Source organism: Cebidichthys violaceus, unplaced genomic scaffold, assembly GCF_023349555.1.
Source record: "Cebidichthys violaceus isolate CVI_PGR_0920_01 unplaced genomic scaffold, fCebVio1.0.p SCAF_15, whole genome shotgun sequence".
NCBI classification, from domain to species: domain Eukaryota; kingdom Metazoa; phylum Chordata; class Actinopteri; order Perciformes; family Stichaeidae; genus Cebidichthys; species Cebidichthys violaceus.
Window position 1 is genome coordinate 10,076,469 of NW_027176318.1, and position 128,957 is coordinate 10,205,425.

At 42.2% G+C, this 128,957-nt stretch overlaps 5 protein-coding genes across 5 annotated transcripts; 3 read left to right on the forward strand and 2 right to left on the reverse strand.

The window, feature by feature from the left end:
* Positions 1–43,654: 43,654 nt before the first annotated feature.
* On the forward strand, positions 43,655–50,482 carry rnf32 (ring finger protein 32). The gene is made up of 6 exons (XM_068710325.1): positions 43,655–43,907; positions 43,991–44,133; positions 45,482–45,639; positions 46,065–46,173; positions 49,162–49,329; positions 50,162–50,482. The coding sequence occupies exons 1-6, from the start codon at positions 43,655–43,657 to the stop codon at positions 50,390–50,392; spliced, it is 1,062 nt and encodes a 353-aa protein (XP_068566426.1). The 3' UTR covers positions 50,393–50,482.
* A 168-nt stretch (positions 50,483–50,650) lies between these two features.
* On the reverse strand, positions 50,651–80,676 carry lmbr1 (limb development membrane protein 1). Its single transcript, XM_068709927.1, has 17 exons — positions 80,440–80,676; positions 77,129–77,201; positions 75,866–75,905; positions 74,898–75,037; positions 74,135–74,238; positions 67,449–67,575; positions 66,971–67,039; positions 66,761–66,825; positions 66,500–66,572; positions 63,277–63,366; positions 62,120–62,196; positions 61,617–61,694; positions 57,658–57,731; positions 57,309–57,399; positions 56,638–56,704; positions 54,026–54,187; positions 50,651–53,465 (listed from the first exon to the last, which is right to left on the reverse strand). Exons 1-17 carry the CDS (start codon positions 80,500–80,502, stop codon positions 53,380–53,382), a joined length of 1,479 nt encoding a protein of 492 aa, XP_068566028.1. The 5' UTR covers positions 80,503–80,676; the 3' UTR covers positions 50,651–53,379.
* An 85-nt stretch (positions 80,677–80,761) lies between these two features.
* On the forward strand, positions 80,762–87,603 carry nom1 (nucleolar protein with MIF4G domain 1). Its single transcript, XM_068709928.1, has 11 exons — positions 80,762–81,945; positions 82,042–82,154; positions 82,282–82,477; positions 82,787–83,110; positions 83,266–83,376; positions 83,663–83,833; positions 84,505–84,626; positions 84,782–84,914; positions 86,194–86,325; positions 86,406–86,515; positions 87,066–87,603. Exons 1-11 carry the CDS (start codon positions 81,013–81,015, stop codon positions 87,241–87,243), a joined length of 2,523 nt encoding a protein of 840 aa, XP_068566029.1. The 5' UTR covers positions 80,762–81,012; the 3' UTR covers positions 87,244–87,603.
* A 1,933-nt stretch (positions 87,604–89,536) lies between these two features.
* Positions 89,537–92,089, reverse strand: mnx1 (motor neuron and pancreas homeobox 1). Its single transcript, XM_068709503.1, has 3 exons — positions 91,606–92,089; positions 90,646–90,806; positions 89,537–90,253 (listed from the first exon to the last, which is right to left on the reverse strand). The coding sequence occupies exons 1-3, from the start codon at positions 92,087–92,089 to the stop codon at positions 89,966–89,968; spliced, it is 933 nt and encodes a 310-aa protein (XP_068565604.1). The 3' UTR covers positions 89,537–89,965.
* A 5,215-nt stretch (positions 92,090–97,304) lies between these two features.
* On the forward strand, positions 97,305–121,167 carry ube3c (ubiquitin protein ligase E3C). Its single transcript, XM_068709930.1, has 24 exons — positions 97,305–97,431; positions 98,051–98,161; positions 98,302–98,355; positions 98,558–98,632; positions 100,035–100,181; positions 100,297–100,412; positions 100,515–100,672; positions 101,098–101,251; positions 101,979–102,199; positions 102,370–102,521; positions 102,916–103,100; positions 105,938–106,024; positions 106,106–106,263; positions 106,730–106,956; positions 109,106–109,210; positions 109,681–109,768; positions 111,278–111,375; positions 111,983–112,115; positions 113,509–113,756; positions 116,430–116,642; positions 118,675–118,863; positions 118,964–119,030; positions 119,385–119,515; positions 120,985–121,167. The coding sequence occupies exons 2-24, from the start codon at positions 98,096–98,098 to the stop codon at positions 121,153–121,155; spliced, it is 3,243 nt and encodes a 1,080-aa protein (XP_068566031.1). The 5' UTR covers positions 97,305–97,431; positions 98,051–98,095; the 3' UTR covers positions 121,156–121,167.
* Positions 121,168–128,957: the final 7,790 nt, after the last annotated feature.

Consider the following 128,957-nt stretch of genomic DNA (forward strand, 5'->3'; position numbering starts at 1 on the left):
TTGTCAGCATAATGAAGTTTCAATAACCTTCTTTCTAAATGGTTTATCTAAGCCGCACGCCTCACTTATTATGAAGAAGTAAAGAGGCACAATTCAGCTGAACAGATTTAGGTTCCCTGAGGCTACTCCGTCAAGCACAATGGGAATTTCACAATACAGTATCTGGAATCGCAGCCCTCAGCGTGCCCCGGAGTCTGTAAAGGCATTTTATTTGCACTCTCCAGCCGCTCCCAATACTTAAACATTAAACGCCAAGGCTAGACAGGCAAAACCACTTTGAACTGCAGTGCAGGGTGAACTCAGAGGGAGGGGAAGGAGGTGAGTGAGTGGAGAGCGGGGGGCTGGTGTGTGTGTGCGCGAGACTCCACCAGGTGAGTCAGCGCTGGCCACCATTGCATTCTTAGGAAAAGGTGAACAAGAAGGGAAGGGCTCAGGCTCATTGACGCATCCATGTGGCCGTTTACTTTCACACATAACTGTCCTGAAAGTTTCTTAGGATACACTGTAAACAAGTTGTTTTGTTATTGAGTACCAGATATTTCTTTAATTTACATTTCCAGCCTAAAGGTTGTTAGCTTAGCTTAGCATAACATCTGGAAATAGGGTGAAACAGCTAGTCTGGCTATGTCTAAAGTGGAAACTAGTGAAGACTCCAAGATGTCACTGCTTCAGGCCAAGAAATAGTCCGGCACATATCTCCCCTTGAAAACCACAACCTGGCAATTTTACGCCTCAGTTTTGGTGCGGATTAGACAAATAAGACGTCAAGTGTTGAATAGAGCCAGGCTAGCGGTTTCCCCCTGTTTCCAGTCTTTGTGCTAAGCTAAGCTAATCATCCCCTGGCTCCAGTTTAATATTTAATGTACAGATATAACGGTGGTGTCGATATTCACATCTTCACTCTTGGCAAGAAAGTGAATCGGAGCTTAACCTTTACTTTAAAGAAGTAATTAGTCTAATATGGGGTCCTATAGAACTTTCTTTATTTACTTCAAACAAGGAAGAAGAAACAGTCAGTTGGAAAAGTTTGGCTTCTGATGAGAAATGGTAGAATGATAGACTCTTAGCAAGCTGATTTGTCACTTTTTGGAGCCCTAAAATGTTATTTTCTTGAAGGGATATTAAGTTGAAAGACAGATGATAGAAAGAAAACGGTCACAAGGACGAGATATCCCAACTTCTAGTCCTTACCATGTCACGCTCCAATAGCACTGGATCCTACACTTCCCATATTGCATCTCTATAGCGTCTTCCGTTGCCTCCTTCTGTTGTAAATGCTCACTTCTTTCAATCTTCAATCTCTAAGTTTGTACTTGTACTGGTTGGTGACATCATCAGGGTTATTTTCTCAGACTTTAGAACGCTTCCTCTAGAGCCACAGAAAGCATTATTGGTTTCACAGGTTGACAGTTTCGATCATGATACCACCCGTGACTCAAAGACATTACGTTGTGAAACAGTCTTACAAGGGACTGATGTACCAACTTTATCAGTAGCAGCTACGCAAACATCCTCCTTATTGACGAGCAATCTGCTTCAACATGATCTGTTCAGCATTTGCCTTCATTAAAGTAAGGACACTGATTGTATCTCTCTAATGGGCACTGAGTGCTTTGAGTTTATGCCATTTCACCCCCAGCTACGAAAATGGAGGTTATAATTCCCTTCAGACTAAAATGGTGTTGGAGGTGTAGGAACACAACAAAAAGCAGGAAAGCTTTATCACACCCCGTTTGCAGGCTACTACACTACCCATGCAAACCACACTAACCACCTGACAGTCAATTATGATATGCTAACATGCCGCTTAGGCATTCCTCTTCTCAATCAGCTCTTTCTCATCTGCCTTTATGAGATCTTCAAAACATTGTGTCTGTCATCAAACTGACACAGTTGTTTATTTGTTGCGTTGGCTCGTTAAATACAGATTACTTGTATATTTCACATTTCCCTTAGAAAGGACAGCTCTATTTTGCATCACTAAACACCGTTTACTGAGCTCAACGATATCTTTATCTTTGATTTAAACCAATTTCAAGTTGATGTGTTGCAAGATATCACAATTTATTAAAAAAAAAAGAGAGAGGAAGTGCAGGCACGCTCTGTGATGTCACAGTTTGTGTTAAATCAAATTGATAGCGATTCATTCAAACTTTATGAATCCAGGAAATTACTGCCACCGATCAAAGTTATTGCCCGGAAGGAACAAGGAAGGAATAACTGTCCCATATCTAGTTATGAGTTGTGGCTTTGGATGGACACAGATCTTTGGCAGCTGGATATTTGATGGGGTATCAAAGTGAATGAGTGAGTTGTGTCGGCTATCATGATCTGCAGAATGATGAGCAATGCTTTTGTCGGTGATAAATTATAGAGATGCGAGGAGGCATACATATTGTATCTGTTGATTTATTGAAATGTGTGGATTATTCAGATCCAGCTACTAAAATCACATGGTTTACTGTAAATGCACCGTGTTTGGCTCATTAATATCAAGTACAAAAACGACTTGGTCTGAAGGAAATACCTCCCCTGGTTCAGTTAGTTGTATTGTACGGAGTATTGTGTTCTGTTAAGATGCAGAATAAAGTGAAGGTGGGAGCTGCAGTATACAAATGACTGAAGTTTAATCAGTAAAGTCCCCCCCCCACTCCCAAAATATAGAGATGACCATCCCCAAAAACTAGAAATATTTAACCATTCCTCTTTTCTGAACTGCCCTTCCCCCAAATAAATAATGTGTACTGCTATGTATCTATGCGCAAGTGATGTATCTACTGAGCTTTAATACAAACAGACACACTTATCCTGTCAGCACTCTCCAAAATCAATTCATCTGATCAGAGGCGAACAGACGGAGAGTGAATCCTGCAGCTGTAGTAATTCACGTAAGCAGCGAAACGTCAAAACATGTGAAAATGTGCAAACTGACAAACACTCGACTGCCTCCGAGTGGGAAACTTTGACTCGGTGGTTGTATGTATGCGTATGAGAGGGCACGCGCATGTACGACTATAGCAGTGGGAATAACAGCCCAACAGGAGTTAATGAGGCGAGTGACTGACGGAGCAGCCTGCCTGTGTCAACAGAGTATGGAAGACAGTCTGGTTGGGGGGCTAAGCGTCTGAGAGAGCCCAGGTGAGGAGAGAGAGAGAGCCAGGAGCCGGTGTTGATGGGAAACGTCAAACGCTGCTTCGGAGGACGAGTCTGATTAGCACCCAGACTGCACTGCACCTCTCGCTTGCACCTCGGCGATGACCCCCCCCCCCCTTCCTCTCACTGACACCCTGAATAACAAAATCCACCTCGAGACATCTTCATTCATTTTTTTTTTTTAACAAGCAGAAACTCCCTGAGAGACTTCAAATACTTCAAACCCCTTTATGGCAGCTTCGTAAAAGGCTGCCAAACAATCAGCCGCCAGGCTCTCGTACCTATTTTTATGATTTGTTTAGCCAGCGTGATTGTATAGGTTAATTGTAAGGCAGATGCTTCTGTGTGTGTGTGTTTGTGGGGTATTGACCTGCATTAAAACCTTTGATGTCTCATCAGGAACAGATTAAACTGACAGACGGACAATAGACAGCTACAGATAGATAGACGGACAGACAGATGGACGCAGACACCATAACAGACTTGTGGCATCGCTCCTGGATGTGTCTATTCGCAAAACAGACTCACACCTCTTACCACACGGCTTATAATAACCTCATAAAAGGGAATCTGTCTGTCCTTGGGTTGGGCGATATGTCCATATAATGTTTCGATGTTTCGTTGGTGTGGTAGTCAAGGCCTTGTGTGGAGACGCTGGAGGGTCAGCGCTGTCGTTCCATATAGAAGCATGGGTCTGACTTGTATTCGGCCATTGATGTGAAAAACCTGGGAGATGTTGAGTAATACCACGCTGAACAATAGAATTGTTTTGTCAGCCAGGCGAAAGACAGATGAGAGGTTATGCGTTCGGTCGCATGACTGACCTCACCGCCTTCCATTTCACGGTGCCCAGTTATGGCAGCTTGCTCAAGGACCTCTTGTTGGTGCTGTGACTTCTCAAAACACCTTCCGTTACCTGTTTCATTCTGCCACTGATCGCCTGCTTATTCAAATAGTACATTTGCAGGACATAAAACCAAAACAAGAAGCTGAAAGATGTTTTAAAAAGCTCCAAATAGATGAGGGACGAGTCGGATGATAACTTTTTGTTTGTCAATACGAGCGATCCCTTTCACCTCACATGTAATCATATGATCCATTGTTAATATAAAACAACAAATATTGATTAGTGCGACTTGTAGTTGCAGTGCGTAACATCATGATGGATATGGTACTACTTGATGGTCGTCTTTCTCCCTATTTGTCCCTTTGTGTGTTCAAGTTGAATCCGGTTACATTCTTTCACGTTTCCACCAGGGTTCACGCAGTCCAAGGAGCCGACTGCTTCTCTTTCTCGATGTGTCTGCGTTCAGCTCGGTAAGCCGGGGGAATAATCCCGTCCTGCCGCTGCAAATAAAACCCCAAGAACTAAGTACATTACAACACTACAAACAAGAAACTGGAGCATTGCTTTAGGTGGGATCTACGGAGAAGAAGGGGCTGCGTGGGCACGTCAGAACAAGTCCAAACGTCATACTACTTTGGGTTATCAGAGAAGGTCAGACTTGGTTAGCCCAACAGTTGTTCTGGATGTTGTTTTGTGTTCCAAATTAAGATACGGTCTAAGAGGGGAAAGTACAATCAAGCCTGTGTCTGGCAGCCTTGATAGTAGGTGAACTTCTCCCCACTTCCTGTCTTCAGGTGGGAAACTCCTCATCCTTTATCTTTACTGCCTCAGAGAACGGCTGCCCTGTCAGGAGCAGAGGGGGAGGAGCTTACGGGTTGGAAATTTTTCCGACTGTGCTACTGCAGGGTGGAGAGGTTTATAAAAGGCTTAGATCACAGGTGAGGGGATCACAGAGGAGACTGTGCAGGTGTTTGAGGAGTGAACTGAAGGCTGTTTTAGCATCGTGTACATATGAACATAATATCATATCGTACATTATCTTTCAGCTTTGTGAAGACGTGTGCCTATCTGCAGATCAAAAGCACAGGAAAAACTGGGGATGGTGGTTACACCTCGCAGAAAAGCCAATCTCACAGAGATTATCTCGCTCAAGGCTCTTATTATTTAATAGTGGCACAGATTGATTATTGTTTAGTGCTGCTCAAATTGACGTTTATGCTTTGTTCTGGCAGAAAAGGTGTTTTCCCACCTTAGATCCTCTTTTGTTTTCTCGAGTAACCTCACCTCACATCATTTCTCATAAGAAAATTCTACATTATGGTCATATTATAGAATATGTTCCAGTAGCTACGTGGATTCGTTGCTGTTTTTTTGCCTTATATTAAGTGTTTTTGTTCAATTTAGAAGCTCTTCTGCTCCTCTATAATATCACCAAACTATCAGAGGCCGGCTTCCACCGCGGAGTTTTTGGAAAGGTCGGAGCCGGTGTGAGACTTCGCCACATCCTCTGCTTGCGTAGCTCCCTGAAAACTGACAGGGCGGTGTGTAAAAACTCACCCACCCGCTACATTGTCGAGTAAACTGCCGAAAAGACTGGAGCTTGGCGCTCAAAAATGTGTTGAATTTGCTGCCCTGAATGCTTTTTCTTCAAATACAGGAAGTCAGAGACACAGAGAGAAGGGTTACTGTCCAAATAAGGCAATAGGACTTAGACCTAAGGGAGTGTTTTCATTAGCTTTAAATTAGCTCAGCGATGGCTTATTTTTAATTTTTTTATGTAAATCTGCAGAAGGCAAAGAATATCCAGAAATCATGAGAACAATTACAAGATGGGGATAAAACGAGGAACAACTGATTAGTATTCAGCTTGAACACTGGTCCTGTCCCTGTCGGTGTGTTTGTCTGGCTGGATGTCTGGGTCAGGGTTGAAACAACGTGCGGTGTGACTCATAGCAGGCCGATATTGGAAACAACACTGCAGGTAGGCTGATCAGATTCTGGTCTCAGAGCATTGGTCGTGACCTGTTGGAGATCTGCTAGTTGATGTCCTTTGGTGTGGATCAAGAAGCACCTAGACATCCTCCTGGACTCCGATTTCATTGGAATAACATGGAACTCTATCGGATGGCAGATTCTTATCAACGCGGTTATTTTCAGTCTTATCTGACTGCACTTTGTACCTTAGGCTTTGGCAAACAAACAAAAATGTCATCGTCTTCCATCAGATTATTTTGTATGTCAATAATTTAACAGGAACACAACAAATGGACATGCTTTGCAGATGGAGTTTACAGCTACGGCATTACATCCGATGAAAGTAATCTTAAATTCATTTGTGTCTGAAGGATTGACATTTATCTACATTTCTTTTTAAAGTTGAAAAGTACACAGGGTCCTGAAAGTAATGAAAGTCAACGTTGTACGGCTTTCATACGTAGCAGTGAATAATAATAATGGGAAGTCCAGTGCTGTTCTGATCCTTAAGCTATGTTAAGAGCCTTATTTTGCATTGAAAATACATTTAAGGCTCTCAGGTAATGGAGGTGGATCGATCTCCAGAAGAAGTTTGCATAAAATCGTCTTCTGATTGTCCTGTCATTGCTGAAAAGGCGGTTGTTAACTGCTTAGAGACGGACTTTTAAGTGAGGCGACTGCCGCGGTGCTTAAAGAGCACTTAAAGAGCAGCGAGTGCATCAAAGAAAAAAAAAATTGGAGTGAAAAAGGAGAAAGTGAACAACTTTAATGAGGGTATGATCAGTGTGCAGACACTTTTTCTTGTCGTGTAGCGAGCGAGGAGTCTGCCAGAGCTGGAATATATAGACTTCTCCCCTGCTGCTTGCCATAATTTCCTCCCATAAGAGCACCTTACCTCCCTTCTGCACCTCTATATCACTGCACCTGAGTGGCAGTGGAAGCAGAAAAGACATTAAAAAAGAGAAGATGTAGGTGGAAAAGAGGGGGAGGACAATGAGAATACATAAAAACACATTTTCTCTGTTTTTTCTCAGAGGGAAGTCTTGTTATTTCCTCATGAATGTGGAGGATCAGCGTGTGTGTGAGAGGATCAACAGATGGTTTGGGGGCCAATAGGGGGCACTGGGGGCCTAATCCACAAGTTTGGGAGCAAGCAGTAGATCAAGCAGCACCACACATGCCTTTCCTTTTGAATTCCCCACTATTAAACCAAACCTACTTTACTTAAACTGAGAAAGGTGAAAACTTCACGACTCTTGTGTCATTTGCTGAGATTAATCTGGGACAAGGCGACCTCGCGCAATCACGCGGACACGGCTGCTGCCGTCTGAACCTTCATCAACGAGTCAGTGATGTCTAATCAGGGCTTGATTGGCACCCTGGGTAGAAACGGCCTGTAAATCAGTCAGATGTGAAGTGCTGTTTCAAGGGTTTCAGTCAGCTCTCTGTAAATATAGATGCTGTTGTTTTGCCTCAGGAATCACATGTATTCAATACTGTTCATTTGTCTGCATATACACACCATACATGCAGTTTTTGAAGCAGTTTTTGAAAGAAAAGCTGCTCATTATCAGACTGTATTCAGTCCCTTTAAGAAGCCTTCCCACTAATTATAACCCTACTCTCCTGCTGCGGTGTATTAGCTGCACTGAATTATTATAAAGCACGTTGTTGTCACCAATTATCGTGCACAGAGAGACTGACCTGCTCTTCTTCTCCACCTCATGGGCTGTGGTTACCAATGGAAACAGTGCAAGGCTAACATTTACCCTCACTCCTTTGTGTGATGTATTGCAGTAAGAAAAAAAAGATGAACAAAGCACAGTAGCATACTGTGTGTGTGTGTGTGTGTGTGTGTGTGTGTGAGAGAGAGAGAGAGCGAGAGAGAGATGGAGACAAGGCCCTGCAGAGACTGAACTTTCCCAACTAATGTACCTTGTGAATCTGGCGGTGACAAAGATAAATTAGCCAAAGAAAGAGAGGGGGACGCTTCAACAGCAACCGACCCTCCGACACCAATTAGCAGATTGATTACGCGCCTGAGAGAAGCGGACGCTTGTCAATCAGCGCCACACAAGGAGAGCGACAGGAAGGAGCTGGCGTGGATGTACCTGGAATGTTAAAGGAACAAGAGGCTGCTCCAGGGGATCCATACAGAGGCACTGATCCATAGGACTGTGTAGCGCTCAACAATGACACACTGAAACAGCAAAGGTGCAAATACCACTATGCCACATGGAAGCCTGAATACCTTCACAGGCTGCAAACTCAAATACCTGTATAACTGGAGGCACACAGGCCCCGTTGTGATGGCTGGTCATGCACCCAGCTTCCTGTACTGTATGATCTGAGTGGATTACTGCAAACAGTAATTGTGCAAAGGGAGGTCTTTTTGGTGTGTGCACGTGTGTGTGTGTGTGTGTGTGTGTGTGCGTGTGTGCGCGTGCGTGTGTGTGTGTGTGTGTGTGTGTGTGTGTGTGCGTGTGCGTGCGTGTGCGTGCGTGTGCATGCATAGATTATTTGCACACATGTTTATTCTTGTTCTGCTCATGCACGCACGCACGCACGCACACACACACACACACACACACACACACACACACACGTGCGTGCGCAGATGTATGCATCCCCACGTTATCCATCAACTCCCGAGGGGCTGAGCAGTGCTGTCCTCTGGATGGTGACAGTCTTGTTCGCCTTCATTTAGCAAGGACACACCAGCAAGGACATGAAGTAAATAAACGCCAGCCGCTAAATTTAGTGCTGCCTGACAAACAGCAAAAGAAGAAGAGAGAGAGTTGGTTTTTTAACTCGGATACAAGAAGACTGCAACTGCTGCTGTGTGAGGAGGTTCAAACCCGACTACCATGCGTTCTGTCAATAGCGGAAATATGAAGAGGTGCTGCAGCTCAATTTGATATACAGCTGCACATATGCAAAAACACACGCAGGCAAGTTAGCAGTTATGACAGCTCAATCTTCTTCTATGGGGCAGTTACACTTGGGGAAGATAAGGGCCCAATTAGAATTGGCTGTAGGAGGAAAGACCATTAGGTCGTGATTCTCTGCCTCCCTTCAGAATATATGGTCCACAGTAACTCTTAAAAGGATGAGACCATGACATCACCTCCATATTCAGAATACCTACAGCATTGAAAGAATGAACAGAAGGAGAGGAAACAGAAACCAATTTGTTAGATTAAACATTTCTCATGCAGCCGCATGATTTAGAAGGTCTGCTGACCGCAGTCGCACAAGGTTTTACCTCCCCTAAGACACAGCATTCTGTCAATCTGGCCCAGCCAGAATTTCTAATTATAGTCTGCAGACGCAAGAAGGTCAAAAGCTTATTAAAAGTCAAGATTAAAATTCCCAATGCATATTATAAGCTACCTCCTCCCCTGACTAGCAATTATTTGCTAACTCATGCCGGTATAGTGAGCAATATTTCTCTGGAGGAACACGTTATGTGTGAGGTGACTGTGTGTGTGGCTGTGGGGGGATAATAGCGTTTTAAATGGTGGTGCTGATAGTTATTTGACTTTGCTGCTGACATCTGGTTACACCTTTATACTCCCTAATCTCTCCTTGTCTTAGACATGTCAGTAGAGGTGAAGGACATTATTTAGCTGTTTCCTTGTTTTTTAATTTGTCTTTCTGCTCTTTGTGGTTTGTCCTAACCTGGCCACAGATTAACATTTCTGTTTAAAGAGAAAATTATCCACTTTGCATATGAATATGGATATGAATGTTCATATTTACATTGTAGGTTAAGAGTTTAAGAAAAAATACCTTTAAATACATCTCATCTCGATTTGAAGTTTAACACTCAAACCAAAGAAAACTTGAACTTTTATGTATTTTTATATTTATACATATTATCTAAATATCTTTTCTTTTTAAATATGAATGACTAAAGTTTCAGAGAAAACACATCCATGTTTCTCTGATTGGTGCACATAAATACATGACATCACCTTTTCCAACTAAGCCCTGCCCACTTCAAACCAATGAGAAAAGCTCAAAAACACAAATATATATAAAAAAATTGTTCATGCAGCATTCCATCCTTTATAGTAAGAAGCTGATCAATAAAATATGTTTTCAGGGCTTTTAAAGCGTAATTCTGGTTATTGCAGATAACATGATAGGTTAAATGTTATTATAACTGACAGAAATGATGGCTAAAACTATGAAAGTTGTCATAAGGCAGAATTATCCTACATTTTCAGTCCTATAAAGATCATTTTTCATGATAAAAGTAGTAACCCTTGCTTAAGGAAATAAAGTGAAAAGGTAAGCAATTTGATTCAAGACGAATCTAACTTGATGATAAAGGAAATCCATGCAAAGCCCCTCCTTTATGAGCCCATGTAAAGATGTCATGAATGGTGAAATGGGGTGATCTGCTTCATGCCATGTCAATATAGTTTCAGAGGTCTTTGGTTGCAGATTGTCTGAAAGTCTAGCCCTGGAGTAGCATGTTTTTGCACCAAGGAAGCAGCCTCCCAGTGTCAAGCGGGGTCATCACAATAAACATCTTTTTCCCCATCTTTCTCAGAGAGACTTCTTTACTCACCGTCTTTAAAGAACCCCCCCCTCCCTAAAAGATGTGCGGACGGACGCCTCAGTGGACCAGCTAAGCTGTTGCTAGCAGACATGGTGTGTTATGAACCAAGGCCATTTCAGTCAACAGGATCGATCTAACTCGGAGAAGAAGAAAAAACATCTCTCCCTCTTTTCTTTTTCTCTCTCTCTCTTCTCTGGAAAGCTTCCAGCGACGTCTAATCACCCTGCTGCTCCCGTATAGATCCGAGTTCACCTTCCATTACTGCATTATAGAGCCCAAATCATAATTGAAAAATTGATTACAGAATAATGGCATGACACTTGTTTAATCAACTCGCTCCAAGCACAGGCAAATAAACTTACACATGGGCATGCACACACACTTTCTGGTGTGTGGATAATGAAAGCTGCAAGGTGAAAAGCACTTTATCAAATGAATGGCTGAAACACTGCAGACCATAGTTATTATCAGTCCAGGCTGGAGGCTGAGTCTCCTGTGAAGACCGGGACGCAGTTGAGAGTAATCTCTACCTGGATTTAATTGCTAGGTGGAGAACGGGTGTGGGGAGGGGGGATTGCCATATTTATGAAAGTAAACTCGATACCTCTCTTCCATGCTGCCTCTTCACATGTGGTTTAACAATCTCAGGTCATCTTCCCTGCATCTGCTCCTCATGAAGGCAACTGCTGGGGAATAAAGTATTAATTATGGCTGTGTGGTTGAATGGTGTCTGAGGGTATCAGCGTGGCAGCACATTTTGAGCTTTGCCCTTCATAATTCCTGTATGTTTGAGCTCCGACGCAGGACCGGGCATGTTTACCGTCTGCACTGATGCATTCAGGGTCTTGAGAAAACCCTGATACATACATCTGTATTCATGTATTCACAGTACAACAATGACCCTCTCTGTGGCTCCAAAAGGGGATAACACGAGCTATGTGACATCCACACGTTGATCAATTTACTGCGCCAGACAAACATCATCTCTGTATCTTCCTGTACCCTCTGAATCTACATTGTGTGATAAAAGGGTCACTTGATATTTCGTGGTTTGTCCACATTGCATCATTTATGGCACCTGCTGGAGAAAACAACCCTGCAGCTCACCACAGTTTTGTACATTTCTATTATGGAATTTTCATCATCTGTAGACTTAACCATACATTGGATCACCTTGTTTTTAAGTTTTAATTTTAATCTCCTTTTGATGTGTTCTTCCACAAAGGGGGGGGGGGTAGCTTAATGCACAGGTATCAGTAGGAATTACAGGAGGGCTCCTGCACACCGTCAGCCACACTTTCTTGTGGCTTACTAAGTAGAGCTGGCTGCTGTCGAAGATGAAGGGCCACTCTGAAGTTTTTCATAGATGATCATGCCTGATTTTTTTATGTTCTCCAACCTTTGAACACAGGATGTGTTTCCAAGTTGAGTAATTAACTCGGGGCACAGCCTTTTTCATCCACAGACGGAAAGTTACCAAATGATGAAAATGAAAGATCAATACTTTGCAATAATACATTCCCAGTTGCATTATTTTTAATGTGTGTGACTCAGTTGCAGTGATTACTTAAATTTTGTAATGAGGTCATCGAAGCAAACTTAATTCGAGCCAAGTTCTAAAACCGTTTTCTGCCCGGCTCATAATTCAGAAATGCCTCGGTTGAACCCGTTGCTCTGCCTTCGCCAAAGAGGAAAGTATATTAAGGATTATAAATTGCAGGAAAAATAAATGACAGAGCACTTTTTGCAATGGAATGAAGTCTGAGTGTGCGACTGTGTGTGTGCTTGTTTATGTGTCTGATTTTGTCCTGAGAATCCACTTATTGTTGTCACTTTAATGTCTTGTCTGCATCGTGGCTATAAAGTCAGATCTGTCACCTTTTCATTTCCTGTGCGATGCTTACAGCGGATCAAAGCAGGTGATAGGCAGGAAGTAGACTCAGGGCATTGTGTGAGGGCTGACTTTCTTCTCCTGTCTTCCTTCTATGTACTTCTGATGGACAAGTTCTCGTCATTTTGTTAAAAATGTTTCTATTGAGCCCCTACACACAACCTTTCTCTGTCACAGAGCCACTGAACGTTTCTGTATATCTTTCTTGACATTTAATTACACTAAAGAGAACGAAACGCATTTATCCTCAGTTCTCAGTTTAGTATCAAAGCTTGGTCATTTCAAATGCAGTTAGATTATCAAAGAGATGTGACTGCAGTGTGTAGTGGAAAAAACAACATCAAAACATCTGTATTTGATCAAGCAACCACTGCAGCTCATGTACGTGGCTTTAACTCCACTGCTTATTCTTTATTTGTGTGTACAAGTGTGCTCTAAAAGGCAAATAATGCAGAATAGAGACACACTGCGTCAAAAGTACAAACCTTAAAGACAGGTTGCTGTAAAAAAAAAGTAGCATCTGAATTCCTAGACAGATGATAAATTACAGGAACATAACAGCATTATGTGCTGATAAATAGAAAACACTCAAAAAGATGCAGTGCTGCTGTTTCTTTATTAGCCATTTGAGCTGATCAAGTAAAAGTACTACATTTGTCAGGAGGGAGAAGCAGACGACATCGCGGTTGGTGTCAGTTTATTAGAGTGTGACACATGGAGTTGCGCTTCTGGTTGTGTGAGCTTCTCTAGTGAGCTAAAACCTTTGCATTAGCTACAGTTTACCTGCTACTGTGATATGTACAACATAAAGAAAGATCATTCTCGTGGTTGTAAATGTGGTTGTCAGTAACCTGAAGAAGCAGACTAGTGGCCTGATATGTCGCGAGGCTGGTTAGCTGGTTGTTTGCTAGCTAGTCTGGTTAGCTGGTTGTTTGCTAGCTAGTCTGGTTAGCTGGTTGTTTGCTAGCTTGCTAGTCTGACTCAAAGGATGTAGACCGCCATTTGCTGCTTATCTTACACGGCATTCTCCTTCCCGTCTATTTTACACGGGCACCATTGCTGCATCCTGGGCTTAGCATTGCCCAAAATGATTGTGATTGGGTTAAAGAAATGCAAACAAGCCAGGTTTTTTCCATCGATACCAGAATGATAATGGCTGCAGCCAGACCTTTCTTTAGGGCTGACACAGCACTAGCTTGCTAACAATGCCTGTCTAAGAACTCCTTTTTTTGTTGTTTAGTACAGTACTGCAACTGCACACACCACAAGTTAGGAGATACATTGGTAGAATCTTAAATCTCCCGAGGGTGCCATTGCAATAGCAGAAGCAAGCGCATAACAGCAAGAAGGAGAAGAGAGTTATGTTGAGGCCGGAGAAGTGGCTCCTGATGAACCCTGAATCTCACTGTGTGTTTTCCAAATGACATTGTGATGAGAAATGTAGTCGCTGGCAGGATTATGTTCACAGGCAACACTCTGTTGAGTAAAGGAAGTGCTACATATTTGCATCCTGAGACCACCGCATAATTGGCGTGCAGGAAACAAAAGCACTTTGGTTACAAATCAGAAAAAAGAAATCCTGCTTTGTGGTTAAATGTCACCACAGTAAACACGTTGTTTTTTTGTGCTTCAAGTGATGGCTGACTTTCTCTGTATTAAACCAAGACTGTGTTCTTTCCCTGACGTTAGCCAGGTGCCTCGAGCGCCTAAACATAGCGATAAATACGTTTAAGCACACTGCAGTTGAAACGAGCAGATATTGTACAGAAAATGGGAATTATATTGTCAGTGAACTTTTTTTACTGATACCTTCAATAGCAACATTTTGCGACTTGGCAAAAATGGTGTTTTCGTACGAGACAGGGTTGGTGAGTAATTTGCAGACTGGTAGACTGAACAGTTTTGCTGTTTCAGCTCCAGTGAAGCCTCCGGTGTCGGTGTAGCCCGAGCATCTCTGCCTCGCTGGCAGCCAGGGGTATCAATGATGTAATGCTCATCCAGAGACACACAACAGATATATGATATTACATCATCAGTACTAAACCTGGGTAGACAGCACACACACACACACACACACACACACACACACACACACACACACACACATGCATACTGTACAAACCACACACACACACACACACACACACATTTAGGATAATTAAGCTTTTGCTGCTCAGCCTCCATTGTTGACATTCAGCAGCCTTTCAGAACTTTTGAATGTGGTGCTAATTTGGCGACGACGGTGCCTTTTTATCATTTAGCAGATGCTTTTCAATCATGCGTAATGCTGTGGGGGAAAATGAGTATCTCAGGATAGTCTGGAGGAGTTTGGTAAGTTGGTGGATTTTTGGGGGGAAATGAGGAAGCTTTCAATGTGTCTACACTCAGGGTGGGAATGACAAGACCAGGGTGCAGGAAGAAGCAATTATATCCCCTGAAGAGTTGTTTGACAGTTTTATAGTGCAACATCTATTTTCTCTATCCTCCATATCGACATCTGTCTGGGGAAAAGAGTGCCATTAGTTCCCCCAAAACACATCTCAATAATTAATGTTATGCTTTGGAAAATCACTGAATATGGTGGATAGAAATGTTGTAGCAGAGGCATTGTTTTCACACTGGTCTGAAAAAAGTAACAGGCTCTGTTTTCATAACACGCTTAAGGGTATATAATGTTTGTGACAGGTTCTTACATGTTTAAAATGAGGCGCTGACAAAGATAAATGCTACTTATGACATGTGTAAATCATTTTAAAAGCTTTCAGCGCTCAAATGTCAAAGTATTTTTTTGATTAGATACGTTAAAGTATGTTACTTCAAAAACCTGACAATATATATATATATATATATATATATATATATATATATATATATATAGCATATGTTGTTTGTGCAGCGCATGTTTTTCTCCTCATATGTTCGCCTCAGTTTACTTCATGCTTATCTGTTCTTGTGCAGAGCTGCAGAAGGAAATGAAGCACCTCAGCATGGCCATATGTAATTTAATTACACAAGAGATAAGGACGGGTTTCCAGATATTGGAGTCCAGGTCAGCAAATATTTACCTCTTCCTGCTAACGAGGCTGCCAAAGTACAATTACACCTTATAATTTCAGAGAAATTGCTTCCAACAATATATAGCATTAAACCTCTGAGTATCATTAAGTGTAAAATATGCTCCCAAGATGATGGGAATTAAAATCAATACCAATTTTCTTACTTCCTTTTTAAAAGCAAAAATTGCCTGGCATCTAAAATATATCTGCATATAATATCTATATTTTTTTTATTACGTCAGTATTTCTCTTAAAGTTATTATACTTGACCAAACTAATCTGTTTTAATATAATATTTTTTATTAGCACTTCACACTAAAAGATAGCAAATCCACTAAATGTTGTATTAAAGGTCATTTTTGGTTATTGAAATTAGATCTGGAATCCATTTAAACTTGTTGATAACATTTCAACAGTAGACACAAGTTGTAAATAAAGTTATGGTATTATCAGTGGGATCAGTCACACACTCTCGGCCAAGTTGCCTCCTCTCTGCTCAACTGTGTGTCGCAGTTAAATACCGTTGGCTGAAATAAATCACAGTGTATTGGATGAAATAGATACAGTAATGTGAGATGTTATTAATTAGCACATCAGGATTTGGGATCAATCAGACATTGCCACAGCCTGCAACACTAATCCCAGAATCTGTCCATCAGATGCTATAAAAAAGAGGGACACTGTCCCTTTAGGAGTCTCTTCTCCATTAGATGTCCTTCTCTACGGTATAAAAAACTGTCACACCTTCAGTGCAAACATCAAGTGGATGTTAGCAAGCATTTATAAGTGTAGTTATATTCTAGGGAAAAAATTGATTTTATCATAAAAGATTCCACCTGACACATAAATGCCTCCTGTCTTTGTTTTATAGAAAACTAGACCAACATTACTGCAGTCCCTTTAGAATCCTTTGGTTTAACCTCTTAATCAATATCAAGTAAACTCTAGTGGAGATCACAGAGTTTCCACGGTTAGTGGTGTAAAATGATGCACATGAAATAAAAACAAAATAGTACTCATCAATGGGTGATAAAAACAATCTCTCCACATTATATTGCAATAATAAACATCTTATATTCCCTCTACTTTTTTATGTGGCACACACACCATTCATATAACTAAACATTCATGTGGTTCTCTTGCACTTAAATGTGCATCCAATACGGTTTTGTTTACATGCATTCGTTACTGTTATTGTACGGCAGCGGGCTTGTAGCAGCCTCAATGTGAAGTCAAGTGAAATAAGAATTTTACGATTCTGAGAAATGAGAAGTTTTATGACCACACTACAGCAACGTTCAGGTGTTCAGAAGATCACGGCCGTCTGCTGCTGCAGCTTTTTGGCATCAAAATGAGTCGAGTCGCGTGTGCTGAGGTGGCCTTGTGTTCATCACTGAGTTACTATTGTCTTCAGAATGTTCATCACCGAGTTTAATCCAAAGGTCTGCCACTAATTGGATGTTCATTGACCCAAAATTGGCAAATTCTAGTGACTTGCTTCAAAAAAAAATCCCACGGCTGCTGGAGCTGGCGCGTCTGGCATCAGCAATCACGTCATGTTTGAAGTTGCCTAAATCACACGTCTTGCCCATTTTCACATTTAGCGAAATAGAAGGTAGCTGCTGACTCAGTGTCTGCGGGATCAAGCTGTGTGTATAAACAGGAAGGTGTACCTAATAAAGTGACCACAGTGTATACATGCAGAAGGGGAAAACCTGCCCATTATGACCCACCTAGCATTTTCCCACAGAATTAAAATCATAACTATATTGTTGTGACAAACTTCCTCGTGTAACGTAGGCGTCAATGCATTGCGTCTTTTGTAACCACTGAGGGTTTTTGTAGCCTCTCACAATTACGCAGTGAGTGTCATCACTGTTTAGCAGAATACCCTGTAATATTATTTCTTCTCACCGTGAATTAGGGCCTACGGAAATTACAGGCTGGAGGTCTACCTCGCAGTTTTATGAACCGTAAGTGCTGATATTGATGGAAGGGTAATGGTAGTCCTCGGCCCTGAGTGTAAATAGTATCTAAAGTGATTACTCTTTTATCACGTGGGGTAAAAAGGTGGAGAAGCACTTAAAAGATAAAATATGACGAAGGGGCGCAGACTACGCCGGTTTTGTTTCATTTTGATGGTTTATTGGTTTTCATTTTTGTCACATGATGGAAAGAAATACACAAAGTTGGCTGTAAAACAGACACACTTTAGAGGCACCATGTTCTGCTTCTTCATACTTCTACTCCACTACAGAGAAATATTGTCCTTCTTAACCCACCACATTAATCCAAGCGCTGTATAAAACATGTGATAAGCTTATAAAAGATAATTAATTATTATGGACTGAGGTATCCAGCAGTATATAAAGTAGCTCAAAACAACTCCACTCTGACCAGTAATATGCTGCCTACACTTTAATGCATCAGTAAAACTAATCCAATGGTTTAATGTAGTACAAACCTTTAAGTACTTCAAGTACATATTTTTAGATTTTACATGTCAGAATATTCACGTCTTTTTTATGTTGGTAGGTTTCACTAGTTGTGCTCTCTATCTGAAGTGTTGTTGAATGTTTTATTTTTCTTTTACAATATTTAACAACAATAGTTTAATTATTAGTTTATAATAATTACATTTTTGTTAATAAAGCACTTATCAAAACCAGAGATTACAAAGTGCTTTCCAAGAAAAAAAAACATACATGTCACACATAAACCAATAAATACACCAAATTGAATGATCTATATCATAAAAAAGGAAAATGATAACTGTTGTCAGTGTCAAACTATAACTCATTACGTCTCACTCGTCATGCAGTTAGCTGGATTGTAACACTCTGGTAAGAGACTACAGAAGAAAATATATGAATCTTGGCTCATTGTTGTAGATTTGCATTTTAAATTATTGAAATAATCACTGTTTTTGTTGTCAATCTACATTTTAATTACTGTTGATTACTGTTTATTAAAGGACATTGTGACTGCAAAATAAAATAGAGAAAAATCCAATATATTCATTTGACACTTTCACAACAAACGATCTACAAAGTGCTGTTCCTAAGCTGCTACATATCGAGTGTACGGTATCTCTGAATGCTGCTCATGTGATCTTAGGATCTGGCAGTGGTCCACGATCTGTTCAGCATCGCTCCACAGCTGAGGACTCCCCGTCACAGGAAAGCAGAACAATCTGAAAGTTGCTCTCCTTCGCTACATCTCCAATCACTCTACCTGGCAGTTCCTCTGTTCGCGGTTAAGCAGCTGTTAAATTATTTTGGTTAAATTTGTATCTGAAAGCTCTCATTACTCAGGACTCCCTCTCTTGACACCCATGTCGAAGGGTTAAGATTTTGGTTTTCATCAGTGAGCGGTGCTGCCTCCCTCCACCCTCTCCCACCCTCTCTTGCATTCGGCCTCCTCTCTCAGGAAAGCTTGAACATATAGCTGATATCTTTCAATCAAGAGCTCTCCTGTCCTTGCAATCACAGTGTCATTGTTCGTCTCATGTTGTGGAAAGCTCTTTTGACAGAGCGCTGTGATGAATCACCTGGCTGAGGCTTTTGGAAAAGAAGCCTTCAGATCCCATCGTCCTCTTTTTCATAGAGTTGAGGGGGGAGAAAAACAACATTCGATTCATTTCTCCTGCTCTTTCATGTCTTCTGCTGCTTTTTTTTTTCTCGTACACACAGTGTTTTAAAAAGTTATTCACTGCAAACCTTCCTCTTTTCTTCTCGCTGGGCTTCGCAAAGCAAATATCTGGCGGGTTTAGTTCATAAAGGAAGCGCTTTTACTTGCTTAAGGTGCTGACGGCAAGGCACACTCTGTTATGTTGGAGGCTTAGAAAAACAAAACTTCGCAGGGTAATTCTCAGCAGCCACATTAAGTGGCAGAGGCTTCTAATTCTTCCCCCTCTCACCCTGTGGTGGAAAAAAATCGAATCCCCTCACTCTTTTGTACAATAATCTGTAGCAATGTAGAGAAAACTTGTACTCTTTTTAAAGTTTGTCATCAAATTCTGCAGTTGTTTTTTTTTTCTTCCTCCTCTTATATCAACTCCAAAAAGTGAAAAGAGGGACAAATATAAACTTGCAGGAGCAGCGTGTGCGCACATGATCAGGTCCAGGGTGAGTGTTTTTCAAAAGGCTGAACACATCATAGAAGAAACCGACTGTGGGAGAAGTGCAAATGACACACCCTCAAACCAAGCAAAGAGAGTGATTTAGAGCACCTGTGATTTCACTACACGAGAGCACAATGTGCTTTCAAAGCCTGTCAATGATCACTCATTCGCAGCAATAGGCTGATTAAAAAACGCTCTTGCACATATGTCGGTATTAGCGGGGAGCATTTTCCTGTGATTAGAAAGCATCTTGTTCGGTTTGTAGGAGCTCTATCAGAGGGGTTGGGCAAAGGTGAGGGATGTCATGTGTGGCAGCCAAAGGGAATTTATAGATCCAGACGCATTGTACCTGCCAGCTGTGCAGCAATCACTCCGCCCAATCCTCCAAATGCAGACATAACAAGCTTCCTGAGTGATGGGATACAAAGTTTTGGACTGGCCTCCAAAAGCTTAACCTTAACCAAACACTGCAGACTTCAATGACACACAGATCAAACCGTATAAATACTGATATATTTATACATCATGAGATTCCTGACCACACCAAACACTGATGTGATCTGCCAGACACCTCCAGGGCGTAGCTTTTTATATTCACAGCAGAGCAATTAAAACACCTTATTGCAGCCGTATACAATGCAGGACAATCATAATGTGTTCTTGATTAATGTTGTTTGGAAACACCCAATACAAAACTGTTTATTAGACAAATGTCAGTTCGTGAGAGTTTAAAGGTCGGATGTTTTCTTAAGACCGCGTTTAAAAACACTACTTTGTACTTTAAAAGAGTCTCTTCCTATTTCTTGCAGCCTGAGATGTCTTGAATACAGGGCATGTTTCAACATTTCAACAAAGGAGCACTGCTATTTTGTCACGAGAATTTTTCAGAGGTTCTTTCATGGAAATATTGAATGAAGCGATCCGTACAATTAAGGCAGAGATTCTTCAGCAATGTGAAGTTCGAAGACCTGGACAAACCCTTTGCTGTCTTCAGCAGGAGGCCTGACACCTGGGCAAACACTGCAGCCCAATGATCTGTCATCAGCTATGGAAACCAGCACCAACCCGGTCGCTTTTGTCAGCGCACAAAAGAAAATGCCTCAAATTAATTTAGCACTCGGCATTCATCTTCTGTTGAGGCTTAAGACCTCATCTAAGCTTGCGAAACAGCAAGGGGCTCATGGGGCTTCATGTAAGAATTTTGGCTCATAGGTGAAGCCAAACACTGCTAAGACGTGACATGTTGACTGTTTAGTGAAGTATGTGTATCCTGTTAATTCAGACAGTTGGTAATACCTGGGATCTACGAAGCCCTCAGATGTACTTCTGTGTGTACCCTCCTTCTCTGATCTCTTTTACTCAGCCTTTCCTCCACAATGCCAGACCTCTTGAGGACATACAAGATAATTGTCCCTCAGCCGTCTCACCCCCACAGACAACTTCAAACAGAGCTTTGCCAATTTGAGATTATGTTGAGTATTGCATTGATGACTTCTAAGGCCGTCAACGATGACATGTTCAGGTTTGTGGTGTCCGTCCTGGTGACGCATCGTTCAGACCCGAAGTGAATATTCACACCGTCTGGAATGCAAATGACTAACATTGTATCTGGCTTTTGGACTCGGTCATGTGTCACAGCTGAACATTTTTTCTCTGGAAAACGTACGTCACAACTACTTAAAGGATTGATGCACCCATCTTAACATATTCACTGAAGCTACACTCTTTTATTTTGAATTTATTTTAATGATTAAAAAAGATAATAACCAAAACAAAGGGGAGGGGAGATCTTTTCAAAGATCCACCTTTTGATTCAAATCGTTTCAACAGAAGGGATTCGTGACATATATATATATATATATATATATATATATATATTAAAAAAAAAAGTTTTTCTGTAGCAAGATTTAAAAAGAATGCCTAACAGACAAATTGTAGCTACAAAAGTAGCATCAGTGGTGACATTCACAAATGCAAATAAAGTTTTTTTCCAATTTTATTTTTAAATAACAGTGAGTATGTCCCTTCAATATTTTTTTATAAGGTCATAGGAGCAAAGCAAATGATATTAGTATCTCTGTGCAAACCTGATCAATTGTATTTATATATTATTAATATGCAAAAGCGAATAGGTTTTAAAAGAAACGTAATGCTAAAACCTTTGTTGCCTAAACCGAACCACATGTGGGACTTAAAATGTAGAACCCCAATCTGTTGTGTCAGAGTCCTCTGTATGCATCCACCCCGACCGTCTCCGTACGACTTGCATTAGGAAGAAAACATTTAAATAATCAAAACATATTTGGCAAAATGTAATTTCTAGGATATATCGCTGGAACAATTTTTATCCTGACAGATGGTATTAGGTCATAAGATCAAAATATATAATAATAGAAGTACCTCTGTGAGACATTTACAGAAACTATTTGATGTAATGAAAAACATTTTGCGAGACAAACTTGAGTTAAATACATTCTGTGAAAAGGAAATATTCACTGCTGAAGAAATAATCCCTTAAAAATTGTTTGAGCATTTTGGATACTATCCAGAGTTGCAGGGACACTTTTGCTGGAATAGATGCTGCTGATGAATTTCTTTAAATCTCATTTGTCAACACGTTGAGCACTACAAATTCCAGGCAGAAATCTGCAGTGATAAAATGTTTTTGTTCTTTTGTAATTTGGGTGAACTGACCCTTTAAATGTTTAAACAACGTCACGCTGCATATATCAGTTAGCATGTGCCGCATTCCCTATTTTCACGCTTTAAGTATTCATCTGCAAATTAACTGCGGCCACGAATACATTTATTGCAGGTAAGCCTGCTATAGATTACCACAAAGCATCGCACAATGGGAGTAACCTGAGTGCCATTTCCATGGTAACACCATGTGGCTTGGCTGCAATCACTGCGGCGTAGCTACGGTTGTCACACAAAGCCATTCAGACAGTCAAATGACGAGAGACCTTGAGAGTGAGAAGGAAGGAGAAGCCAGTGTGACAGGGCCTTTTCTTCTTAGCGGTGCATTATAAGGCGCACTGCTCAGACTTGATCACACACCAGAGGAACTCTTCTTAAGCTCTTTAAACTAGCCAGTAATCCGCCAATATGTGCAATGTGACATGAATCTTTTGGCTGGAAAGGAGGGCGTGCTACTGCATCACATTCAGGTCACCTAATTCCTTGTCAGTGTTATCCATCCCACATCCATGTTATTATTCTTAACAATACTTGCTTTCAGATCAAGCACTTAAAAGGGAGTTAGTGTATCATCTGGATTTACTTTGAATGGCAGGAGAATTTGGCAAACACATTAACATGCAATACCAGATACAACTAAGAAAATGCTATCGCCATGTCATATTTCTTTTAATTGTGCCCTTCATTGCATCATATGCTGCTGCTTAAGGATTAAATCCTCCTGAGTAAGAAATGTCAGCCAGTGATCTAAGGCCAATAAATCTATGTAGGAGAATCAGGGGGCTTTCTTGTGATGTACCCCCCCTGCCCCCTTTTTCTGTACCTGAAGTATCTGAATATTAAACTACTTCACCACAGTATTATTTAGGAAGAGCTCTAATGGGCAGACCGTTACATCATTACAAAGTGTTGTTTCTTAGTGGGTCATCAACTCACAAAAGTCATGTGATTAATGTCATATTTTAAATAGCTTATGCCTTTCAAAACATATTTTATAACATAAACAGCAAAGTATGGACTAAGATCTGCAAAAAGCACAATAATAAAATAGCTTAAAAAGAAAAAGATGCATAATTATAACAGTTTAGTCTTTCAGCCTCATAGACATTCAGCATCTACAGTGAATATCTAAACACACTGCTTTGATGCTGCATTGTGTTTTTGGTAGTATGAAGATTTGTAACCGCTGTCATGCCTTTACATTTTAATTTGTAAGATGCTTTGACGGAAAGCTCAAAAACTTTTGACGAAGAAACAAATTGAGTATTTTATAATTCAGTCCCCCACTTTACAAATCCTTCCCAGGTCTCCTTCAATGTAGCCAGAGGATGAACAGTATACTTTGTCAGCCCACCGGTCTCATGGCTGGCTTCCCCGCAGGTTTCCTTTCAGCGACAGGTTAGCCACCAGGGCAGATTAAGCCTTCTCCCCTCCCCAATCATCCAGTAATACCAGCAGGCTGCATAAAGCCCATGTTGGGTTTTGCCTGTTGAATGGTGGCTTATGGCAGCTAAAGACCTCTAGAGGGGGAATCCTGAGGGGATTACTCTCACGTTCTCCATGAAGTGGGAAATCAAAACAGTCTTGAGCGTCTGGGGATGATCTCCAACATCCAGCATTCCCCCACATGCACGTGCACACACACACACACACACACACACACACACACACACACACACACACACACACACACATATCTACGCTCATTTGCAAACATGCACAATTACACAGTCGCACAGACACACACGTAAACTTTAAGGATATTGGTCACTCCCATCCCTCTTACCCATTGACACCCAGGTTTTTTTTTTATACCCGAGTATAGACATCTAACAAGGGCCAACTCCACTCTGAGAGGATTAGTGTAAGTCGGACTGATAATGAAATCATGGGCTGAGTAGCTGTTGGGAGGATTTTATACAAAAGAGGCCTGAATTACTTTGTCTTTTCTTTTTTTGAAATCCTTTATTCTCTACGGTGAGAACATTAAGAACAGTATGAATTCTGCAACGCATGTCACCCTGTGCCCCCCCCCCCCCCGTCCTTCTGTGCAGGGATCCCAAACATTTCCACCGTCCATAAAGAAGCTGCTTAGCCCGCTCTCATCAGCAGCGGAACACATCGTCATGGCATTAATCTGCTGTAAGGCCCGCATCCTCTTTCACCACAAGAACCTCGCCTGGGATTACACAGGCGATCGGCATTGTCTCGCATAAATAGATTATTGCACAAACTAGGGATAAAAAAAGTAGGCTGAGCTTTATGGTGAATAGTCAAGTGTCATCATGAATTTCTTAATTATCACAGAAACGCCATAACCCAAGCTACATTTCCTGCTCACTTCTGCAGTGGAGTTACTGCTCAGGTTCTTTGAGGGACGGGGTGATGTTTAAGGTTTTACCCAAGAAGAAATGTCTTTATTGTGTCATTTGCTGTACGAACTATATAAGAAATTAATTTTACGTCTATCCGTGAATCCAAAAATATTGTGTCATAAAAGCCACAAAATAGATGAAATGTTCTTCTGGCGTTGGTGAATCTATACTCTTTGCATATAGATAATTGTCACTGTATAATATTTAAAGGATATCATCACGATCTTGTGAAAGACAAACCATAAAGACTGCTGTGAATCTCAGAGGAATAAGATCCCAGTCATACAGAAAAAAGTCTCTTTTTATAAAACTGTTTTATAAAGCTGTTCATGACCACTACCTTTTCTACCACTTGCACTGATTTGAACAACAAGTAGGGTGTATTTTAAGAACTGAACTTCTACTATACAGTCGTGAAATTCCCTCTGATTTGGTTCTTGAGCATTTATGTCATGTTATGCTGTTTAATACCATGCCGTTCTACATTAAGTTATGTCATTCTATATTGTTGCCCATCACACGTGTTGAGCATCAATGTTATATTATATTTCATGTCTTGTTATGTCATGGTATGCCATGGAATGTTGTCATTATGTCATGGAGTGTCATGCCATTAGATGTTATTTCATACTGTCATGCCATGGATTGTCATGTTATTGACTGTGATGCTATGTCATGTCACATCACATTAGGTCATTCCATGAAATATCATGTTATACTATGTCATGCCATGGATGTGGTTGCATCCAAAATCCCATACTTATGCTATTTAGTCCCCTAAAACAGTATGTAAGAGTTTGTTTTTAGTGTGTCAGAAACCTTAGTATGAAACCAGTAGTACCTGAAGTGCATACTATTTCAGATGAAATATTAAAGTATCGAAACACTGGACACTACGCCGGCCTACATATCCCACAATGCAATGCGGCAGCGACGGCAACTTTTGTAACAGGCAACGGTGGACAGCTCTGTAACATCAATAACGCTTTACTGTAAGTGTAAGTATAAGATTCCACTTTGCTAGGCGTAACATAAATTTTAAATGTTGAGCGATAACACACATATTGAGTGTGTCATGCATTGTATGCTGTTTTGAACGCAGCGTATGTCATGAAATGGAATGCCATGGATTTTCATGTCACATGTGTCTTTTTAGACAGTTCATGTCATGTGATGAAAATGTCATGCCACTTTATTTCATGTTATGGTACATTATGCCCTGCACATTAAATGATGTATATGCTTTATGTGTTATGTTGTGTCATTTTACACGTTCATTCTATGATTTGTTAGGCACTGTATTAGAAGGAACATATTTATTCAGACAATTCATTAGAAATCAAACTTCATACAGTGGAGCACCATTCAAGGACCTGTCCACCCACACCATCACATCATCAAAGGAGGATTTTCAATGTTACGAAGTTATCTTTTTAGCATTTACAATTGGAGTGAGTCATGCACAGACGCCCTCTCAATTTGCTTTGAGGCAACACAACCATAAACAGCTGTTACTTGTGAAAAGGTTACATTTTTGTTTGGCAAACACTGCGAGACATTTGTCAATGACTTGGGCTTCTTTAGTTCTGGTCAAAGAATGAAGATTTCCTCCAAGTGTCAAGTCACAATCGCGGACAAGCTGACCTGTAGCTTATGCACAAACAGCTTGGGGAGAAATGTAGGTCAAAAGCTAATTATGTGGTCTGGCAAATGGGGCTTATATCAAGATATTTCACAAGGACTACCGCAGATCTGCCCGCACATGCTCGCTCAAGACCTGTACCATGTGATCGGTTAGGCTATTATTTGTTTGGGTATGGGATACAGTCACACCTTCACCTCATGAACTCAATGGTCTTCAAAAGCCAAAGTCCAAATGTCAGCACAAGCTGTCACGATGCTTTTGTTGACTTAAATCAAAGAGAGAATACAACAACGGCAATCTTATTTGTCAAACCCATCCCGTATGGAGGGTCTCACAGAAGAGCAGTAATTTAGGGATCAGGAAGGGAGAGCCACCTGTTGAGAGACGGAGGGTAAAAGGTACTGTGGGCCTTCCCAGCATGCCTCTGCTCACAGCCAGGAAGTACAGTTTCAGGACTTAACGTTGCATTCCACAAGTTGCCTCGACTGTGATCTCACAGGAATGCTGTTTTCAAAGTGTGTGAGATTAATATTTAACACAACATTGGTTGAAATGCTGAACAGAGTTTGTGTTTTGTATGGCTGTGTTTTCTTAAGCGCTATGCTGCCACCGTTATCAGGCTCTTGTCCATAACAAAGTATTTATGGGTTGTCTCCAGTGATTGATGCACAGGTGTGTGTGTGTGTGTGTGTGTGTGTGTGTGTGTGTGTGTGTGTGTGTGTGTGTTGTTGCTGCCCAACAATACACGCCGACATCGCGCACTGAGTAATCGTTACATTTCTATCTGCAAGGGTAATATAAAGTAATCATGATACAATCCAAATGGAGATAGCAAAGCAATTTTCATTAATTCAATTATTTAACAAAAAGCACAAAAGGATAATTTATTATTCATAATATCCTCATAACTACAATTTTGCAATTATTCTAAAAATACTTACACTATAATCAACTAATGATTCATCATGTTTAACAAGCAGTTGATCAGTTATTTTCAGCTCTGTCAAAATGCATGATAATCAATGACATTGTCATGATAAGGCCAATTTATCCTAATAATTGAACTCCTTTGATTTTGAGAATAAAACAACTGAAGATGGAACAGAATGTCTTTCAATTGTTTTAAAGCTGGTGAGTTTCCCACTAAAGAGCTGCAGTCCAAACAACAAAATTTAAATAATGTTCTTGCATTTTATCCAAGGAAAGTTAAATTCTCATGTTGCTTTTGTGAAAGCACAACATGTCCACACACGGAAGGTGTACATTTCAAAGTCCTTCTATGTGATTTAAATGTATTTTCCCCCCTGACATCAATGCACTCATGCATGCACCAACATTGTCCATTCTATCTCCCTAATATATAAATATTGTAGAAACTGGTGAAGAAACCACAAGGTGCCGTTTACTTAAATCAGGAGCAACCTGGGCCCTTGTCAGCTCCACCTATTGCTATAGCAACAACGGCCTGGCTTTTGAGATATGAACAATGTGACGGAGCAAATGGAGCCGGCTGAGACTGGAGGCGCAGGAGAGATGGGAAACTTCAGCTATAATGAAGATATATTGGGTGTCTCCTCTGCTTCTGCTGTAGATCATTCATAAGGCCTTTTTTGGTCCTCTTCAACGTTATTATGTTCTTCAAATTCAGACGGTGTTTGTTAGATTCTTACCAAATTCAACCAAAAACATATTTTACGAGACAATAAGTAGTACTTACCTTATTCAAAATGTAATCATATAGCAACTTACTGTGCAACTGAAATACATGTAGTAAACATGAATGCTGTTAACCTGCAGTATAGATTATTACGAATATTACAGAAAACCAGATACGTTGCAGGGTTATTTACATCCATGCTTTCATCTCTTTGAGTTGATTCTTTTTATTTTGACACACTGTTGCATCCTCTGCTTGATCACTGTTCAATATGAAGGAGTGACAAAAACACACAGGAAGAAACGTCCTGCTGTTGGTAGTTTGGTTTAGCTCACTCTAAATGCAAAAATTACTTGACATTAAATAATCAATGAAAATATACACATTAGACTTTTAAAAAACGAGGGAATGAACCCAAAAAGTAGCTTGTAAGTAAAGAATGTGGAGAGTCTCAAGAAGTAAAAAAAAGAAAGGTTGGTCAAACATAACTCCCTCAGAGCAATCATTGCACTGATTGGGTGACAAAGATGAAAAAGGCCTTTTCAATAACTCAGACTAATGTTGTGCCTTTGCTCAGACCGGCTGTTGCCCTGGGTGCGTGTGAAATGCTTGGCGTGGACAAAGTAAACCACGGCCGGTGCCCATGCTCCATTGTCCTCAAAGCCTCCTAAAGAGGTCTCTTCACAGGTCCAGCAAACACACTCTCCAGACTCTTGGCATATCTCTGAAGATCCTCCTTTTGTGTGAGGAAACACATTACTCTCTCAAGGAGAGGAACAGGGGAAACAAGGCAGCACTGGTGAAAAGGCTTAAGTATCTCACCCCCCACCCCAGACCGCCTCTTCTCCTTGCCAGATGATAATTGGGACTGAAACACTTTTTTTTGGTCCAAGCCTAATTCAGTGAGTAAATTGCAACATGGGAAAAACATGAATGGGGCCCAAGCTGTGTGGTGACATAGCCACAGAGACGCTAAGAGTCGCTCTTTGTGGTCGTCTACAAAAGGGAAATGTTCTGTTAATCAGCATTGTTATATAAGTAAGTGTGCTTTCCTTCAAAACTATGTGATTGAATGCTCCTCCTGAAGGGGTGCATGAAATATATTGATAGTGAGGGATGAGTACGAGCACTGCAAATATCATATGAGCATAATGTTGGGAAAGTAAACTCGAGCAGGCTCACAGTTGTAACATCTGTCCCGTTCAGACGCTCGTTTTTGTTTGGAAGAAAAGTAAACAGCAAGTTATGAGTGTGCAATGTAACAGCATCAATCGTTCGTTTCTCAGAAGTTTAATTCCTAGCAGTTGGCATGGAAAACAACCAACAATGCTGACCTGACCAGCTTATACTGAATTGTTTCGCAGATTAAAATTCAACGAGGAATGCAAAGGATCAGCAACAGCCTAAACTTTGCTACACGAATGTTTACTTCGCTGACATACAGGGTCAACTAATTAACAGATGCACCTCAGGAAAAGGACTGTTCATTTATAAAGCAGCAACACAAGTAGGTCACATTGAGCTGGATGCAAAGTTGTGGTAGTGGTAGCTGTGTTCATTTCAGCAGAGGTTTGACTTTTAATATGTATATTATCGCCAAAGTAAGGCAACTTCCTGATTTCTAAAGAGGTCAAAACACAATTGTACAAGTCACATGAACTGGAAAACTGCTTATACCCAAAGCCAAAACACAAAAAGATAAAACCTTTTGTAAAAAAGCACAGAACATGGAGCCTTGTGCAAAGAAAATGTTACTGATGCCATCACATTATGAGAATCAATGAGCTGGTATTGGAGGTTTTTTTTGCTCAGATAGTTGTCATGTGTGGCCGTTGACTGTCCATGGAGGTTTATTGTTTTTGGCATTTTTTTCCTGTATGACCCAAAAAGACAGCAGGGAGCAGACATGGAATGATAAAAGAGAGTTTTGGGATGACTCCTTGCAATCGCATGGTGAACATCTTTAACAGCTACGCCTCAACACACCCCAAGAGTGCCAAAAGTTTACGATGAGTCTTTCGTCCAAGATGATAATTTCCCCTCAAATGTGTTGCTAAACAAATTCATCTTATGGATCAAGGCGGCATCTAATGCCTTCCATTGCTTCCCCAGTGAGAACTAAACATCAGTGAACCTTTTATGGAAGGTTTTGGCATCTTCACTCATCTTTTACTCAGCATAAAAAAAGCAAAATACAAATTAAACTACGACCAGATGAAATGCATTCTTGGAAAATAATCAGAGAAAATTTTAAAAATAACAGTAATATACAGTAATTGCTACTTTAAGGCCATGTCCTTGCTTAACAAATCCCAAGTCAAACTCATTGAATTTGTTTGATACGTTATATGATATGTTACCTATAGAATGGTCAGTGAAAACTATAGTGTGTGTGTATAGAGTGACACAATAAAATGAAGCCAAACTAATATTCTACTGAGAAAATTATGAATGAAATAGGCTCCCTACAGTAGCTTCAAACTCCCTAAAACCTCGGGCAGGTCCTGCTTATACCAGGAAACAGGTTGAAAATAAGAACAAGAATATACAAAAGTATTGCTTCAGGCAATCTCAAGTGATAATTTTCCAAATTGCTAGTGTCCTCTTTCTTCTGTCTCACCGTACACGTTCAAATCCCTCACTCAGACAGACGACTCTCTCATTACCGCTCACTCAATACACATGATGTGAACAGGTAAACAGTGGCGGAACAGAAGTGAGCTGAATGTGCGTCAAAACCTGAGCTCCACGACGTAATAATATGACTAAAAAGGTGGGTTTGCAGGCAATAGGGTGGCTTTGTGTGGGACATCACTTCAAAAATTGGCAATTCAGACGGACCAAAATGTACATTTTCAGATTATAATCATACCCAAATCACTTAATCATACATTAGACTGCATGATTTTTGTGTTTGCACTTTTACGTAAGCGAGTACATTAGCAGAACCCTGTGTTCATGCTGCTCCGGTGCGAGGATCCTGGGAATGTGCACTGCGTTTCCTGGTGTCTTCTGTATATTCACCGCCCCGCAATGGGTAGCAAACCAAGGGACATAAAGGATGATAATCTCCTTGGAATTCCACTGCATTTTCTTATAGAGACGAGGGGAGTGATGGACAGTGGGGTTGAAAGGTCAACGGGACCAGTTTGCTGAGGCCCATCTGTCGGCTCCTGCTCTATTTACGCACCATCTCGGGAGTGAAAGGCGAGCGTCTCAAGAGCTATCCTGTTCTCATAACACCACGGCGCTTCATATTGGTGGAGGAGACACAGAGGGCAGCTTGTGGTGGTCTGCGCCCGGCTACCGGCAGTGTTCCCCCCCACCATTCATCATCTGCTCGTACCACGAGATCTGCAGACAAAACCTAATAAGCGATAGAAGAGCCTTCAACTCACGAGGGCCTTCACTTTAGAGATTCGCCGCTTTCGGCTTTGATGCCGCAGATTTCAATACGCTAGAAATACATAAAAGCCGAACATTTGGTCTCTGTGTAAGGTTATTTTGAGCCAAATCATGTCAAAGCAGGTGTATTTATAGGCCACTTTAAGTAACAGATTTGACACATCTATAGAAACACATGACAGAGATAAAAATAAAGATAAAACAACAGACAGCAAACCTTCAACACAAACGCCAAGAAAACAGGCTGTGCATTCAATATAATTATGAATATCACATTCAAATGGGCTTAACACTGTAAAATATAAAGCATTGTTGCAATTGGAGAGCAAGCTTTCCATTAGCTTCATATCAGCTTGTTTATTCGATTGTTTCTGTTTATTCCAATGCTTTTAAAAAGACACATTCACACCTCGAGGCTCGCCGTGTCTAAAATACTCCAATGCTTCATACCTACCATTTTGACTCGACAGTGAGTCGTTTCATTCACAAAATCTATGATTATGCATTTTAATAACACCGTGCCACTCGATGAGAGAAAGGACGGCTGACTGAATATCAAATGGTGACATGTACAAAATGAGATGGTTATCCCAGCCATTTGAAACTATGATACTGTATTTAGAGTGCATTTTGCCTTGACTTGTAAAAAATTACAGCCCTGGCTATGTATTTAAGAGGAGCTGACTACAGTCGGAAGGCAATATGTGAACAACCCATGACCACATTAAACGGCACTTTAATATTTGACTTCAAAGTGGCAGAGTAAGATCACCAGAAGCAAAGCACTGACAGCGAAAACAATAATTTCATACATCAATATAAATATTAGTTAAAATTCAAATCTGCTTTTTCTGTGGGATTTTATGATATTTACCTCGCGTAATGAGCGGTTTGGATGATGACTGTGTGAGAACAAGTCCTGCTATTTCTCAAAAGAGTTAAGACAAAAATGAATCATTTCTCATATTCTATATGCAGTTTACAGCTCAAGTGCTCTTTATTCATTTAAAAAGTTTCCAGTTTCTTATTGAAAATTAGATGAGAAGATTGAGACCATTCTCACATTTGTCCGTTCAAGTTAAGGCGACAGCCAGCAGTATGATTAGCTTAGCTTAGCATTCAGACTAGAACAAGGGGGAGACAGCTAGCATTGCTCCGTCCAAAGGTTTAAAAAGCTCTCTAATTAAAAACACTATATCTTGTTTGTTTAATCTGTACAAAAAAACGAAATTGTGTTTTTTACGGGATGTTATGTGCGGTTGCCAGGAAGCGTGACAACGCCTAAACTTCAGGAAGTGCCTTGATTGTACCCTTGTTACCCGCAGGCTGTCATCAAATGCAACCAATAATGATTTTAATACCATTTCTCAGAAAAAGGCTATGAAACATAATTTTTGTCATTTGTAAAGCCTGGATTAAAAGAGTCAAATATTTAAAAACTTTCAGTAGCATGAAAAAGGGAAACAATGCGGCTAAATCTTTAGAGGAAACCTCACTTTGTGTTAGAGTTCTTTAAATTGGGGAAATTCCTATTGTTGGCAGATGTACCAGCAGGCCAGACCTTTAGGCATCTACTCTGCAAGTCTTGGCTGCACAAGACACAGCCTGAGGAGCTCAAACAAACCTGGGTGCAAAAAAAAAAATCATCACACAGGCGATAGAAGAAACATAAATTGCCTTGTCAACTGGTGAAAAAATGCCCAATTATGTCACCTTAATTCTGTACTATTCAGTAAATAGCTAGTATGAAATAATAATGTGACAAATAGGAACATCAAAGCTCTTCAAGACTTGCTTTGTGTAGGCAGACCTGGGCATGCCTGGACAAGCCTGCATGAACATTTAATAAATCTTACATTGGAGGAGGAAACCCTTAACAGATTGATTAACTGCTGACAGCTTTATGACAAAATTACTATTGTTGCACTTGGAGCACTCATCATTAGTTAAATCAATGGTAAGGCATGATCATTTATACTATACCGCACTCCTAGTGTCTCTGTCAGCCCTTTCATTTGGTCCAAGTCTTTCACCAGTCCCCAGCAGTACAACGCACAGGCTCTCCTAATAGCCAGTAGTTATGACAGTAGCTGTCATGTGACACCTAATAGCCTTTAGTATTTAGCTCACTTTATAGCTCAGCAAAGTTGAAATTTCATTCGTAAAGGGCTTCTAAGGTGTATGTTTGAACTGCAAATGTTTCACTTAAGATAGTTAGATGAGCTTACATGTTGTGGCTTATGTAGAATATTTAATTTCTTTTTAAACCTTAGCTGAAGCCCAAATAAGCTAAACTCCAACAGTGGGAGTGACGATGTGGATTTATCAGTTAGCTAGTTTATTAGGTCATTTGTGATGCATTTGAAAACGTCTTATTTGTTGGTCTTTTGGAGCACTCAGTACACATTGTAGAGCATCATACAATCCTGCTTCACATGCACTAACGTGCACTAAAAGGCACACGCCACCGGTCCAGCTACGTCAACGAAGTACAGAGAAGCTCGGATAACAGCAGACAAAGAGGGAGAGCGACTTCATTCTCTGCTCAGGTAGCCATTACTCCACTAGATCTTCACATAGCAAATAGTTGTAGTAGTGTTATGAACCATAACGGTGAAGAAACCAAAACAAGCTTAAAGATGCTAAAAGTTCTGTAGAGTCTTGTGATAATTATCTCACCTTACAGAAAGTCATTTGATCTCTTCTTAGTATAAAAGTATTAATTAGTGCAGCCTTAAATAATTTGCATTTAAGTGTTTGCATTGCTTTAGAACAAAAGCTATTAATGAATCCCTTCGTTAGTGTAGGTATGCTGTCTTTAAATGACACCTTGAGCATTATTACGTGAAAATTCAGCGTGCTGTATCTTAAACTTTAGCACATGTACCTTAAGTATAGCAACAACGTGGAAAAGAAGTGGAAAAACACCCCAAACAATACCAACTTCTGTCTGAGTGAAATGATTAGGCTAAATCACATTTTGTTTGGCTAAAGCAGCTTAGAGCAAGAAGCATAGCGTAATAACACTGACTGGTGAGGAGCTTAGGAAATACCAAAAGTCTGACAAAACAACAAACAGTTGGGTCTAACTGCCTCATTATGTCTGTGTTTCGGTTAATGTTACATTTATTCACTGTTTCCAGTTCATATGGGCACATTTGTAGTAACAGTGTACACCTGTGCATACAAACAAAAATCAAATACTGAAAGATCTGAGCTGCTTTCTTCGTTGTAATGGGATTTTAATTGAGATATGAGATATGACATTTTTCCATCACTGTAATAAAGCCAGAGGGCCCAGATGATAACTGAGTACATCATAGAGGTAATTAGCACTCAGTTTTGCCTAAATGTTTGGCAGGAAAAATCATCCTGCACCTTTACAGCTCTGCTGCCACTGATGGAAGTCTCACTGCTGGCGTTTCCTGAGTTTTGACAACTTCTTGTAAGTGCTCACTGTGCCGGCTCTCACTCGACACGTACCCCTTTCAAGACGGGGCAATCTAATATGCCCTTAGCCTCGGGTCAGCCCCTTCCTTCAGCAACAGCCGCGCAGCTCCAGCAGTTAGTAACTTCATCTCATTCACATCATCTTTCACAAAAGGTGTGTCTGTTTACAAAACCCCGGCAAACGTGACACTTACCACGTCGGCAGGTACAAAGCCCCAGTCGAGTGATCCGGGCCTGGCACTGAAAGATGAAAGACTGAGACTGGTGCTCTGAAGCACGTGTCTGGATGATGCTCTCATCAGCCTTCAGTCGGACAGGTGGAGGAGGAAGAGTGCAACGAAGGCCAAGTGATGAGGCCAGGGAGGGCTTTGGGGGGGGAGGGGGGGGGGGGGGGGTGTTAAGCTCTGGCCAAGGTAGGACTAACTTCATTCCTGTTTGATACACTTTGATATGTGCATCTCCACCTGAGCCCAGACTGCGAGTGTGAGGGGCGATGAGCAGGGACTTGTCAGGCGCTTTATGGGATGCAGCGTTTGTTTATTAATCACTAGGTTCTGTGATGTGTCTCTCATCACCCCAACAGGTATAATTAAGCTTTAAAGGGCACGGGAGGCTTGATGTGTCTGCAATTCATTTTGTTTTATCTCCTCCTTTTGAAGTCACTGCTGCGTGGGTAAGGTTGCGAGTGTACCTTGCAGAGTGTGCGTGTGTGTGTGTGTGTGCGCGTGTGTGTGCACGTACAGTAGGTGAGTGCGGTTGAATCTCTGCATGGTCAGAAAGCGTCTTAATAAAGAATTTGTCTGTGGTTCCCGCGTTGCATGACCCTGAAAACGTCTGCTTACACGCCAGCTTGTTTAGCCTGACACGTCTTGTTTAGCCTCCGCGGATTCAGTTGTTATGAGGAGTGGCAGTTCAAAGGTTGTCAGATTCTGATGGCCAGGTATCGTGCTGCTTGTATGACATCTTGGGTTCCCAGCAGGCAGCTGCTGCGGCCTGTTTTTCAGCACAAGTATGTGACATATGTTGGGAGGGGGGGGATAAACACAAAGACCCGCCGTGACTGACGTAGCGCTATTGACCCAATCGAAAGGCCAAGCGAATTGGAATATGTATCAGAGAAATGTTTGAATTTCATGAGTTCTTCCCCACTTCATCTCTCCTGAAATTGATTTGCAGTGTCAAATGAGACATGTTGAGTGGGACTATATGCAGGAATGTAAACAAGACAGCGCTGCGCTTTGCTCGCCTTGATCTTCCATTTCAGCTTTCTTCTTTCTGGAAAGAGCCTTACATTTACCTTTAAAGAAAAATAGCTCTTTTTCTCAGAATCAAAGCAAAACCACATAGAAGTTGTCCCTGAAATATCCAGTTCGATGAGGCATCATATGGGCTATCAAAACACCTTTGCTAGCTTTAACTCGGCCAAACTATTGTCCATACCTTCTGATGTGCTTCTTCTTGATTCTGTGCCATGCGATTCTCTGTCAGCGGCAGGCAGAGGTGTGAAAAGATGAGACGCTCACCTGTTTACTTTGGCAGTGGAGACTGAGCAGGCAAACAGCCAGTAGCCTGTCACTTCTCCCACTGGATCCTCCGGTTGTGTCCCCTCACATGTGAGTGAATCGATGCAACTCATGCAGAAATGTTACCTGGCATTGCACTTAACGTGACGAGCACGGTTCAGGCGAACATTTCAGGATCAGTCCCGCCTGGAGGAGCTTATGTAAATTAAAGGCGGTATTTCTCTGACATGAATCATAAGTCATGTGGAAAAAACTGATTGTGTCACTGAGAGAAGACTTTGTTTTGGCTTATCAGTAGATTATTATACATGATAGATGCAATAGACACTATTTCTACATACATCAGCAGGATTTTGATATTGATTTCCTAACATTTGTGTTCCTATGATTCTGTCTATGATTTAAATCTTTCTTTCCCATCCCCCACCAGTCAACAAGCTGTCTCTCATAGTCTTCAGTGGGAAATGCAATTAAGTGGTGACAGTCAAATATCACATCAGCAACGTACAAGTTACAAATCCATTGTGTGCCGCAGGAAGAACACTTACATTTACTGTAACTTCCCATTACTGGAAGGAAATCTTGATTGTAAGTAAATAGATGGTTAGATATTTTCTGTATGGGGTTTATGTCATTAGTATAGAGTAATTTCATGTTCACCATTGAGATCCATAAATAAACATTCATCCAATGATCGGAGGAAGAGATTGGATGAGACAGATAATGGAAACAAAAACATCTGGGGCTGCACCTTTGGCACATTGAGTAACAAGTAAATAAGTGTTGCTACTTTACCTTTCATCGCGCACTAAAATTACAACAAGAAACCAAGAGACTGCGCTTGTTTGGCAGAATCTCAACATGCTTTGAAGTAAGCGAGCGATGGTGAATGACTTGCCCTCTGAGTGGTGAAGCAACATGTGTCATTTTTGACGGAGGGGATTTGATGTTTTTTTTAATGGTCGGCTTTGCTTCTGTCAAATCAAATTGTTTGGGGTTGTTTTACCAGAGCAGATGTTTGACAGCTAAATACTCAATGCTGAGGTTGGAATGACACATTAGATGTTGTCTGGTTGCAACACATTGCATATCTGATAAGGAAATGCTTCCTTTTCTCCTCTTATTTTCTCATGTTTTTTCGTTTTTACGCCTTTATTTGCTAATTGAAAGTAGAGAGTCAACAAGAAATAAGAGAAGATAAAGATGGGGAATGACATTCACTAAAGTCAGTGGCTGGATTTGAACCATTCATGATCTGATTACTCTAATAAACACTCTAAACCCTTTACCCGTCAGGGTGCCCCAATGCTTCCTTACTGAGCTTTGATTGTCATTTAGTTACATGAAGTAGAAATTATGCTAACGTGAGGAAATCTGGCAGTTTTATTGAATAAAATACTAGTCACCGTTCACTCCAACATCTCCCACCTTATGCTTTGCTTTAACCAATCAGGGTCCAGTATTATGTTCATACTACACAGTACACCATCACGATACAGTATGTACTATAAAGAGGACCCGCTTTGACAAATGAATTCAGTGGATTTCTCCCTATCACCCGTCCTTAGTGTGCATCTGTATGTTTTTCATGTAAGACACATACATGTGCACGCTTGGGGACAATAAAGACAATTTACATATCTCTTAACAGAATAATGTTTTTGCAGGTAGCATGCAATAAAACAATGTACTACTATATATATACTAACAGGAAAATACACAATGGCAGTTACTGTGTAATTATTATGTAGTTCGGGACACAAAATTTAGCACAAACCTTTTTTACATGAACCCTGAAAAATGATATACAATATGTGAAAAACTAAAATATGTTAAAAATATGCTCACATTTATTTTGTTTTTGTTGTTGTCTTGAAGCAGTCTTAAATTATGTGCATTGGCAGGCTAAATATGGCTCTTCTCACTATGTTCCCACCCCTCATCGCCTAAATATGGACTCATCCGTTGTAGTACATGTAGAGTAGGAGGAGGAGACAGCGGGGTCCTGTGCAGACGCGGAAAGTCCCCAATTATGTGGTAATTCTAGAGAGTGGTTGTGATATTTATTCTTATTGCCCAAAGAACTTGGCATTTATGAGACTCACCACAAACACATTCCCCACAGCACAGGCAAACTGTATGCCCTTTGCACTCCAATCACATGAAATAGCAGCTGGTGCTGATTTAGGAAGTCTCCAGCAGCACTGTTTATTCAATTCAGGTGCTCTTTTAAAAAATGAAATAAGTTAATTATGTTTACAGTAGCTCCTCTTTGACAGGGGTTGATGAATGTGGGTGTAATTCTTCACAGCCATGACAAACATGTCCTGGTGTTTCCAGCACAAGGATTGGAATTTTTCATGCGCTGATCTCAGAAATGTAATCAAGGTGTTCACATAGTACTGATGGATCCGGAAATTACATCAGACAAATTTGATGTCAAGTTGTCAATCAAGCATCTTTTATTTAGCAGAATTCCTGCCATACATTGTGCCTGCAACACCCCTCAAAGGCCAATCGACTGCACTTTGTGCTTAAAAGGTATGATTTGACTCAACTGGGTGTGCATTGTATGTAATCAGCATGGAGTCGAAATGTAAAGATGAAAGGGAATGTGTAGAAGTTGCAGTGCCTCTCAGACGCAGCGGGGGCGGCTGGGTTTTCAGTGCTCATGCTTTCACAGGGCACAATTTATGGCCATTAGGGTGGTCTATTTCTAGCTTTACTGATGGATTCTGCTCAATTATTGTCCATTATGGAGAAAGATGGCCGCACAACCATGCCAGAAGTTATCGGCTCCCGCTGCAGTGACATTACATTGAAATCATCACTGCATGTGCAGCTCAGCCAAAAGTAACCCAAACTACAATACTGTTGTTCTGGTACAGATTTATGGAATAGTACCGAACCTTTTTTGCCTGTGATCCCTTAATACTCGTGGCCCAATATATCGGCTTGTATATATACTATTGTGAGCAGTTCCCTCACAGAGTGATTTACTCCTTTTCAGATATTTAAAATGAATAACCAGTGCAGTGCCCTTTCAAAACGTGCCTGTTCAGAATTGCTTGGCCTCCGGTGTCGCTGCTTGCAGCTTTCACACTCAACGATGCGCTTCCTTGGGTCCTCAGCAATACACCTGCCAAGATTGAAGTCGATCGGATGAACGGTTGTTGAGAAGATCAAACAGACAGACATACAGACAGCATTACCAGCGCTTCATCATCTATCTATATTTAGTGTGGTTACAAGGTACGTTTTTGTTTCATTTAAAGGAAAAGGGGAAGTTTACACTCCTACATTTTCCTAATCATACTTGTAATAGGCTAATGCGTTTAACTAGCTCTGCACTGCAATACAGTAAAGTGCATATTTAACATTTCTTTTACAGGTTTTGTGTTTTAAAACCAGTCAGCCAGAGGTAGTAGTGTTTTCAACTCATGGTGCTAACATTAGCTTAATTAGCTAGCTAGGTCCTGCTGATAAAAGCAACAGTAGTCTTTTCAACCAAATCGACACCGGGTGGAAATGAGAAGCCAGATTGTGTCTATCACTGTCTGAAATCAAGGACCCATTGTTTCAAAAACTACCATGAATTTCAAGTGGTAAATTCGCCATTGTATGTAAGCAGTATGTGGAAACTGGTAAGTTGGTGTATCAACAGTAAGTAAGGGAGGCGCGGCCTAGCAAACAGCCAATTGCTCCGCTCCTGTGTAATTACAGTGTCTCGCTTTTGTAAAAAAACAATTGTCATGACTGAAAATGCATCTCAGTCCAGGATCCTGACTGTGATTTTGGACCGTACGCTCTGAGCACAACATTGCTAATTATTTAACAGTTTTCCTACCCTGGTGCTGACCCATACACCCATAGGCCTACAATAAATCCACCAAGTAAACCCTCCAAAGCCATTCCCCTGCTTTCATTATGTCTGAATAATGGTGAAGAATTGGGAAATAGAGGGTGAGTTCATATTATTCCTGGCATCGAGACGCTGCAGTGGCTGTCGTCTCGCCAGAGCTCAGGCTGGCAGTCAGCACAAACTGGAGGTAAGTGAGAGCGAGAAGTCCCAGCCAGTTTCCCAGCAGGCCTCCAAGGGCCTCTGAATGCCACCGTAGCCCCCCAGCGGATATTAATCAAAATGCCCGATCAATAACTTCTCAAGTGCTAATAAGCACTGGCACATTTTGTGATATGTGAGCCCCTTCATCATTTCAACTAGCCAGAGATTTATAGGAAATCCATTGTTAGGTCCAAGTATGAGGTAATGTAGCACTTAGTAAATGAAGTAAAACCAAAAGCCTGGGGTGATTTGTATTTCATTTACAAAGGACATGTCTAATCATTAGGAGTTCCATCTCTCTAAAAAGCAACCAAACGGCTGTAATGATGGCTGTGTTCTTTTATAGCTTACTTACTCAGCAATGACGCAGGAGATAACAGCAAATAGTAAAGCATCGCCGTCCTCCACTGACTGGTTCACTCCCAGATAGCCATGGGGGACTCCTATCCACCATGGAGTGATTAAAGTCATGTTAAGGAAGCATTATGGGTCAAGTCATAAAATAATTTGATTTCTGTCCCCCTCCACTGTCTCCTATCAAAGTGATTGGTCTCCTGGTCATCTCACTGGCTGACATAATTGTTAATTAGCCATTATGGGCTGCCCTTTCTCATCTATATCTCACAGCAATTACTCATTTGACAACAATGCACTATATCACAGTGTGTGATGTATGGACGCAGACCCGTTTCATGAGTATGAACCGACTCAGTATCATGAAAGTGTTCGCTCTATTCTAGATGCTTTATTTACTCAAGTATTGATTACCATCATGTTCGTCTCGCATATTTTCTACAGATGCCTAAGATGATTTAGTTTAAAGTCTGTGCAGCTCTATCTCAGTGAGCACCGCCGCCTATGCATGAGCTCTGAAGAACTGACCCTGCTCCGCTTCAACTTCTTGTCGTGCAAACTTGCAAAGCAGTTTTTTTTTTTTACCTTTCGCTTAAGTCATCATCTCTTTGCACGTCAAGGTGAGTCGTCTTTTCAAAAATACCACAGATCAGGTAAAGAGGTCCAGGGGGAAGAAAGTTAAATAAAAAGCTCTTTAAAATGGTATTCATAAAGAAAAAGACAAACAATGTACTTGTTGAAAATAAAAGCGCACACAGAAATCCATTCTGATGACAGTTGGAAGAATGCAGGCTTTATGGGGGACTTGAGCCCCATCTTTGCCATATCTTTTAAGCATGATTATTTACTTAAAACAACAAACCAAAGCCCAAAGTCTGGCATTGTGGACGACGGGCCTTTGATTGAGCTCTGAGCTTGAATTCTTAACTAATAAATTGTTCCACGCCTTTGTCTGGGGCATTAACAGCAGTGGTCTGCGTTTTTCTTGCCCTAATCTCAAGAATGCAGCAGCCTCTTGAGAAGCTCAGGGGTTTCCTCCTCTTGCAGAGCCAGGTCTTCACTTTGTTTTCTTAGAGGACTCCCTCGGATTGACAGGCCTCACCGTTAGCCCTCTCCTCGGCCATCTGTTTTCACCGATTCTGACTGAACACATCAAAGTCAATCATGGGCTGCAAAGCATTTTAAAAGTCACACACACACACACACACACACACACACACACACACACACACACACACACACACACACACACACACACACACACCCGCACTGTGTGTGAGAAATAAAGCAAACTTTTCATCGGGCTCACAAAAAGAGACGGTTTGGACTGTGTGTTTGTGTGTACGGTTTTCCATGTGAGGGTGACCTGGGAGGGATCCCTTAGCTCACAGCACAGGTATGAGCAGCTTAGCTTTGTTCACTGCCTGCTCTGACGACAGCTTGGTGAGTCACCTATAGACACACAGACTAACCTTCTTTGGTCAGGTTCCAGCTATTCACTGACAACTCCCTGACAATAAAATAATCATTAGTGCGATTGAGACACAGCACATAGTTTTCAAAGAGCAAAAATTGTCTTTACATGGTGATAGAGGGGGACAGACGTAGAAAACTTTGCAAATGTAAAACTATCAGCAGCGAAGCAGCTGAAGTATTCAGATCTTTGACTTAAAATAAAATATACAGAAATATATAGAAATACGTCATTACAATTTAAAGTCCTACATCTTACTTCAGTAAAAGTACATATTTTCTGCAAAATGTACAGCTATTTTATTACTTTTACTAATGAATGTAAATGCAGCATTTTAATGCTATAGCTAGTCAAGAGCAAATTCAACGAATTTATTAATCTACAATGCACCTTGCTACCATTGCTTTCAGGTAATGAAGTGGAGTACAAATGTAAACCTACAGTAGTCCTCTCTTAATTATAGTTGGGTAATGTAGAGAAGTACTAAAGTAAAGTTAGTTACTTGTATTCCACTCCAATATAATTGTGTTTCTATCTAATTTGTTTAAATCACCAAAAAAAACTAAAGTAGGCAACAACACTTGAGTAAATGTACATTCTATGTAATAATTAATATAATTACATAATTCACAAGTCAAAATTAAAAATACAGAAACGGTTCGGTACTCTCAAATATATGTAATGAAACATATCACACAATTAAAATGTATGGTGTTTTTAAGTTGTAAACAATAACCAATCAGCTAAACCAGAGGTCTCAGTTCAGCCAATCAGAGGCACCAATGAGGCTCCGCGTGGAGAGGAGGAAGGTCCGGACTAGTTACCTGGTAACGGCTCGTACACTGTGTTGATAGGATGGCAATGCGGAAGGTTTGGATTTTGTCTTTCATAGAAATGTGAAACTATGGCACATATATCGTCACGGTCTCTTCTAATACGTGCATTCAGTCTTTAGACATTGTCCGACTCGAAGCTTGAAGCTCGTGTCGTTTGAAAGACGGAAGTAAAGTTGTCCCGTTGCTTAATGAGATAGCAAACACACCTGTGTGGATTAGACTCCACACGGTTCTGTTTACGTTGAAAACAGCGCATTTAACTCTTAATTCACGAGTTAAACGAGGTCAGAGTTACAATATTTTAAAGAAACCAGCAGATAAGTTTGCAGCCGAGCGTTTTGTGTAAAAAGTAATTTATTCGACGCACTCGTTGCTGCATATCTTTGGCAATTATAGCGTTTTCCATTTGGCCAATGCAGTGATTTATTGCTGCATTTTGCTATTATACTGTCTAGACAGTGTGGTTCAGAATGTATTTAGCTGTATTTATTGCTTATCCTGGTCTGAGATCACTAAGTCTACATTTGCAACTTTACAGCACGTTATGTAAATGCAGCGATGGACATTTTATATTGTATTTTACAGGGTTTGACTTCTAAAGCCGGCAACAAGTTGGTGCTCAATGCGGCTGCTTTTCAAGACCACATCACGCGCAACCTGCTGCATCCAAATGCCCCACTTTCTGACCCTTTTCTGAGAGGCAGAAGAAAAGCACCCAGAAGAAGAGCGGAGGAGAGGCGTCTGCAGACACAAGACCACCAAGAAGAGAGAGAATATGTGCTTGATTCTGCTCCACCCCCTTTAACATTAGGTACAAATAAAACACTCTGGGAAATTTAGAAAGACTATTTCTTGTGAATACATAACCAGTCATTTTTTTCTTATGTATTCTAGCTCAGAAGTGGGGTTTGGTGGCCTCCCCTGCAGAGAGAATAGCGGAGGACGAATGGACTCGGGTCAAGGCGAGGTCTGTTCAGCAGGGGAACTCGGCACAGCCCTGTGCAATATGCAGGGAGGAGTTCTGCCTTCAGCCTCAGGTATTCCCCCAACACAGCAGCTACTGTTAATACTCTGTGAGAGAGCTCTTTCTTTCTGTCTTCTTTTTTTTGTTGCATGTTTCCAATGTTCTGTTCTGTCTGTCCTCGGGGAAACCTGTGTTTCCGTATGCACACATGAGCACATACACAAAGCCTCCACCCCCCTGCAGTTCCTGTATGTCCTAATCTGTGTAGACAACTGTACAAATTTACCCATACTGCCTTGGAACTCAACTGTGACGTGATGATGTAGCAATCAGTGTGTTACTGTGAGGGGTCATTCAGTCCTTTTACACCTTTCCGATCCCCTTTTAAGATGCCAATCTCCTCAAGAATGTGGGACTAGAATAGGTGGCCTCACAAAGCACAGTTGCCATAGATGCGCATGTAAATATTAGTTTGACTCAGGGGGGGGGGAGTTAATTAGAGCCTGCTAACAAGGGAAAGTGACAGGAGGGAATCTTTGTTGATTTGGCATTTTTCTGCAAACCATATTGTAACGATGCGTTTTTTTTTGTGCCACAGTCTTGCAATCGAGCATTAATATGACAATTAGAAATGCTGACAGCAGCAGTTGTTGAGTCAGCTGTGTTGACGTAAATTATTTGAATACAAGTTGGACTTTTTTTCTGTAATAGGAATGGATTTAAAATGAAAACGGTACCCTGCTTTCTATTACATTTGTATTCCCTTTCTATATTGTGTCCATAAACTGTAGCTTGCAGCCTTAGAGCATTGTGCGAAGTGAAATCTCTCTCTGTGGTCTGATAGCTCTTGTCGAGCTCCTGGAAATTGTACACTGCAGGGGGCCCTTTCACTGGTGATGGAGTGTGTTGGTCAGGCCAAAACAATGGGAAATCAATATGCCTCCCCCCTGCCCTCCAGAGATCTGAGTAAACTGGTTTGTGTACCAAGCCCAATAGCTGTGGCTGTCTCCTTTCAGACCATAAAAGAATCCCACTCACAGGTAGAAGAGACTATAGTCCAGGTCCCAGCCGGCCCACCGGGGGTCCTGCTGACTCCCTCTATCCTCTCAGCAAATAACACTTAAAGGCAGATACACACATTCTCATACGTGCATGAATACACACATTCTCATACGTGCATGAATACACACATTTAGCATGGCTTAAGGCTCAAATACACACACACACAGCATGTGCACAGACTGTATACTGTATGAGAGGGTTTTTTTGTAAGCACTTGAAAACCTGAAAACCACTACACGTTCAGCAGCATCCCCCAGAGACATTTCAAACCATATAGTCGGTCAACCTATGAAATTGCATGCATGATACAATTTCCATTTCAGATGCACTAAATAACTCATGTCACTGTTTCGTTTTAGGTGTTGCTGTCATGTTCTCATGTTTTCCATAGAGCGTGTTTGCGGGCCTTTGAGAGGTTTTCTGGGAGGAGGTGCTGCCCAATGTGCAGAAAGGAGCAGTACGAGACACGGGTGATCCACGATGCAGCTCGCCTCTTCAGACACCAATGTGCCACCAGGTGCATGCACTAAATAAAAAAAATGCATAAAATACTTTCTGTTTCCATAATTGTATGGGACAGACAGATTCACAATAATGCACAATAGCAATTCATCGCACAATCTCACCAAGTAACGAAACATCTTTAATCTAGTGCTGAAGGAAAAAAAATCCTCTAATACTAAAATATGCTTTATACATGAAATAATCAATAGTAATAGTAATAATAGCACCCTTGCTATTAGCTTGGTTGAGGTTTTAGATATAAAAATGTTATGTTATCATTTTCAAGTTAATAGATGCACATAATCATAGCAATCCATAAATAAGGTGTTCTGCAAAGCTTTGACTTTTACCACATTTTTCTAACATTTGACTTTTTGTTTTTCAAAGTGTTTTGACAGTGACTTTTTGAATGTATTTTGTGGTTATATGCGTGTTCAGAATTCAAGCGTGCTGGCGAGGCTACCTTGCTCGAAAAAGTTACCGAAAACGAAGAAAATCCATCTGGCCAAAAGACAAAGAGCTGCGACGGAAATTCTTCGAGGCAAAGGTGAGTTTCGACTTCAGATCTGCAGCGATCACAACAGGGTCTCATAGATCAATCATGCTTCTTCGGATCACACTGAACATACATAAGGTCACATTGACTAGCATCTGTCTCCTGACATTTTTTTTTCCTACATGTCACTCTGACTGTTTGGTTAGTCAAACAAAGCTTGCGACGGACGTCAAGTCTTGAGGGTTTCAGGGACTCGCTGACCCCACCGCTAACCTACAGACGCACCTTCACCTGCTCTCACCCTCTCAAGCCTCTTTGATGCTTTGTGAATCATACACTGATTGTCCACTAATGAGGAGAGAGTGTTGTGTTTTAGTCAAACAGTCTGGACATTCCAGGGTCAACACAAAAGCTTGGTGTGTGTGTGTGTGTGTGTGTGTGTGTGTGTGTGTGTGTGTGTGTGTGTGTGTGTGTGTGTGTGTGTGAGAGAGAGAGAGAGAGAGAGTAGCTTTGTTCCTGTGTTGGATGGGAAAGGGTGAAGAGGTGAGGTTGACCAGGATGTTTGGATACCTGACGCAGGTTGTCATTTCAGGCTTTGTTGTCTAGTCCAATTTCAAAGCTATAAATCATGCAACGATTGGTTCTTGATGAAGGGATTATTTTAGAAAATTGGCCTGAAGAGCAACCAGTGGATGGGGTCCTTTGACTCTGAGGCTGTGTTGCCTTCAGGGTGGCTCTCAGGAAAAGGGAACATTGCCACCTAGTGAACCTCCCCCATTTGAGGCCTTGGATGACCAGAGAGGAGTCTGGTCACCTTATCTTTTAACCAAACCAGATCCTCGGGGGTGCAGAGTCATTTCCTCAATCAAATTCATCTAATAACCCTGCTTTAACATGGTCCGCTCCAACACATGCAATCTATGTCCAATGTCTTAAAGGCCCTATTTATTTCTACGTTGAGTTGTAATCATGCAGAGTGCACTGCACTTCAAACGAGCTGATTAAGCATCAGTGACAAATGTGTGAGTGCCGCGCTCATAATGTGTTCCAAGGGTCGGAGTGTCCTACCCATCCCCCTGTCAGTCTCTATCATCCCGCCTATAAAGCATGCCTTAGCGTGTCACGTAACCAATTAACTGTGTTCTAACACATTATGTCCATGTCCTGGTCCACATGCTTCGGATGGAGTCATAGACGCTGTCAGCCACTTTACATTCACGTTGTGTGATTCAGTGGTTGTGGGTGGTCATGAGATTGGCTCATATCTTTTGTCACACTGAGGATGATCTTCAAGAGCTGTGAGCTGCGCAGCGCGGCGCTGACAGGTCTGATTGACTTGATTTTCAGCGGGAAGACTTATTTGCTTAGCTGACTGTAATGCAAACAGACGTGTTGGTGCTGGGCTGGAACCTGTGCGAGACGGAGAAACCTATTCTTTCAGTATTCCTTGTGATAGCAGGAGGCCATAAAGCATCTTTGTACGACGAAGCCACAGGTGTTCCTGGGGGGAAAAAAACAACTCCCACTTATCGGCCCAGTTTCAGAAATCTTATCGGCTGATCCTGATGCCCAGCTTTCAATTTTTACTCACTTCGGAGGTCCGACCCTAAGTCAACACATTAAGGGGGACACTACCGACATCTAGATGGATTGCCGTGAGATAACGCCTCTGTGCTCCACCTCCTCTCCCTTCTCTCGCTGCTCTCCCGTCCACATCTCCTGCAGAGCGAGGCAAAGTTCACCAGAGCTGTACTGTTTGCCTTCAGCCAGGCTCATAAAACCCTCCATCCAAATGGTCAACTTTGGTTTAATTAGTGATAAAAAAACCTAGCTGTAAAGCAATTCTGATGTCACTATGATAGGCTATGGGATGGGGCTTGTATTTGTATGTGTGTTTATGTGTGTGTAGGTGTGTCACGGACAGAAAACAAATGCATGTGTGGCAGCAGGTGCTGAGGCTAATGCCACTCTGAGTAACATTGAGCAGTAATGACGTTGCATTTCCCAGATGTAGTGCAACACATTAATGTAGAGCTGCACCTATTAGTTGATTGACAGAAAATGATCAGCAGCAACTCTGGTAATCAATTAATTTGAGTAATTTTTCCAGCAAAAATGCCAAATATTGTCTAGTTTCAGCTTTTATTTAGTTGCTTTTCTTTGTCTCCTGTGATAGGTGACTGAATACCGGTTTAGTCTGTCGGTGACGTCTTTAAAAACAATTCAAAGACGTCACCTTGGGCTTATTGTGATGGGTGTGTGTCACCATTTTATGACATTTTAACAACAAGCTTGTGATTAATTGAAAATCAGCACATTAATCCATCAGTTGCAGCCATATATATATATATATATATATATATATATATATATATATATATATATATAATTTTACTAGAATATGTTGAACAAATTGTTTTTTCCAGAGCTTTCACCCACATCTCATGATCTTCCATAAGTGTTGTCGTTTAATTGAAGATGTCGTTACTCATGTAGACATTTACGTTAATTGATCAATTGCATAGTGCTGTTGGAACGCATACTGTATATAAATAGCCTGTTCATCGACTATTGAATATGTTTTGGATCTAAACATGCCTATGCCGTCATTAATTGTTGCCTAGCAACAGCTGCTGTAAATGGGAGAAGCCAGATGAGTTCTGGGAGGACAGACGATGGAAAGAAGTCTTTAAAGTCAGTCAGTTTGAGAATGTTAGAGGAGACCGGGCGCTTCAGTTTAATTATATTTTACATTTTTTTTTCCCCAACCTGAATGTCTAATTTATTATTTCAACGTGTGTTCCAGCACTTTTTTTTCCTTTTTTTTTTTTTTCCTGGTTTCCATTAATTCTCCGTGTTAGTGGGAGATGTGACTGTATTGATCTGGCTGTTCAACAACTGCACCCTGTCAGCATGCCTCAGCCGTTACAATACACACAAACAATTAGCCTTCGCTGAAAACACGACTCTATTGTGTATCTGAATGAAACATGCCTCCTTTGTGCCACTAAAATGCTTTTTTTTTTTTCTTCTAATAAGTTGCAGGAGTTGAATGACAGCTTTGTCCAATACTGTCACACCGACACGGAGGCTTTTCTGAGTGATATCAACCGCTCGCTGTCATCAAGCAGACGAGTGTTCCAGCAGCTGGAGAGAAAGCGCGTCTCTGAATCTCAGGAGAGCGACTGGGAGCGAGTACAAAGCCAGGTCAGGAACAAGTCACACTGAACCAGAAGCCACTTCTATCATTAAACACGGCCGCCGTAAACATCTCTTCCTTCTCCCAGCCGTGCCTTTCCCTTGACATGTTAACGCTTGCATGGGGACAACAGCATCCCAGCTGCTGTATAGAAAGTACACCACTCCAGTGGTGATCATTGACTTTATCAAATGAATGGCAGTGGGAAGGCTAATAATCCTCTGTGTTTACAAAAAACACGACCCAGTCTGATAATGCACGGCAGGCTTTTCATCGCCTCGACTGCCGTGGAGGGGTTGAAAAGACATTAAGATTTGCTGTTCCATAAGGCTCCATTGTTGGCTTTCGTTGCAGCCAGGACCATTTTCCATAGAGGGAGCGGGGTGTGTGCAAAGAAGATGTCTTTTTCTTTTTCTTTTTTTTTCTTCTTTATCTGGTGTGAAAAGGGTTGAAGCACAAGGCAGGAGTGGCTCAGCCTTGACATGGAGTATCAAACAGTGAATGTGCTTTCAACACATACCGTGCACCTTTTTCACGGGTGCAAACTCTATAAAGTGGAGTGCGGCTCATTATGAAACATTTAACGGCCGAGCATGTTGGCCCCTAAAAACAGGAAGCTGTCTCTGGTTAATCATTGGCGGAGCTGTGCGTGTGTTTCTTTGTTTTCATAAGGATCACTGATAAACACGTTATCACCTCGTATGATCAAACCCGTCAGGTAGTTGCTTACAGATTTGGTTTAGAGTTCTTTATAATGACATGGCAGCGGCAAGGATAAAGTCTGTTATTTCTGCATGCCTTAAGGAAGGCTAACTTATATTGTGTTTCCAACACCAACAGGTTGTCCAGAGAGGTGTCTGGGACTGCGCCATCTGCCTGACTGCATTGTGTAGCCTAAGCCTCCCAACAGAAGCCGGTACCTCCAGCCATGAACAAGGCAGACGCACCGTGCTGCTGTCCTGTTCCCACCTCTTCCATCAGCTCTGTCTAGAGGCCTTTGAGGCCTTTTCTACTGAGAGCAGACCTTCCTGTCCCCTGTGCAGATCTGTCTACCACAAAAAACTCATCTAACCAGGTACAAATTGAATTGCCTTAGTTTAGCATAAAGATTCAGCAACAGAACCCTTGAAGCTCACTGGTTGCACAACACTTTGTGTTTAATTTGTTTACTGGCTCTAGCTCCACACTTACTGCACGGACATGAGCGTGGTATCAATCCACTCAAACTGAATAAATGTATTTCCCAAAATGCCAAACTACTCCGTACTCTCGTCTGCCAGTATTTCTGTCCACGGTGTCACAATGACGAATGAAAAGATGTTCACAAAGCATTTTTCTACGTTTATTTGCAAACACACAAACATCAAAAATAACTAAACATACATTTAGCAAACTGAGAAATCGTAAAAAAATACATTCACAAAACGTGTACCAAAAATGACATGCAGCGACCAACTGACATACAGACAGCACAGGAAAAAAAAAAAAACTGCTTCACTTACAGGCCAACTCTCAACTTTTGAAGCCCCACACACAACAGAGACGTACTGTAAAGGCAACCAAAGACGCTTGATTGAGTAGAAAATGTCTCTGTTCTTTCTGCAACGTTTTTTATTAGGGGAGTGACGCTTCACTGCGAAGTCCCGCAGAGCCAAGTGTTACCAAAGTCTGCAGCTGAGTGGACGTATGCACAGCCATCATGGAACTGGGAAAACTCCAACTCAAGCCATGTAGTTAATGCAGTTCATCCAGATCAAGTCATACAGCTACTTTTTACTTTCACTACTTCATCCAACATTTAAAGTGACATTTGGCTAGTTTATAGTATCATCCTTTATGCTTAGCCAAATCCCTTTGGTCCATGTGGATTATTCACAGTATCCAATGAAAGGGCACACGACATACTAGAAAATCTACCGAATGTTTTTGCCAGTTAAGAATTTTGGTAAAACTGCTCTTGAAATGATAGATTTTGTAAATCAGAAACACAGTCTTGCTTTGGGTTTGGGATGGTAAGAGCTGTAGAGGTCACCCTTTACAAAACATTCTCGCCTCACCTTGAGTTTCATAATTGAGAGTTGCGACATTTTTCTTTAAATCCAGTCTTTGTAATACAGCAACAACCAATGGTAGACAGCTTTGATGTAACACATTCCCTGTCCTACGAAACAACAGTTTCAAATGCATATATCAATTTAAATTTCTTTAATTCCTTTTCTTTTGTCATCGTGTCACTTTAGTCACCATGAAAGCACATGACATCTATAACGCCGTAGAGATAACATCGTCGGATCACTCGACCCTATTCTAGCAACTGCTTAACTTTTACGGGCGATGAATGAGTCTCAAGATGAAGCTTCTCACTAGATAAGAGCTACTGTGAAAACATTCATGGCCAAAAGCAATGTGTACGTTACATCTAGCTGGCTTGAGACTACGAACTCGATGCAGACGGGGGCTCACAGTGGAACCGTCTAGAGACAAACGATGTACTTGTACACATACGTACGTGTACATTAACAAACGACACGGAACAAGAAACAACCTTAACATTAAGCCTGCGAGATGCTTGTCGTATAAGGCATTTAAGGTGGTTCTGGAGACAAAGAACGTCACAAGTTCAGAACATTATGCAGCAATACAACTACATGTAAATTGGGCCTGAGTCACCAAGTCTTTCTACCAGCTGCAAAGTTGCACACTCATTTTCACTCATGCATTCTGTATGTGAAGACCGTTACAGGTTTGCATTAGATTTAGGTGTTTATAAAAAAAAAAAAAAAAAAATATGTACAAAAAAAAAAGATTGCTTAGTGAGTCAGGAGCCTAATATTTACATCCAAATAATGCAAAAGAGGTATGAAACGCAATATAATATGTACATGTAAATACAACATTTACAAAAAGACAAACTATTTGACACATTTTTCTGTGCTCTGTGAATTAATTATTTTTTTTCGGGGGGAGGGGGGGGGGGGTGACAAAATGTTTATTTTGTCATGTGCATAATAAAATTCTAGGAAATACAACCACAGGCTCAGCTGCACTAAAGCATTCTGCTCTTTGGAACTGAAGTGGATGCAAACTCCCATATAGTTTCCCATTTTGTAGAGTAGCTCAAGTCTAATCTAGAGCACCTAAAAAAAGTTCTTACCCTACTTCATACAAACTAATGATGTCATCAATAAAGTTAAAGCGCAGCTTCAGTAAAGCCAAATAAAGAGACGAATGGGGCCCATCAGTAACGACGGTGCCGATGCATATAATGTGAGTCCTATTGATGCCGTGCAGCTTTAATGTATTGGATGTGATGAGTGAATAAGTGATTTCTTTCATGCTTCACAAAGCATTTTCTTATTTTCACATTTTGAGCTTAAACAAAAAAAAAAAAAAAAAGACAAATCGACACCTTATCATGCCTGCATCAGTTCACATCAGACCAATGATTACAGACCATCAACTGCAAATGCTCCATGTATCACAGACAGCAATTACCATGTACATAATGACTAATTGGATTGCGGGGGTCTATTTCCTAAACTGAGTTCAGAGGAGGAACCCTTTGCCCTTTAGTTAGACGTAAGACTTAGAAAAAAAGACGTTGTTTGACCTGCTTCACCGTCTTGCTTTTGTCTAGTGCAGTGGCGAGGAGGTCGTACAAGGAAAACAGGGAGCAGTGCTGGGGAGGTGGAACGCCCTGAAGCAATAGATGAGTAGTTTAAAGTCACAGTCGCTGTTGAGGTCACTGCAGTGATGCCAGTCTATTTCACTCCTCAGTCTCATCCCTGGCTCTGTCCCAGCTTCCATCCGAGACGCAGAGGATGGAATGTCACAAAGCTAAATTGCTCTCAGCCTCCATTTGCAGCATCCGTCAGACACTGCCTGGGTTTATTAAGTTCCTTCCAATCCCTTTTACCTTTCAGTAGTCAGGCAGTACTGTCGAAATCTTCCTTTGGCTGTGCTAAGGTGTGTGTGTGTGTGTGTGTGTGTGTGTGTGTGTGTGTGTGTGTGTGTGTGTGTGTGTGTGTGTGTGTGTGTGTGTTGATCTATCGTCCCTTTCACAGAGTTTTCTGATGCCCGTTGGCCGAGAGCTTTCCAGATTCAGGGTCCGTGGGGCTGTTTGACAGTTGCAATTTATCCAGACCTGGGCAGGGGGAGATAAGGGAGAGAAATCTCATTAAAAAGCCTCAGACTTTCACTTAGACAGAGGTATTGATGTGCTTTTTTTCTCCCCTCGGTGCCTCTGTCTGACATTTTCTAACCCTATCCCACCCCGTGTATCAAACATCCAGGGCCTGTCACCACAAGCCTTTGAGACTAGCCCCATCCTCTGTCATATGTCAGTCCTGCAGCACATTGGATCTAGCTGCAATTTCCTCCATTTTGACACTCAAGGTTGTGCTGTCTTGAAGAAGAAAAAAAGAAGAAGACAGAAACACTTTCTCCCTCTAAAGCCGCAGAGAAGACGTAACCTTCATTGGTACCAAACTGGGATGAAATAGAGCAGTCAAAGTGACGAAATAGATTGCTTTATATTCTACAGAACATCCAGCATATCAAAGGCAGGATTGTTTGTCAGACATTGAAGGACAATGAAAGATTATGTGGTGGCTTTACTGTCCGGCTTTATATTTGTCATAGTTTATTAAAAAGGTGCTGGTTAGAAACCCTCAGGACAAATGCAAAGTAAATAGATGAATTTACCCAAAGCCTTTAGAAGCTCTTCCCGTACTGCTGAGGTGAATTTTCTCACAAGACAGAGTGTTGTCACGACCGCAAACAGCAGGTTGTACGAAAGAACAATGTAGAAGTTTCCCAGCCAATTAAATCTCCCGAAGTCTCCCAGGAGATCAAACCTGGTGATGCCTGTGTAGGACAGAGGAACAAGTCAAAGGAGCACGTCGACATTCATTTGGTTTTCTGTGATAGCCCCAGCCAAGACCTTACATTTCACCCCAATTACTATTTTGAATTACTATGTTGAGTTTTAATATAGAGGTGTGATGACCAACAAGCATATCTTATTGAAGAGACGGAAACAAATCCACTCTGGCTTACACAAACAGCCATGACCAACAAGCATATCTTATTGAAGAGACGGAAACAAATCCACTCTGGCTTACACAAACAGCCACTGATCCACTGCCCTATTATGCTTATTGACATCACTTGACTGTGGTTAACAGTACTGTAAGGACTGTTCCCTGTGGACTATGAAAGGATGGGTGACTAAGTACGGCAGCAGCGGTGCTACGCAGGTACACGTCTCTCTCCCGGGACCTTCAGACGGAGATAAAGGAGCGTTTCTCCTGCAGACTCGTCTCACTGTAGCTCCACACTACTACACCGATTTCAAACCATCTGTCACAGCTGATGGCATGCCGCATGGAGAGCCATCAACACCCGATTGTTTTCCTGCTTATCCATTTTGGCCTGCCAATCCACAAGGCGAGGCCAGCTGTGCCATCCAATAATAAAGTAGTGCACATAATTAAGCTTCCAATAGCCTGTGTACATACATGTTAAATCCATGCACCACAACCTATTTCAGTATGCAGAAATTAGATTCAGATGTAGCCCACTGGAGAGACAGGAGTCTTTATACATTCTACTTCTCCTGTAACATCTTCACAGCCTCTGTCGTCAATTAGATCGGGCAATCGATTCAGTGTTTAGAGAGATGTATTTACAGCCGCAGTAAGCAGTTTGCAAGCATCAAGGACCTTTAACAAAATTGCCTGTGAAGAGACGAGGAGAGAGACGATGGAGACCCCAGTCGATGCAGCTTGCCGCTGTGGTCTGGCTACACGTCCCGTTCTAATGCCAAAAGGTTTTGATCTTGGTTTGGTAATTTGAGAACATTTAATTGGGGTTAAAAAGATGCCTGGCATTTGAAATGTCGGGTACAGTAGCGTAGCTGGAGACATTAGCATGCAGCTAGTCATGCATCCAGGAAGCATGTGAGAGACTCATCAGGATTGTGAGACTGCTTTCATTGTGTGTGTGAGCAACACTTAATATGTGATGCTACCGGCACATTTTTCTACTTGATTCTGAGGTGACCATCAATACACATTATTATTATATTATTATTAGAGGATTATTAAAATACTGACACTTGGCCTGCTGGTTCTTTTTTGTTTTACTGCACAGGTAGTGTGCTTTTTCGCTAAAGCGATACTATGAGAGCGGTGAGAGTGAACTGAAACTGTGAAGTTGTGGGCCCTCGTCTCAAAGTCGATTGTTTCTTTGAACGGGTTTTTGGTCAGATATGAAATCAGGTCTGTGGTTAACACAAGTTTAAGAGATTTAAAGTTTTGTTCTACATCAGTAAACACCCCACCAGTGGCTAAATGAGACGACAACACGTCATCACGCTGCCTTTACAGCCTCGTTATTTATAGTCGCAATGCTTTTTCTTTTTCTGCAATAATCCAAAATCCAGTGAGAAAATCCCTTTGCCGTTTTGTCGGGGGAACCCGTACGATGATAATTTATGGCAGCAGTCTATTACAACAATGGCACACGTTTTGTGTTGTGGTACAGTTCCCCGGTCTCTTATACAGTGCATATTTCCCACACTGACCTGCACAAAACCTTTTTTTTTTTTGTCTCTTAACATTTCACTTCATCAAACTCTCCAAGTCTTTTTTTTTCCCCCCTTAAGCTGGGAGGCCTTTTCTCTTCAACTCTGTCTCATGCATTTATTCCTTTTAATCTATTCAGCGTCACAAAGCAGAACCTGTTGATATTTTGTAAAGCTCCCAATGAGTCACTGTATGCTTGCCCCGTCCCGGTTTCCCACTCTGTTGGACACACACACACACACACACACACACACACACACACACACACACACACACACACACACACACACACACACACACACACACACACACACAGTAGTGCTATTTGAACAGCTGTGCTCTGCACTCTGCATGTTTATTAGTGCCATTGTGACGGTGCTAACCCTGTCATTTTTACCCTTTCACCCTGCACTCTTTTCTAATGTCACTATGGGAAACTATAGGAGAATTCAACTTGCTAACCTTAATGGTCTGCTGTTTGTGGCACTATCTGAAAACAGTGGAGGGGGGGAGGGGCATTTACTCGTTGTGGTTGTTAGTAGCGAGGTTGTTATGACGTCTCCAATTCAGTTCAACCTACATTTTAGGTTTGATATTTTGGGAAATAGCAGAATTAGAAGAATTAGATGAGAAGATCGATTTCACTCTTCAGTCTTTCCACTGAGTATGAATACAGCCAGCAGCTGGTTAGCTTAGCTTAACATAAAGACTTGAAACAGAGGTACTTACCGAGAGTTCTGGACATCACTGGCAGGGCTGAACTCAGGACCAAAATGGAGACGCAGCAACCAATGATCTACACGATCGACACATAATCAAAATTAAGATCGCTCCAGCATGTAACGTACAGTTATGAGACGTGTGAGGAGAAAGTGGCCGTCGCATAGACGGTTCCAGCTATGACGTGGCCACACATATGCACACATCGCTTGGTGTTAAATTGGTTCCACATATTGTACAATTAGAACCTCTGAAGTTGCTCATTACCAGGTTTTCTCCGTTGTCCTTTCAAGCCCTTTCACTGGAGCGTCATGGCTAGTTAACAAGCCTCACCACTCCCAAACTCATTACCAAGTGAATAGGTGCCAAACAGAGCATGCCCCCCCCCCCCCCCCCCCAAAAAAAAAACCCCAGCTCTCCCTGTGATGTACAAGAAAGGGGCTTGCACTTTGCCAGTGTTTGCGCAACCCACAAACAAACATTGGACAGATCAACTAAAGCCATTGAGGGGGCCCTGAGGAAAACGTTAGTGAGCAGGAGGAGTTCAGAGTGAGAGAGAAGGGAAATGGATGAAACACGGGGGGGGGGGGGGGTCCCAAACACATCAGCACCGTAGGAGCGATCTCGGCACCCTTGCCCCCACTTCACCCCACACCCCCGACCTCCCGTCCCATCTTTACCGTTGTCATGGTTGTGTCATCGTTCCTGGGAGTGAGTCCCTCAAAGACTCGCAGGCTGTAGAAGCCAACGACAGAGGACACCATCAAGTAGCTGTTGAGCAAATCAATCAAGGACCAAAAACACTTCTCCGCTGGTAGCAAAGCCGCTTCATTGAGTCGCCCTGTTTAAGTATTCCTAATCTGCACCTTTTCAGCTACGATAAAAGGTGACGAAACAGCACAACGCGTCTTCCGGAAGGTGTCCGGCTGAACTATGTCCTGGGTAAACAAAGCTGGCTTGACAATGTTGCTCTTGGCCATGGAGCATGCTACTTTGGCCACAAACAATGGGGGGTCACTTAAAGGATACAACATGAGGATGATCTCCAGCACCGCCTGAGCCAAGCCAAACGTGGACAGAGAGGTGTTCCCAATGCCTCGGTCCTGGAAGATGAAGACACGGACAGAAGATGGGGTTATTCAAATAAACACATCACAAATAAAAACCGAAAATGGGAAACGACGGCCCTGCAGGCAGTTGTGTGCGTACACACACACACACACACACACACACACACACACACACACACACGCGCAATTACAGAAATCCTGCAAAGTAAGTATGCGGTGCATGAAGAATTTCCCCACTTGAGAAGGACAGAATCAAATTGGCTAAGTAATGAATGGAACAAGATGAAAGAGGCTCTTTTCAAATCACTGTCGATCATACAATATGTGAACAGGTGTTCAAACAAAAACGGCACATTGCTTACGGTAAGAAGAGTGTACAGGCTGAAAGCAAGCCAAAAACATAAAAACAACAAAACAAATACTTTGGCAAACACTAGGCGTACCCCCCCCCCCCCCCCCCCAACACCTAAAGGCCTTTTGAAACTGGAGCAGGAAAAATGCACATCTACATATGCTGCACATACCAAGCATCTGTGTAGTGAAATGATAAATATTTGCTTTTGTTGAACTTGGCACCGGGGTTAATCCTCCAGGGGATCAGTGTGTTGTGTGGGGCACCTACAGTACTGTGCATCATGTCAACCAGCAAGAATTGACCATAGCCTGCTCACTTTCATGCAAAAAAAAACAACAACAACCCGGATCTAAGTTAAAAAAAAAAAGTTCCTAAAACTGTATGCTGCATTTTTAGATCTTGTAGATAATCATATGGATATGAAGTATGTATGATTACAACTGTGCAGCATATTCCCGAATGCTTAATAGTCTAAAATGCTGCTATGCTCTCCTCTATCCTGTCTCTGTGTCATGTGTACATAGCTGGATGTATTCCATATGCAGTTTATTTGTATAGCAATGCAATTCAAATACAGCACCTTGCCATACTAATGCACGACATCAATGTGCTTATATACATTATTTACTATTCTTGCAATACCAAATCATATTACAGTTGCATAGTAGATGTTCAGAGTATGGTTCTAGATTGAGTTTTTAGTTTATTAGTTATGTTTTTGTTGTATTTCATTTCTGTTCTAACCCTCCTTGATTGTCCTTATCTTGATTTGTTTTGTAAAAGAGCCTGAAGAAAAAAGGAAAGCCTGGCAGGTTGTTTCATGCCTTTTTATGCAACTGTCATCCTGTAGCTTACTGCAGAGCCATGGTGCAGTTCTCTCTCTCTCTCTCTCTCTCTCTCTCTCTCTCTCTCTCTCTCTCTCTCTCTCTCTCTCTCTCTCTCTCTCTCTCTCTCTCTCTCTCTCTCTCTCTCTCTCTCTCTCTCTCTCTGGGAATTAGCAGACAGCATCTGATGTAATTTATTAATGGAGGGAGGGTGGGCATGCATTAAGATTGTGTGTGCACTCGCAATATGCGTGTATGCCCGCGCTTAGGACAGCTAGCTTTCACAGTACGCCTCCTTTCAACTCTTCTTTTCATTCCAGTAGCAGAAAGGGTGATTGTGTGTGTGTGTGTGTGTGTGTGTGTGTGTGTGTGTGTGTGTGTGTGTGTGTGTGTGTCACAGAGAGGGAAGGCTGGGGGGGGGGGGGGGTCTGGTAGATTCGTCCGTGCAGCCTGCCACGACTCTTTCAGCTGACACATTGCATTTGTAGCTAGTAAGATTAACACCTCGCAATACGAGGCAATGGCGAGGTCGTCTGTGTGTGTGTGTGTGTGTGTTTTAACACATGCCTCACGTCCTGACCATTTGACCTCAGGTGGGTCCCTGCAGTAATGGCAGCATTTTTCTAAAATTGTATTTATTTTAGTTCACTGCCTTTCACATAGTCATAAGTTCTCACTTCTGTCAATCCTCTTGCACACCAGATAATCCCCCCGGCTATCATCTAACGAGTAAGGGGAAAGAAGTAGACATAAAAAGTAAATATAATACATAGAGCTGCCGTTTACTTCAGGTACAGAGTTCTGAAATGGTTCGGACATGTAAGTCTGAACCACGCTACAGCAAATGCATGTGTTCTAAACTGAGCTCTCCATGCGATCGACACCTTTAACTCTTACTTCTGTTTGTTTTTTTTCAGTTGGAGGCTACGGCTTTGACCAAGAGACTGCCATTATTTGACCCCACCACTTGTGAGTATTTGCACCTACAGTCTGTTGAGAGGATAACCTGCTAAATAGACACCAGGGATGACATGGTTCAAATTAGGGGGGTGCGTTCACAGGCCTAGATGCTGCATGGTAGCAACACATCTGCCTACCTCTTTGGCATGTCGACACTGTCTTTGGTTCTCGTACAGCATTGTGTGGGTCTGTGTTTGAGTGGAAATGATGGTCTGTTTGTTGGTGACCTGACTACAAAAGTTGCTTTCAAGCCCTTTCACTTTCATTCACAAAAGTTGAAAGGCCATAGCTAAGGTGAGCTTGTCACAGGAAGTTTAATTATGCACGTTTGTGTGTGTTCACAGAAGTGCAACTTTAGTGAGGTGAAAGATGGAGTCCAGTTCCAGATAAGTCAATTTTTCAAAATATAGTGTCAAGTGTTGTGGCTACCAAAGAGGAGGGCCCGCAATAACTATTTTATTGGTCCCTCTTAGTGCTTGTTCATCACGCTGTAAAACACACCGTCCTTTGACGGAGCCGGTTCCAGTTCCTCTCCTCCCCCGTGTTGTTTCTACAGCATCTCTGCTTCTCATCTCCAGCCACCTGTTTCTCCTCCCTGCTCGTTCTCTTTTCCTAGCTCCTCATCATCCTTCTCCACCTCCATCCTCTGCTCCGTAAAGCCAATTGGGGCACTGCTCAGTATGCCGAGGACTATGGCGGGATGCTTAGTAGGAAGGGAAGACAAACATTGACAGGGCACTTCCATTGTGCTCTCCCCCCAAAACAATCAGCGCATCGGGGGCCTCATTTGACTTTCCCACAGTCTCTTTACTCTGACAGTTCCTCCTTCCGACCTCAAACCAGCCGCTCTCTCTACCTCTTTATGTCGCTTTCTCTCCTCTGTCCTTATCTCCTTCGAGACAGTGTGCGGGTAACTACGAGGCAGAGAGTTCGACAGCTGGAGGGCAGGGTTAACGGGGTGGATAGATGGATATCATATCAGTATCGATTGTTCTGGAGGACGAGACACCCACCCCCCCCCACCCCTCGTAGTGCTGTGAGATCATCAGAGGTGTGGCATCTATCCAGCTCAACAAACGTATAAACCATTTAGTGGGGCCACACTGTCAGGGAGGACAGCTTCAAGCTGCATGACAAGTGTAATTTGGGGGATTTTCTGTGATGCGTCATGCCAAAGAAAACATCTCTGTTCAATAAAATAATTGGAATGTCGAGGGCAGCTCTGTCAGTTGCCCGCGAGACGCAAAATTAAATGAGGGAGAAATAGGATACATTATGTTGCCCCCTCTCAGACAAGAATGCAACCACAGACGCACACACATACAAGCACATGCACGCACGCCTCTCTGTCGCTGCAGATGAGACGAGATAAGGGGGAGCTTAAAACACATTGCATGTTAGACGGAGATGAAAATCTCTCAGAGCCATTCCACACTCGGCTACGCTGCCTCACAGTAAGAGCCCTTCACCTGGCCCTGTCTTTTCACCCACTGTGGACTTGAGACACGTAGCGGGCTCATTGAATCTGCACGCTGCAGTGAAATGACTTTCAATGAGCTTCCAAAACAAAACAAGAGGCACAAGGTTCAAGCCTGATTAACATCTGGTCGGGCCTTTTCTTCCAACAGGCATCTGAGCATATCCGGAATTTGATTTATGTCCCCGCCGGGAGCATGGCAGGTCTGATAGGCAAGCTCTTCTGCAGTTTACATTCTGGGCGTGTGTGCGTGTGTGTGCGTGGAGTAGAAACGCACTTAGGTTAGGTTACAGTAGGCTTACCGTGGATCCCTTGGGCATGGCAGTCTCATCCACTAGAAGGTAGAGGATATTAAATGCCACCATAAGAACTGAGATTGTCTGCAGACAGAGAGGAAGATAAAGATTTGTTTACATGTGGTAGAATTATAAAAACATTGATCAAATACCTCAGAGTATCCGACATCGTGATATAATTGAATTGTGGTGTGCTGATCCGTAAGTATGGTAATGCATAATAATAATGCTCCAACATTAAGCTGCTCAAAACCTGAACAATGTGGGGATGTTTGAGGCCATGAAGGAGGCATAACAAGTACTCCCACACTATAATCTATGGAAAATGGTGGCAATTCAGCGTCGTCTTAAACAGCTATTAAACAAAAGTAGTTTCCACACCCAGACTCAGAAGTGTTAAGAGGATAGGATTTGAGGTACAGGGTGTTAGTCCCAATGGCCACCAGCCAGGCTGTATACGCCATGAGTAAACAGTTTGGGCTTAATGATAGGTCAGTCACAGCACTCACCGTTCCTGCGAGCAGGATCAGCATCACTATGGGATACAACAAGTTCTTCTCCCAGCCCGATGCTTTCTTTCTTCTCTCTGAGTGGAAATGAGAGCCAGAGTGTGAGGTCATTAGTCTATATGTGTATAACCCACTCTTTAATTGCAAGATTCAGAGATACAAACCACTTTCCACTGCTGGTTAATTAATATGTTCATCAAAGAGGAATAATGAAACCTCGAGCCCTCTGGCTTTATTCACAGTGTTTGTACAGCTCGGTTTGGTAAAACACATCGTGAGTGTGTGTAGCAAACACAATCTCACCTCTCATCGCAACCATCCCCCCCAGGTAAGATACATTTCATAACCTTATCAAAAAATGATGCTCTTCCTCTTTAATTAGTTAAGACTTATCATTGCCTTAATTAGTGGAAACAATCATAAATCCTGGATAAAAAGAAATGCAACCAAATTAATTCTGTGATTTATATTTTGGTCTGTGTGTGTGTGTGTGTGTGTGTGTGTGTGTGTGTGTGTGTGCGCGCGGTGGGCAACTACTATGCCTCATTCTTCTCAGCCAGATGACACATTTCAAGTTTATATCTTCCATCTTCCTCTTCATTCAACAGCTCGTCAGTCATGTTTGTAGACACTGCCGACAGCTTGTAGACCCTGTGCACTATATCTTCTATTATGGACATCCACAGTACCCAACAATGTGTATCTGACTGCTCTCTAGTCCTTGCCATATTGACTTTCTTTCTCTATTTCCAACATTGTTAGTCCTCCTTATTCTCAAAGTGCACCCACCCTGCCTGCCCGAGAAGTTTGCCAAGTGCACTTTATATGCACCATCCTTCTAAATTAATGACATCACTAAAAGGCTTGCTACAATATAAAGTTTGCATCTTGTCCAATATCCTAAGTGCCTTTGTGCTCTCCCCCCCCACCCCCACCCCGCTCCCCAAAAGACTCGAGCCTCATTTATAATATCCTAAAATGGATGGAAAATTATCAAGCAGTTCTGGTCCATGTCCAAATTAAGAAATTAAGGCAGACGGGGAGAAAGCGGCTGCCTGTCAGCAATATGTAAAAAGCTTATTTCTTGGCATATATTTCCATGGCAATTCAAGGTCTTCAGAGAAAATATATCAGTCCTGCATAATACAAATACTTACCCAATTTATTCCTCTGATTTCTAATATTGTCCAGTTCTTTGTTGAGCTGCAGAGTAGAGCTTCCTCGAGAGAAAGTGTGTGAGGACGATCCTGCGAAACACAAACCATCGGAATGAACTTCATTTGTCTCATGATCAGATGTCGTCACGATCATTTTTATTGTTCAGCTAATTTAGTCACTGAATGGATTAAACATTAAGTTTAGAAAATGTAAAAGAATTATGAAGAAAACCCAAAGTTCTGAGAATCTTGTTTTGTCTGTCAAACAGTCCAAAAACAGTTATTCACTTTAAAATGATACAAAGAATACTCGAGAAACAGTATTTTCAGGCATTTCTCACACATCACATTACATCATGGTAACTTCACGACGTCTTTGTCTTACCGCAGCATATGGTATTTGACTTATATTTTATTAAGAAATCCCATCAAAACAAGTAATCCTGCCGCGAACACAACAATGTGATCTCAAACAAGTCATAATCATTTCTTGTGTCAGGAACTGTCTAGCACATGCCACAACTGGTTTAGTGGGCTGGAGAAGACAGCTAGGGATTCTCCAGGAAAACCACAAGGCCGGCTCATTTAAGGCTAATTTATCTATTTTACTCTGTTTTCCTTCCAACTTCTGCGCACTGGCGTAGAGGCCCCTAGGAGCCAAAGTGGAAGAGTATCCATTTGCATCCCCCGAGGTGATTGGCAGATCAAGACCAATTAGTTCAGTGTTACACCATTACTAGCGTGCAATAAAAATACCATCTTTCATCTTTGTTACAAGAGTGAAGGACCAATCACTTTGATCAAACCCTTTTCTTCCCTCTGTTATTACGACACGCCCTGTCTGGACGGGTCTAAGTAGGCAGAAGACGAGGAGAGAGACTGAACCGTCGTCTGTGCCCTCGCAGATACCTGTCCCGGGATCTAAGCAGGGGAAAGTTTGAACCCTCCGAGCAAATGCAGTCACAACACAACAGGAAATGTCACGGGCAGTTCAACAGCTTTTTTTTTTTTTTTCCTTTCCCTCCAGAGATGAATTGAACGCTCTGCCTCGGGGTAGTGAACTAATCTATCACATTCGTGCATAACATATCCAAACATGGCCTTACCCGTCACCCAGGATGGATAAATCATTGATCAAATGAACAGGAGGTTCTTGATAGCTATGAAAAAAAAAACGGCAGATCGAACTGAAGACAAAGAACAATATCATCGCTTGAATTTTCAACTGCGGTAACTTCAATGACATCATTCTAAACTGGAGTTAAATATATCCTTCGCCTTCTGCTGGCAGCATCAAGCAAGAGACTGAGTTACAGCGAGGCAGAGATGCTGACTGAGGCTTCTGGCAGCCAGGAAGGCCCGGAGTAATTCAACGTATCCTCTCCAACCTTCAGCGCAGTCAAAAAATTACGTCATCCACACATATGCTAAACACCACGCTGAGACAACAGAGGCACCGGCAAGGTCATTGTGCCGCAGAGCATCTGGACCGTTAGTCTGCTATCAGCAGATCAGGGTCTTCAGAGGCCAGCGCGGACAAGTGTGTATGTCACAGTGGCTGTACTGCAGTATATTTGTCTACTCTGGTTACGAGACAATATCTAAGCGAATAACCCATTGGAATCAGAATTACTTTGTCTGGGATATCTAGAACATATTTAAACGTAAGCCTGAATAAATTAGGCTGCGACATTGTGCAAGTAAATTGTAAAACCCGGTTTCTCGCAAGTAAAGCGTTCACAGCTTCTCTGATAGTTCTAGCTGCATGCCTCTGAACATTATGCATATTGGGTTCATCATACCCGTGGCAAGAAAAACAGATGCACATGTCCAATCAGCCAATTCAAGCCATAAAACCTCTGAAGTGTAAGACTTGCAGTATCAACAATGTCATTCCAAATGGGCAATTACATGCAGAGAGAGGACAACAAAGGCCCAGACTTGTAAATAAACACTGATGCATCGACTGATGTGGCATCTGCAAACACAAACTGGGTCAGAGGATCTGTTGGAGGAGCTGGATGCAGAGCCTGGACACAGGTGAAGCAAGACGACAACACCGCTCGCCTCTGGAGTGTGTCCTGTGAACTGTTCCTGAACTGTAGTCGCTCTCAGCAGATCAAAGGGACACCGGCCCAGCCTTCAGTTCCACCCGTGTGTGAGCATGAACGCTGAGCATGTGCATCTACATACGGCTTAAAAACATTCTTCTTCGCCTCTTAATTCCCACCTTTTTAAAACCGGCAAAAGTGTATCGCAGCTCGGCCTCGGTGCACAAGAAAAGATGTCGACCACAGAGACTTGTTAAGTTCAAACAGTGTTGGAGGTGATAAGGAACAGATTACAATTATTATTCAGTTAGTTCAAAGCAGTGCAGCGTGGAATGAGCTTGGGGGAACCATACGCATTGGTGGCAGTCTATGGAGTTGGCCGGTGTGGCATTCGAAAACATGCGTTATCAGGGAGTGATCTCCCTTACCTCCATGGTTTCAAAGGACGCTCATCCTCTTCATTTACTCGCATCTGTACACTTGGTTGCATGCTTGAGTTAATATTAAAGTAGTTTTTGGAACTTGGCCCAAATACTTCCTGCTTTTTGAGATTATTCAACGTCAAACAAGGAATTTGGGAACACAGAGGGTTAGACATGAAAAGGAAATGCAGGCTAAAAAAATAAAATAATAATCTTCCCCATCCTTTAACTCTTTAAACTATCCTTTTGTGACCGAGAACAGCACAAGGCTCCTCGTCTCCTTTCAGGAGTCACTGAAAAGTCTCTTTATTGTCCACAGGACCCGGCCAAACGTTCTTGTAAAAGATTTAATTTCCATCCTATTACCCAGGTTACCATTCTACGCCTAAATGAGGCAATCATGTCGCCAGTGTCTTAAATGGATCCTTAAAAACTCCCTGAACATAAAATATGGTCCTTCCCATGTAGCTGCTTTGTCCTTTAGCAGAAAGTTATGAGAGTAAGACAGCGGTGGGGAAAGGCCGCTGTTGTGTGTGTGTGTGTGTGTGTGTGTGTGTGTGTGTGTGTGTGTGTGTGTGTGTGTGTGTGTGTGTGTGTGTGTGTGTGTGTGTGTGTGTGTGTGTGTGTGTGTGTGTGTGGCTGAATTTTCAATGCTAATTGATTCCAGTGTGGCGCGCTCCATCACACCCAATAGGGCAGTCGACCTCTCCCCTCCCCTATAATGTGCCAACACGTCTCCCACAGACGTACCGTTTAATCTCCTCTGAAGGGCTTCCTCCTGCAAATGGATGCAGTAAATCTGCTCATCCAGGTCCTCCAGGATCTGAAGGGAGGGAGCAGAGGAGGAAGAGATGAAATGGGTTATAATTAGGCCCAAAGTGGGACCGGAGAGATGGCAGATGGGAGGATGAGTTGGTGATGTATTTGTAGTCCTCTGCTGCGCATGTAAATGGTCGACTGAAGCAGACAGTGGCTTCAAGCCTACAGAACAACCACATAATGATTCCTTACCGTTGGCTTCACTAGTAACTGGCCCATGATGGTGAACATCCTGGACAATCCCACAGGAGTGCACACTACAAGTGAGACAGAAAACAGTGTGCTTGTTTAACCACAATAAGGTGAAAAAATTAAGCAATATTGAATTAATGGTCAACATCACATCAACAATTAAATTATTTTTTTTTGTCAGTGTGAATAAGAAGAAATGAAGCGGCTCACTGAGTAAAAGCAGTCCTCCCATCAGAGATATACAGGAGTAGAGGTATGGTAGGTAAAATTCCCAAAGATCTACAGAAAGAACACATTTAATACAAATATAGAACGACAGGAAAGAATAGTTCAACATTTAAAGAAATGCACAAGATATAGTTCCATCACACAACTCCTTGTAAAACCACAGTTAGTATTTGTGAAGGGATTAAACAAGACATGTGTTCATTTGTGTGCTTTAGAGGGAATTTGTTTTACTTTGGAGAAAGCCAAGCTAAATCAGTTCCAGTATTTATGCTAAGCTAAGCTAACCGACTCGCGGTTCAAGCTTCATAGCTTATGCACAGACATGAGAGTGGCATCAATGTCATCCAACGGTCTGCCGGAAGCGAAAAAAGCCAAATTACCAAATTGTTGAACTATTTGTTACAAATACTACAAAAACACTTACAAGCGACAATGACACAAAATCCTTTAACAAACGTACCGTAGAGCGATTCCATACTGGCTGCATCATTGTCAATGAGCGCTGATGCCACCCACACGATGCCCAGGATGAGCAACGCCAGCAGGAAGAGCATCACAAAGGTCTCTAGAATGCGCGCCTTAATGCCCTGACAGAAAAAGTGCACAGAGGGAAAAAAAACAGAAATGTAATTGGATATGGCCAATATCACAATAAGCACCATGGTTTTATACCAACGTACAAACAGACTGAGCTGGGAGGTGGTATTATTATTTATTTTTTTCAAACACAAAACAAGATTCACTTTACGAGACATCTCCCTCCTCCCACGCTCATATTAAACACCACCATTTCCATTCACAGCACACAAACATGACATAAACGCTCCCACGGATTCCTGTGTAAAACAGCTCTTTTATACACACATACTGCGGTCTATAAAGCGGGTCTAACAGGGGCTGGTGGTGGTGGAGGTGAAATTAAAAAGAGTAAGGAGGGTGGGGAGGTGCTGTAAGGAGCATGAAGCCTGGCTGGGTCAGCTACTGTCTGCGATCAAGAGCAGGCCTCCCATCTGGGGCCGATTAGGAGCTCCCTTAGCACCGCGGTCGTGTCCCGGGCCACGCAGACGAGAGGGTTTTGGGGTAATTTGGGTTTTCCGGGTCACAAACTGCTGAGTGGTTAATAAAGTCCTCCTCTACCTGTTCACACAGTTTCCATTTCCCCCCCTGCTGGAGAGCCGAGCTGTCTGTGCCTGGAAGATAGATGGGCGTTCTCATACACATGTCAGGTAGGCTACCAGGCACGGGATAACAAGGGCTCTCTGCTTCTGGAGCGCTGCTTAAATTGGGCACATATGAGCAATTTGTTACCAGCTAACATAATGGCCGTGCGGTTGCTGTTCAGTATTTGCCAACAGGTACATGAAGGGGGTCTCTCTTTGAAAGTATCCCCAGTTAATCAAGTGGCTTTATAGAATGGAAATGGTTTCAATTCTGCAGATTAAATCAGACAAGGCTTAGTTTTTTAGTTTTTACAACACAGTTCATGATTATTAACCGAACCACCTGTCCTTCAGCATTTACGTTACGATTTGGGTCGCTGTTTAATAGCCTCATTCTCTCCCATGCAACCTATAATTTATTCCCTTCTAACTCTCTTTTACAAGCCCCCGTTCTAAAAAAAACCCGGCAGCATTAATGGGTCACAGACATATTTGGTAAATTTATTGTCTTCACATTATCACTGACCCATCCCGTCCATACTTTGGATAGTGATGTAGGGAATTAAGCTCAGTCTCAGACTCCCATCCGCTGTCAGTGGTGAAAATCCCCCGTAGCATCCTTTAGCTATTACTGAGCAATCACTCGCGTCGCGCCTCCTCTCGTGTGGTATTCTGGAAAAGCCTCAGCGAGTGAGTGTAGAATTTTCTAGCACAACATAGAGGAAAGTGGGCAGGGTCTGGAGTGCCCCAGTGTGGCCAAGGTGGACAATGCAGCCACTGACAGGTAGTGGTAAGAGGGTGTAATCGGGCCTTATGGAGTCTTAAGTCAGCACGAAAAAAAACCTAAAATCTTAGTGATGCATTATGAGTAAATATAAATCATTAATAGATACATCACAGTGATAACTTACGGGAACTATATCTGCATATTTTCTGTTATGCTATACGCCAACAATAAATTCCCCACTCAATGCAGATCAATACACTAAAAACATAAATCCCACAACACACACAAATATGACATTCTGCTGACTGCCTCATGCTGCCTTGCAGACACTCGGGCGCTCGTGCGTTCGCTGGATGGATGCTGCAATCAAGACTCTCGCGGCCCAGCTCAACCGGCCAACGAGGAGACCGCTCAACACCGTCCAGAGGAGGGAGGAAAGAAATAAAGAGAGAACAACAGAGGGAGACTGATGGAGGAGAAGGAGTCAACGTCTGAGCGCATCTCAATCCCTGGAGGTAAGAGAGGTGAGAGAGGAATGCTTTCAGGGACTTCAGCCACGTCCCACACGCGCTCTCTTAAGGATGCATCAGGACAAGCAGAAGCCGCAGGCAGGACGTGCGTCCGCTCAAGCGCACCAGTCCACCTTAACAAGCTGCCCATGCCATGCTGAAGGTGTATTCCCTTCAGATAGGTCTCTCAATCATTTATAAGACTCAAATCATTACCCATTCAGATCATTTAGGGCAAAGGCAATGCTTGTCACCTCCCTTACTATCATCCCTGGTTCCTGCCTCGCTGGAAGAGCAATCTACTGTGTCAGATGTGATTTGACAGTGAACTGTGAGCCCAGATTGGTATCATTGATCCACGCACATGCATGACACTGCACACTGAAAGTTCCCTACCTCTCCTTGCAAGGGAGGAAAATGAAGTCCTTTGTTCCTCATCAAATAGGAAAGCAAGGCAAATTTATGCTTTAAAAAAAACTATGGTATAAAAATAGAAAAAAATGCAACTAAGCTATCATCACTGATCAAAGATGAAACTGTCAACTGGTGAGGGAAGAGAGGGGGAAAAAAAGACCTGTGCCTTGGCATCCAGAGCGCCCGCTGAAAGTTTCTATTCTTTGCCATTCTAAATGTGTAACTACATCTAAATATAGCAGCTCTGAAATATTCAGCATCCCCTGATCCTCACACCGACATCGAGTGAGGGGCTGCTTAACTGCAGCTATGCTCCAACAAGAAGGGAGAGACTTCCAAGAAATGCGTGTAGAGGCCAGAGATTAAAAAAAACAAACACAAAAAAAACCCCACCCCGCTTCATATGCAGTACCAAACAAAACATGCATGGATTCACGTACGCACACGCAGACAAGATGCACATGACCAGCAAGGTAAATAAACCTCCAAATCCACCCAACTACACAAAGCCACAGAGGGCCTGGAAACAGTTCAGAAGCTTTATCGCCCTGCTTGTGCTGCAGAAGAACGTGTGCAATAGTGGACAAGTGTAAGAGAGAGAGATGATACTTGGGAAGATGCAGGGCTGTGTTGGATGTTATGAGGGGGGGGGGGGGGGGGAATGGGACAAAGAACGAGAGTTAGGTGGTGCAGGAGCTTCCGAGTTGCCGCCATCAATCCTTAGCAGGTCAGCAGGCGGTGGCAGAGATCATCCTGCAGACCATCCTTCTGCTCACTGTCAGGGGCGTGTGGAACAAGGGCCAAGAGTGTAATACGTGACGGAGGGGGCAGGGTCCTTTTTTTTTTTTTTTTTTTTGCTCCCCAGCAAAAGGACTGCCCTCTCTGCTAAAGACATGCCAGATGCCCAGGGACCTTATTAGTGTATCCTTCAACCACAGCCACGGCGCAATGACCGTGTCAAAGACAGAAAGCAGAGGAGAGGGACACTCGCCTGTAAAGCTGCACAATGAACTTCTAAAGACTCTTAATAAGACTTCTTAATAAAGCAGCAATGACACGAGAGCATGGAAAATGATCGGCATCACATCGTATCGTTCAAACCGGTGGGGGGAGGGGGTTTAAAAAGAATAGAAGAGGGATAGAAAACATTGCTGTGAATGTTCATGGATTTTTGGGGATGTGAATTGAAACTCCCGTTTCCCCGCTGCTTTCACGGCTGATTCACCAGATGAGTCAGAAAACAGAAGAATTTCAATGAAGGAAGCGGCCTCAGCACAAGTTTTATTTGCCATCCTACAGTGACGACAGCTTGTTCTGGTTACTGAAAGGTGTCAGACTGATAAGTCTTCAAAGAATACATGACTGTATCCTGGCTTTTTCTTCAGGTAAAAAGGTTAGGACCAAATAGACCGCATGGCCCATCAACATTACACTCTGCCTTATTCTTTAAATGAAGTAAAAGAGTAATTCAGTGTGATAGACGACATCTCGCTTTAAAATCAAGAAAAACGGCAAAAGAATCCCGAGAACATATCACTTAGAAAGACTGAGTCACGAGAGGAAGGAGAGGAAGAAGAAAAAAAAAAAATCCTGAGCAACTCGCTTGTTCTTTTTTTTTTTTAAATTCCCAGCTCGAGCTAATATGTTGCCGTGGTAACGAACATTGTAACAGGCAGCTTTAGGGAGACATTGTGACCTTAAAGGAAGGTATGTAAACACCACTTTATATTCTCCGACTGGCCCTGCCCGAAAGAAGGCCTGGGAAAAATGTCCGCATGTGCAGGAGATTTGAAATAAATATCCAGGCCCCCATTGTGGAGCTCCAACAAAGAGGAGTATCTTAGTAACACCACGCAGGTTTGCTCGGCGAGACGTTTTCTCTCCCCCCCCTCCTCCTCCTCCTCCTCCTCCTCCTCCCCCCCTCCTCCTCCTCTCCCTCCACAATAAACACACTTCTCATCATTGGCGGGTTAGGGCTTAGGATGAGATTGATGAGGAGTTTCTTTAACTACCAGATGAAACCTGTTGGCCCTTTGCTGGGTCAGTCGGGGGGTCAGACTCGTTCCAACTCGTTTCAGGATCAAACACATTTCAATACTTTGGGTAAGACCAAAAGACTATTCACTGTGAAGTATACTGCTCTATAATGTTTCTTAAATAAATAAATAAAAAAAACTACAATATTAAAACATAGTAGTAATTGTGCATATTTTCCTCATAAAGTTACAATAAGTGGCTCAGGCTGTGGCGCTGAATACATATTTTTTTTTAGCGAGAGGTAATAAACATCTGAGTATTAGTGCAGAGAAAATAAGATGAGACCACACTGGAAATAGACCAGCAAGTTGTCATCGTCAAAACTTTTTTTTATACCTTGATCTAATTGTTTTTGAGTAAATATAGCTTCAAGATATCACACTCGCCGTGTATAATTACTAAGCCAACTTAAGTCTCTTGATATAAATAGAAGCGGGAACAAAGGCCGGTGCTGATGTCTTCACGGTCTTTGTCAGAACACGCCGATTATCTCAATGTGGATGACAGCGGCGGCTCTCATCATTAGAATGCCATCTACTGGTGGTGCAGAGACAACTAGAAGTGACAGAAAATGCTTTATGAAGCCTCAAAATCATCCCCAATGCATCCAAAACAGCTACCTCATTTAGAATACTACTACAAATACAGCATGCTATATAGGTTGAGAACACATCATCAGAACCAATGAACATGAAGTACGCGACGACCTTTCGTGGCCTCGGCGATGCAGCTCTTCGGCAAAGATTTGAGAACACGGCAGTAAAGCGGGAGACATTTTACAGCAGCAAATAAAGCTCGATCATAACATCCGACATCAAGACCCTAAGTCGCTCTGATTCATCCACAATTTGGACAATTTGTGAAACTATTAATCTCTCAGGTGACAGAGCCTCTAAAGAGCTGAACAGTTAAAAAACGAAAAGAAGAAACATCCACATTTCCATCTTTATTCTGGTGGCGTCTTTTAGTACATCGTCAAAAGTAAACACAGCCACATGAAAAGGCTGACTTACTACGTTAGTAGTGAAATTCATCATTCACTTCATTTCCGCAGTCAAAAGGAGCTCGCAGTGCCAGAACATTCGCCCAGGAGGTTAAAACGCCACATAAAACCTTATGACAATGTGGTCTAAGGGATAATATCGCATTATAAAAACTCAGATCTGAGCTTTAAATTCCTCTTGCTGTCGGCCGCATGATTGACTCACACACACACACACACACACACACACACACACACACACACACACACACACACACACACACACACACACACACACACACACACACACACACTATATACCTGGAAGTGCAGCTCAACATTGAACAGTGCTTCCTCTAAGCAAATTTATGGAAGATCAGTAGCAAGAAACAGTCTTGCTGAAATGAAAAAGAACAAAAACGTGAAAGAGGCCCTCATCCTGCTTCCTACACATCAGGTCCTGCCTTCCACTGAAGAAAATCCAACCGAAACAAATTAGTGGGCCGAAGGAAGAAAAGAACTGGCTATACACTACAGTACAGACTAATTTTTATGTGCTTTTGCCAGGAGGGACATAAACCAGAGAGGTTTCAAACTGTGACACAGGATAGAGGTGTATTAAAAGTAAATCTCTCCCCCTCCATTTTGCAAGGTTCTATTGTGCTGTCATGTTGCTGCGACTTTATGGACCAGCCTCTTTTTTTTTTTTTTTTTTTTTTTTGGTGGGGGGTGGGGGGTGTAATCAATTAAACGAGGAAGTTCGCTGAGCCTTACAACTTGATTATTAGCCTGCCCTTTTGAAGTTTTATTTTGGGGGGCTCAGGAGGGGGTGACAAGGAATCAGGCTTTAAATCAGCGGGGCCGATGCAGCCGTGTTGAAGCGTTTGCAGCCTATGGCCTTATTGGAAGGGTTTGTCAGGATGTGGCGCTGGGCGAAGTCCAGATTCAGACTTTCATGGTTAATGAACGTTCTGCGGTGGCAGTTACAGTCAGCGCCGTGAGTCAGGGAGAGGGCAAGGACAAGGCACCTGCTGCTGCTGCTGCTGCTGCTTTGGCTGTTAAGAGAGAGCCCGTATGCAGCAAAGCATAGAAATACATAAAAAGGGTTCCACATTTTCCTAATCAAAGTTTCCGATTTTTCTTACAAGGCTTAGTTTTAAAATCATTGCAGATTGTCTTGTTTTCTGTGGAAGCTCAGCAAAGTGTCAGCCCCATTTACCATTTCCAACGTTGTTGTTTTTTTTGATGATCTTGCGTGACACACAAAGACAATAAACAAAAATCAAAAAGGATGCAGCAAACTTAAAGGCAATGTACCTTTTTAGATCCCGCGAATCCCTCAGACTCCAGGAAGAAATAGGCAAAGGGCATCAGGACAAAGAGGCAGAGGTTGGAGAACAGTGACACCAGGTTCCACAGACCTGCAGAAAACAAACACATGAAGGTCTACACATACGGGTAATTCAAGGATGATGTTTCAGGCTCGGTTACATGAACAGGTTTTGCCATCATTCTGAGAGCTTTCCCTTGAATATTAGTAGTTGTGAGGAGAGGAAGCGTCTTTGTGTCTAAGTCGTGGACTCTAATGCCCCCTGGTGGCTGTTGCAGCAGCCAACAGCCTTCTAGACGAGTTAACGTTGACTCTGTGGGGTGACAGCGTGACTGACTGGGACATAAAGATGTCAACTGATCGGATATGTGGGGACATTTCATCACTTTGAAATCTCACATGGTTTAGTTTTGAATCAAGAAAGAAAGTGTCTTCCTCCATCGATCAGCTGCTGCTGATGGTTACACATGTAAGTTTAGCACAAACTTAAGAGTCAAATCATATTTCGTAAACACAATTTCAACAGCCAAAGTTTAAAAGTGTGAATAGAGTGAAAAACATTTATGAGGGTACTAGTCAACACTTCCATTGATTCTGACATTAATGTAAAAAAGATCATCATGATTCTAATCAATGTTATATATAATATGTTAAGATAGAATATATTCTTTTCCAATCAAAAGACAAAAGGAGCAAGAAAGGGAGAGAGAACTAGTGAGTCTGATTAAACGTGATGTGAGACCTACTCACCGTGAATGAGGGAGCCATTGAGCCACTGAATGTAATAGTTTTTGGGGAACGAGAGGAGGATCTCGTTACTAATGATCGAGAAAGGCAGCAGGAAGACGGCACCACCCGACACTGCCAGGGTGAAGGTGCACAAGTACAATCTGTGAATGGAATCAAACACAAACAAGTGTTAGGACCAGTCAAGATGAAAAGTAGACTCACAACATGGCAATAACATATCTTTATAGATCATACGTCACAGGGAGTTACTTGGTTACTGGACGGTTCACTTTAGATGACGTGTTTCTGCAGCCTGCGTGTTCTAGAGGCTCAGAGGCTGCAGGTCTCAGGGGAGTGACCATCTGCTCAGTGGCCCTCAGTTGGTTCAGCTCAGAGGCCCCACTTCACCACAGCACCAAAAGAGCTCATTAACTGAAATGCTTTCCATCGTTTGGCCGGACCCTTAGGTGCTACTCTGCTTCGCTGGAGCCGAACATGTGGGATGTTTGTGGCTACAACAGGCCGCCTCGATTGTGACGTCTGCCGCTACTCTGAGCTGAGCTAATGACATAAACTGTGCTGAGTTTTTGAGGTAGTCGGTAAATGAATGCTCTGTAAATGGTTATTTTCATTATTGATTAATATCTGATTATTTCTAGATTAATCAATTCAGTGTTTTGGTTGTTTGGGGAAAAACACTCGTCACAACTCGTCTTCAAATGCCTTTTTTTTTAATCCAACCCCAAAGATATTCACCTCACTGGGATATAAAACACAGAAAAGCCTCACTGTTAGAGAACATGACGTAAATGATGACTCCATTATGAAAGCAGGTTCAGATTCATCTTCTGTTAATCTAGTAATCAATTCACGGTTTCAGCTCAAAATAGCAACATTGAATTCAAATATTTCTAAATTCCTAAAATAAATATCTAGTTAAAAGCTAAAATACACTGTTCTAAAAGAAGAATGAACTCAGATTTACTCACGATATTCTATTGACAACAGCATCTTCATCCTCGTGGTCGTCTATGAAGGAAACCAAAAGGCTTCAGTCACAAGGTGGTTGGAGTGTATCAGCTGCACATTGTATACAACACATCTTAAATCAAGCAGCACTAAGAAGAACGCAGCATACTGATGCACCTGAAGCAGAGTTAAACATCTGATATTTTCACTTCCCTATTGGCCGATACCGACATGCATCATTGTAGTGTTAGTTCAAAACAGTATTTGAGACATGCCTAACTGAGGGACTCTTTAATGCCATTTCTCTCCATGCATCTGTAATTGTTTCCAAAACAATGTAAACTTCCTAATTTGACAGTTATGTGGAGGTGCTCCTATTCCTTGAAAACATTTTCACAAAAACATCCTGTTATGCTGACATTGAACGTTTTTAGCTAGCTACAGGCATTTTGTTTGTTGTATGAGAATGATCTCATAATCATCATCTAAATATGTGAGACAGTAGATAACAAAGTAGTGCATGTAATGCCACTTTATATTTTACAATTCCTTTATTACTGTAAGTGAAAGGATGAGGCTCCAACCCGCTGGTGTGAGGAGAAGAGCAGCCTAGATTTCTCCTGAACACGACTCCAGAAGGGATTTCTGGTGCAAAGTGGTCTACTTTCCAAATGAGACAAGGGAAGCCTAGGTGACCTGGACATATTAAATGTGTCCTGGGAAAACAGGATACAGGTCATTATGTGTTCATCGCTGTTTTGTCCTTCATAACTAGGTCTCATTTTGTATTTCCAGTTATTCCTCCCTGCTGCAGCTCAAATGTGTCACAGATGCAACAAAGTAACAAAACATATCCTTCCGTTAAAAAGGTCCCTTGAGTCGTCATTGTTTGGATATCAAACCGCTTGAGTCACTAACCTGCTGTGTCACACTTGTTATTACGTGACAAATTGTATTCATCTCGCCACAGCCCTTAAAGCTCTTCAGGGCGGATACAGTTCACGCTGATAAAGAGCTGCCCTGTGGTAGATTACTCTACAGGCATGGGTGTGGTGTCTCACGCAAACACCTAAATCCTTCTTGGAAATGACTTCCCTTCAGTCAAAAAAGCACAAAGAAGGGCTCTGTCTGTGAGCAAATAGTGCACAACCAGACTGCTGTGAGCATGGGTCCTCCACGGACGCATGTCTGCCGCGTCAGTGTTACACTTTGATGCTTTAAGACGGTGAAATCCTACAGATTTGTGTTCCCACGGAGCGAGGGCTCATATCTGACACACTTACCACTCTTCCTCTTGTATCGAGTAATGATGAAGTAGGACACAATGTAGAGGACCGCAAACAGAAGGAAGCAAATCTGAAACGACAACATGACAATCTGGGTTTAAGAATTTTCTCGGTCTGTAGATGAGTCAGCACTCAGTCATTAGCAAGCAGTTATTGACAGTTCACCCGGCAGATTTCAAACCTAAGTTCTCCACTTCCTGTGACTGTGTGTCCCAGATTATGGACTATGGTATTGTTATGCTACACTGCAATTTATGGTTATCAACTGATTATTTTGTAGTTTAAGCTATACAAGTTTCTTGAGCCCATGGTGAACAGACCAAAACTACACACACACACACACACACACACACACACACACACACACACACACACACACACACACACACACACACATATATGTTTTATTTGTATATGTATAGTTTTTGTTTTTCAGAGAGCAGAGTGTTTGAACGTCTAGTCAGCGCAAGCTCCAGAATACCGAGTGCATACAGACTTGCTCAACCGATTCTGCCAATCTCCCCCCATGTTCTAATAATACTCACTAAGTATTTGTGCAGTATGTAAATGTACATGTTTGCTGTCCAAAAATAGCTCTACACGTGGTTTAGGCCTGTTGAAGTGTGCAAATTCAGAAAAAAAGAAACAAAAATGATGCCCTCCCCAGTATTACAGGAGTCATTCACTACTAATGTAAAGCTCAACATGACCCATTTAATTGATCATAAAGAACAACAGGGAGTAATGCATCATTGTTTTCCAACATCGGACATCCCTATCAGGCCAACAGTACATGCTAAGTGGTCCAGAAATGACCAACGCGTGGAATTTATTAGGTAACCGCAGCCTTCAAAACAAGCTGGATGGTCTTACAGAAGGATCCCGTTCCACATCGCCCCCTTCTACTGTGACCGGGACCCGACTAATGTTAGAAACTCCCACTTCAGCACTTTGCACCCTGTCAACATTGGAGAACTCATCACGCCCAGCTGGGATCATGGAGGTGACTCAGCCAGACCGAGCACATTCCGGACTGACAAAAACAGACATAAAAAGAAACACTAAACATCCTCAGTCAATCCGGGAGGTATGCGGCGTTATATGACAGCCATAGCAAAAACTGTTTGGCTTATCACCTGCACTCCCCTTCCAAATGAAAGACAGCTGATATATACACACAAGCTACAAAACGTCTGCGGTGACAGCGGCTCAAGTAAAACCATGTCCATGAAGGGGAACCCCAGATTAACACAGCATCATGTACATGGAGCTGATAAACTGGCATAGACTCAATACAAAGTTTGGGAAGATATAAGTAACAAGCAGACCGACGGCCGACTACCACCAGCGAAGTTGTCGCTCTTATTTTCCCTGAACAAACACAGAGCGACACTTTAAGCAACGGAAAAGAAGCAAGTCATAACAAACTAGCTACTTGCAAGCAGTTTGCACGCATCCCCAACCAATTTAGCAACAGTATTTCACACCTTTATGCTATATGAACTCAGAGGATCTTACAGTTCCTGCAAGAAGGACTGATCAGTATGACTGCATGCACTATAGTAAATGTTATTATTTGACTTTTTTTTTTGCGGTAATCTGATTTCAGATGTGTCAGCATTAGACATAGGTTAATGCAGTTAGACGGTAGATAACCTGATTAACAGAGGTCTGCTGAAGAAACCTAAATACCAGGCCGTGTATCGTGTCATTAGCTGGGTGTAAGAAAGGTGTGTGGAAGAGACCGCGGAAAGGAAGAGTACCAAGATGTTGTAAAATAGTGTTGTAAGCACACTCCTAATGCTTGTTCCGATTCAGGGATGTCACAACTTTACATTTTGTTCAACACAGTGCATCTCATTTTCCACAAGCATGTGATAACGATGTGACATCCTTGTTTGGAGGTGGTAGTGGAAAATGTAATTACTGACCAAAAGCACAAGATAGTCTCACGTTATCCTGTGTTAACTCGATTTCTCACAGTAAACCGGGTTTTCTGTGCATTCTTCAATGCTTCTTTAGGACACAGTGTTTAGAAACACTTTCCCACACTTCAGGTCTAATAGCAGCGTCTTGTCACCGAGTCATGTTTACCGACTCGAAACTTAACCAACAGTAACCTTGGCTTGCAAAATAAGCATGCGCAACAATATATATATATATATATATATATATATATATATATATATATATATATATATATATATATAAATATATAATTGTACGCCTGCAGAAATCAATCCATAAGCTGACCCACATTAAGACGTCGAGGTGCCGTTACAGCATCGTGCAAAAGGCATCTTATGTTAAGAATGTTGATATGGGATACTGAGAGAGATACTTAGGACAACATGTGCACGCTAAAGCTGAGCTGTTCAGCTTGTCTGATGGTGAAACATTTGATAGTTTCTTAATTGCAAAAGTGTCGGTCAGGAATAATCAAGAAGACCAACTCCAGGCAAGGCATCCCCTCTTGAACTTGTTAGCTTAGAAGTCTAGATACTCTTAAAAACAATGTGGTTCATCAGCAACAGCACGTTTCATTGCATGACAATAGTCTATAAGTTATATTATCTATTGTCACATGCATTTGCAGGTGGCCGGCGCACAAGGGGCATTAAGGACACCAAAAGTTAAGTTGCAATGCTGAAACATTCGCCAGACATCTTCTTACATATAACACTGCAAACGGTCTCTTCTTCCCAATCACTACAAATAATATTTGCCACAAGAAGGTTTCTTTCCTTAAACACAAACTAAAGTCTGTTACATTCATCCCACCAGAGGAGCTCATCAGAAATTAAGGACGTTTAACTCAAAAGCCTCGACATCACAACAAGAGATCAAACATGAAATGCGTGTATTGATTAAGCCTACATCAAGCTCTCATGATATTGTACGTCCAGGTTGAATTAGGGAGATGTCCCTGTCCTCACTCAGCCTGAATAACTGAGGACATTGTGTCCACGTCCCAGATAAAGATCTTGCAGGATTATTTATAACAAGTCTGTCTCAATATCAATCGATACACCAGCGAATTTAATACACTGATAATAAACTAGTTACTAATGCTCGCTAACGTTAGCTAACTTTAATTAGCGCGTCGATTTTTTTTAATTTAAACCAGATCTGACTTAAATGGACATATAATAAGACGTGTCTCTGGTGCGTCACAGAATGAGCAGTTTAAATTCTGCCGTGTCTTATCTGACAGGTGAAGCTAACGCTAGCGACCGTTGGCGTCGCTGAGCGGTAGAGGACGTTGCTAGCCTGCTAGCCTCCACTAGCCGCTCCGTGGCGTCACTTACGATGTATTCTCGAACTTGGCTGTGGAAATTCTGCTCTCTGATAGTAACATCGTCTTCTTCCATTCTTCATATTGCAAATACAAAAAAAAAAAAAAAGAGCTACAGATTCACAGCATGATAGGTCGCGTGCAACTGGCACCACAACGGCAACAACTCCCAGTGTCTTCTTCTTCTTCTTCTTCCCTCTGCAAATATATTGCCCCGACTGGTTAAGAGACAGTTTACATCGGAGGAAAACCGCTCCGTGTTAAAAAAAAAAAAAAAAAAAGCCCCATAATAAAGTACGTCATCACTAAGCGCCAGTTCTCCGGCGTGCCCTGGAAGGAAACGGTCACGTGCGTGTGGGTCAAATACACAGTTTTCCTCTTGGAGATACATGTGTTGTTTAAGTATTTACGTGTTTAAAATAGGCGAGAGTTCTCACCCGGTGCTTTGCGTCTGTATGTTTGTTTTAAACCCTCGGTAGTTCGTAACGTTGGCTTGTTAGCTAAGCTAAGTGGCTGTAGCTGCATTCTGAAAGAAGGGTAGCAGCCTGTTGAGTCAACGTCAGTACCTTGAGTTTAATTTGTAGAGATGAAGGTGAAAGCGAAGCAGAACAGCAAAAAGAAGAAGGGTAATGTTGTATTACACAAGTACTTGGTGGCTGTGGATGAGTTTATTAAAAGCAAAAGTGTCACTGAAGAAGGGGAGAATGACCATGGCTTGAGATTTGTAAAAAAGAAGAGCAGAAAGGAGCTACGTAAAGAAAAGCGAAAAATGAAAAAAGCCAAAATGAAAAGTTATTATGAGGGTAAACAGACCCTCAGTTTACCCCTCGATGATGGTGAAAACTCGGAAATAGTAGCTGAGGAACCGCAGCAGCAGCAGAAAAAGAAAAACATGGAGAAAACAGGGAAAGAAATGTTAAAAACACAGTCCAGAAGTGCTACTACAGAGAAACCAGACGGCTCTAAGACACCATCATCTTCCAAGAAAGCCAAGAAAGCCAATACGCTTAAAGAATCGAGGAAAATGGCACTTCTGGAGGCAAACGAAGACGAGGACAGAGAAATAAAGAAATTAGAGAAACAGCTGGGATTAAACAAGAGGAAAAACAAGAAGAGTCTCCCTCAGTCCTTTGTGGCCGACGGACTCGATTACATCCTTGGTGTGCTGGACTCTGGCTCGTCGGCTGTGGGGTTCTATGATGATGAGGATGATGAGGACATGGACATGGACAAGGCTAAGGATAACTTTGAAAAACTTGATGAGAACGACTCTCAGCTGTCGGATGAGGACGAAGAACATGGAGATGAGATTGCGAGTGAAGGCGCTGATGAAGATATGGCTTCATTTGACGAGGAAAATGAGGATGATGATGATGATGATGAAATGGTTGAGGAGAAGGAAATGGAGGCCGAGCTGGATGAGAGTGATGCAGCTGACTCAGACGATGAAAATGATGCTGCAACAGAGGAGGAAGCAGACACCCGTGACACAACGACATCAGGCTTAAATTCAGAAACTGTGAGTTCAGAACTATTTCTTTATTATTGTCACAGCATTGACATCTCGTTTGCTGCTTAATGGATCTAATTGTACGATGCTTCTTCCAATGTCCAGGTCAACGCTGCAGCAGGAAAGTACGTGCCGCCTCACTTAAGAGGCACTGGAGATGAAAAACGCAAAGCTGAGCTCGAAAAACTGAAGAGGAGCGTGAAAGGCCTGTTGAACAGGTAACCACAGCATAGCAATAGCACACTGTGTTGTTTCCTAGTGTTAGCAAACAGTCACAGTAACACCTGATTTATGAGCTCTGTTAGAATTACCAGTGACAATTCATCGTTTTTCTAACTTCTTCAGGCTGACTGAGCCCAACATGGCGTCCATCAGCGGTCAGCTGGAGGAGCTGTACATGAGCTGCAGCAGGAAGGACATGAATGACACCCTAACAGAGGTGCTACTAGCAGCCTGCGTCACCCCGTCCCTGATGCCTGACAGACTCCTGATGGAGCACGTCCTGCTTGTCAGCATCCTCCATCACGCCGTCGGGTTAGAGGTAAACACACCCCTTTAATTGATGCTTGGATGGATCCTTATTAAACAGCTTTTACCTTCTGAAGGCATTTCCATTTGGAGACCTTCATTTCACTGTATCATCCACCGATAAGACCCTAAACGGGATCATCAGTAAAATTAGCCACAGTCAACAGTAGGCTTTCGACATAGTGTAATAGATACATTTGGTAGTTTTGTAACATCCACCATTTCAATCAGGTATGACACTAACTCATATATCATCGTCCACAGATATTAACGTACATAAATCCTATCATTACATGAATCACAAGTTTGTAATATTTTCCAGGTGGGAGCCCAATTTCTGGAGACGGTCGTGCGAAAGTTTGACGAGGTGTACAAGAACCCATCTGACAGCAAAGAATGCGACAACCTGGTCGCCATTGTCGCTCACCTCTATAACTTCCAGGTGGTGCATTCTGGCCTCATCTTTGACATCCTGAAACTTTTTGTTGGAGCCTTCACAGAGAAGGACATTGAGCTAGTTTTGTTGGTGCTGAAGAATGTCGGCTTCGCCCTGAGGAAGGACGACGCTCTGGCTCTCAAGGAGCTCATCTGCGAGGGCCAGCGCAAGGCCTGCGACGCGGGGTCGAAGTTCCAGGATCAGACCAGGGTAGGGCGACCTGAACTACCTCTTACTTGAATTACCTTTCATTTACCAGGCATCGTTAATTACTTAAAATGTACTGGGGATTGCTACAGCATTGTGTATTTGACCTCTCAGGTATGTACACATTTTGGATCTAACGTTAGTTTATGTGCTCTCAGGTGCGTTTCATGCTGGAAACCATGCTGGCTCTGAAGAACAACGATATGCGGAAGATCCCGGGCTACGACCCTGAGCCTATGGAGAAACTGAGGAAGCTGCAGAGGACTCTGGTGGGTGATTTTCACAACATGACTTATTTTGTTACAAGATATTATTTTCATAGTAGCTTCCACTTGTACCACCAGGTGGCCCTAGAGTACCACCTCTACAGGCCCATAGTCCAGAGTGTTAGGGATGCTTTCATCATCTTCATCATCATCATGACCATTCATCGTAGCTGTTTTAACAGTACTTTACTTCAGGATTGCTAATTTGGTGTCCTTCTTTGATGTTGTATGACTGGCGTTTGCCTCCAAAGTGCACTTCTCGCTAATGTTTGGTAAATGTGTTACTCAGGTCCAGCGGCGTGCAGGAGGCAGCGACATGAAACTGAGGGTGTCTCTGGACAATCTCCTGGCAGCAGAGCAAGTGGGCCGCTGGTGGATCGTCGGCTCGTCGTGGAGCGGAGCGCCCATGATCGGCGAGCACGGGAACACGACCTCAAAACGGAGTACTGCTGGAGGACAGGTAGAGGAACACAGAGAGTAACCCCAGTGCAGATCTGCCTGAGTGCTCAGCCATGGTATCAGCCAAGCCATGTTAGGGAAAGCATATACTGAACAGATCACGTCCCATTTTGTCTGTGTTGCAGCATTTATAGTATCTGCAGTATTATATGTGATTTATTCAATTTCTGATTTAACTAATTTATCTTATCCTGAACTTTTAAAATGAAAGGTACATATTACCTCTGAGCTGCATTTGTTGGTGCATCATCGGTAGTGTTTTAATGCTTAAGAAGACAGACAGTATTTCCTAGTCAATGCAGATTGGTGAATATTAGGTCTGGGTATCAAACCTCAATAACAAAAATGAGTCAGTTGCACCAAGTATCAGAAACAGTCCAGTTTCCTATCTTCAGTAATCTTGTTTACTTCTTCCTTGCACACGTACATCAACATTTTACCAAATTGAAACTATTTTATTTGCTCTGTTTTCAGTTCTTGTTCTGTTGCTTGTGTTATTTAACATTTGAGGAGCTTGGAGCAAAACTTTCATATATTTTCAACGTTGTCATTGTGTTGATATTAAAACTGATACCCCAGCTTTAGTCACTATTATTCAGTAGCGTGAGCACTTTGTTCAGTGTATTTGGCTATTTTTCACTTTACTGTTGTCATTTTTTTTATTCATTTCAGTTTAGTGCCAAAGTGTTGGATCTGGCTAGGAAACAGAGGATGAACACTGAGGTCAGAAGAAACATCTTCTGTGTGATAATGACCAGCGAAGATTACCTGGATGCTTTCGAGAAGCTGCTCAGGTTCGTTACCGCTCACCTCTACAGTGTGTCTCCGTGTTAAGTTGGTTGACCAAAGAAGGAAATGTGACGTGCTTGGTTTAGCCGTGTTTCGTGTCGAAGCAGCCCAGCTGTAATAAGGGTGGTGTTATAAAGCCTTTTGTTTGCTCTGTGTGAAGGATGGGCCTGAAGGACAAGCAGGAGAGGGAGATTGTTCATGTTCTGATGGACTGCTGTCTGCAGGAGAAAGCCTTCAACGCCTATTACGCCGTACTGGGAGAGAAATTCTGCTCCCACGATCGTCGCTTTCAGGTACTCGGCTGGTAAAACCCACACCTCGACGACTGAGAGTATAAAATAAAACTACTCTCACTGACACAGAACCTTGCAAATAAACAGACCCAGTTCTAGATCTCCATCTCTTATCAACCACAACATCATCCATAAACTTTCCCCAGTTCCACAACAGCTTAATTGGCTACCACCACAACCAGATTAGTACATACAATTAACAGTCATTCTCTTAGACAAATGTTTGATATGTAAACATATCAAATTGTTATCTCAAGAGCAGTAACTAGTTAAAAAAGTACCATCTCATAACTTCTTCCTTATTAATTTGCAATATCTGTACCAAAATAATTGTTATCTATGTAAAAGCTGTAGCTATGCAAATGCATTTTATTTTAATTTTGTGTTAAAAATCATGGAAAATACCGAGAACAATTTCCTGAAGCCCAGGCTGATGATATTAAATTGCTTGTTTTGTCAAATAAGCACCCCCCCAAAACCGAAAGATGTTTTATTTACGATCGCATTAGAGGAGAAGCAGCCAATCCTCAAAATGTTAGTAGCTGTAAGTAGGGAATGTTTGACATGTTTGCTCTTAAAATGGACTAATATGAATATCTTTTCCCCCTGTACAAATGCTGATGCTCAGATCAAGTAATTAGAATGATCAGATTGAGAGAGGAAATCTCTTAATGGCTTGTATGAATGTTGCAACTTCAGTAAATGATGAAGGTACCATTTAAAGCCATAGTGCACTCTGTACGTGGCCTCTTATGTGAATATAAATCATGTGGACTCTAAAGATCTAATGGAAATTATACTGGACTCCAATCAACTGGATTGTGGTTTTAAAGTTGGAGAGGCCATTTTACTGTACATGTCATGATGAGAAAATATGAAAGAGTTGAATCACCGGCTGGATGTGTGCGACCACCCGGTCCGTTAGGCTACGTGTGACCTGCGTCGTGTGGCCTGTAGTTCACCTCTGCAGTGTGGGAGCCTCTCACACCTCTGATGTTATTTGACTCAAACTGTGACTACAAACAATGGGGGCGAGACCACACTTCCTACTTTGCTGCCAGGTAGGCCGCGGGTCCGTATCAGAGACTGACGACCATTGTCCTCATCAAAGAGCTCCGACCAGAGCTGGTGGGAACGTTTGCTTTTCACATGTAAACTGGATCTGGATGAGAGGATTACCTATGCACTGCTGGTTTCTGTTGGCTATACTTCCTGCTCCGCTTTTGGGGAACCATTCAGTGCAGTTATTAAATCATTTTGATGTCCTATATTCTCCAAGATGACTTTCCAGTTCAGCCTATGGGACAAGTTGAGGGAGCTGTCCAACCTTCCCAGCAGCACCTTTAACAACTTGGTTCAGCTGGTCACCCTCTTCCTACAGAGGAAGTGCCTTTCACTCTCCGTACTCAAAGTAAGTGGCATGTCGTGTGTATGTTTTTACTATATCACATTTCTATATTTGACCTATATTCTCTGTGTTTTTCTGTGTAGGTAATAGAGTTTGGCGAACTAGACAAGCCCACAGTGCGCTTCTTGCGTCAGGTGCTCACCAAACTGCTAAAAGACTTGGAGCCTGAGGACCTCGCCGGCATATTTGGAAGGTGAGCCTGTACACACACACATGCTCCTTCGAGGTTTAGAGATTTAAATATGTTAATTCATGCAAAATATGAAGAGGGAAACTAAAGTGCACAGCCTTGCTAGCAACTCTGCAATGCTCTACTTCTAGGCACAGCCGTGATATTTCAGCTTAATGATAACATCAGCACGCTTGCAAAGACGATGCTAACATGATGATGTTTTCGCAAGCATGATGTTTACCGTGTTCACCATCTTAGCGTTTTCACATTTTAACATTTGGTAATTATAATCAAGCACAGCTGAGACTGATAGGAATGTCATTAGCTTTGCAGGTTTGGTTATAAACCAAAGTCTCGTACGGTATTTGACCTCATGGTGGCGCTAGATGAAAAGTCGGGGGATGACCGGAGTCGGATGGATTCATCCTCTGGAAACCACGAATGTCCTTATTTTCATGGCAATCCATCCAATAGATATATGTTAACCTCTATTAGCCCGCATCTTTGTAAAACGACTCCGCACCATGTGAACATCTGACATCAATGTCCTTTATTGTTTCCCATCCACCAGGATTTCAGGAATTCCCAAGCTAGGAATGCTGCGGGAGGGCTTGAAGCTTTTCATCAGCCACTTTCTGCTGAAGAGCGCCCAGTCACAGGGACCAGCTGAGCAAGCAGCGACGCTGTCAGAGCGCGCTCAGGTCGCCACCAAAGCCATGGAGGCCAAAGAGGCCAAGCTCAAACTGTAAAACACTTACACACACACACACACACACACACACACACACACACACACACACACACACCAGAAGCCCAACAGACGTACGCAACCAGAAGAACAGAAGAAGAGTTTGTCTCTCGACACAAAGAACCCAAACCTACAGTTTTCTTCAAAGAAGAATAGATATGTTTTTGAAATTAAATTAATGTTTTTTAGCTATGGGGAGTCCTTGTACATAATTGTTATCTTTAAGATTTTTAAATCTGGAAGATATGGATGCCTTTAGACACGCATCAGTCATCGGACTATGTATATGTATTATTTTAATACAGTGTGTATTGGTTCAGCTTTATTGTTCTGCAATAAATAACTGCTGATTTGAAAGCAATACCTTGAATATTTTATATATTTTTTATTTCCTAAATCTATTATGGTGCTTATATATTTAGAGTGTCACAATTTTAAAAGCAACAGTCATAAAAGCCTCAATAATCGCCAACGTTTACCTAAAGCTTTGACTCCTTTGTAGAAAGAAACTATTTTCTCTAACAGCTCTCATTTCTTCTTCTTCTGTGCCGTACTGTTCTTTATCTGAGATCTCCCTCATGAAGGTAGTGCTCAGCAAGAGTTGATGTTGTTGAGTTTATACACCTGGAGCTATTCTTCTGGGCTTTACTAAGTCTATTTACTCTTGCACATACTATTAAAGTCTTTCTCAGCCTTAAATGCAGCTGATTAGTGAATATTTGTATGTTGTTGTCCTTCTCGGTTGATATTTCCACTTGGCTTGCTGCGAGTGTGACACAAACGAGAGCAGTGAGAATAGGGAGCGACGGCGGCGGCGTCCGCTCTGTTTACACACCCTGATGAAGTGACCCAGGGGCCTTAAGTCTAGCCTATTCTGTTTGCTCGCTGACACCAGTATCTGCCCGCGTGGTTAGCATAGCAGAGTCATTCTGTTACATTTGATACTTGCGCCTATTAATTAGCTCCATTGGTGCGGCCTGTATCCATCTGAGGCTGCAGTGTGGCCTCAGGTCATGAATGGGCCACCAGAGGAAATGTCCTTTAGTCCACAAAGTATGCTGTAGCTTCATGTTGAAGGGAGAGATGTTTAAGTTACATGGAACATTTAAGACGCGGTGTTCGCTTTTTATGACAAAAAAGGACAAACGCGCTTTGCTCTTGAGTACCGGGGGATGTTTTTATTTGAGAAACGATGGAGACTACTGGTTGAAAAACTTCAGAATCTGTCAGTTAGAAGGTGGAGATAGTGGGATCAATGGGCTCACTGTGCAGTCCAGACACTGGCCATTGTCTGCCGCCGGGAGCCAGCCAGTTGCCGTCGGTTCTACCTGGTGCGTTCTGTTTGGGTTTGACCCTCAGCTGAACTTTGATTTAGTCAGCCAAAGCAAACAGCTGAAGATAACCAGCAGATCGCTCAGTAATCCTGTTGCAAATGGCACATAATCGGTCAACGCTGATGACTGCGGGAACATTGGTAACAAGTATAGGACCACATTATGTGTATTCTGTAAAGTAATGCATAGTGTAAACAGTGTACAGATGAGTTATTAAACCGGTCACTATAGCCCGGTCACATTGGTAATCAAAATATGTTAAAATCATAGACTATAGGCTGAAAGAAGATCAAATTAGATATTGACATATTAGTTAATAACACACCCTAAATAAATATGTTTAAGTAGGCTGATGGGATGTTTTGTTTGCATTTGAGGAAGTCCATGCAAATTACATACAGTATGTTTATAATTCCTCATTGTAGCATTATTGTTGGTATAAGAAGGTCTGGTCTATGTCTATACATGTAGACTATGGGACTAACAAAGTAGTAGAATATAATTTAAATCGACTTTTATAAAAAACTCTCATTTAACACATGACTTGTTAATGCTAAATACGTTTTAAATGATCTCAGCCCTGAAAATGCCTGAGCAGCCAAGTTGTCGCTCAACAAGCCGCTTAAACGCGTTTCTAATGCGAGCCCATTGCCTGTGTGGTGTGAAATGTTTCCTCCGTCTGACCGCCTCCTCGCTGTTTGCTCTCACTGCACGTTTGCACAGATCCGACAGCGCTATTAACAGTAATTCCCATGACCCGAGCTGTCAGAGCACGGAGGAAAACACGAGCCTCTGTGCGCATCCGCGCTGAAACACTGCGAACAAATCGTAAATCAAAGCACTATTTTTGCGCCAAAAATGGCAACTGTGTGTTTTTATATAAAAAGGTTTTTATTTCACATTGTTTGCACCAAGAGAGACGCTAAACAATAATTTAGCATGCACGGGGATGACCATTTTATAAATACAGTATAGAAAAATAAACATAAGATTTTTATTTTATTTTTTTTATCGGCGTGATATGACACATTACGGAACACCACAAAGAACAAAATAAGACAAATGACAGCGGGCTGTTCACTGCAGTGAGGTCTACAGCAGCAGGGCAAGATCGCAAAATCCTGATCCAGTTTACAGCGGTGGAATATAAACCATGCAACATGTCACAGTTCAGAGTGCTGAATGATGCTCCTATTATAAATCTCCTGCTTTATTGCTTGATTATGACACCAAGATCATCTATTCTTGACCTAAATTTGATTATTTTCATGAAAAAAAAAAAAAAATGCCATGAAGGTGATTAGAGGTTGGATTACATGCAACTGCATTTTTATAGCAAAAATCCCCCCCAGAGTCATTACAAATGGAGATCGCCACCTTCGTCCTTCTTCAAGGCTGCGGACTGATATCACTGGTGTGATTCCTCTCGTCGTCTGAAGAGCAGTCTGACGAGTTGTACAGGAAATTGTCGCCTTCGTCGTCGTCACTGTCTCTAAAGTCTCTTATTCTGCCATTTTTGGAGTCTGTCTTGCTCTTATAGTCCGACTGTTCGAGTCCGTCAGATTTATCCTGGCCGCCCTTGTTGCCTTTCTGCTTCTCGGCCTCCTGGGCGGCCTGCTCTTTGGCCTTCTTACTTCTCTTCCACTTCATGCGTCTGTTCTGGAACCAGATTTTAACCTGAGGAAAAGAAAATAATGTACTTTAAGTGGTTTAAACGGGATTCTACCTGTGCGTAACTATGCGTAAAGATTGCATCCAGTCCACCTGACATTGACCTCTGCTGCGGTGTTTCAATGATCCTACAGTGAAAACATTGTTTTTTTTTTTGAATCCCTTGAATTGAAATGAAAATAAAATATCACCGGCACGACCTAACTGCCATTTGTTCAATGGCAAATTGAAACAATTGGAGTTGATAGGAAAAGTACTTCTGGACAAAGTGAGAACGCATTTGGTCATAAATTTCTCAATTATTTTCTGAAAACTAAACCAATTTTAAAAATAACCTTTTAAAAAAACAAACCATTTAATTATTTAAACAGGGGAACTAAATTGGTAAGAAATATTACCTGAGTTTCTGTCAGCATGAGGGACGTCGCCACTTCAAAGCGCTTCGGTCGTGACAGGTACTTATTCAGTTTGAATTGATGTTCCAGCTCCAGCAGCTGCTGACTTGTGAATGCAGTTCTTGGTCTTCTGCACTTGCCAAGCAAGTTAGACTGAGCCTGAGCTGCAACAACAGAAAAATACAAAGGCATCAATACCATCTACTTTAAAAAAATTACCTTTTCCATTAATCCCTGGCATACAATATACATAAATTAAGAGATTAATGTGCATAACGAATACTCTGCTTATGGCTTATTAGAACATAATACTTTAGCATTGTAAAGGGAATTTAGTACAGCATTGGCAGCCCTCTGTTGCTATGGTGTAATAAAATAGAATTGCCTATGCTCCCTGCTTAAGCAACAAAGGCGTCACTTATGAATATCTCCATAGAGAAGCTATTTTGAACTCCATTTTGAACAAATCTGTTAAAACGAGCAGAGACAAAAAGGTAGTATCTGGTGAGCAAATAGCATGTCAACTGTGGGTTTCACACTACTCTGCTACTTTCCCACTGTCCATTATCTGTCCATTTTAGTTCCTCTTAGAAACACCATCACTCTACAGCCTCTTTATTCAGGAGATCATCATGTGTGAGGGAAATAGTGCGCCATGAAAATATAAAATAAACGACCTATTTTTTTTTAGCTAAATAACAATGTAATGCCTTCTATGTCTGACTCTTTAGCACAGTGACATACTCTTGAATCAGCATCATGTAGGCTAACTTTTTTTTAAAATATATTTAATAATATTAGCAAAACTATAACACATAAAGCAGACTTTTTGGGTACCGTGGCACATTTTTAGATCGGCTTGGACCACCATACATAACCAAAGATGCATCTATTATTATATTATTATATGATTTATTTGTAGTAAAAAAAGACCGAACATTCTGTTATGAAACAGCTACTTACAATTAAAGTCAGACATTTTGGGCAGCATCATCCCGGCCGTGGAGACCCGGAGCCAGTGGTCCAGCTGGAAGGTGCTGGCTGTCAGTTTGATGGGATCGCTGTGGTGGTGATGGGAGCCGTGTGGATAGGAGTAGGACAGGGCAGGGTGTTGGCCTGCGAGCGCTGCTGCGGAGTAGGTGTACATGGGATGGCCGTAGAGAGCCTGCGCGGGGATCCCTGCGGTACTCTGCGGATGTAATCCAACCATGCTGTGCGGACTGTTGAGGAAACCCGGTTTCGGAATCAACCCGCAGCTGGAAATCCTCGGCGGAGACGGCGTCTCGGTGCGTAAAGAATCGGCGCCGGTCAGCTCCAGGGCTGACACACTTCCAGACGACGGGATGGAGGAGGACAGGGACGTCACAAGCGCGAGCGGAGAGGTCTGCACCTTGGGGGAATAGTCTGCTAACAGCGCGTCAATGCGAAAGTTTTTAGATTTCTCCATTGGGCCCCCGGTACGCGTCTTTGTCGCTTCTGCTACGAAGGAGAAGTCAGTGCCGTTTTCCCACCTCTCAAAAGTTATGATGTGGTCCGGAGTGTGAGAGAGGAGCTCCGTGTGACACTTAGTCCCTGTCAGACGGAGGCGATTGGTGCAGCCGTCTGCAGGGGGCCGTCCCAAACGTCACAACGCCTCTCTGCTCTAATCACTGTAAAGCACGGTGTTGGCTGCGTTAGTGCTTTTATAGGTATTGCTATTACAGGAAAATGACGCAAACTTTGAAATAAAACCCAAGTTTTTTTGATCAATTATATAACTGGATGTTATTTTTTGCTTATCAAATGCAGTGGGTCTATGGCGTAAAAGGTTCCAAGGTGACTAAAGGAGGACTTTATGATTACAGGAGCCAGTGCAGTTTACATTTTTGGGGATGGACTTACTGTAGACATCACCAATTTGACCAAGGTCACAGGAACAGGTGTAGTAACATTTGATTAAACATATGCCACAAGCACTCTAAATTGTCCATCATATTACAAAGATAAACATATTTTTTTCTTGATAAGAACAGATGCCATGAGGTGCAGATAATGTCCCTTATTGTTTATACCGTAAACCCAGAATGTCATTGAATTTAAACAAGAGGATCTATCTTGGAGCTGTCATGGTTCATCTGAGAAGAAGCGATAATTTGTTCAACTCTAACCTGAAAACTGAAAATATATATATATTATTATTAATAACTGGTAAATGGCAATTCAGTCCAAAACATGTTGGATGAGTGTTGGATATAAAACTGAATTTTCAGTTTGATGTGATGTTATCAGGCTACTTATTGAATTTAGATGGCAAATAAAATAAATAAATAAATGTCTGTTAAAAGAATGAAAGCATGCGCAAAAGTGAACATCTTGAGCCGAAGCACCTCGTGAGGCCAACAGGGAAATTTAAGTAAAAGCCCTCCTTCTGTCGCTCTGCAAGGCTGATGGTGACAGACGCACGCTGGCCTGCTGTAATGGAGCCGTGCAACCAAATTGATTAGGTTGAACCCTCACTGCTTCTAACGTGATATCAGCAAACAAAGTTTTGTTTTCAGACTTCTGTCGTATTAAAATGAGATTTTCTCGAATAAGCCTTACGATTTTTGGCCCCTATGAAAATATTGTTGCTATTTTTTCTTGATAAATCAAAAATATCACAAGGCAAGCAACTGGATTCTCTTCTTCCCAGAAAAAAAGAGCAGGTGTCAAAATAAGTCAAATTCAGACAAAATATGGAAGCAACGAGCAGCAAAATATTTAGTAATTGAAAGAACTCGAGTGTGATGAGGAGGGAGATGTAGATAATAGGCCCGTGGCTCCGGGTGACTTCGGTCTAATAAGCCACTTAAAGTTAATGGAAGAGGAGGTCAAAATGAGAATTATTGACACCCAGTTGCCCTTAACCTGTCTACCAATAAAGCTGATTAGTTTTTGTCAATTCATCAGCTAACCGCACTCCTGGGACGTTTATTTGCTCGGGGGAAATCAACAAGTCACCGGGTGGTTTTCAAGTAAAGGATCGCCATTTAATTGTGGACCTTGATGATCATGACCAATTACAGAATGATAACCGGGAGATTGATGTGGGCGGGATGTGGGCCTGCCTGGAAACGTGAAAGAGGAGACGGAGAGCGTCAACTCACTAATGCTGTGCCACTAAACGTTCAAACTTATTCATGTGGAAAAACGGTGCAAAGGCTGATCATATAGTCCCAAAATGATCAGACGCTCCAGTTATTGCACTTGGAAAATGTGTCCTAAATGTTTTTGAAATAAGCTTTTTCATTTATCTATTTTCAACATATGTATTTATGGCCATTTTATTTGACCTTTCTCAATTATAATGATACAATACAAATCAGAAACAAAGCGATGAGAGGGGGTGAGGGTGCGTGGCATATTGATATTAAAATTGTTATGATATTGCAAATGGGTACATAAACATCTTCACCTCTGAACAGTTAGTAAAAACGAGTCACCGGAAGTCTTATTTTGCAGTTCTCTCTTAAATTAAAGGCATTTTTATCAGCCTCCTGTATGATTATTATAACAGCTGGACTCTTGATCGCCACGCGCCCGCGCTGCCTCTTGTCCCCACCGCGGGTTTAATTTCATTAAGGGGTCCGCATGAATATTTCTATTAAAGCAGCGGTGAAATATGGAGCCATTTAGTATTGGCCTTCGCCGATCACCAAGATTTATCGCTCCTTTTCATCACATCTAAGGGAGAGAAAATTAATAAGGCACCCAAGATGGAACCGGACCCTAAAACCCTGGTCTTTCCTGAAAGCTGTTAATTTGCTCTGTAATTACTTTTACAATTAACTGAAATACAAATCAAAGTGGCAAATCGGGATAGTTTATATATTAATTACCTCCGGTAAATGTGTTCATTATGAAAAGGCAATTTAAAGGGACCTGCACTGTCTCTTTTAACGTCATAATACGTTCGGTTAAATTGGCACAAATGGCCGCTTCTATGAAATGTGTTAAAGTGCTTTTAAAAACATTTGTATACTTCATCTTTTTTTCCTCAATCTTACATCATGGGCTGCATAATGTCTGTCCTAATATCAATGTCAATATGAGATAATTACAGAAAACAGAGAGACTTATGTCTCTGAAAGAAACATCTGAATCCCAAAGTCTTTATGAAATTCGATATTGCTGGATAATTAGTCTCAGACGTGTTATCAATACACTTTGAATGGATAGTGTACAAACAACATGTGAGCTTACAATATGATATATTATGGACCTTGGCCCGATCAGATCTTATTGATGAGACCATGTGTCTGCCTCGTGCCTTTAAAGCCTTTATTCGTTTAGCCCGATGATATAAGTCATCAGTTTGTTGACATAAAAAGTAAAGGGCGCAATCCAACAACAACAACTATACTATAGTAATGATAATACTATATGTATCCCATAAATACATACAAAATGTACATCAGTATCAAAGCATTTCATTTGTGTACACAAATGAACCAAAGGCCACTCCGAAAATACAAAACACATGCACAATGAGTAAATGAATAGATAATAAATGTCAGTATTTTATGTATTGAAACACATTTATTTTTTATATTGCACTTTTCTTTTAGGTGTGGAAGCTTCTGGTTGACTTGACCATTATATCCCCCAAACATAATGAATGACCTTTCTGCAGCTTACTATTTCATCAAAAATCTCACCATGAATGCAACTTGGCAGGCATTATTGTTTGGACTTATGTTTGATTCTGCAGAAGCTAATGCACCAACATGGTTTCAAAAACACTGTTAAGCATTTGTTAAACTCGATGGGCACTTTTAAGTTATGACAGTTCTTTGACTTTGCCAGAAAGTTATTGATTTATAGTGTTGGCGTTGCATTGGACAGTGTTGTTTTGAAACAAATTCTAACATTTAGTCCATCCCATTTAAATACATGAGGGGTTGAGCTTTGTTGTTGTGCAAATGTATTAGATTCCATTTTATTATATGTAAACCTAATAGCTGGTCTATAAAAACTGATCAAAAGATTATAAAGCAACGTCTTCCCAATCAGATCTTTGAAGACTGACTTTTGCATGATATCAGGTACACACAGAAATACCTCTTCTACTACTGTTTATACAAATCATCACATTATGTATACTTATAAACATCATGAGTAATATGTTAATACTTGTCAGAGCAAATGTACTTGAAAATTAAGATATAGAGGAAACAAACAAATCAGATCAGTAAAACACAAAAGTCTCCAAAATTCCACAATGAATGACCATCACAGTGCAGCATTACAACATAATAATGTTAATTTTCATATGTACAAAACATAACATAGCAAAAAAAGACCATATAATACTGATACTGACTCCTTCCAAGATCTCGTGTGCAGACTCATAAGAGGTAAAAAGTTAAAAATGAATAATCAAGATGAACATACAACTAAGAAATGTAAAACAAGGGGGCCTTGCTGTAGAAATCCTATAGCACATATTAGAGCTGTTTTAAATATTAAACATAACTAGGATAGGTGATATGAACTGTGTGATCAGCGTGCATTGGCAGGAGATGCCATTCCCTCTAGTTATGTATGAGGTACTGTTGGTCCAAGGACTGAGCCTTGTGGTACACCACATGTAATTAAGGACTGTGAAAAGATGAACAAAGCCACATTTGGAATTTTCTATAGATAAATAAAAATAACCAGTCCAGTGCATTGAAGAAACGCTAAATATGAACCATAAGAATAACAGCTGTAAACAGTAAGTAATTCAAATTCAGTTAAAACTAATAAACCAGACTTCACATGAGATCATCTTTATTAGCATTTATGAACAATTTACATGTGGGTTTGTGGACAGAATGTTGTTTGGACTGGTTTAGTTCTCTGCATTTCAAAAAGTAAATCAGTACATCAATGAACACATCAAGGAATGAAATAATGTTCAAAATGTTCTGAGCACTTTCAGTTCTTTTTGTATACGTTGGCTATAGTTTAATAAGACATTTGGAAATGAAATGCTGGTCGACCAACCTGGACTAGAAGTCCTTGAAGTTCTCAGAGAAGAGGACATTTGAACATATACAGTTCCACGACAAACAAGCAAAACCCGATCTGGCTCTGGCAACATTGTTTTCTTAACTTCTTTTTACTTTTGTATTTATTTACTCTTTATTCAGCTGTGAAACAATTTCTGGTGTCGTTAAAAGATGATTGAGTCACTTGGGTAAATAAGTACTTACCTGCCTCCCATCAAATATGTTGGATTGGACCCCAGAACAGAACTTTGCAGGCTCACTATTAAACAGTCCCTCCATCCACTCATTCTCTATGCCTTTAGCCAACTTCAAGGAGATGCATACACAGCGTTGAGCAGTATTATGCTTTGTTGTAAAAATCACCTGTAAAACATTACACCAACAAGCATCTATGTGATTATACATACATTTAAAAATATTATACATTTCTGATTATGAAACCAATAATTTAACGTGGTGTTCCTCTTTAAATTTAAAAAGTAGGCCGACGTTAATACTCACGGAACATTCTCCATGCATCTAGGTGAGAGGCGGTATATTGACATGGATTTTGTCCAATCAGGTTCCTTGAAATTGCCGGAACCGGAAACAGCTAAGTTGCCTGCTCCCTGTGTTGTGTTGATTTCTAGAGAGAGAGAGAGAGAGAGAGAGAGAGAGAGAGAGAGAGAGAGAGAGAGAGAGAGAGAGAGCAGGAAAAGAAGACTTGACGTTTGGATTAACCTAAACTGCCTTCTCAGAGTTACTGTCCCCGTCTCACTCCATAATTCAAAAGTAAAAGGTAAACGATTGTACTTCTCAGATGACTTTCCTGTAGTATGACCGATGTCACAAAGGAGAGGAATACACCCCCCGTAAAGTTAGCCTCTCCTGAGTGCTTAGTTAGCTGCTCTGCTAGCTAGCTGCAGTGCTAACGGTAACAAAATCAAGGTTCTCACAAATGTAATGAATCAGTACTGCGACACATCATCAATAAATGGTTAGTTGTGTGCTGTCCCCGTCGCTGCTTGGAGTCAGATAACACAAACAGCTCCGTTGAGCTCCTGACAGCTGCTGAGTCATGAGCTAGCTAAGTTAACCGGCTAGCTAACTATTGTTGCAACCAATACTGAACCTTACAGCCGTATAATTAGAGGTTAACCTTCCGTCTTGTCGGTTAAACGTGGCCCACATTCAACGTTCATGACTGTTTTAATTGGTCATATAAATTACAAACAGCAAACGCAGGCACTTGCTTGTATGGTTGAAGAATCGATTAGCATTAGCCGGATTTAATTGCTATTTAATTGAAGTCAAATCATAAGTCGTTGATTGATTTTTGTTTCATTTCGTCACTTGTTTCACTGTTTGCTGAACCCTTTGGTATTACGTAATGACCGCAGTTTCACTTTCTCTTTCAGAAATTCGTGGCAACCTCTGGATCAGTCAATGGGAAAAATCTAACAATGTTTAGCTTTGAGGGAGATTTCAAAACAAGACCCAAGGTATCACTTGGAGGAGCAAGTAAAAAGGTAAGTGTCTAAACAGGGACAGCACACCTGCAGTTCTTCACAAAGAATTAGTCTAATTTCTCACATATCTGTGCTTAGAGATAATCTTAAACATGCTATTGTTTAAAGTGTTTTCAGGGTTTCTTGTGTTGTTTTTCCAGGAGGAGAAAGCTTCTCTGCTGCACCGCACTCAAGAAGAAAGACGAAAAAGAGAGGTTTGTGCAGTGCTTCATTGACATGTGTATGTTTTGTGTTTATTTGAATAACAAATCTGTTTTGCCACCATTTTACACTATCAATTACTATCACTATCAAAAGTTAAATGCATGCAGCCCAAAAGAGTAATATTTAAGTATCAAGATTGTCGGTTATTATCATATTTTGGGTTCATATTCAATGTGTTCTTTTATTACTTAGGATGAAAGAAAACGACTGAAGAATGCCATTATCATTCAGTCCTACATACGTGGCTACCAAGACCTGAAACGACAGGTACGTCTGCAAGCACTAGACAGACCTCATATATTACTGAAAGAGTCAAATAATCAGTTTTGGAATCAGAAATGTGATCTGTATCATTAGAGTGAATGTAGGAACACGGAGAACCCCATTCTGTAGATACTGGTTAGTGTAAGTAACTAACAGAAGGGTTTTAGCTGTTAAACACTGAGGATTGTGAGCCAAATTGCACTCAGCATCTGTGAGATTTTGCTCACTTGATAACTTCTAATGACATTGTCACTGCTTTCTACTTTTAGTACATACTGCAGTTTCCCTTACAAAGTACGTGCTGTTGCATGCAGTATGCATTCATTTTGGACATAGTTCTTTGTTGTAACAGTGCACCTTGAGCTTTGACCCTCCTGCACACATATATGTGCTGTGCAGAGGATTGTGGGTCAAAATAGCCAGAAAAAGCATGCTGGCTTGCAAAATGCGACCGGATGCAGTAGGACAACCTGGTATTTTTTGCATTTGACATACTAGTTTTGGGTCATACTAAATATTTTTCGGAATGGTAGTGTGGGAATTGAAACGCTGTGTGTGAGTGTGTGTGTGTGTGTGTGTGTGTGTGTGTGTGTGTGTATGTGTGTGTGTGTGTGTGTGTGTGTGTGTGTGTGTGTGTGTGTGTGTGTGTGTGTGTCAGCTCTCGCACATGGAACCCTTGACGTGCAGGTGGCTTATGAAAGGTGCTGCCTGCCTCGTGATCTTGACGATGCTTTGGTGACTCAGCCGATGGTTGAGTCGGTGGGTTAGAGTATTGTGCTTCTGAAAGCTTAATCACAACTGTTTGAATGCACATCTGTTATCTCGGCGATGTGCCAAAACATCAAATTTGGGAAGTCTGATGATAAACCATTAGTTTTCCTTTTTGTGTGACTATTTCATTTGTCTTACTTTTTTTCCACTTGGTGGTAAGACCTTTATTTTTCTCCGGTCTTGCGTCTCTCTGTTGTGTTTGGTCATCTTACATAACACTTAGTTATGAGGAGTGGATACGTTGAAAAGTTACGTGTAATTAGTTAATTTATCACAACTCCAATAGTTGCCATAAATACAAATTCAATGTTCATAACAAGACTGATTACTGTCTCGGCTTGATGGATAAAAATGGGAGCCAGACTTTGTCATGTTTCATAATCGCAGATAGAGACACTACTTTTTTTTCTGCTTATTCGTAAAAAGTTTTTGGTGTGTGTGGTATCTTTTTTTCTTACCCGTTGAAAATACGAACTCTGGCTCTGACTGTCCCAACCAGAAAAGTTGATGAAATTCCAAATGTTGAACCATCTCTTTACTTCACTGTACATTTGTAGTGTTTGTGACCTTATTCAAACAAGGCTGTGCGGACCAAGCATTTGCAGTAAGTGACTTTTTAACCTTTTTCTTCCAGTATGCCACCCAGAGGGCCAGGTTTGACCAGTCTGTCAGCCAGACGCAGGGAGGGGGAGCTCTGCGGGTGTTGGACGGTCCTGCTCTTTGCCTCTTATCAAGACAACTCATATTTTTCTACAGACAGAGTGTTGATGCACATAGATTGGTGAGAATATTAATATATCTCAGAGGCTCTTCAATTGCAAGTATATTGATTACATTATAGTCCGAGAGGTCTAATGTACGTCTTCCAAATGGTGTCTGTTTGTGTGTTCATAAAGATATGGTTGTGCCAGAACCTGGTGAAACACAACAGTCACTTTGTGAAACTGTTGGTGGGCCAACAACGACAGACATGTATGTTTCAGATCAAGAGGATCTTAGGCTTCTGCTGCAGGTAAAGTACCCCAAGATAACAATAATGGGTTCATGTTTTTGACACCAAAGAAAGCTGCAGTTGTTGTTACTATCTCACCTGTCCCTCTTTTTGTCTCCCCAGACTCCTACAGAACTGCAAGGATGACAGTTTAAATGTGACGGTTCCCATGCGGATGCTAGAAATATTTTCTTCAGAGAAAACCTATCTTCCTGTTATTCCAGATGCTAACTATGTAGCTTCATTACTCGAGCAGATTTTGCACTATATGGTACAGACAGGTAGGTCAACTAACATCAGCATTGACATTACTGTCTCGGCTTTGATTGAGGAAATGTATAAAATAATTCAGTAATGCAAACGGTGATTTAAGGCCTGATTGTCAAACATTAAGGGCTGTAGAGATGGTGAATGTGTGTCAATATCAATTGGTCTGAAGTGTGTTTGACTACTTTTATCTGCACACGGACCGCTCCTGCTCTATACTCGTCAACACAAAAGCATCTTGTTTCATTTTCGGAGCAAGTTTCATTTGGTGTCACAGAGAAAAGCTCAAATGACTGACTGTTGTTGCACCCATCTTCACTCGTTACTGCAAACAGGAACATTTACTGCATATTGTGTTTATGTAAAGTGTGTAATTATGATCATAAGAGGTTTAAAAAGTGAGCTTGTGTCTTGACATCGATCTGTGCTCTCTCCTCAGGATACTACAGGTCGCTGTATATTCTTGTGAATCACAGGCTCCCTTCCAGTCTGGAGTACAGTGACGCTCCCTCTATCCCGATGGCAAGCACACTGTTGGAGCACATCCTCAAACCTCTGCACTTTACCTACTCCTCCTGCACAACAGGCGCAAGGTACAGCTGTTACTGCTATTTAGTTATTGCTATAATTTCAGAAACTGCTGCTGGGAAGCGTCACAGTGTCAAACCTGCTCCAGAAAAATGCCGCGAAAACCAAATGAAACATGAACATAACGAGCGACAAAGACTGACAGATGATACACCTTCTGCTGAAGTGTCCATGAGCGACTGTCTTTTGGTTAGTTACTACATAATAGGAGGATAATAATTTAATGACACGCTTAGATTTAACGATAGCAGGAAAGGAAAGTCTTTGTCCCTTGTGAAATCTTTAGAAATCATCCATTACACTGATAAGACAAACTACAGCAGTTTTTGTCCCCTCAAGTCAGTGGACTAAGCAGTAATTGCTTCAGAGACCAATTTACAACGAGCCATAAAAGGCCTCCAGACTCGCTCGCTCGCCCAGAGTGCAGAATATCAAGCTGTTTGCCCACAGTTTCAGACATTCTTAATAACAAACGACAGGCGACTTCTTTTCTTCTTTGAAGAAAAGCAAGGCGGGAGTGAGAGAAACTTGTGTACACACTGACTCTAACAGCTAATTATCTGACTGGGGCCCACCAGATGTGTGTGACTGGGCCACACAAAGCAGCTCTGTTTGGAGACACAATATTGGAGCAGTCACACAGCAGAGAGAGCCTTGGCTCATTTACGGATGAACATTCAGTGTTATGATTCACGTGATTGATTTACTCGTCTAATGCTTGTCGTCCTACAGGCAGTTTGTATTTGCAGCCTTTACCGAGGAGTTCATCTCTCCGCCGTTCACCGAGCAGATCTTTCACTTCTTTATCCCGGCGCTGTCGGACGTCCGTCTCTCGTTCCCATTCGAGGCCTTCCTGAGCTCCCTGCAGGTCACCATCGGGTCCTCCTCAGCAGCACAGAGCCAGGCGCCCTGGCTGTTTTACTTTGTCCTCTCTGCAGGGGAGAACTGTTTAGGTGGGTAGCACACAGTTGATGTGCGCACACACACAGGCCAATGTTTGTACTGCACACTCCATATATATATATATATATATATATATATATATATATATATATATATATATATATATATAGAGTGTATGAACTGTGATTGATAGAGATGAAGATGATGTTTGTTTTGGCAGGCTCTCTATCAGAGGAGGGTCTCCTGCTCTACCTCCGGGCTCTGCAGACACTACTGCCGCTGCTGCCCGTGTCAGAGAGCAGCAGCCGGCCTGAAGTGACCAGCGACTCGGAGGACGACGATGACGCTGGCATGCACCCACCTCCCAAGCAGGTACGTTACATACTGTACACGTGGACATATAGGTACACACAAAATGGTAATTGATGTCAAAAGCAATATTAGTTTTGTTGATAAATCAGCCACGTCAATATGTGGCGTCAGGGCTGCGGTCATCTCGTCTGATGCTCTATGAACATCTCCACTCATAGTCAAGACGTTGAGTGTTACAGTTGAAGCCTCGTGTCAACTTTATTTGACTTGTACGAATGGGTTCCATGCAGTAAGTTAAGCACTCTAAGCCTTTGGCAGGAAAAAGAGCACTGGTATTGTTTTGGGTCTTGGTATCGGCAGTTACCGTGAGTTTAGATATCGGAAGAAGTCGGATCAGTGTCTCAAATCATTTTTCCCAGTCTTCCAACCCACATGTGTTTTCCTTTCCTCTCAGGATGACAGAATCTCAGTGCAGCTGATCACAGAGGAGTGTGTCCACAAGCTGGACACAAAGCATCAGACCAACGCCCTGTTGAACCTGGTCTGGAGGGATTCGGCCAGCGAGGAGGTTTTCACCATGATGGCGTCCATCTGTCACACGCTCATGGTTCAGCATCGCCTCATGGTGCCGAAAGTCAGGTACAAATACATCAAGCCCATTGTTACTTTATCGTGTAAATGACAATACTTTATCTGGTATATTCATAAAAAAAATAGCATTTTACACGTGTTGTCGAGATGAGCTTGTTTGCACGCCTACCTGATTGAGAGGAAAACTGTGTCTTTATGTGTTTTCCGCGCTGTAAGCAGTAATATAAATAACGGTGAAGTGAGGCAGGCTGTTATCAGTGGTCCACTCCCACTGGCATTTACAACCAGCAAAGGAAGCAGGGATGTCAGGAAAGCTGTCAGTTCTGGATGAGGGCAATTACCCCTTCTCAGGTTGATTACATTAGAGCCAGGATATCAGAGGTGGTGTGTGTGTGTGTGTGTGTGTGTGTGTGTGTGTGTGTGTGTGTGTGTGTGTGTGTGTGTGTGTGTGTGTGTGTGTGTGTGTGTGTGTGTGTGTGTGTGTGTGTGTGTGGGGGGGGGGGGGGGGGGGTGGATGGATGGTGCATTGACTGATGGGAGGTGATCTAGACTGAGCTTCGTGGGTAGTCAACCTGCTCTAGTTAATTATTAGTGGGGCCAGTTGCCGCTAGTTGATTTAAATGTGCTGCGTTGGGATGTTGCTAAAGACTCGCAACACGTTTGCAACACTTTCTTCTTTTGAAGCCCTAGCATACCCAACACCATGCGTAACAGGATGAGCATAAAAAACTGAACACACGCAGCCCGAGTCCAATGGTCAACTTGTGATTTTGAAGTATCGCTTACAAATGGTTGAAGAGAATATAGAGATTTCAGTGTATTTCCCCTTATTTCTTTTTTTTTTTTTTTACGGCTTCCTCCTTCTCTTCGCTTTTACCATAAATCCCGCCCTTCGTCTTCCATCATTATTGGATATCTGTACAAAATAATTAGCTCACTGAGAAAGATTAATCACTGCGGGAGTGGACGGGATAGCTTTACAAGAGGCTAAGGGGAGCAAATTGCATCCCTGTCTTGATTTACTGCTCTTACAGCAAAAAAAGAAAAAGAGAAAGAGAGCTGGCCCGTCGTCCAGCCGGCCCGGCACACTGCCTTTTTAATAAATATGTAAAATGTCTCATGAAGATCATTTTTGTTTTTAGAGGACAACTTAAAAGCTGTACACTGATTCGGGACCAAAATTGATTTTTGATTAGTTTGCTAAGTGTACTTGCCCAGGTTTGTGGGTGCAGTGTGATCTCGCTTTGTTTAGTGTCGGATATTTGGTGTAATTTCCCTTTGATAGTTTGGTTTCGACCCACCGTAGCACTCTGTCGCCAACGGGGCTAACGGATGAGCCTTTTCATTTACTTTTGAGTGGTTGCTGTGATTCTTGTGTTGACCTGAGATAATGATGTTGATCGTGTTAATACAGAAGTCCGCTGAACAAATTTGTATTTAGGTGGAAACTCACTCGTTTAGTCTTTATGGTATCAAATGCGACTCGAGGTCCGCCGCTATTTTTTTTCTGCTGAACAGAGATTCTTTCATTACTGTAAAATGAAATGATCGGGTTGTGATTCATCAAGCTGCTTTTCTCACACACACACACACACACACACACACACACACACACACACACATACACATGCACAGGCAACCCCTTTTGATGTCTTGACTTTGTTTATTAGCAGTTCATTCCATGATTGAAATGGGGGTTTGGGTTTCTCTCGGGCCGTAAATCAGCATGTCAGCTGGCATTTAGTGCTTTGTTTCCCATTTCAATCAAACACTCGCATCACTTGTTATGAGCCCACAGCACTACTCCTCGCTCCTCTCCTGAGCCTTGTAGTACCGACAGATGGTGCTTGTGCTCGGCACAAACCATTTTTCAAGCCGTATTGAGGTTTGTCTGACACTCTGCTCCTCGTGCTCATTTCCATCTCAGGACTTTTGAATGGGTTTCGGTAGATTGAATGGCGGAATGGGAATTTGAGAATTGACATTGAGATTCAGCAAATTCAAGATTCCCTTTCTCCGCTCTTTTAGTCTCTTAGCTCTGGTTTCCTTCACTGACCTTTACTCCTCTCCTCTGCTGAGGATACATGATGCTGCCCTATTAAATGCAAGCATCCTTATAGGTGTCAGCACTGTCACTCTTAAACAAGGGCCTATTATATGCAGGGGCACTTTATTTTGCCTTTTAGCTTACTTACCACATTATTGTCACCTGTACTTACCCTCCGTGTGAAAAGCCATGCAATTTAGGAGTACACACACACACACACACACACACACACACACACACACTTGAACAAAGAGCAGCTTCACACCTTGGTGCCACAGCCCGTTGAGTGCAGAGCGACTATAGCGAGGTATGCGGGCCCTCCTCAGTGTTATCATGTAATTCACTGTGAGTGTGGAAGCATGCTGGCGCTGCGGGGTCACGGCGAGGGCCAGGCTTCCCCTCCTCCTCCGTCCTCCATTGTCCTGCTCCTCCTCGCCATTAAGTTAAATGGGGCTCCAGCAGGAAGCCAGAGGGCTGTTTATGACCCGAGCTGGGTACCCTCGCCAGCAACTAGTTTACTAATGGAAAGGTGCCTCGCCTAAATAAAGCTTAATGGCTCATTTCATCTCTTTTCGGCCCTTCGCAAGGTATAAAACGGGAGAGAAAGGAAAGAGCATTCTGTGAGGGAAATGTTGGTTAACACTGTCATTTATTTTTTTCCTGTTATGGGTCCTTTGGTTAACAGGGCAAATTTAACAATCTCAACATAGCAGACAGAGTGACGGAAAGTGATTTTACTGTTCTCATCTGATTGAAATAGCTCGTCTTGTTGATGAGAGCTGCATCCTTAATGAAAATACATGTTTACATTTAATCTCTGCTTCTTTGTTCTCTACAGACTTCTGTACAGTTTAGCTTTTAATGCACGTTTCCTGAGGCACCTCTGGCACCTGATAACTTCCATGACAACAAAAATGATCACTGGGTGAGCTAATTAGAAATAGATTATAAGTTTATCTTTGTGTCCTGACAGCGCATGACTCATACTTTCTGTCTGCCCCTGCAGCTCCATGGTGCCGCTGCTACAGCTGATCTCGCGAGGGTCTCCCATGTCGTTTGAGGACTCCAACCGCATCATCCCCCTCTTCTATCTCTTCAGCTCCCTCTTCAGCCACTCGCTCATCTCCGTGCACGACAGCGAGTTTTTCGGCCACGAAATGGAAGGTAGTTAACTTCGTTTGTTATCAGTGGTAGCCGCCATATATGAGTGCAGAGCAGTGGATTTAAGCTAGCCGGTGGAGCACAGCAGAGAGACTCACGTGCGCTAGCGTGCACGTACAGCCAGCTCGGATATGTAAACAAAGCACAGAGGAAGAGTTACTTCATTCTCTGCTCAAGACGCCGTTTCTCCACTATATGTGGTTACATAGCTAATAGTTGTTTGCGGCTATATTAATACTCTGAATGTCATATTGCTGGACATTATGGATGTCTGATTAGGCCACACATCCCACTGGAGCTGCTCATCCTGTGGACACACTCATCTGTCATCTCCCATTTCCCTCATTTGTTGGTTTTAGCAAAAAAATAATATTGCCTCCGCTTTCAGCAGTCGCACGCCGTCTTGCCGCCATGTAAATGTGAAAATCAATATCTGTTAAAGACCCGAGTCCATTCTGCCTCTCAACAGGTCAGACACAGTCCTCCATGATGCCCTTCACGCTGACAGAGCTGGTGTCTCTGTCTCGCTGTCTGAGGGACGCGTGCCTGGGAATCATCAAGCTGGCCTACCCCGAGACCAAAACGGAGCACCGCGAGGAGTACATGGCTGCCTTCCGCAGCGTGGGCGTCAAGACGAACACTGCGGTTCAGCAGCGGATCCAGGCCGAGCAGAAACGCTGGGTACAGCTCTTCAAGGTAACGCTTGTTGTGTGCGTGGGTTTTGGTAATCACGCGTGGCGTACAACCCAATGTCTTTTTCTTCAATCCCATCTTGACTTGGACTTTAAAGTTGAAATAGACAACTATCTGTAGCTGTCCACAGCTATCAAAGAGGATCAATTAGGGCTGCACGATATATAGTTTCAACATGGACAATGCCATGTGCACATGTGCAAAACAGTGACTTCAACCCTAACTAATCTACCAGCTACTACATCTTATTAGTGTTGTCATTTTAACTCATGACGATATTCCAAGATTTGTTTCATTCTTCTCTGTTGATACCTAAAAACACAAACCTTGCTAGGTGACACGTTAACATTTGGGATAATCCTTGTGTTGCCTCTCTGTGCATTGAAGCATAGTGACCTAATGCCCGGTCTGTGTTTGTGGACATCAAGCATGTATGCATGAGCAGGCAAAGACGAGATGGAGCGCTGCAGCGGAGGTCATCCATTTGCTATTTACCCAGAAGTAATGAGGCAGAAAACAGCGTTAACTTGACTCTTCTTGGCTCTTTTTCTCATTCCACACCTGCCTTTCATTTCATCCGTCTCCTTCGCTCCGCTCTCTATCAAGGAAACGATAATTAAGCAACTTAGTTCTTGGCTGTTAGTGTTTGACAGCAGGATTTAAAAGTGAACGCCGGTAGTTCTGCGAAAAGGTGGCAAACACGTGAAAGACCATGTCGGGAATTTTCATAAGAAATCTGCTCAAAGGCCTCTTGTCAGCTAAAACGACCCATTAAAGAAGTGGGGAGCAGGGGAAATGCATTTTCCAAATTGAACGGTGGGATTTACAGTCGGTTTAGCGCTGCTGACCCCTAACACGCTAATGTTTGGTTCGTGTCATCAGTCGTCCCTCCCCATCTTTTATCACCTCCATTGTCGAGCTATCTATTTAATTGAAAGAAGTTAATTGAATGAAAATGATCAACTAAGCTTGTATTAATATTGCTAATGGAACTTTCTTCTTGGCCATGTTTGGAGAACGATGTCACGCCGGAGTTTTGGAAAGGCCCATTAAGGCTTGCACTTAACCCGATGGGCTAATTAAGGAATGCTTATTCATTCCCAGAGTCAGGGGGTAGGCCTGCTCCAAACCCATCGCCACGCGCCTTTTACAGCGTTTTGCACTCGCCATTATTGCGGACACTGCCTCGCGGTGATTGGCCGAGATTGATTGTCGCTCTATGAAAATAGCGTGCTTTAGAAAGGAACGTTTCGATTGAAATAATCTATGCTGGGTATTATATGGAAATAGACTGGCTGTAACTGTTATGGCAGACATAACAGCTCCCTTAACAAATCTTCATGCACTGACATGCACGGGGTTATTTAGCGGATGTCTGATGTCGGCTAGAGCCCACTACATCCAGTCCAAGGAGGCTTGAACCTTAAAGTTTGCCCAGGGAATGGGCCACTGTAAGGTCCCAATCCCAAGTTGCTCGAGGGCCGTGTCATCGGTGTATGAGTGTGCGTGAATGTGCATTAGTTAAGATCCTGATTGGCTCTGTATCAACGTGTGCGTGAATGTTGACATGCAGTGCACCGCGCTTTGATTGGTCGGAAGACTAGAAAAGGCGCTGTATGAACGCGAGTCCATTTTCTATTTACCATGTACCCGAAATGGCTCCGTGCATGTTGCAAAGTCACAATGTTATTTCAAAAATAAAATACCAGTGTAGCCCTGAGCCTTCTGCAGGCCGGTCAGGAGCCGTGCTGGTGCTTGCAGTGCTGTGAACCGACACTGCCTGATCGTTTGCATTCTCTGTCCGATGGCTGATGTCAGCAGCAGACCTCGCCAGTAATTAACAAGGCTGGACATTGAGGGACGGCACGGGTCGTTTTTCTTTTATACTCCCCATAAATGGCGCACTAATGGCTGAATTCTCAAATTGCTTTTTTTTTTCTCCCCCTTCTCTAAGCGAAGGCACCTCGTCCCGTTGAACAGACTATACACAGAAAGACCTCTTCAGCAGGGTTGTGTTTTCTACTCTGCAAAGTACTTCAAATGTGCAATTCCTCATCTTGCTTACTGAAGAGGATTTTTGTGTGGATGTACTTGCCTGAGTTGGAGCGGTTAATGTGATGCGTGCCTGTCTTGTGTTTGATCTGCTGCGCAGGTCATCACTAACTTGGTGAAGATGGTGAAAGCTCGCGACATCAGACGACCCTTCTGTCCAGCAGGTCACTGGCTCTCTGAGGAGGTCAACATCCGCGCAGACAAGGTAATCGACTGTCATCACAGCTGTTTAGATTTTGTATTTGTTGATAGTCCAGAGCTGCATTTACAAAGCTTCCTGATATGAGTTGATCACAGTGGTTAAAGTCAGTGAATATTCAAAGAATTATGGCTTTTTCTGTTGATTTCTTCCTAAAATAAGATGAAACTCAAATCAGGATAAAAGCTTTTTACAGTTCTGTGAACAGCTGTTTAGAGCAAGGAGGAAGTTATAGAGGCAGGACAGACATTCACACATCACAACACGCATATAACACTTTTTTAAAAAGGTAAAAAGTAGTTCCCAGAGATTAAAACCAGAAAAAAAACAATCTAGATAAATAAAAATATGAATACATATCAACAAATAATACAACAGCACAAGTAAGCACAGATCCAGAAGCAACAACTGACAAGTTTTCTTTGGAGGATTTTCAGAGGCAGGAACTATTCATGATGATCTCATCTTCTCTCCAGGTCACCCAGTTGTACGTCCCGTCTGCGAGACACGTGTGGAGAACTCGTAGGATGGGTCGCATCGGGCCACTTCAGTCCACACTTGATGGTAGTGTGATCTCTTAATTGTTTTGATCTTTGATCTTGAGAAATAATTCCTGAAATAATGTCAAAAGAATACAAATATATAATAAAAGTAATAGTAGTAAAACAGAGTGAAATAAAAACTAAATCAATAAAATAACAATAAAATATAATTATACAATTTAAGTTAAAATAAGGGAAGAAAAACTATCCAAAATATTGTACTGGTGTACAGCACGGAGCTACTCCGTTGGCAATGAATGAAAATGTAGAATAATATACTTTAATGCACGTGTCAGCTTGATGTATAGTCCAGGAAATCATCCTAATTGCTGTCCAAAGTCACCTTCTCCATGTTTGCTCTTCATATTCTATGGAGCTGTGCGTTACTATTATTGTTGGTCTCTATCTATAGTAGATGGAGTAGATTGAACTGTCCTTCGATGTGGGACTAGACAATGATTCCCTCATCAAGTGATAATGTACTAATTTCACTGAAAAAACACCCTGATAATGTAAAGATGTCAGCACTTCACAGATATCGCAAAAAAAACAACCCTCAGAAAAGTCATTAGCCTTCCCTGTTTCAACAAAGATAAATTACCACATTTTCTCTTCATCGCCTCAATTAGGCACTCAGAGGAAAATACACTGACGCAGGCAGGGCTTCATCCCAGGTTTCTGTGAAGCATGGTGTGAAAACAAGCTGATAACAATGTGTGTATGATCTGCCTAATTCCACTCAGAGGCTGTATGGGATAAATTCAATTAGTGTGAAAGTACCTGATGAACTCGGTCACATCTGGTCCATGTGTTTGTCTGGCCTTTTCTCATTTCCTTAAATGGACGGGCCCACGGCTGATGAATGAGCAACGTATTGACCACTCTGAGGCCGTATTTCTCCTCAAAGATGGAAACCTGATGGGCAAAATGCAGATCAGATTGACTAATTGAGCAGAATAATTGAGCTGCAGCGGACGCAAAGTGAGGGAGGGTGAAGAGCGGTTTAGCTATTGGGGCTATTTTAGTTTTGTGGGCTAAACAAGTCTAAACCCAGAGTTTAATACAGACACAAACATCAGCGTAATGGACGAAGGCCGGCAGGTGGATGGCAGCTAGCTGTTGGGTTAATTAAAAGGGTGTGGGATGGAAATGTCTTTAATGGCTGCCCTGTAAATGGTGGACTAGGCCTTACTTACAGAGCTGAGCAGTGAGGAGGTGATAGTATCCTCCAGATACAGTTTCCCTGAGCAGGCCTGTTTATTCCTGTCCACTTGAAGTTGACCCTGACCGTTGAACCCTGCGGAGGAGACCAGAGGATCTGTGTCAATGTCACTCAATATGTGATGAAAGCCCAGTAGTCAAGAGAAACATGTTATTTTACTGTTAAATCAACGTTTTTTTTGCTACGATAGAACCATCATGTCTAGCATTTAAGTAGAATGCGGTTGATCTTTTTGGCCATAGTAAACACAGGTAGACAAGAATGACTGATCAGGAAACGCTCTGACGCGTTCAATCTTTCCTTCCGCAGTCGGTTTAGAGCCTCCGCAGCTGTCTGTGTCTGAAGAGAGACATCTGGCCATTCTCACAGAGCTCCCGTTCGTGGTTCCCTTCGAGGAGCGAGTTAAGGTAACAATGCACCACCGTCCTGCACACAACCACTAAAACGAGACAGGGTCCTCCTAAGAATTCTGTTGTTTCCTTCAGAATGAGTGTTATCGACATTCTGTACATGCTGAAAATGCATTCAATTATCCATCTAATATCATATTTTGGAAGTGGAACGGAGCTACACTAGAACATAATGGCGATGCAGAATCGTGTGACTGATATTTGGGGAGAATATTGATATTTTTATTATGAAGTAAGGCTGACCCGAATGCTTGAAAGTATAGTTTTCAGCATTTCATGCAGCTTTAAAAAAAAATATATGCATTACTCCAAAAATCCCATATAGCACATGAAATAATAAATATCCATTAACATGAATTATTATGAGTTATTCTTCGACGGATAGCGCTGATAGCACCTGTGTGGATAGTGGTTCAGATAATGTCCTCATGCTTTTGTTGCTTTTGTCTTATTTATTTTCTTGCTCTAAACTACCAACATAAATGCTGATCAAAGACAAAAGGATGCATGATATATAGTACAATCCATACTCAGAATTAAAAAAATGTTACATCTCCGAGGATTTGTCACTGACCCTGCCACCGGGCTCACATCTGTGCTGTAGATCTTCCAGAGGTTAATCTACGCTGACAAACGGGACGTGCAGGGGGACGGGCCGTTCCCCGACGGCATCAGTGTCACCATCAGACGCAACTACATCTATGAAGACGCCTACGATAAGCTCTCTCCAGAAAACGGTATGGCTTGCATCAAAGTTTAAATAGAATAACAATTTTGCATTTGCTTTTTTTTTGGGGACAACAAATATATATGGCCAATACACTTCACACGGTGTTGTAGTGGCTCTGTTATTTCCTTCATTTAGGCAGGAAGTAGCAGATGTTGACTGTGTCACTGAAACTCTCCTTATGCTCTATAAAATCTTAAAGGTTCCCGTTAGCGTCAAGGATGAAGGTTAGCGCTCGCCTTGTGCAGCGTATTGAATTTCGGTAAAGCATAATTGTGGTTCCGATTATTATAATGGACCACATAAAAGCAGAATCAATTATTTTAAGTCACCTCTTTTGTGTTTGGATTTGAAAGGGCACTTCAGTGGGGGCAATCTGATTAAAAAGAGTAGTAGGAGACCTGGGCTGAAGACATGATCTATATCATTTATGTGTCTGTAAGTTATAGCTGCCTTGATTTATCGCCGTACATTAATTATTCTGAAAGATGACCTTTTATAGAATTTGATTTGAATATTCTGCAGGTCAAGAAAGAGCTTTCTTCTAAATGTTTGTTTAGCAAAACAAGGTGATGCACTACGTTGAAATGGTGTTGGAATTCTATTTTTACATTTCTTTTCCATTTTTCTGTGTTTACAGGAATATTCAGATCATTAATACGTTGCAGTTAAAAATGTTAAATGTTTTGTAAAAGACTTAAATAAGTCAGCTTTCTGTTGTTATCACATTAAAACAAATGTGAAATTGCAAATGGGGTGTGTTAAACTACAATGTTGAGCAAAAGTTTAAAAGAAGATAATCTCACTGGCCAGATTTAATTGAGATTAGTTAGACTATACTACCGCTGTAACACATAAAACCTGAGGTTACATTTACACTAGATTCAGCATCCGGAATTAAAAAGGGCAACATACCTGTAGGTTATACTGTAGTTATGACTATATACTGTTTATATATAGGAAGAGTGTAGATATATAGATATATAGAGTGTGTCATACAACGTGTGTTTACATTTTACAAAGCCAAGAACTGATGTGATTTCCATTAAAACATGTTTCTTACTTTCCTAAATACATTAATGTCAGAAACCCTTTGAAGTGAGTAGCTTTAAGATTTAAATGAAATAATCCTGAGGTTGTGTCCAAACCTGTAACATGTGAGGATGGGATTAGAACCACTACAGACTGGGAAGGTGACCATCACCTGTTTGACTTGATGCTCTTGGCTGGACACTGAATGTAAAGTAAAGAATGAGAATCCCAAAGGTCTTGGTCGCATTAATCAGGGAGAAGATAAAGTCCCAGTTTATTGTGCCCATTAACTTGATTGGATGATGTTTTGTTTGTCTCTCTTTTTTTTTTCTGTACCTTCATAAATCCCTCCTCGTGCTCCGTGTCGTTAGAACCGGACCTGAAGAAACGGATTCGAGTCCATCTGCTGAACGCTCACGGTCTGGACGAGGCCGGCATCGACGGCGGCGGCATCTTTCGGGAGTTCCTCAACGAGCTCCTGAAGTCGGGCTTCAATCCCAACCAGGGCTTCTTCAAGACGACCAACGAGAGCCTGCTGTACTCCAACCCCGCCGCAGAGATGCTGGTGGGGGACTCCTTCACGAGGCATTACTACTTCCTGGGCAGGATCCTCGGAAAGGTGAGCCTCCAAAATAATAACCCCGTGTGCTTTTTAAAAACGTTAAAATCCCCAAAACAAGGAAGGTGTTATAGCTGTTTGTAAGATTTAGTCCCAGACTTTCTTGATTTCATGGTCAATACGTCAATGGAAATCATTAGCAGTCAGTGTCAAGGTTGCACTCGCTGCATATATACGTCTAGATGTTGTTTTGCTGTTTCTTCTAGAAACTGACAATGTTTAGAAAAATTACCTTTCATTTGTTTCTTGTAGTAAGAACTTTAACCCGGCACTCCTGCAAGCTTTAGTTTTCTCAATTAGCTGCGTGCATAATCTGTTGACGGCATTGTTTTTCTGTCGCTTCCTTCCTCCGATGGCACTATTTATTAGGGCCTAATGTTTCTAAATCATCCTTAATGCATTTGGTAGTGATTGTTTATCAAGATGCCTTCCTCATGGGGGGGGGGGGGGGGAGAATTACCTCATGACAAGCGGTCGCCTCTCAATTAGGGCTTCCATTAGCCGATGATTCCTACCTCTTGTTTGTGTAGTGATTGCATTTGGCTGGCACTAAATCAGCGAGCCCACACAGACAGGACATAAATAAGCGTTCAAAGCATGTGGTAATAGCATTTTGATCTGTTTTACAGTCAGGAACATCCAGGTCTCTTCACCGAGATGGTCCGGTCCACCTTTCAGTGAATCGTAACTCCTCCTCCTCGTCTTCTTCTTCTTCTGTGTATTCTTTACAAGTGATAAATGATCAATCGGCAGCTAGAAGCTCTCCGCCCCCCCCACTCCATAGATATTGTGCTCTCAATAGCTAATGGTTCAGGCAATTAGAGGAGGGGAAATTAATTTGAATTTGACTTTCAATTAACCCTACCTTAAGTTCCTCTTTCCCCATAAAAATGGACGTTTGAATGGCCGTCTGAGAGGTGTATTGATATTTGTTTAGTGCCCGTTATTGCCCGGATAAAAGGCACCCGTTTTATATAGATTGGGATTGCATCACTACTGCTGCAGTGTGCACAGTGCACGTTGCGGCTCAAAGGACACGGGAGATTAATATTGTTAATTAATGTCCGAGGCGTGCCATTGTTGTGGGGGTGATGTATTACAGGCAGGAGTGGCTTGTCTGGGGTACTCACTGAAATGGGATTGAGCATCAGAATAGAGGCCGGTCATCATCCTTCTTCCTCACTTGTCCACCCAGCTGTCGAGCAGAAAGATTTAAGCCGCAAATGGTGAAACGTGGAAACGGGTTTCTTTGCTTCTGTGGTCGTATCCCTGCAGACTTTAGACCGAAGACTTCCTTTAATCTTGATTGGAGTGTTTTGCTGACATGGTCTTTGTCAAAATCACATTTCTCATTATGTAATATGACCCGCATAGAGGTTCTCTTTGTGCCTCATTCGTCTCTCATTAGTACAAAACCTCCAACCTCATCAGCAGTGGCCTCTCCACTCCGTAAACTGTGAGGGTGAGGAAAGTTTCCTCCTCCTCCTCCTCCTCCTCCTCATGCTGCTGCTGCTGCCTTACCCGCCATACTTGTGCGCAGTCTCCTCTCACTGATCTCCAGCGGCTGATGGTTTCCTTTAGAGGTGTGGGAGGTTGGCACCCCTTATTAATAGAGATGCGTTTGAAAGGCATTATAATTTTATTGATTCTTAATGCTGTAAATTAAGGAACGAATTTGGCAGCGAACAGAATGCACCTGCAATATTGCTGGCATTTATTCTACCTGATGGTGCCACGATCCGCTTTAATTGCGTTGCCGGTGCACTCACTTATATTAAAAGGCCCGGGCCATAATAATTAATTCTTTGCAGCCCCAAGTCATTTTGGCACAATTTCTGGCAATAAACACTCATAAATAAAGTATGTGGCATTGAAAAAATAAGGCTACAGGTTTTTTTTTTCCATATACTTATTGCTGCCTCTTCCCGGCATAAGTGTTATTGATAGGTTTCAAGGGGCCACACGGCGCATATGGTCTGAAACGAGCGCCGGCCACGAGAGAAATACTAAGTGGATTATTTTGCATAAAAAATAGACAATGTTTGAAGTTGCGCAATTAACCTGTGTTTAGAAAATAGCTGTGATTTATGCGCGCGTGTGTGTTTAAGATGCATGCATTATGGAAATCCTCTAGATTTATAATCCATTTAGCTGATGCGGTCAGGGTTTTCAGCGCTATCATTTATAAAGACCTGTATATTTTAATGCCTCCAACGGGCTCTTTTTTCGGACTATTCCAGTACATTAGCTTTGGGTTTTACGAGTCACCTGCCCAGCTGGGCTTCTTAATGGCATTTGAGGTCAAGGTGAGACTTGACATTTATAAAGTTTGAGGCGGGTGAAACCGAAGCCCGTGAGTTTAAGATAGATTGTGTTTCTGTTTTGCTCTCAGTCACTCTGATGTGACCAGATTTACCATCTTATCACTTGATTCTTTGATAAAAGAGGCACATTGAATGTTTTATAATGCATGTTGTAATCAGATTTTTGAATATGTAGTTAATATTGTGATGCTTGCCACTTAGTTATCTAATCATGTTTTATTCAGTGACACCCACCAAACAATTGCTGTGTTTAATGCTCCGAGCGTTTCCTCATTCGCACTGACCGACTGACGTTAGTGCATCCCTGTCCTGCAGTCGTCCTCCAGTTAACAGCCACACTTTTCTACAGGCTCTGTACGAGAACATGCTGGTGGAGTTGCCTTTCGCTAGTTTCTTCCTGTCCAAACTTCTGGGAACCAGCGCCGAGGTGGACATCCACCACCTGGCATCGTTGGACCCGGAGATGTACCGCAACCTCCTCTTCCTCAAGAGCTACGAGGGTGACGTGGAGGAGCTAGGCCTCAACTTCACGGTGGTCAACAACGACCTGGGAGAGGCTCAGGTGACTTGGGGGGGGGGGACACAGGGTGGGATGGAGTCGGATAAATGATTCACGTGTTCTTTATTTTTTCCATCTCTATTCCATCTCTATTCCTACCCCGGTCATTCAGCCAGCTCTCCTTCCTCTTGTTTAGTTCCCCTTTGTTGCGTTAATAATTCATTTCCCTCACGATGAACCACTTTTCAGCTCTGAGAGAGATAAAGCACGTCGCCGCGGTCACTCTCAGCTCTGCTGCGGCGCGGGGGGGGAGCACAGCGGCTCTGTTGACCTCGCCACCTGCCGTTCCCACCAGAAATGATCTGAGAACACGCCTGACAGAAGCAACTCGCCGCTCTTAAGCACGTCCCCTCCGAAAGCTCAAGGCTGCGGAGACGAGCCGCCGGCAGCACTCTTGAGTCACCCGGGGGCCCCGGACCGGCACTCTACCCGGAGCCCCTGTTTGCTCGGGGGGGGGGGCCGTGTTAGCTCTTCTCAAACAACACCTGAAATGGTCGAGTTACAATGTAGCCCTCCTGGTCGCAAGTAGGGCATCGCAAACACGACAGGGAAAACAATTTACGAAAGATTAGGCGCACACCCCGGGAGCAGTCTGCCCTGCATTTGCCCTCGTGAGATAGCCAAAGCAAGCAAGATAAGGAGAGTAATTCTCTCACATTAGCACATAATCAGAATCCACTGTGGGAGAGAGAAAATGATTACCCGTCAGTGGACAACATGCTGTACGTAGCATTCAGGGGATGGACAGAAATATCCAACACCTTGCTTTATAATGCAATCTAATATCGCTGGACTGAATACCTCTGTGAGGCTTATCAATCAAGTTATTGTCCAGACTGTGTCAGAGAGGCGCTGATGATTCACCTCTGTTGTAAAGTTTGACTTTAGTTTGTTCTGTTGTTAAACAAATATCGTGTCAAGTGTCTGTGACAGTCGACGTGTGACAGTGTTGCTGTGGTCCCGCCTTTCAGAAATCTACAGAGAGGTAGTTGCGGTCGTGAGTATCTGCTTCCTGGATCAATACTCCCAGAGCTTCATTGGACTGAAAAAAAAGGCAACGTTTCGATCTTGATGCGTCTTCGTCAGACCTGAAATAATGATTTAGACATTTAATCCAAAATGTGAATACACTTCACTTAGTGAGACCGTTCACCGTGGCACATTGTATAATGTAGCAGCAATCCTTCTTTTTTGTTTTCTTTTGTTATTTGACAATTAATTGAAAAACAGACACTTGGTTTAAACACCAATGTGCCTCCACAATTAAAAGAACATCAAGGATTTACATTGTGACCCATGTTGTAGTTAGACGTCGTAGAGGTGTGTGTGTGTGTGTGTGTGTGTGTGTGTGTGTGTGTGTGTGTGTGTGTGTGTGTGTGTGTGTGTGTGTGTGTGTGTGTGTGTGTGTGTAAAAGCACAAGAAAAACTATTTTCACAGAATATATTTATATTAAATATGACCATGCATTATTCTGACAATAGCCTGAAGTACACCTTCCTGTTATTCTAAAAGTGGTCCGTTAAATGAGCTACATACAACCCTGTCCACACAGCTGTCTTTACAGGGGTTTGAACCCTAATATGTCCCATATGATGCGGAGGAATTCCACCGTAAAAAGATGATTTTTGTCCCCTTTGTAGCCGCTATGATGCCGTCATACACCCGGCTTTTTGAACAGAGATGAGCACGTCATATCAAGTGCTAGCTGCTCTATAGCTAATGAAAGGAGAAGTTGAGGCCAAATTGTATTGGACCAGATGTTCATTGGACGCGCTATATTTAGACGCACTCGTACCTTTAATCAGAGTGCTGTTGGAAAACATTTTAATTACCTTTCTGTGATTGAATTAAATCCACCTGGCACGATTAAAGCACTTTCTTTGTTTGTCGGTCATCTGGCATCCTAGGCAGACACAATGATAAACATAATATGATCTGCATAATGAAGTATGCCAACAGTAATATTACTCAGGTACTATCAGTCATGTTGTATATTTAAATGTAACTGAACTGTGAGGGAACCTTTGGATGCAGGTGGTTGAGCTGAAGCTGGGAGGCAAAGACATTCCTGTGACCACAGCGAACCGGATAGCCTACATCCATTTGGTGGCTGACTACAGACTGAACAAGCAGATCCGGCCTCACTGCCTGGCCTTCAGACAGGGCCTGGCCAATGTGGTCAACCTGGAGTGGCTGCGCATGTTTGACCAGCAGGAGATCCAGGTACGCCGCACACGACGAGCATCACTGTCCATCAACCTGACACATATTCGTAACTTCTAATTTATGTTTTTCTACCTGTATTTTTTATATATATATTTAGGTGCTGATATCTGGGGCTCTTGTGCCAATTTGTCTTGATGACCTGAAAAATTTCACAAATTACTCAGGTAGGAGCTGATGTTAAAAAGAGCTATGTCGATGTTTCAAGTTCCTATTGTCCCTTATAGGGGTACACCAGCAAGATATCAGCAAGTGGAGAGATCATCATTTTTAGTTCCTATATTCTCAACCTCCAAAAACACTAAATCCTACACTTCCCACATAACTTACCTCAATAGTGTCTCTCTTTTTTAGACCCTACATGCTTTGTAAAAATACACCTTAAAATACACCTCCAGTATAACAAAGAGCTTGCAGGCCAAGCTGGAGTCCCTTCGCTCCACAGAAGTACAGCTAAAGGGTAACGTGTGTATGAGTCTGGGTTGACTAATATCATTTTTCTCCATCGTAATCTCCTTTAGGCGGGTACTCTGCCACACACCCAGTCATCCAGATCTTTTGGGAAGTGGTCGAAGGCTTCACAGACGAGGAGAAGCGTAAGCTGCTGAGGTTCGTCACCAGCTGCTCCAGACCTCCCCTGCTCGGGTTCAAGGTGAGTCGTTGTCAAAATTATCATTTTCAAATTAGGCGGCGATAAGAACGAGCCACTGAGGTCTTATCTGTTGTTTCATGGTTCATGACCTCCGTCTGTTGAAGAACTCCCTCTGCAGCCCTGTATGTGTGGGACAAATATCACCGTTCAGACCTCGGTAGCACGTTGAACTTTCAACTGATGCCTTCTGTGTGACATGGCAGAAAGCAGCAATTTCCCATTAAAGGAACATACGAGGGAACTACCCCCCCCCCCCCCGTGCTTTCAAACATTATTTTAGCAGTGCTGAATCATTACCGCTCCGATTTCTGAAATGATTTCCTAATTGGAGGCCGTTTCACTTTCTCACTGACTTGATTTGTGGAACACTTAGGTAGTTTGAGGGGGGGGGGGGGGGGGGAGGAGAGAGAAAGTGTTGCTCTGGGCCATTAAGGAGTTTTTTATGTGTCTTACTCCGTCTAACCAGAAGCTGTAATCATCATATGATTGGTTTCCGTACTCTTTATGGCTATCATTAGTTAAGAAAACCTAATTGCAGTTCTGCAGTAGTTTAAGGGAACAAAACTCTCCTTAAAATCCGTTGCAGTACCTTCTCTCTGGGTTTGAGAGTTGCCTTCCCTCCTCATTTAATCACTTTGTCTTTGGCCAGTGTATGGATACCCCCCCCCCATTCCTCGCCTCTTCTCCGGGCAGGAAAGGGGCGGCAATTCGTGGGGGAGCGGCCCCTGACCCGGCCCTCAGCCTGAGCCAGCTAAGCCTTAATTAGCTGTCGTGAAACGGCCCAGGATTCATTAGAGGAGAAATAGCTCTGTCAGAGGAGGCCATTTAAAAAAGATGATGGAAACGCTCTTTTTTTTTTTTTCAAAATGATAGCCGCAGTAATGGCGCTTTCTCAATAAGCAACGATAGTTTAATACGGTAATTGTCAGAGAAATGGGGTCATTACAGCTGAGCCCCCGAAGAGCCATTTAATCGGGTGAGTATGGCCGCTGAAGCGCGTACGCTAACTTTAAATAGCGGGATGGAATCGGGGTGGAGGAGTGTGTTTTGTCAGCCTGGTGTGTGATGGAAACGGTCAGTGTCACCGTCTGCGGATGAGGTGGCCTCATCACTGGGAGGCTTGATTTAAAAAAAAAAAAAATGCCAGATAGACAACATGAAATGACCATTCCTTCAGTGTCTCATTCAGGGGTCACACTGTGGGCCAGTTTCCCACTCAGTACCCTTCAAGCGCTAACCTGATTTCCTCAATTTATACTGGCACTGTATTAGCTTGGCACTTAATGTCTCTCTTTTAACATTTATCCCCTTGTGGAAGTTGACATTTATTGCTTAATCTGGATTGCTTTGGACGTGGCGATCGTCACGGACACGAGTAGATTCTCATCTCATTATTTTGCCTCAAGTTTCTCTGTGGCTACAGCCGATTTGTTCCGGGGTGCTTATTAACGGCGTACGTGTGCACACAGGAGCTCTACCCGGCCTTCTGCATCCACAACGGCGGCGACGACCTGGAGCGCCTGCCCACCGCCAGCACCTGCATGAACCTGCTCAAGCTCCCGGAGTTCTGCGACCAGCACCTGATGAGGAACAAGCTGCTGTACGCCATCGAGTCGTCTGCCGGGTTCGAGCTGAGCTGAGGAGGAGGAGGAGGAGGGGGGGGGGGGGGGGGGGGGGGGCTCCTCTGTCCCTGTATCCATGGACCCGCCGCCACAGACATGACTTGGGAGAAAAAGACTCCATTCAGAGTCACAAAAAAGAAAAAAAAGAAATGAAGAGAATAGGGAAACAAACGATGCACTGACCCGCCTGATTTATTGTGTGTGTGTGTGTGTGTGTGTGTGTGCGCGTGCGTGCGTGCGTGCGTGTGTGCCAAGCCGAGGGTGAGGAAGCGATCACCCGCAGACTGAAGCAAAAGGGGTGCAAGGATGAAGCGGGGTAGGAAGCCTTTTTTTTTTTTTAAATCCTTGTTGCTTTTAAGTAATTTAAATGTTTAATCACTCGTCAGAACACTTTAGAAGAACAGAGATGGGGGTTGAATTTAAACAGAAAAGAAGAGCAGCAGCTGCTCTCTCTTGTGAACGGGCAGTTTATTTTTCACCAAAGATTAAGTGGCGTCACATAAAAAGGCAATATAACGACAGAGGGACTCTGAAGCCACCTTGTGGTGTGCCAAGGGCTGCGGTGGTGGAGGAGCTTTTGTGTACAGCCATCGTGCATCTTCGCGTCGAGGTCATCGAAAACTCCAGTTTTTGCGATTTGTCCCACGATTGTTATTTTGAGTAATAACCGTCGTGTCCGATAAACGCACCGTAACACGCGTGCACACGCCAGCCGAAGTGTGGAAATGGCTTGTATTGCTGGACTAAATTTGGGGGGGGAAATATATGATTTATGGATTTGTGAATATGTATATGTTTACAACTACTCTTGTATTATTCAGTATTTGTACAGGTTTGTTTTTCTTTCCTTTTTGTGTGACGAATGGAGGCCTCGCGTCTTCACACATGCTCGCTAAGGTGAACGCTCTCTTCCCCGGGTCGGCGTCCTGAAGTTTGCTCTCAGGGAGCAGCGACCACGTCACGTTGATCAGGCGCGCACATTATCAGTGTACCAACAGGGTGAAAAAAGGAGTGTATGGAAATAAACCCACTTTTCTTTTTGCATTTTTCCTTCCGTAAGTATCTTTTCTTGTTGCTTGTAATTTACAGTAATGGCCGAGACATAAAACAGTGCTTTGTGGGAAAATCTCCTCCTGAGTTTTATGGCCTCTGACATATAATTAAAGAAACATCCAGTTAAGAAACACTGAGCAGAAGTATGCTGGCCTTGAGATGCATTATCGGGCTGAGCACAAATTAAGATTGTGTGCGTTCGCCATAAATCTACCTGCCCTCTGATGCAGCACAGCCCAGTAAGAGATCCATCCCTCTTTGGACCGAGTCCATCCCTCCATCCTCTCCTCGCTGCTGAAACAGCCGACTTTACTGACCCCCCTTCTCCTCTCGGAGCCCGAACCCCTCGCATCCGCTGGGCCAGGGAACTCAAAGTGATAATTGGGTCTTAAAAACCAGACTTGTCATTGAAATGAGGGATTCATCTCAATTACTATGAGATTTATTTAGGACTATTACCTCGTGATGGATTATAACTGACAAAGTTAATGCAGGGTGTTATGAATCATCCTCAGTGCGTAATATACTTTAGCTTTCCTCGTCAGCCTTTTAAGAGCTAATTGAAGCTTTTAGGCTTGTTTATCTCCATGCAGAGCAAGGAAACATCAAACATCACTTGAGGTTGATTGTGGATTGCGGCCGACTTTGCACAAGATTACTCCCAAAAGTGCCGTCGACGGTGCATGCCTGGAGTGTGAGCGTTAAATCAGATCAGTGTGTGCCCAACATGGAAGCATATCTCGCACCTGATTCAGTCTCCAAATAACAAATCACGAAACAGAATGTCAGTCGTAGCTGCAGGTACTGCATCAGATAGGAAATGTGTGGCGCCCTTCTCAGGTTATTTGTTATGACAGAGTACCATCTGGTGGTCAACCAGTGATACTGCATGAAGTGCATTTTAAACGTTTATATTTTTGTACAGTTAATGTCAAATTAGGCACATTCTTCTGCCTTCTAATAAATGAAATGAGGCAAACTACAGCTCATTGTGCCGCATCTGAGACGCATCATTAATACACTTAGGCCGTCTGGTTGCAGCAGAAAAAATACAAGAAAGTCTGATTATGAATATGGAAACGTACCCAAAGAGGTTTAAGGCAAACATGTAGGTTCATTCATTTAGGGTAGCAGCACATTAGGACAAGATTGTGTGCGACAGTGCAGCGGTGTGAGTGTGTGTTCTGCCTGTCCAGACACGAACAGGGAGTGGGCCGACCTTATTTCTGGGTTTCAATCATTTGCATGCAAGCAGCAACCTAGCCTTCATTAGTTGTGCTGCTTCACAGTTTACATTCAACAATGATCATAGTTTGTCTTTTCACCTTCTGCATGTATCAATGCGTGAGGTGAATTGCAGCCCGCAGTCATAATTATCAAAGAGAAGCATATAAAAGTCTATTTGAATACGTTTGGAGAAAGCTATCGACTGCATGATACAAAATGACCTGTGTGTGATATCTATCGCTGTGATTCCTCCTGCTCAATGAGTCTAATTAGATACTGACTGGCCATAATGTCCAGGATAATTAATAGCCATCTGTCATTTTCATTGGGTCCTCCTTTTGCTGGCAGGAGCTCCAGTCGGCTTTAACGGCAAGAACGACCTTCATTTTCCATTTAAAATCAATGCCAGCCTGTATAATTTCAGCCTCAATTCGGTTTCAAAACTGCAATAACCTGCACGGCTACGTTCTGTTTCTTTAGGTTATGATGAGTTCATATTTTCTTTTTATCTGCGTCCTGCCCCGTTTTTTTGAGCTGTAACCTGAAAATATGGAAGCCAATTCCTGCCCATAAAGTCAGCTCACATGTTGACTTTAAAGCTTGTTTCCTCACATCGTGTAATAAAAAGTCAGTCTTCAGGAGCGATGTAATAGAAGACACTGATTTAGCATATTTCTGATTCCTCTGGCATGATTGTTTCCCAGTTGTGGTGCCTAACAGGAAAAAGCTCTGGTTACAGCCAACAGTTTCCTGCCTGAGGATATCACACTGCGCTCAGGTATAACGTGCAATTATAGAGATATGATCTGGAGCCAGGCCATAAAAGTTAGAAAAGTAATAAGAAGGAACACCTGTGTAGGAGTACAGAACATTTAAAAGTTTCCCGTGAACCCTCTGCAAAGGTAGGCCGCATTGCATGTTAGTATCTCAAAGATTTAGTTAAATTATATATAACATTAGGACCCTGGAGGTGTAAGCTTAAATGTTCGTAATAGCCAACCTGTACTTCAACGTGTCAAAGGTTCCTCTGTTAAGAAGGTCTATGAAGGCGAATACTTACATGTTTAAGATGTATAAACCCATTTCCTAGCTATGCATATTGTTCGTTCTTTAAAAGGCAGGGATGGTCTTCCACAGTGTTTTCCAGGCTAGTAATTATAATAGTCATAGGTCACCTGCTCCGCACACTCTACACGACAGGTGGCGCAGGAGGTCTGGTCTTGCTTCCTGCACCTGCGAGGCAGAAGATCCGATAAATAAATAAACAATGTTTTCTGGCTTTTTTAAGAGTATCCGAGGTGTAGGACAGGCTCGTGCCTCGGTTCACGTTCAATGCACGTGTGAACAGTAAAGACGGTCATCTGTTCGCTGGGTCTGTTGAGTGTCGTCATGGATGCGCGAGCAGGGTCAGCGAGACGGCGCTGCTGTCGACGCTCAAAGACATGGTGCCTTCAAGTGCCCTGCGTGAAAAACCTCTGTCGTGAGCTACTGGTAATTAAAATGCGTTTAAGAGCCTCAATGTTGAAATTGAATATATGTTCTGATAGGTTGTGACACAATTCTGCAATGACGAAATACATTTACTTAAGAATAGAAAAATTAAGACCATTTTATTTCTATTTTGCTCTCCAGTTCAAGAGCACAATAGCAACACAAAAGAGGAAATATAAAGTTCTAACTCTCATGATATCTTCTCTGAGGCAACACCATACAAGCATTCACAAAAGAATGTTCCCATTAGAGCCTCATTCACAGGTGCAACAGCCTCACCAGCCATCGGACAAGAGAAGATTTCAGCGAAGGCCACGAGACCAGGGTCCTTCTAAAATAGTGCAACGTCAGAGTTCAAGAATACTTTGAATGCAACTTTAGAGTTCTACAGTACTTTAAATGCAACATTAGAGTTCTGGAATGCTTTGATTGCAACATTTTAGTTCAAGAATACTTTAAATGCAACACTGGAGTTCAAGAATACTTTGATTGCAACATTAGAGTTCTACAGTTCTTTAAATGCAACATTAGAGTTCTGGAATACTTTGATTGCAACATTGGAGTTCAAGAATACTTTAAATGCAACATTGGAGTTCAAGAATACTTTGATTGCAACATTGGAGTCCTAGAATACTTTGATTGCAACGTTGGAGTTCTGGAATACTTTGATTGCAACATTAGAGTTTTAGAATATTCTAGAATACTTTGATTGCAACATTGGAGTTCTACAGTACTTTAAATGCTATTTCAGGGTTCTTGGACCTGGTTTCTTATAGCACTTTTATTTACGACGTGCCTCTCATTCACATTCATACTGATGGCATCAAAGCAACCATCAACAGTCAGGAGTAGTTTTGATTGTTAGGCTGTTGAACCGCTCCGTGGATCTTACCATTTCGGTTATTTCTACTGTGCATTAGGGGCTCATATTGCCAAAATAAATGTGCATGTAATTGCCATATTGCCATATCGACATACCCGTCCAACGGGCCAGCCAGTTAGTCGGTCCTGACTTTGAGCATTTACGTGGCACTTCCGATCTCCGACAGCACTTGAAAGCAGCAGCACCACAGCGGGGCACAGTCGGTATCAGTTCCTGACGCTTCACCACCGGCGACCAGCGGGCTGCGGTTACTGAGCCGGACTTCAGGAGAAGAAAAGGGGGGGATAGCGACAGAAGAGAGGCCCCCTGGAGCACACACACGTCCCTTTTAACAGGTAAGCGACCCTGTACGCGGCGTACGCTGTGCGTCGATGCGGCTTTACTTTGCTGAAATGTGGGTAACCGTCACCGTGTCTCCTGTCGCATAGAGAGAGAGTCAGTAACGTTAACGTAGCGCTCCATGTGGGGATGCGTCCGTTGGAAAGGATCATATATATAAAGATCCGTCTTTCTGTCAGCAGTCAGTTCAAACCTAACTAACTCAGTGCAGGTCTGGCAACACGACACTACCGATACCAGTCTAATATTAAAGTTAGGACTATTTTTAGAGGTGTTTTTCACATGTTATGCAACGTATGCGCTATTATGATATTGTGATAATATTCTCTGTCAATGCGTCTCAAACACTGTTGAGTCTTTCTGTTGCTCTGGTCGCTGTGTCTCCTCCACGGTGTGGAGGTTGCCTGTTGATGGTTGCTTCCAGAAGTTTTGCCTGTTCCTCAAATTATGCTAGAGTTTGTTTTTCACTCACGGTCGATTCCTCGATTAACGTTTCAACACGTGCGATACTGTTTGCAAGTGTAGTAACATACAGAAAAAATAACAGTTTTAATTGTTCTTTTTACATAATTTGAGATTGTTTCATCTACTGGCTGATTACCCATAAACAACATCTAAATGATGGTGTGATATGTGAATAGAGACGATCAAACTTAACATGTATGAGGCTGTAATTCTAAAACAAGATCCATCTATCGATTAGTCGAATGGCACCGATTGATTGACATTATTTTGAGTCTTTTATCAGCAGAAATGACAAACTTGTGTTGGTTCCTGATACTAAAATGTTAGGCTCATTGTAAGTTCCACATGTTTTGGTTTTGAACTGTCACTTGGACAAAGCAAGACATTTGAACACATCATATTGGGATCTCTATTTTCCAGGCTTGTGACAAGCAGACTGAAACAGTTGATTATTAATTTGGATTTTATTTATATTATCTATTTGATAACTAGACTTAACTACAATTCAGTGTAATGAAAACAGGACAAACCTTTTTAAGAGGTATTAGATTATGTCGTACAACATGTCTTATTGGCATTAAACCTACAGTTTGCCTGGATAAATACTGTCTACTATGTAAACTCTACAAAGGTTGGCAGTTACACAATGGTGTGTCACGCATTCATTGTGTCATTTGATCTTTAAGTGACAGAAAAGGTTCTTGTTTGACCACTTTTGCCAAAGAATGTAGTCCAGTATTCTTTTTCAGGTAAGGTACAGGCTCGTTAGTGTGCTGGTTTATCGCTCGCGTGTCTCTGTTCTGTCCGCTGTGATCTGTTAGGTGCTGTTTTGTCCATTGCTCTTGTCTTGTTAGTGCCAGATGTGTAGTGGTGTTGGAGAGTTGTTGGACTCTGAGAGACCCGGAGACCTCCAGCTGCCTTTGTTGATTGCAATCACAGTGAGGGTCTGACTCTGGACTCAGTGGTGGATTTGTATGAGTTGCAGGTTTAAAAAAAAGAGAGAGTCTGTCGGCAAACTTTGCTCAAGGGATGTAATCTGTAATCTTGGATAGAAACCAAAACACTGAAGTCTAATCAGAGATTTTAATCAAGAGATAAAACCTGCAGTTTCTTTGCTGGTAATTAACTCGGAGTGGAACAGACGGAAATTGTAAAAATATTTACGACAGTGATCCCAAACCCTGGTTATCTGCTGATGCGGACATGATGATGTTTACGGGAAGAATGCAGTTGCAAGACTTCAGGGCTGATAACTTGTGACGGTCGTCACCGTTAGAGGAAACTCCTGTGAGGTTGTAGGCCTCCAGTCCTGATCTTTGTCCTCGTATTATATTGAGTTTCTGGTTGTCTGATCCAATATTCGTTCAAATCAATAAAGCGTCTCAGATGAAGACTTGATAGCTGCTGGATGGCTCTGCATTAAGAAACATCACGTCTCTACTTTTAATAATATCACATATTTTGCACAGGGATCTTCTGTGGTGTGTCAGAACAGATCAACTGTGACAGGGAGGTTTGGACAGCCTCTCAATACAGAATGTCCAATAAATACCCACAGTATATTATTTAGACAATAATATTGAACATAATAATATAGAAATTGCAATCCAAAAATGTTTTACAATCTCAATTTCTATTTATCGACGTGTTTATTTATATTCATAGATTAAAGTTTTCCAACCAAAATGTTCCGTACATTTATGTTACAATCTTTAACAGGTACGTTTATTATTTAATATGATATATACTAACTCGGTAAAACACTGCTAGAACTTGACTTCTGTTTGCTCTTCTCCGGAACTCATGACCACTAGTGTAACGATGACTCGTAAGGCCTTCTTCTGGTAAAGTCATTGAACAATCCTTCCTTCGTCTATCCATCTGTCACTTTTTCCTTTTTGTCCTCTACCCCTTGCTCCTGGGAAATCTCCATTTCAAAGCCAGCTGGGTGACGTAGTCCGTCCTGAAAGTCCAGAGGTCCGTCATCCTCGGTACAAAGAGTGGGTGGTGGTGGTGGTTGAGATCCTCACAAGTTATCCAAACCTAACCCTGGCTGTCTGTCATTTTCATGGCTTCTCTTACCTTCACTTTGAGATCCAAAATCTACTTTGAGCACAACTCCTAAACTACAACAGAACAAATATCCTCGTAAACAACAATTACAGTGATTGATAATTACTGTAATTTCCCACAGTCAATTTGGAGCAACACAATTATGAAGTGATTTTGTTACGGACTGATCAGGGATTTCTGCACAACACAAAATCATTGTCAAGATAACGGTAAAATAGGCAAAACACTTCTTTCCCATCAGTTTGTCTTTGACTGACCCGCATCTGTTGCTCATGCTGAGGCACAGTTC

Excerpts from the sequence above, each read along its gene's own strand:
- mnx1 (XM_068709503.1), bottom strand. The coding sequence starts at position 92,089 with ATGGAGAAATCTAAAAACTTTCGCATTGACGCGCTGTTAGCAGACTAT. Across the intron at positions 90,807-91,605 it reads CAAAATGTCTGACTTTAATT|CTCAGGCTCAGTCTAACTTG; the intron begins GTAAGTAGCTGT and ends CTGTTGTTGCAG. Across the intron at positions 90,254-90,645 it reads TCATGCTGACAGAAACTCAG|GTTAAAATCTGGTTCCAGAA; the intron begins GTAATATTTCTT and ends TCTTTTCCTCAG.
- rnf32 (XM_068710325.1), top strand. The coding sequence starts at position 43,655 with ATGGACATTTTATATTGTATTTTACAGGGTTTGACTTCTAAAGCCGGC. Across the intron at positions 44,134-45,481 it reads AGTTCTGCCTTCAGCCTCAG|GTGTTGCTGTCATGTTCTCA; the intron begins GTATTCCCCCAA and ends GTTTCGTTTTAG. Across the intron at positions 45,640-46,064 it reads AGACACCAATGTGCCACCAG|AATTCAAGCGTGCTGGCGAG; the intron begins GTGCATGCACTA and ends ATGCGTGTTCAG.
- nom1 (XM_068709928.1), top strand. The coding sequence starts at position 81,013 with ATGAAGGTGAAAGCGAAGCAGAACAGCAAAAAGAAGAAGGGTAATGTT. Across the intron at positions 83,377-83,662 it reads GGAAGCTGCAGAGGACTCTG|GTCCAGCGGCGTGCAGGAGG; the intron begins GTGGGTGATTTT and ends TGTGTTACTCAG. Across the intron at positions 84,627-84,781 it reads GCTTTCGAGAAGCTGCTCAG|GATGGGCCTGAAGGACAAGC; the intron begins GTTCGTTACCGC and ends CTCTGTGTGAAG.
- lmbr1 (XM_068709927.1), bottom strand. The coding sequence starts at position 80,502 with ATGGAAGAAGACGATGTTACTATCAGAGAGCAGAATTTCCACAGCCAA. Across the intron at positions 57,400-57,657 it reads CTGGAGATCATCCTCATGTT|CTACTTGATGGTGTCCTCTG; the intron begins GTATCCTTTAAG and ends TTTGCTCAACAG. Across the intron at positions 56,705-57,308 it reads ATGACACAACCATGACAACG|ATCATTGGTTGCTGCGTCTC; the intron begins GTAAAGATGGGA and ends TCGATCGTGTAG.
- ube3c (XM_068709930.1), top strand. The coding sequence starts at position 98,096 with ATGTTTAGCTTTGAGGGAGATTTCAAAACAAGACCCAAGGTATCACTT. Across the intron at positions 98,162-98,301 it reads TTGGAGGAGCAAGTAAAAAG|GAGGAGAAAGCTTCTCTGCT; the intron begins GTAAGTGTCTAA and ends TTGTTTTTCCAG. Across the intron at positions 102,200-102,369 it reads TGCAGGGGAGAACTGTTTAG|GCTCTCTATCAGAGGAGGGT; the intron begins GTGGGTAGCACA and ends TTGTTTTGGCAG.